This window comes from Passer domesticus, chromosome 13 (assembly GCF_036417665.1).
Source record: "Passer domesticus isolate bPasDom1 chromosome 13, bPasDom1.hap1, whole genome shotgun sequence".
NCBI lineage: Eukaryota > Metazoa > Chordata > Aves > Passeriformes > Passeridae > Passer > Passer domesticus.
In genome coordinates, this window is record NC_087486.1 from 7,353,521 (window position 1) to 7,483,741 (window position 130,221).

General features: G+C 43.1%; 2 protein-coding genes and 2 long non-coding RNA genes across 8 annotated transcripts in view; all 4 read left to right on the forward strand.

Moving 5' to 3' along the window:
• Positions 1 to 17,531, forward strand: part of GFPT2 (glutamine-fructose-6-phosphate transaminase 2) — a 21,390-nt gene extending 3,859 nt beyond the window's left edge. The window contains exons 1-19 of one of the 2 annotated variants that reach the window (XM_064388157.1): positions 687 to 805; positions 5,283 to 5,390; positions 5,981 to 6,079; positions 6,758 to 6,883; positions 7,465 to 7,523; positions 8,027 to 8,161; positions 9,558 to 9,619; positions 10,826 to 10,905; positions 11,186 to 11,303; positions 11,996 to 12,159; positions 12,685 to 12,780; positions 12,879 to 12,976; positions 13,320 to 13,440; positions 13,591 to 13,748; positions 13,879 to 13,993; positions 14,557 to 14,684; positions 15,334 to 15,501; positions 15,929 to 16,090; positions 16,667 to 17,531. In XM_064388157.1, the coding sequence (XP_064244227.1) occupies positions 799 to 805; positions 5,283 to 5,390; positions 5,981 to 6,079; positions 6,758 to 6,883; positions 7,465 to 7,523; positions 8,027 to 8,161; positions 9,558 to 9,619; positions 10,826 to 10,905; positions 11,186 to 11,303; positions 11,996 to 12,159; positions 12,685 to 12,780; positions 12,879 to 12,976; positions 13,320 to 13,440; positions 13,591 to 13,748; positions 13,879 to 13,993; positions 14,557 to 14,684; positions 15,334 to 15,501; positions 15,929 to 16,090; positions 16,667 to 16,711 (2,049 nt within the window). In that variant the 5' untranslated portion in view covers positions 687 to 798 and the 3' untranslated portion in view covers positions 16,712 to 17,531. Of the gene's footprint in view, positions 1 to 686; positions 806 to 5,282; positions 5,391 to 5,980; positions 6,080 to 6,757; positions 6,884 to 7,464; positions 7,524 to 8,026; positions 8,162 to 9,557; positions 9,620 to 10,825; positions 10,906 to 11,185; positions 11,304 to 11,995; positions 12,160 to 12,684; positions 12,781 to 12,878; positions 12,977 to 13,319; positions 13,441 to 13,590; positions 13,749 to 13,878; positions 13,994 to 14,556; positions 14,685 to 15,333; positions 15,502 to 15,928; positions 16,091 to 16,666 lie in introns of those variants that run through there. The other variant, XM_064388156.1, reaches the window with a different exon arrangement.
• A 1,390-nt stretch (positions 17,532 to 18,921) lies between these two features.
• On the forward strand, positions 18,922 to 45,253 carry MAPK9 (mitogen-activated protein kinase 9). 4 transcript variants are annotated; one of them, XM_064388160.1, is made up of 12 exons: positions 18,922 to 19,071; positions 22,867 to 23,041; positions 26,890 to 27,019; positions 28,168 to 28,226; positions 29,125 to 29,263; positions 29,479 to 29,644; positions 30,579 to 30,650; positions 34,725 to 34,907; positions 35,401 to 35,525; positions 36,058 to 36,121; positions 37,626 to 37,697; positions 38,437 to 45,253. In XM_064388160.1, exons 2-12 carry the CDS (start codon positions 22,920 to 22,922, stop codon positions 38,577 to 38,579), a joined length of 1,275 nt encoding a protein of 424 aa, XP_064244230.1. In that variant the 5' UTR covers positions 18,922 to 19,071; positions 22,867 to 22,919; the 3' UTR covers positions 38,580 to 45,253. The 4 variants fall into 4 exon arrangements, with proteins under 4 accessions (XP_064244230.1, XP_064244232.1, XP_064244229.1 ...); XM_064388162.1 differs by lacking the exon at positions 30,579 to 30,650 and adding an exon at positions 30,873 to 30,944 and having other exon boundaries at positions 38,432 to 45,253; XM_064388159.1 differs by lacking the exon at positions 30,579 to 30,650 and adding an exon at positions 30,873 to 30,944.
• Positions 45,254 to 59,317: 14,064 nt separating this feature from the next.
• On the forward strand, positions 59,318 to 84,336 carry LOC135280137 (uncharacterized). Its single transcript, XR_010347193.1, has 2 exons — positions 59,318 to 59,438; positions 83,015 to 84,336. It is a non-coding gene; the product is annotated as an uncharacterized LOC135280137 (long non-coding RNA).
• Positions 84,337 to 92,533: 8,197 nt separating this feature from the next.
• On the forward strand, positions 92,534 to 99,173 carry LOC135280138 (uncharacterized). Its single transcript, XR_010347194.1, has 3 exons — positions 92,534 to 92,606; positions 97,980 to 98,043; positions 98,917 to 99,173. It is a non-coding gene; the product is annotated as an uncharacterized LOC135280138 (long non-coding RNA).
• The last annotated feature ends 31,048 nt before the right edge of the window (positions 99,174 to 130,221 follow it).

Sequence of the window (130,221 nt, forward strand, 5' to 3'; positions counted from 1 at the left end):
CGGAGCTCGGCAGGGCCGGGCAGGGCGGGATCCGCGGGGCTCTGTCCCTGTCGGGCTCTGTCCCCTCCTTGGGCTCTGTCCCTGTCCTGGGCTCTGTCCCCTCCTTGGGCTCTGTCCCTGTCCTGGGCTCTGTCCCCTCCTTGGGCTCTGTCCCTGTCCTGGGTTCTGTCCCCTCCTTGGGCTCTGTCCCTGTCCTGGGCTCTGTCCCCTCCTTGGGCTCTGTCCCTGTCCTGGACTCTGTCCCCTCCTTGGGCTCTGTCCCTGTCCTGGGCTCTGTCCCTGCCCTGGGCTCTGTCCCTGCCGGGCTCTGTCCCTGCCCTGGGCTCTGACCCTTTTCTGGGCTCTGTCCCTTCCCTGGGCTCTGTCCCCTCCCTGGCTCTATCCCCTCCCTGGGCTCTGTCCTCGTCAGGCTCTGTCCCCTCCCTGGGCTCTGCCTTCCTGGGCTCTGTCCCCTCCCTGGGCTCTGCCTTCCTGGGCTCTGTCCCCTCCTTGGGCTCTATCCCCTCCCTGGCTCTGTCCCTTCCCTGGGCTCTGCTTTCCTGGGCTCTGTCCCCTCCCTGGCTCTGTCCCCTCCCTGGCTCTGTCCCCTCCCTGGGCTCTGTCCCCTCCCTGGCTCTGTCCCCTCCCTGGCTCTGTCCCCTCCCTGGCTCCGTCCCCTCGCCGGGCCGTGCCCCCGCGGGGCCCCGGGCCGTGGCGGGCGGAGCAGGCCGGGCCCGGCCCCGCAGCCGGAGCATAAGAGCCGCGGGCGGGCCCAGCGTCAGCGCCTTGCCGGGAGCGGGAGCGGCCGTGCCTGCCACCATGTGCGGTGAGTGACGGAGCGAGCCTGAGCCTGAGCCCGAGCCCGGCCGGCCAGGGACAGGGGCGGCTTTGTCCCCAGCCCAGCCGTGTCGCTCGGGTCTGGCTGCATCCCTTTGGGGGTGGGAAGGACGGGGAGCGCCTGGCAGGTGGAGGTGAAGCCGCTCCGCCCGGCCCTTCTCCCGAGGAGAGGCGATCGCCGTTCCCTTCCTCCCTCCCCGAGCCCCCCGAGCCTGGCGGCGTGTCCCGGCTCCTGGGATGGAAATCGTCCCGTTGCCACCGCCCGGCTGCCCCGGGGGTGCCCGGGGTGCCTGGGTAGCCTCTGCTCCTGGTCCCGCTGCCTCTGGTGCACGGGATGCGCTGGGCTCGGTCTTTCCCAATCCCGGACTAGGGATTGATTAATCGTGACTCAACTTCCGAGCTGCAGCGATAAGGGAGAGTTTGTGGTTTTCAAACAAAGGCGGTGAAGGAGCTTAATTCTTAGCGGTTGTGAGTTTATTCACCTCATTTTTTTTCTAATAAAGATGAGATGGAAAAGATAATTCCTGTAGCGTGTACACAATTGCTTAGATATGCTTCGGATCAGATGGAAATCAAAGTGTGGGTTCGGAAGCTGCTAATGCGATTTTTTTTTGGTTATGGAGGAAAGTTTGGTGAAACTTTGCCAATCTGTCACTGACATCTCCTCTCAGGTCTGACGAAAGTAGAAAAATTTACACTTGTACTTCTTAGTCGTCATCGACAAAACCTCTTTTGTGGGATGCAGACTGAAAGTGAGTTGAGTTACTGCTCCCAAAATTGTACTTTCTGAATTAGGTATCTTTTCCTTGCCTCCTCATCCTTTTTAATTGTAACCTCAGAAGGAGCAAGGAGCTCTGGAATCCTCTTTCACTGGAACACGAGGTGATATTGTTTCAACTCCTATTGTGTGAGCTCCTACGTGACAGACCAGTATCAATGAGACAAACTCGGTGCCTTCTAAACAAAACCCTCCAGGTGAGAGACCTGGCTCAGCGCCTGAGCCACCCTGGGGTATCCACGGCAAGCCCTGAGACACGTAATGGTGATATCAAAAACTTTGCATGTCTGGGCTGTGTATTGATTGGGAAGTGAGGGAAATTAACAACCGTGTTCAAGGAGTTCGGTAGAACATCCAGTTTGGGGTGGAGCAAGTGACTCAGTTTGAAATGGCAAAGAGCAGCAGTTCATGAAGGGTAAGTGAGAACTGAGCTAGGTTTTTTCCCATCAGCATTTAGAAACCTTTTATATTACATTTGTTTTCATTAAAGATATCCCTCAGCCTGCCTTGATGATCTCTGTAGGGAGTGTAGGAGTTCTAGAGATTGCAACCAGTAGTTTTGAAATTACGTTTTTGTTGTTGTTTTTATTTTTTCGTATCTTTCCAGGTTTAAGTGCTGATAATGGACTCTATTGTGTTTTCTTTGGCTTCAGGTAGCACGTGAAGATTTATAGCCCTTGGTTTATGTTTTGAAAATACACAGGTCATAAATTCTGCTATAAACATGCTCGTAAGGAAGCAAAGTCAAGATGTTATCATTCTCACACGTAAGGCAGTATAGCCAAAGTATTCAAGCAAAAGTATTCAGGGTTTAAAAAACAGTCAAGATGCACTGAAACTGATGACCTCTTTTAAATCAAAGTTAGTTTCATCAGGATACAAAGTTGAGACTTTTTCAAAGCTAAGTTTCTGGCATCAACAATGTGCTTAGGGGTATCCTTTTATTTTTCAAAAAGTAAATAATTTCGTTCAAACTTCAAGTATAGGCTGCCCCCTTCTTGATTTTGGTGAAGTCTTGCAATTGCAAGTGTTCTTGTGGAATTTTCCCACAAAAAAAAATACTCAATTTACTTTTCCTTCTTCTGATGCTCTCTCTGCTTGTAATCCTGAAAAGGGAAGCTCTGAAGTCTTGATGTACATGTAAAGGGAGAGCCTTGCTTTCAGTGTCTGCACGTGATTGAAGCTGATTTTAGTTATGTTTTAGCAACCTTCTCTTTCTGTTTTTAGCATCTGCTTCTAAAGGTAAGCCATAGATGATTGACCTAGTTCATCCTTCTAAGCAAACCGTGATTATGGAAAGTTATAAACTAGACTTAACATTCAGATCAAGAGGACAAACAGTAAAACACTTCTTGGGTGCTTTTCCTGGATTTTATGTTTTTGAGTCTTCTTAAGGAAGCAAGATCTGGAAATGGCATCTAATACCTTGGGGAGGCCATCATAAAGGAGCTTGTGTGCATCACAAAACTCTTATCATAAGATGATTCAACTGAGATTCAGTCATACTGGTGTGCTTCCAGAAAGAAGTAAGATACAAGGAGTCTTTATCACAAGTTGTTTCTACATGAGTTGAGTAATGTGCTTTAAATCTGGCCAAAATGATGACTGAGGAGGAAAAAATACGTGAGTGGATAAATTGTGAAACAGACATGTACTAGAGAAAGTGTTACTCTCAGTGCTTAGAGTAAGATTTATTTCCCTTAACTGGAAGAGTTTATAACATGTTCTTTGAAGTCAGGCTGTAGCTATTGTTTTCATTTTAAATGGCCTTTGGTGACTTCTGCATCTTCTAATGCACGTGTGTGGAAGTGCAGCTCCAATTCCCTGGAAAAAAGGATCTTTTTAACAAATGCAGCACACTGGTAGCATTGTAGGGATGGTCCCAGAGGAAGGCTCTTCCTGGAGCTCCGTGTAGTGAAAGATGCCACATGGAACATACAAGGATGTTGAGGCTTAAATTCATTGTGAAATCTGGCCTAGAAAGTAGAGCTGGATCTGAAATGAGGTGTGGCAATGTTTTGGAATGATGTTGAGAAATTCGTATTGAAGAAATTGAAGAATGCTGCTTTTGAGGTTCGTGGGTAGTGCCAGAGAACGGTAAATATCTGTCTGGAAAAATGATCAACAGGCTCTCAGTCTGAAGTGACTGCTTATAACCAGAGGCATTATTTTTCAAAGCATCCATGAAGAACAGTATTAAGCAGTTCAAATTCCCAAATACCTCCTTAAATGCAACTATTGTCTTAATGTCTCCGTTAAATGTTGGATGCGCTAGAAATAATTAGTCTGAGCTCCTCATAAATCTCACTTCTGAAGCAGCAAAGTATTATCCACCCTTTAATCTTTCCAAAATAAATTCGGAGGCACATGTAATACTCTCTTTGTCTCACTGTCAAATCAACAGTATTAATGTCTTATAAGCCAGAGGAGTAACCAAATTCACAGTAATATTTGTAAGGGAGATTTATTGGTGTATCATTATAACAGCGTCTTCACTATGGCCATTTACAGTTCAAAAGCCTTAATTGAAGGGGAAGAGGGTGTTAAATTTCAAACAAAGGCTTTCTCTATCTAAAACACTTGTCTGAACTGCTTATCTGTAGAGCTCTTAAAGTCTGGGGTTTTTTTCTTACTGTAGTCTCCAGTCCTGACTTGTTGCTCGGAGAAACTGTTGAAACAGTGAAATCAGTTGTTTTTGTTTTATTGGGGTACAGATTTGCAAGAGTTAATAAAGGGCCCTAATGTATCCATATAATACCAGAGTTGCAGGAAGAGCAGTAGGCAGAGAAAAGGAATGGCTGTGTTTTCCTTTGCAGGTGACTCTCTTATTACACCTTTTCTAAAGATAAAACAACATCCCCAACGCCTTTCTAATAAAAAAAAGCCTGGTGTACTTAAAAAAAAAAAATAGGGTGGGGGAACGAAGCCCCAAACTAAAAAAAAAGCCTCTTCTTGGTGGATGACTGGTCTATTCAGGAGGAGAGGGATCAGGGAGTGAGTTCAGGGCTGGAGGAGCTGGCAGGGGCTCTTGTGCCCGCCTGGCTTTGGGATTGTGCTGAGGCAGCGCAGGGGGAGCGCTCGTGTTGTGGGTGACCCCGTTTTGTACCTTCTGTTTCTTTCCTTTGTTGTCCTACCCTATTGACTTCTGCCCTTTCCTCGTGTTTGCATCTCCATTCTCTTTCTGCTGAAGTGGCTGTTGCATACGGGATTAAGCTGGAGCCTTTCAGAAATAGATGTTGTGCCTCGTACCTACCCATGGGTATTTAAGGCCATGACTTGGATTACAAAAGTCTCCTTGTGTTAGTACTGGTGAATATATTCCTTCTTTGAATGCCTGGATATGAAATAGATCACAATGTTCCCATTTTCAGCTGTGGTTTTCGTGAAAAGCAGAGTTTTTTTAACCTCTCCTAACTGTTTAACTCTTGGTGGGTAACGTGAGGAGAGTGAAACTCGCCAGTAAAGTTTATGTGTTGAAATTTGGCTTCTAAGTCCTTTATTGTACTTGAATTCTTTCCATTTCAAAATGCATTAGAAGGAATTGTCGTAAATGGGAGGTTGGGTGCCCCTAGGACTTCTCCCTGACACTACTTTGAAAGAGTTTTAAATTGAGTCTGAAGTGATGCAAATTTTTAAAATAACCTCTTTGCTTCTTTTCCCCCCTCCTTCCCCCTTTCTCTTTAAACAGGAATTTTTGCTTATCTAAACTACAGAGTGCCTCGCACTAGGAAGGAAATATATGAAACCCTGATAAAAGGATTACAGAGACTGGAATACAGAGGCTATGACTCTGCAGGTATGTTAACCAACTCAACAAATTAATTTTAGCAACCAATAGCTCATTCCTGACTTTTTTTGGGGTCCTTTCAGTGTCTGGCCTCTTGGATTTTTCTTCCTTTATTCTACAGATTAACAGATCAGAACTAATTAGATTGATTCTTGGAGTGCTACAGCTTTCCTCAGGACATAAAATTGGGTGTTTAGCTCTGTAATTAGATGGTTGAGCTTAGTACATGTAAGCAAAACAAACAGGGTGTGGAAAAAGATCTCTATAAAGGGCTGTGTAGTTTGTGCCTCAGCCATTTTTTGTGAATGTGAATCACAGTGAAGGATGGGGAAGATTAAACTTGTCTTAAATTTGAGTTGGCTCATTTCATAGGCAAAATATTCAGTCTGTTGTCAAATACAATTTGAGATGGCTCATGTATGTTTTAATCTGTGCAGTGGATACAGACTTAATGTAGTTTCATTTGAACATGCACAGGTCTAGCAGCAACAATAAAAACATTGATTTCAGTGGTGTGTGCCTGTGTGTACTTTCTCAGCCTTTTCCTTATTCTAGTTATTTCATGCTTTAAATAACACTTATGATTGTGTCCTATGTAGGAGTGGCAATTGATGGAAATAATAACGAAGATAAAGAAAGATTCATCAAACTGGTTAAGAAAAGAGGAAAAGTAAAGGCCCTGGAAGAGGAGTTGTACAGTAAGTGTTAAAATGACCCCTTTACTTTGGCCTCCCAGTCAGATACTATCTGCATCTCAGCAGAAAGTCAGACCATAAAATTGCAGTTATGATTTTGCATCAGCAATAACTGTATTGGGAAATCCAAGCAGCTAAATTTTTTGTGCCCCTCAAATCTGCACTTAAAAAACAAGCTGATCTTCAGATCTAGCACTGTGGAATTGTCAGTCTATTCTCCCTTCTTTTGGTTGCTCCTTTGTTCAAAACCTGGGCTCCTTTGGCTCTTTGCTCATGTGATTTCTGTGCTGCATGGCTGAAATGCTGAAACATGCACTCTGACAGAATTTATGACCATTTGAGCAGCTGGCTGTCATCACAATCTGCTTTATGCAGTGCTTCCATCTGTGAAAGCCTGAAGTAGTGTTTTAATACATTTACATTATAATTTGTAGTAATGGGGTCTGCTAGCCTGTCTGTTAGTATTGGCTAAAAATGCTCATGCCTTGGCAAACAAGGTTTTAATCACAGTATCTTGAACTTTCAGAAGTGTAATGTCAAGAAAGCAAATGGTTAAAAAAAACCCCAGAAGATAGCTTTTAGATTTTTGCCTGTAGGAATTGTCTTTGTGTTTTACTAATCGTGTGTGTGTGAGACAGAGGCGATATTAATTATTCAGTAAACTGAATTTCTCCTGTATAGAACAAGATGACCTGGATTCAAAAACAGATTTTGAAACACATTTTGGAATTGCTCATACTCGCTGGGCGACGCACGGAGCACCAAGTGCAATAAACAGTCACCCTCAGAGATCAGATAAAAGGAATGGTACGTAATCTCTGCAGCACTTGAACCACACAAATCTGAAATGATTCAATCCACAGAACACAAATGTTTTTACTATTGTTATGGTATCTATTTTTTGTAGTAGGGCTAAGATGTTGCCATTCCATTTAGCTCAGACATTTAGCTATTTTAAAATGAAATAGCCTCTTCTCAGGGTAAAGTAACACTAAAAATTAATGAGAAGTGTTCTCTGAAAATTGCAAGTTAATTGAAGTAGAACATTCTTGTTTTGAAAGGTAAGGCTGAAAATATGGATGTGTCAATATTGGCTGGTCCAGAAAAGGGAAATTTCATATCATTCTTTACTTGAGATGGCTTGGTGCTCTACTATGTGTAGTTTAGAACACTCTCAGTAATTTGGAACTGCCTTTGTTTATTTTCAGAATTAGTAGGCTTCTGCTTGCAGTTGTCCATGTTGTGATAAACTGTAGGTCTGAAAGCTATAGCAGGTGGTTTCAAGTGTACTTCTAAGCTTTTTTTTCCCTTGTAATTTAGTGTTCTGAATTAAGTATCTTAATTTTTTGTTGCTCATGAATAAATATATGTATATTTTTTTCTCTTAGAATTTGTTGTCATCCATAATGGAATAATCACAAACTATAAGGACCTGAGAAAATTTCTGGTGAGTCTGTGGCAACTCAATTCTAAAACTAGAAAATTAATGCTCTCCCAAACGACCATCAGGTCATTCATGACTTCAGTGGAACATGAATTGCAAGTTTCTTGATATCGTCTGTAAAAAAGCTGTGTGAAAGGGTCTGCCTAATAACGATACTCAGGAGCTGGTGAAGTGCAATATGTTCCTGTAATCCTAAATGCAAAGTATTTATGAGCAGAGTGGCAGTTTGTGCTGAGATTCTCTGAGAGGGCGTGTGCAGAGTGGGCTCCCTCCTGTCTCTTGGTGCTTGACAGATGCCAAACAAGTCTTACTATGTGTCTTATTCCAGCATTTCCCAAAGAGTATCTATGACATGACAAGTCCTTGTATTTTATCTGTAGTGATTTATATGCAATGTAGTGCTCCGAGCTCTGACTGCAGTTTCTGGTGGGGGGCAGCTGAGAGGCTCTTCAGTGTTTGCTGCCTGAGGATGGACACAACTTTTACTCTTCTGTATGATATTTCAGGAGAGCAAAGGATATGAATTTGAATCTGAAACAGATACAGAAACAATCCCCAAATTGATCAAGTACATGTATGACAACAGAGAGAGTGAAGACACCAGTTTTTCAGCCTTGGTAGAGAGAGTTATTCAACAGCTGGTAAGTGGGAAATTACTTTTTTTCCCCTGTACAACAGTATAAGCTATTTTTGGGGCTCCTTAGCATTCAGCCTTGTGCATTTAGATCCTCTGCAGGAGTTCTTAGAAGGTGCTGCAAATAACACTTTTAGGCTTCTAAATAACACTTAATAGACCAAGAAATGAGATTAAAATTTTGGAGACTTCAAAGGCTTTTCACTGTTAAATCTTTAAATTGCAGTTGCAGCAGGTTTTGTTTGTTGAGTTTTTTGTCTCGTTTTGTTTTTAGCAAGAAGTTAACACAGCTTTTTAATGAAGCAGTTTAATTTAAAAAAAGTAATAGGAGCCTCTGGGGGTTAAAATCTCTCATAAATGGCAGTGTGTTCCTAAAGGTTATTCTGATCGTGTTGAAACACTGCTGTGATTCAAGTTTGGCCAGTGCCTTGGCTCTCCTATTTGGAAATAGATCTAACAAGCTGGACTGGTTTCCAAACTGTGAAGTGGGAATCTACTGTTACTCACTATGTGAATGCTTAAAAACTTTGATAGATGCATTGCAAACTTGGAGAAAGCTGGCTTTGTTTCCTCCCCCAGTCTCCGGGCAGATGTTTTCCCTCCCCTTCCTGCAGTTTCTGACGCTCTTTTCACCTCCCGTCTCCTCTTTAAAGCAGCTCTGTAGGATTCCTTGCAGCAGGGCTGGAATCCACACCAAGGCAAGGCCTGTGTGGGTCAAGAGGGAGCAGCCCCAGAGCTGAGGGGAAGGGAGGCTTCACCTGACCCAGAACAGGGGCAGAGTGCTCTGAGTGGAGCCCTGGGACAGGAGGGAATGTCACCACCTCTGTCCTGCTGGCAGGGTGGGGGACCTTGGCTCCTGCTTTGGGAATCCTCCTCCAGGAGTTTGCCAGCTGTGTTAGTACTGTAGCGTTGTTTCTGGGTTTTTTTCTGGTGTTGTGGATTTTTTGTGTTTTGTTTTTGAAATACATTAATGAGAAATCGCTGCTTGAACTAGAAATAGTAACTCCAGGTTTTTAGTTGAAACTGCATGGTAATGCAATACAAGTAAAATTCTGATTGAAGGTCTTACTGAAAGTAAATGTCTAACAATCTTCATGTTGATTATGAGTAGCATCTCTGACATTTTCATAACCTTTGCATTCAAGTTTATTGTTTTTATTTATAAAGAGAGGCTAAGTGTTCACTTCCTGATCTTTTAGCTGTTGCACCATTAATGTGCATGTCAGCTTGTTCTTCTCCATGGCCAATTCCTTTAAAGGTGCAGTCTGCCCTCCAGGAAGAGACTCCTGATAGCAGCTCCTTCAGTGCCTCTTCAGAGAGGGGCCCCAGTTTAATGAGATGCAACTATTTGAGATAAGTTGTTTAGGATCTTTTTTTTTCTCCTTTGTATTCATGGTTTCCAGGAAGGTGCTTTTGCATTGGTTTTCAAGAGCATCCATTACCCAGGTGAAGCTGTTGCTACCAGGTTAGTAAAAGTCCATTTTATACATAATGCATGCTTCTTATTAGGTTAAAAAAAAGCCAGCCTCTTAAAGATACTAAAATATTGATGTTTAAAGTGCTTAATTAACCAAAATGAGTGTGTCAATAAAGAATCTCAATATATCTTGTGTTTCTAAATTTGTATTAAGAGCATGCTAACATTTTTCCTATATCAAAAAGGGGAGAGGGAAGGGATATTGTTCAGTTTTAGTTCCCATTGAGTAAAGACTGAGATAAGTATATTCATGTTGGCTGAATGACCATGATAGTAACAGGTTATACAAAGAGAGTTCTATAGCTGTCACAGCATTTATGGTGTCTTTCTGTGTAAGTTCTACTTTTATTTATGACTTGAAAAACAACTTTCAGGAAATGTAAAGATATTAAAATAGCAAGTGACATAGCAAGTGATTAAAATAGCAAATGATGGGAATAAAGACTGTTTTATATTACAGCCCAAAAGCCCATTGCTTCAGTGGTCTAAAATAAGACTACATTAAAATTTTGAAAAAGCCAGCTGTATCTTCACTCCAACTGGAGAACATCTTCTGAAATGAACTATTCTATATGTGGTTCAGGTTTGGATTTTTAGGGCTAGGGGTTTAAGAGAAGCTAATCTTGTAATCTGAGTGTGACTTGTTCTTTTATTCCTGTGATATTTTTTTTAATGAGGTCTTCAGTGACATGTAACCCATATAATTAAAAAAGTCTTAATATTCTACAGTTTCAGAGGTGCAGTAGGGATGGTTGATGTTTCTCAGTTTGAAAGGTAAAGAGTGTAACAGTACTTCAATTCTAAAGAGCACAGGAGCTTACTGTTGTCTCACTTTAGAGGCAAAGTAAGCTTTGGTCCCTGTACTAAGATGTTTTCTGATTACTGCAAAGTAAACAGCTGGTTCATATACATTTTCCTCTACCTGGATGTAGTTTACAAGTAAAGAATCACCATGGCACATGGTAATTACTTATATAATAATATCTGGTGAATCTTAAGAAGAACCAATACATATATTATAATATTATATGTTATATAACTCCTGCCATGTAATGACCTTAGGATCATGGTTGAAGGAGGCTCTTCCTGTTTAGGAAGCTAGATGGGATATTGTCTTTTCAGCTTCACCAATGTCTGGTAACATCTTTGTATGAACATTTCTCTTTATAAACTTCAGTGTTTTCCTTTCTCTAGGAGAGGAAGTCCTTTGCTCATTGGGGTTAGGAGCAAGTACAAACTCTCAACCGAACAGATTCCAGTTTTGTATAGAACATGTAAGTTCATAAATCAAAATATATTATTTTTAAGAAGTAAGACTGCTGTTACTTTATGATTAGAAATTAGGTTAATTGGGTTTTGTACCATAAAACTACCAGCTGATGCCCCAAATAGCTTTTTGGTTGGGGATATTTTTATACTACTGAATGTGTAGTTCATGTAAAAGTCCCATGCTCCAACCTATTTCTGTAACTGTGACACCCAAAACCTGTATAGTCTGTAATCTTAACTGAACAGAACTGGCTTTACATTTAGAATGTCTCATTTCTTTAATAGGCAACATTGAGAATGTGAAGAACATCTGCAACTCCCAAATGAAAAGACTGGATAGCTCAACCTGCCTTCATGCTGTTGGGGATAAGGCAGTAGAATTCTTCTTTGCTTCAGATGCAAGGTAGTAAAAGTACTTCAACTTTACTGAAAATCTTGGTTTTTTGTTTAAAAGTGAGATCTGGAAATTTAAGCTGCCTTGCTCTTGCACAATGGCTTTCTGAAAGAAGAGCTTTTAATCCAGGTAACATCAGAAAGCCCCCAGACTCAGGTGCTTGAAAAATGTTTGCAGTTCAAACGCTGCTGACAAACTTTCACCAGTGCAATATCTGCCAGTTGCTGATCTCTATGTGAAAAACATCCAGTGTAGAAAAGTAGTTTGGGTACAATGGACACTCATCAGCTGAACATTTGGAGAGACTATAGGTTAGTTGGGATTGTGATGTTTTCAATTCAGATATTGGAGGAGGAAAATAGTGGTGTTGTTCTAAGCTGGGCAGGAACCTGCACGTCAGGCACACATTTATCTTGGAAACAAGAGTGGGACCTTAGCAGGATCCATCAAGGACACTGGGAGGCATCTTCAGACCAGCAGGAATGGCTGCAGTGGTTGCTGAGCCTCCTGCTGTGGGTTGCTGTGAGAGTGCAGGAGGAGCAGCAGATGGAGCCATTGCCTTTAGGATGGCTCTGTCTGCAGTTAGGTCCAAAAGGAAGAGAGAAGCAGGGCTGGAAGCGCTCTTGTGGCATATTTAATTGCTTTGCTGTTACCAATTCTGATGTGTCAGGTTTGTCTTGTCTCTGCTTTTCTCTCTTTAGTGCAATCATTGAGCACACCAACAGAGTGATTTTCTTAGAAGATGATGACATTGCAGCTGTGACTGATGGGAAGCTCTCGATTCACCGTCTGGAGCGTTCAGCTAGTGATGATCCTTCCCGGGCCATCCAGACCCTGCAGATGGAATTGCAGCAAATCATGAAGGGTGGGTTGAAACATCTGTAAATGAGTATCATCAAAGATGGATTTTTACTACACTGTTTGTGTAGTAGATGAGGCAGCAAACTGCTAGTTTGTTGTGACAATTACATTTTATTCAAACTGTTTGTACTGGGAACTGACAATTTCAAGTTTTGAGACCGAGAGAGAATGGGCAGTCTGGGACCCTATCCATTTTAGATTTGGAAAACTCATAGATATTTCTGTTCATTTCAGTATCTAGTGAAAATGTAACTAATGTTAACATGTTGTAGTTGTTGGCAAAGTTTGACTATAAATTAGTAATTGAAGAGAAGCACAGTTTCCTTATGAAAGAATTTATTTCCCTTGTCAGTATTAGGAAATGGAACCAACCAAATAAAGTGTCCTATTCATCCTTCCTTTCTTCTTGCCTATTATGAGCTTTTTTTTAGGCTGACACAGTCAAGTTAGTCTTGAAAGTTCTCTTTGTAACTGGAATAGACTTAAAATAACAAACCTAAGCTTTGCCATATCATGTTTTTATAACCAGGTAACTTCAGTGCCTTCATGCAAAAGGAAATTTTTGAACAACCAGAATCAGTTGTCAACACAATGAGAGGCAGGGTGAATTTTGAGAGCAGCACAGGTAATGGAGAACAGTCCTTCAAACTGCACTAAATTTGAAATTTGTAAATACCCTATCTAGAAAATGAAAACCACTACTGTGTATTTATTTGTTTGCAGTTCTGCTGGGGGGGCTGAAGGATCATTTGAAAGAAATCCGAAGATGCCGAAGACTGATCATTATTGGCTGTGGGACCAGTTACCACGCTGCAGTGGCTGTATGTTCCCAGCCTTGGCTGAAATGCATTTATAACTTACTTTGCTGGAGTTTCAGACAACAGCTTTTCATCTTCTATTTCTTCTATCTCAGACTTTGTCTTTCATTGAGGGGTCTCACCCTTTTATTTAGCTTTCCTTAGTGCCACTTTCTTTATTAATGCTCCAATGCCATTAATCACCATGCTAGAAGTTAACTTTTTCCACCTTGGCTTTTAAAGCTCTGGTGAGCTGTAATTACCAGCTTTTCTAATAAGAATTCATTTAGATTTTCTCTGATTTGTAATATGTCCAAATGTTAGTGGGTGACAATATTAACAAATATTGTGTTCTGCTTGAATACAGACTCGACAAGTCCTGGAAGAATTAACTGAATTACCAGTGATGGTGGAACTTGCCAGTGACTTCCTGGATAGGAACACACCTGTATTCAGGGATGATGTGTGTTTTTTTATAAGCCAGTCAGGTGAGCTGCATTTGCTGTGAGTGATTGCTCTAAGATTGCTTTCCATTGCACTTTGTAGTTATTTAGAACACACTTGTGCAGACTTTGATGCTTTTCAGGAATCATTATTATCCTCTGCCAAGCTGAAGTGAAGGTGTGAATGTTTTCCAGGTGAAACTGCAGATACACTCATGGCCTTGAGGTATTGTAAAGAACGCCGTGCTCTGACAGTTGGCATCACAAACACAGTTGGAAGTTCAATATCCAGGGAGACTGACTGTGGTGTGCACATCAATGCAGGGCCTGAGATTGGTGTGGCAAGCACAAAGGTAATTGCTGTTCAGGGTTTGACTTTCAGTCCTGTGGAATACAACTCAAATTTTAATTGCAGCACTTCAAACTGAGATCATATTCACTCTGTGCAGAATTAGCTGCTAAATGTTTTTGTTTTGTCTGCAGGCCTATACCAGCCAATTTGTGTCTCTTGTAATGTTTGGCCTAATGATGTCTGAAGACAGAATTTCCTTGCAGAAAAGGAGACAGGAAATCATAAGTGGACTAAAATCATTGCCAGGTATATTGATATTTTGGGTTTGAGGAGGTATTTCTTTCTCATTTAAGTTTCACTCTCCCCCTCACCCTGAAAGGCAAACAATATGAGAAAAATGAACTGTTCATTTCTGCACTGTTTGCCAATTTTACAAGTGCCCTTCCAAGAAACTTGGCAGGAAGATCGGAATTTTCATGGGTTGGGTTTTCTAATTACAAGAAGGTAGTTTTGTATGAGAAATATTACTTGAGCTCCTAAATTCATGGTTTGAAATTTCTAAAACCTCTCACTTTAAATCAGGATAGATAAAATGAAACTAATTCAAGGTGATTTTAAATGGATATTTCATTACTTCCTTTAGAGATTCAAATGGGATGTATGAGCACTGCTTAAACCAACAGTTGTTTTAAATTTATTACTGTAAGTAAGGCTGGGAGAAATATCCTTATACTGCAGTCCAAATTGCTAAGTTAATGGTTGAATTGCATTAAGTGTATTTGTTCTATTAGATAATTAGAACATTCTAGTACAAATGAACTATTTTTTCCACTTTAAAAAAAAAAGGTTTTTTTCCTGTGCCTCAACAGAAATGATTAAAGAAGTCTTGTCCTTGGATGAGAAGATACACGATTTGGCTCTTGAGCTGTACAAACAGAGATCATTGCTGGTTATGGGCCGGGGGTATAATTATGCCACGTGTCTGGAAGGAGCTTTGGTAGGAACTTCTCAGTATTCTTTGATATTATTTAAAATGACATTTTGTGGCTTCTGCAACATAGTTTATTTCTAATATTTCATTACAATTTAATTCTACTGCAATAAAACTATAACTAGAAGTATTTAAACACATACATAAGGTGAACTTGGATGTGATACCACTTTCTTGTTTCTTTCACATAATAAACACAGTGTTTAATTGGTCTGTTTAAAAACAAGAAACTAACAATTTAAGTTGCTCACCCGTTTGAAAACAACATCAGAAAAACACAATGTGCTGATGTTGAGAAGAGATGCTCATGCATGAAAGCCATTAATTATGTTATGAACATCCTGATAAAATGGACACATAGCCATCACTCAGAGGAGTTTGGTGTGTTAAAGGCGGACTGCAGTAGCCAAGGTTGTGCTGGGTGCTTGGTTCCTAAAATTCCTGTTGGCTACTCCATGTGCATGGGCGAGCTCTGCTGCTGCCCACAGCCTGCTAGAAATGCCAGCAGCCACCCGTGTGTTTTCTCTAATACTTGATACTGGGTACATGTATTTAAGTGGCAGAGGTACAGCCTTGGTGTTTTGATTCTTGTGGCTGTTGCTTCTCAGCTGATTTAGTAGTAACTTGAGGCATTTCCTTTTTTTTTTTTTAATAGAAAATAAAAGAAATCACCTATATGCACTCAGAAGGTATCCTGGCTGGTGAGCTGAAACATGGACCCTTGGCCCTGATAGATAAACAAATGCCTGTTATCATGGTGATCATGAAGGATCCTTGTTTCACCAAGTGCCAGAATGCTCTGCAACAGGTCACGGCTCGGCAGGTACAGTGCTCAACTAATTAACTTCCCTTGTGTCATAGGAAAAGATTGTGCACACTGCACTGCTGCTGACTGTGCACCTGGGAAGGGATGTACTGCTGGTTATTGTTAATTAAGTTATAAATAAGATGCTACATCTGCATTGCAGGTTGTTATTACAAGTTAACATCAGCAGTGAAAACTGCTGTCATATGGCTTGCTTGTTTTGGGGTCTTTCTGTTTTGAAGGAAATGGAACAATGTTAAAACTGTACAGGGTGAAAATATTCAAATCTTACAATATAGTGAAAGTCAAGAGCCATTATGCAAGACTGGCATTGCCTTTGTTAGCTACTTGAGTGTCTTCAAACACATACAGGCATGCTGTGAACAATATTTCAAAGCAGTTCTAGGCTACCTCTTCACTTAACAATGCAACAATTTGTTTTCAGGGTCGTCCAATCATTCTGTGTTCTAAAGAAGACACTGAAAGCTCAAAATTTGCCTACAAAACCATTGAGCTGCCTCATACAGTTGACTGCCTTCAAGGAGTGTTGAGTGTCATTCCTCTTCAGTTACTTTCATTTCACCTGGCTGTTCTCAGAGGATATGATGTAAGTGTTGTCTATATTTAACACTTCTTTTAATGCAGTTTTGAACTTCCTCCTACCAGTGTAAAGTGAGAGACCCAATTATATGGCATATGAAAATAGCTAGTGAATCTCATAGTGAGTGTGGTTATAGAGGTGACGTTTCATTGCCAATTTTTCAGTTTTGTATTTTTTAATTAGTATCCTTCTAAAAAAATATAAAGCTCTTCTGCTGTTTGGTTAGTTAAGAGTGCAAATGGGACTTTTTCAGAGAACCTAATCTTGAAATGTGATATTGTACTTTAAAATAGGTCAGTGCTTTGTACACCTTGCTTTGTTGATGTGTCAGTTTGACAATGATGACTGCCTTGGAAAGGTATCCTGTGCAAAACAAATATGTATTTGTTAGGAGGGTTTTGGAAGCACAGATGAATTCAGCTGCAAGTCATTATCTGCAGATCTATAGCCTGTTGTGTGTGTTAATGTGCCTAGAATCAAGCAGAACTCATTAGGAAGTCAGAAAAAGCACACTGAATGAACTGTCAAATGCAGAATGTCTGTATTACTCTGTCATACTGAAAGCCTGTCTCTTCATTCTAGGTGGACTTTCCAAGAAATTTGGCCAAATCTGTTACTGTAGAGTAACAGCCAAGAGCAGCTGATGCCTTTGTCACCAGACCTCTGAGTTATACTTGTAGAATGTGTTGTTCTGAATTGATAGGCAAGTGTTTTTTCTAAAAAGAATGATAGTGCTAACTGGAAAGCGTCAGAAGGATTTATCTTTCAGCTTTAAAAGCTTTTGATGTGCCTTGTACCCAAGTGCTTTTGCTCACAGCAAATACTCCTCCAAGTCCTGAAATTACCAAAGAAGATAAAAATTGTTTACACATGGTATACTGAATGAACTTTTTTACTGTGCAATATATATATATATATATATATACAGCTCTCTCCAGAGTAACTGTGAACTTTTTTTAGTCTCCACTACATAACTAGTTTCAAAGATATAGTATTTATGAGTACAATTTGTATAGCTTTTTTTAAGTTATTTTTTTAGTACACTGCTTATCTGTAACATTGGTAATGCTCAGAATGTAAATACTGAGCGTGTTGATACTTCTGTACAGTTGTTAGGGATTTTCCTCCTTCAGCCTCAAACTGGAAATTTGTTGTCCCCTCTTCTTTCCCAGCTTCCCTTCCCCCGTTGCATCTGTGTTTCATATTTAAACAGTCATTTGCAAAGTTCTTCTGTGGCTGTAAATTCCCGGCTATGTTTTCAATTTCTGCTTCTTTTAACTGTTTTGAAAAGCCAGAACGACATTTGTTTTGTATGCCACCCCAGCTCTTATTTGCATAACATGTATGGTGCAACAGAATAAGGGAACTGGATGTCTTTCAAGTGATATTTTTGTTTGAAGAGGGTACAATGAAATGACAATGCAATTAAAAGATTATATAATTCTTATTTTGTGGTTTGGTTTTTTGTGTGTGTGTGTTTATGTGTTTGGGGTTTTATTTGTTTCATTTTTGTTGTTGTGGTTTTTGGTTTTTTTTTTACCTTGATGACTTCTATCTCAGGTCTGAAGAAAGTTCTATTTTACTACCGTATATATTTGCAAAAGCAAACTTTGCTAGTTTTGAACCAACTTGCAGTAGGGGAGAACCTATAAACCTGCAACAAAATAAGACAGATACACACAAGAAGTTCTCTGCTCATTTGTTTGGTTTTTATTTCCAAATGGCCAGAAAGCATAGGATTTAATTTTTCTGCATTTTATTAACTAAATACTTAACTAGTGAAGTTGATGATATTCCTCTGCAGGCTTGGTTCTAAATGGAGGTGTTTGAATGTTTACTTAGGTTAAGAGCTTGAAAGTGTTACACCAGCTTGTTATAATGGGAGCTACTTACTGGAAACCACCCTGGTACTTTTTATAACCACGTAATAGAACCAAAATCATAAAAAATACTATACTACTAATGTGACCTAAATGCCAAGAATATGTAGCTCTGTATCTAACATGTTTTGGTAAGTGATAAGAAGGCCCCTTTTACTCTTGATCTAGAATTAATATTCCCTTCATATTAAAAAGAGGAATTATGAAAGCATATTGAGGTAATCTAGTCTATATGCAACGTTAAACTGATTTATTAAAAAATTACAGGTACAATTTTCTAAAATCATCTGTGAGAACAGAAATCACAGAAATGAAAGCTCTCTTCAGTCCTAGGAGAGGTGACAAATTTAGTTTATTTTTAGAAAGCACCTGTTTTAAAAACAAGCAGTCCTCGTGTCAGGGCGGGGGGTGTGTAATGGAGAGAAGGCTTATGATTTTTGCGTGGGGTTGAAAATAGCTCGGGGAGGGAATAAATCCCTTCCCTCCTGAGCCATCCCTGAGGAAAAGCTGAGGGCGTCAGGCTCCAGGGGCTGTGGCAGAGCCGGCGGGCTGGGGCCTGCAGTGCTGCGGTGTGCCATGGTGCCAGGCTGCCACCGTGTGATGTCACCGAGTGATGTCACCGTGTGATGTCACTGTGCCACTGTGGGGCCTCCCGTCCAGGTTTTCCTCACCGAGGGCTTCTCCCGGCCGGCCGGGGCTGTGGGGAGCCGGCAGCAGGATTGGCGCCACAGCCCGTCATGACATGGTACTGCTGTGAGGTGACATCACGACTACCGTGACATGCTGACGTCAGGCAGTGACACAACTACTCCCATGACGTCATGCGATGACGTCATCACTACCATGACATGTCGACGTCACACACTGACAACACGCCGGGGGCGGGGGCCGAACTGCCCCGTCACTGCGGCCCTTCAGCGCCCTCCCTTATATAGCGGCCGGCAAGTCCCGCCCCCAGTTTCGATTGGCTGAGCTCCTCCGGCGGGGGCTGTGATTGGCCGCGGCGGCTGTCAGTCAGGGGCGGCGCCGTGCGGAGCGCCGGGAGGCCATTGTGGCTGGGGCAGCGGGAGGCGGCGGCCGGGGCCGGTCCCGCCGCGTCCGACCCAGGTGAGGGGGCGGCCGCGAGGGGCGTGCTGGGGCGGCGGGGCTGGAGCCGGGGCGGGACGGGCCCTGGGCCGGACGGACTCCCCGGCTTGTCCCGCGGCTGGGCAGAACCGGGGCGCCCCGCGGGCCGCTGCCCGGGCCCGGCCGCGCCGGAGGGACGCGGGGGAGCGGCGGGGCCGGGCCCTTCGTCCTCCGGCCGAGCCCCCCGCGCTGCCCGTGCCGCGGGGCCGCCTCTGCTCGTGCTGCCCCCGTGCCGCTCCGGTCGGCCCCGCGCTCGGCGGCGCCCAGAGCCCGTCCCGGGAGGGCGCAGGACCGAGCGCTGCGGCCGCGGCCAGCCCGGCTCTCGGGAGCCGAAGCGATTGCTTGGCAGAAGTTTTAGGAGAGATGTGAGAAGACTCTTCTTGCTCGCTTCTTACATGAACAGCGAAATTGCTCGCAGCACACGCATGTTTAAACTTTTTCTCTCTTTACACCAGCTTGCCCTGGCAGAGTTCTGAGATCCTTTCAAGTATTTGTGTCTGTATGTAATAGCTGAATGAGACTGTAACAGGTAGTGGTGGGATCTCCGTTTGGTCAGTAGCAGTGTGGGCTGCTTAAAGAAAAAGGTTTGCTTTCCAAGAGCTTCCAGTTGCAAACTACCTCTAAACTGCTGTAATCCTTCGGCCTTACTCAGCTTTGGTACACTTTGGTTCTAAAGGTTGTCAGTAGAGGAGTGAGGTGTAACTCACTGTGATTTTGTAGCTGGACTCTTTCCTTTTGATATGTACTGCTGTAAAGATTGAAAAAAACCCCTTGATACTATTGGGTGATAGTCCTTAAAAGGGCACACCTGAATTAGAAATGCTTTTGCAGAGGTGAATAAGAAAACAGGGGGAGATTTTCTGCACGGGATTCTCATATGTTTTCATGAATACATGTGTGTGTGTTTTTATATATATATCTGTATATTCACTTCTAATATTGTCAGCAGTAGAATTTTAGCTTAAGACTTAAAAAACAAGCCAAGCTTCATGTTCGTGTGTTTCATTGTCAGTATGACATTTCTGTAACCAAAACAACCCTGGGAATGTGTTCCCAGTCTGTTTCACAAGCTTTTGACTTGAAGATATCCAGAGTACAGATCTGGTTAATAATAAGTTGCCATTTTAATAAATATATTTTAGGGAAGTGGCTGTTCAATGCGGGATATATTCTGTATGGCAGTTGCTTTCAGCTTCTAAAGATTTCTTACTGGAATTCTGTATAAGCCTACTACTGACAGGTTTGGTGTGTTTGCTATTTTTCTAGTAGGAGAATGACAGGTAAGTACTAGGAAACTTATTTGACAGATATACTTCTTACTTGTACAACAGGAAATCTATTTTTATTTGGGGGCTCTTGCCCCCAGAGTGGATTGTCTGAAGTCCTGTGAACAGCTACAATCCCATGGCACCTAATTTTACATCATGTGTATGTCTGAACAAATATATGTCCTGATGCATTCAAGCAACTTGAAGCCCTGGTGAAAGTCAGGACTCCTGGAGAGCTGCTTTGCACAGAGAATTGTAAATGTATTGACATACATAAAACTTGTGTGTTCTGATAACCCATTTCTCTCTTTGGGGCCTTTCTAAAGAGCTTATGCTGATGTCCAAGTGATTTTTGAAAGGTGGCTTTGTGCAGACAATGATTCTTAAAGGGAGAGGTTTTTCAGGATCAGGATAACTTTGTTGTCCCATATTTCTTTATCCCTTTTACAGAAAACTGTTTCATTGACTCCTGAAGAGGTACAGCATTGTTCTTGCGTAGCTAACAAGTTGATATCCTGTAGCTTGATACCCAGTTTATGCAAAATCTGTACTTTTTTTGGTTTTGTCTCTAAGTCCTTGCAGAAGGAGGATCTTGACCTTTAGCTGTACCTTTCTTACAATACTGAAGATTCAGTGAAAATGCCATAGGTGCTCGGGAGCTGTTCATCAAAACACTTGGCACCTCAGAGTGCATAGCTTTGGAGTAATGAAAAGGGTGGGAAGAAGAGTGGGATGTACTGGGAAAGTCTGGAGCTGCCCTTGGGGCATCCCGTGGTCTCATGTTAGTGCTAGCTGGCTGTGGAGCTGCATCTGACTGCCTCTAATATTATTGTGTAGGAGATACTGTGTTCTTCCTTCTTTTCCCTGTGACAGAGCAGAAGGTTGGTAGCCCACATTTTCCCTTTGCTGATCCTTTTTCCTCTGCTTTTTTTCTAACGCTTCTAAGAGGGAATGTCAGATAAACTGACTGTCTAAATTGCTGCTGGAGGTGACCCAGTTGAATGTCTGCCTCTTAAAATGCAGCATAGCTTTTGAGAAACTAGAAAGTAAAAGGGACTCTAGACATTTCTTGAGAATCTCTTAACACTGTTACAGTTTGGTTTAAACCCAGTCTTTACTAGAGTTTGGAGGTTTTCCATCTATTTTACTGCAGGTTCCTTGAGTTCATCAGCTGACTTAAAACATGGAAAAGGTGCTTCTCCCTCCTGCATGCACTGAGGAAGACAGAAATCCAAATTCCAATTCTTAAAGCAACCAAAAGTTATTTGTGTGGCTTTGTGCCCTTCTGGGGTGGGTGTCTGGGTTGCCCTTGAGGCTTTTCTGTTTTGCATTGGCCCACAGATACTCGGTGGGGCCAGTGAAGAGAGACGAGCTGTTCTTTCAGTAACCAAAGCAGACAGCACAGAGCCCAGCTGCTCCCGGGGAAGGGGCTGCTTGCATTTCCTGTTTTCAGGAGCAAGTTTCAAGTGATTTCCCTTTGCAAATCACTCTGGGCTCTAATGGTGCTATCTGTCATAGTGAATGTGAAATTATGAAGGAAAAAATTTGTTAGAGAGCTCTTCGGTAATTACTGAGGTAATTTACTTGTAAGGTTTGGAAGAGGGATGGACACCCAGGAAAACTGTTGGTCTGTGCTCTGGTACTGTAGCACTTCAGAGCTAAGAGGTTGAGTCCATTACTGTGCTCTCTGATGTAGTTACTTAGCTCTTACTCATTCTTGACAGATGAATTTAACTTATTCTCTATTGTGTCAGGAAAGTCTCTTCTAAACTGTAGCACAAAAGTCTTATTCTGTAGTGCTACAAGGCCACTGATAGTGCAGGGTGTGTGGTGTGTGTAACATGGGAAGGAGAATGTTTGTTGTAGGTCTGGATCAGGGAAGGGTTGCCTGGCAGAGGTGAGAAGGCAGAGCCCTCCTTGAAATCTCCTACTGAGCAAGGCTGGAGGGAATGTTGGAGAAATTGCAGCAGCCACAGTGATTTGGGGGGTAGTTTTGTTTTAAACTTGTTTGGCTGTTTTAATTAAGTCTTTTATTAAAACCCTGTTTCCTTCTGTCCATGGACTCCATGGATGTATGTTGTCACTTTTATCTTTGTTTTCAGTGTTTGAATAACATACTTTTTGATTTTTTTTTCTGTAATACAGAGAGTAGTACAGTCCTAGCACATAGCAGTAGTTCTAAGTTACAGAGTAGCATTCAAGGAGTAGAGAGTTGTATTTGGGTGGTTTTGTTTTTAGAGTTGTTTACTTAGATGCTTTTTGTTTGAGGGATTGGAGTAAGAACACGCATTCCCTTAAAGCTGTAAAAGCTATAATTGCTGTCTGTTTGCAAGTATACTTCATTAGCAGTGGTAATGCACAAAACTGAAAGAATGTTTGTTTATGAATGAATGTTTAATGGTATGCTGTTGAAAAATTCATATGTAGTAAAATATGTATAATATTTCCCATCTTATCTGCCTAAAATTAGTGAGATATTGAACATTTGTTTTCTTTCTTTTTCTTTAAGATCTTGAAAACTTTGCCAGGTCCCTGAGAGAGAAAACTACATGACACTACACCATGACTGACAGTAAATGTGATAGTCAGTTTTACAGTGTTCAAGTTGCAGATTCAACATTCACTGTGCTGAAACGTTACCAGCAATTGAAGCCCATAGGATCCGGGGCACAGGGCATTGTTTGGTGAGTAATAAATACTTAATTTAAATATGAAAAGCTATAAATATAAAGCAAAGTTTGCATGTATTTCTGATAGAGGTACCAGAACATAAAACACTGATAATAAATTCTTTTGTTACAGGGTTATGGACTAAATAAATTCTAAACCAATTGCTTGCTATAGTTCATGTGCAATCCTATTTTTTTTTTTGTTCTGTTTTTAGGGAAAATTAATATTTGGATAACTGCATAAATTAGAATGATCAACAAACCTCTTCCTTTCTCATTAATCACTTTATTTCTGTTTCTAGTTCTCCCATTGCCCTTGTAGCTGTGATATTGCAGTGTAAGGTATGACAATGGTGAGAGATTCTGGGTTTTACTCGTTTCTTCATCATGGCCCCCTTTCTTCCCCCTCTTTTATTCCCAATCACTCCTGTCCATTTCTAGGAGCCATCAATGCAGTGCCTTGCCATTAACTGGCAGGATGAGGCAAATCAGTGTCATTGTCACTCCATGGATTAACCAGAAAGGGATGCTGTGTGAGGGGCTGGGCTGGCCGGCTCTCCCTTGGTGTGTCACCCCAGCTTTGTGTCCAGCCTCCACTGGCCCAGGACGTGGGAGTCTTTAGGCTGATCCTGAACCTTAGTCTCTTGTATGGCACCACACCTCTGGGCCAGCTAAAGGTAAACACTTTGAAATGTTTTTTAGACTGCAGCAATCCATTCTGCACAATTTAGTGCTAGCCCTTATTTTGTTGGGCAGAACTTACTTGGTAACAGCAGAAATGTTTATTGATGTGGGTTCTCATTCCATAATCAGGGGAGCAAACAGATGTACTCAGGAACTCTGTGATATTGACTTCATCACAACACATGGTGGGCTGTTTGTGCTCTGAATCCAGCCTGCAGTTTGTCTTCATCTATAAAATCTGCAGAATAAGTGTGATGACTCATGTACTGTGAACAGCTCCTTAACAGCACCTGCCCATGTCTTCTTGGCCTTTTCATAACCATAATAAGTTATATAAATAGGGAAAGAGTGCGTTTCTGTGAGAGCAGGCCTTTATTTAAAAAATTTTTAGCTACCCCTCTTGCCCTACTGAGAGGTGACAAACAGTCAAAGTGAGAACACCATTATTTCATTCTTCTTCAGTGGGTTGAGTGATGAGGGGGTCCTAGATCTTGGTCATTAGGATTTGGGAAAGATTTATTGTAGTACTGACATTTTCCAGGTGTCTGTGCTCTCAGAGCTGTGCTTGGTTGAGATGGCATGCAGGAATTCAGGGTGCTTGGAAGTGTTTCTTCTTTCACTAGAAGCAGAGCATTTTTAAGCCAAATTACTTTGGATCTCTGTTTCAGAATGAAATGCAGGTAGTGTTGGGAGGAAGAGGAAATGATTTGATTTATTGACTTGTTTTGAAATTACTTGATTTATGGAACAACAGAGTGAAACATTGCATGAATTTTCATCTTCCTGTGAAATACTTCAAGTTGAACAAGGTGCAACATCTTAGTTTCTCCTAAAATCTTTATACAAGGGAAAGATACATTTTACTTTCTAGTTTTTTGTAATGTGAGTGCTATCCTGCTGTGTTTGGCTGAAAAAATTGTCAAGACATCAGGGTAACACACAGATGCGGTGGCTTTTTTATCATCCTGTGTTTAATATAAAAAATAGGAAAAGTTTTTCTGGAGTTTTCTGTCTGGATTTAATTTATTCTATGAGGAATTTTTAATACCACTTGTGTCAATTTAGCTAGGAGAGGTCTAAATTTGTGCTTTTTTTCTCATGATGTTAATAGGAAACTCCATTGGTATTGCTCCATGTAGTTTTAATTTTGATATTAAAATGTAGGAAAATAAATAGTTTTAAAAATACATACTTAGGAAAAATGGTAAATGAGAGCTCGAGGAAGATGAAAAAGTAACTCAGGTTTTATGTAGAGGATATTTCTAGCTCACACTGATCACAGGCCAGGAGAGAAACTGGATATACCTTTTGTATTTTATGTATAAAGTACACATACTTAACTTACTGCACTTCTTTGTTCCTAAGTGTTAATACATCTGAAGTCTGCTAATCTGTTTTGGGCTGAATCAAAATAACTTTTGTCTTTACCTTCCTGACATCTTTATTTTTTTTTTTCTTTCTTGTCCTTGATTTCCTAAATTTTCTAGTAAATCTCCAAAATAAGAGGTTTAGATGGAGTTCTTCATGTGTGGTTAAACTGAGGTTGTCATATATCTGATTGTCACATCACACAGGGACACTTCCCCTAAAATTATTCCTCTATTTGCTGCTGCCCTGTGATTTACAGCTAATTCATGCAGACCCTGCTGGTTACTGATTTGATACTAATTCACAGGTACAGTCATCAACCCAGGGAAGTCCTTAAACATGAAAAGCATTAACATATAAAAATTAATTTCTATGTAGCATCTTTTGGGTGAATACTGAAGTATCAGTGCTTTCATGTTTATGTTTAGGAGGAAAATAATTTCTCCAACTGTCTGGCCAATTGATTTCCTCCCACTCTGTGTTTCCTTTTGCATGGGCATAAAGGGTTTAAATCAGAGACTTACTGTAACATTCAGTAATGACTTGTGCACTTCACAGAAGTAAGCTGAAATAAATGCTAGCAAGTCTTTAGTTAAGTGGCACATTGGTTCAAATTGGGAGGCATGTCCCAAGAAAACACATCTGGGTGAGCCCTGCTTTGTGGTGGTGTTACTTTTTTCCAGGAGGGAAAACAGTGACTTTATGCTGGGAAACTGGATATAATTTGAGTATTGTTCTCACAGGGAAGCTGTACTTTTTGTTACAGTAGTGTAGTGTGATGGCCCTTTTAGGTCTGGCGTCACATACAACTTCATGAGATAGGAAAGGAGCTCACAAAGAGCTTAAATGTGCTTGGAAAAAATGTGAATGAGAATTCTTTCCTACCCTATGAAAGTAGCATGAAATGGAAATAGGGTAATGTGGAAATCCTTATTTTAAACTGAAACTCTTTAAAGACTGGAACTCCTGAGTAGCATGTGCTAGAATTCACATATATTTTTGCCAAATAGTTTGTGTTACTAATGAAGACTATTCCCACTTTATTCTTGTTTTGTTTATATAGATGTTTTACCTTTAGATTCTTTCAGCTATTAAAGCAAGTGTATCTTTCACCTCAAACTGCAGAGGGAAGGAACAAACACAAGTGAAAACCAGGGTAAATTTAATGGTCATGGTCACTTTTAAACTCTTGTATTCCTCACTTCAGTCTGAGTTTTCCTTATTTCTCAATTCAATGCATTTTTTTTTCCACGCAGAAGCAGATGATGAATGTAATTTTCTGCTAGGCACTAAATTTTTTTTATCATTGTGAACTATCCATGTACAGGAGAATATTGATCCCTGCAGAAGGGATCATGGAGACATGGTTGTGACTCTCCTTTAGCTGAGAGAAATTTCTTCTGCAAATACTAAATTATTGTCAGTCAGCAAAAGTGCCCAAAAAATATTCCAAATATACAGATTAGGCAGCTGCAATGCATCTTGATTTTAAACAAGCCTAAAATAGTTTTAGATCTTGCAATTTTGGGTGTGAGTCTTGAGTCAGCAGTTTCAAGTCTAAAGACAAAAAGGAGAGCAGGAAGACCTCTGATGAATGTCAGTGCTTCTGTTTGACTTACTTGTATTTATTAAAGGTTGTGTAGTTTTTAAAGGATGTTTCTTTTCTGAATAAAAATTAGATGTAGTACCAACAGGCTAGCGGATATACTTTGTCTTAAATCTTGGTTTCTTCCCTTCCTCATTCTGCCTCCCTTTTGCCCCCTCCTCTCCCTCAAACAGACTTCAACTTGTTTGTCTTTGAACACTTCTAGTGCTGCATTTGATACAGTGCTTGGAATCAATGTTGCTGTGAAGAAGCTGAGTCGTCCTTTTCAGAACCAAACCCACGCCAAAAGGGCCTACAGAGAGCTCGTTCTTTTAAAGTGCGTCAATCACAAAAATGTGAGTCGGCCTTTGTGTTGCTCTCCTTACTCTGCCTTATCTAAAAAGCTCAGGATTTGCTCTCTCACTCGTTAGTAACCATAGGAATGGAAATAGTGGCGGGCTGGAAAGATTTGCTGTGGGCAGTGCAGTTCTCCACAATGTATGGCTCAGATTTTGGGTGAGCTGCTGGGGGTCTGAAGCACCAAAGGGAGGAGGTTTCTGCTGCCATCAGTGTCAGCATGAGAGACCTTGCTCTGTTGCATTTGCCCTTTGTAAGCCACGTGCAGCAAAGCCTGTTTGGCACTGGGGTGGTTTGTGGGTTTAACCATTGTAGCTTCACTGTATTTAAATCTTCTGAGCTTAGGCAAGATTTTTATTAAATACAGTGTTTAACTGCTGAGGTTTTCAAGGGTGCAGCACTGTCTACAAAATTAAAATGCTATGGACAATACTTGTAAATTTTGAACTTCTTTAAACTCTCTAAAGTGAGCCATGATGTCAACACTTCATTATTCAAATACAAGAATATCAGGTTTATGTGACTGCTGTGTGCTGGTACTAACACGAACTAGAACATTGCTGGTCACTGAAGTTGTACAGTCAAATCTCAAACTTCCTGCAGTCAATTAGCCTTTCAGGGCTGCTTTTTAAGTAAGCTTTTGGTGAGGCCCAGATGTAGCAGAATAAAAGCAAGGTGGTTATTAAAGATGGCAGTAGGGCAGTTTTAGCAGTTCTGGAAATAGTACATCATAATCTAAGTTTAATGGGATGGCGTGGGGCACCTCTGTGCACGTGGTGTTGGACAGCCTTGGTTAAAATTCCTTGCACAGCATGTGATTTAAAATAAGAGATTATTATTTGTGGGGGGAAATGGGATATATTTCAGACACTGGGGAGGGAGCTAGAAGGTGTCATGTAACTTAAAAAAAAAAAAAAAGTGGTTTTGTCCTGTCTTGGTTCCCTTGGCACACACGCTGCAGTTTGGAACTATTTCTGAATTGGCAGTTTTTCAGCATATGTGAATTAAGTGCAGCCAAGTAACATTCAAATTGTGTATATAGTAACAGTGTGCACTTTATTTTGCATGGTAACTTCTGCAGTAGTGGAGTTTTATGTGAAACCATAAAGCAGAAGTTTCTTCTAATGTTTTGCTTTTTATTTTATAGATTATTAGTTTATTAAATGTATTTACACCACAGAAGTCACTAGAAGAATTTCAGGATGTGTAAGTACTAGACTTTTTTTCATTTTCTCTGACAAATACTGACCTAAGCCCTAGAGTTGGATTTCCAGTATCCTACAGACTTCATGCTTTGAAGATCAAGAGTAGCTAAAAGCTGAAGTGGGCAGTGAAAAAGGGGTATTTACCTTTTATTCATCAGTCTGCCATACTTTGCTTGCCCATGCATCTGTTTTGTGTGCATGGTCCTTCAGCTCCATGGATCACCTCAGGATAGCAACGTGGTCTGGATAACAGGAGAGCAATTTTTTTTCTGTACCAGTCACATCAGCACAACCATATTTTGGCCTCAATTCAGAACTGAATGTATTCCTTTTTTATTCAAGCATTATCAGTTGGCCTAGAAAGGATTCATGGCCATTTGACTGGTGGGATAGCCTGGGTTCCAGGGAATGTGCTGTTGTGGTTTGTGAATAGGCTGCTTGGGTAAATGAGGGAGTGTTTGTGTCTGAAGAGGGTAAGTAGATGACAACTGAAAATTATTTTATGATTCTTAGTTTTCACTGTGGTTATCCTAATTTTTGTATTTTTTAGAGTAAAGTACACTGAAAGAGCTGTTATGTTGCAATATCTGCAAGCTCTACAGCAACTTCACTCAGTTTCTCATGATACATAAAGATAGAATTATTCTCTGTATTACTGTTTATAAAACTAGTGGAATTTTAATATTTTGTGATAGAATATTGAACACTGAGTTGTTAATAGTAGGACTTTTTGAATAGATAATTTTACTTTGTAACTGATTGTGCATGGGTTTTTTTATAATTTATTTTTTACACTTAGGTTAGCAAAGGTGATTTTTCTTAAATATCTCATATGATAAACTTAAACCTGTGAAAAATAAGACTCGAATTTTCTTAATACTTTCTTTTTTGTGCTTTAGATATTTGGTTATGGAGCTGATGGATGCAAATTTGTGCCAGGTTATTCATATGGAATTGGATCATGAAAGAATGTCTTACCTTCTTTACCAAATGCTATGTGGGATCAAGCATCTCCACTCAGCTGGTATCATCCACAGAGTAGGTAGTAGTAGATCATTAACAATACTCTTTGTGAACACAGTTTTTATGAAACAGGGAGGAAGGGAGGGGTTGTATAAATAAGCACATACCCCAGGGCAGGAAAATGCAGTTGTTAGTAAAGTTACTTTTGGGCTTGTCCTGATTGTGGAGGGGGGTGTGTGGGTATTATTCTGTATGTTAATCCTTCCTTAACTGAAGTAATTTCTTGTTAGGATTTGAAACCCAGCAACATAGTAGTAAAATCAGATTGCACACTAAAAATCCTTGATTTTGGACTGGCAAGAACAGCATGTACTAACTTCATGATGACTCCATATGTGGTAACACGGTATTACAGAGCACCAGAGGTTATCCTGGGAATGGGATACAAAGAGAATGGTAAGCTGCTGCAGTAATGCTTTCAATCTCTGTCTCAAGTATGTCTCTCTTGGAACATAACTACTGTGAAAAGAGGAGGGAGGGCTGCTTTCCTCCTGTCAAGTAGTCTAATCATGCTATTGGAAATGAAAATTATTACAGTACAATTTTTTTGTTGAAAATATGATCATTTTCTGTATGCTTTTCTTCATTTAACATTAACAGCTCCCTCTCCTCTGCTACAGTTATATTCATGTCATGTATTCACCATTATCTTTTTGCCGTGTTTTTTATTCTCAGAAAAAGTGTTTGAGACCCTGATGGTGGCTAGTATTAAAAAAGTCCAAACAAAAAAATCAATATATGAATAATGAACCCTGTAATCCATGTAATTTTATTCTGAAACATCATCTTTTTACAGTGTGTCCCCTTTTGCCTCTCTGATTATTAAAATACATTGCAGTTCCCTACCATAAACCATGTCTAATATTCTCTTAAGTCTGCTTGGTGCTCAAAGAGGTTGGGTGTTACGTTATTAAAACCAACACAGCTGTAATATATTGAACATTCAGCCAACAAAATTACTCCCAAGGAATTGTCCTTGCATTATTGGGGGTTTTACCTACTGATTTTTACTAGCACTGGACTTGTATGCTCTTTATCACAAGGGCTTGTGGATGGTTTTGAGTATCTGTAATTTTGGGTGTGTAAAACAAAGGACTTGTGGGACCTTGCTGGGCCCTTGGTAATGATAAAAACACTTTATTTAGTGCAGAAGGCAGCTTGTTGTACAGCAAGTGCTGCAACAAACTTCAGCAAAGATTGCTCTGGTTGGGGCCAAAATAAATTATCTGCAGGACTGTAGGAATACAGTGTGAGCTTTCAAATAAATAATTGTGGTATTTAAAAAAAATCTCTTTAATCTTTTGTCCTTGTTGCACCTAACATATGATAGTGGATATCTGGTCTGTTGGGTGCATTATGGCAGAAATGGTCCTCCATAAAGTCCTGTTCCCAGGAAGAGATTGTATCCTTCTTCATGGTGGTTTCACAAGTGTAAACACTGATTATGTTTTACAAAACACAAAATTCAGGAGCACTCACTTGGTGTTGATATGATTGAAAATTCATGTGAGCAGTTTGGTTTTCCACATTGTTGTGTTTTACTGTAGATGCAGATGGTTTTGTTTGTTTTCCTCACATTTGTTCATGATTCTCCATAATTTGATCATTTCACTTTTATTTTCAGTTGATATCTGGTCAGTTGGGTGCATCATGGGAGAATTGGTGAAAGGTTGTGTGATATTCCAAGGCACTGATCGTATCCTTCCCTAGTCATCCTTGAGTCCCATTCCACTTCCAACAGAAACACAATTATTTAGATCTGTATAAAAGCATAAGCAATATTTTAATAATGTTTTACTAGATCCACTGTACTCTTTGAAATTAGTGTCATTAACCAAATTGTTGAGCTTTCCATTTTATTTTCTTAGTAGCCCATATTTCATTTATAATGGTTGAATCCAATGTGTTATGAGCTCCAGCTTTTGTAGTTTAAAAAAGACAGATACCACTAGGTTTGAAAAATATAAAATAAGTTATTTTTTACTCTTGTTCTTTGTAGATAAGTGTTTTAAGCAAAAGCCTACAAAGTTACTCCTTAACTATGCATGGATTTTGCTGATTATTTGTTTGAACAGTAGACTAATTTTTTTTTCATTGCTCAATTTTTTGAGTTTTAATCTGATTTTTTTCTTGTTTATTAGGGCTTGCTGGGCAGAGGTGGCCAGCACACTGCATGAGATCTTTTTTTATTATTATTTAACATAAAAAGAAAAACTTTCTGGCGGTTCTTTTTTTTTTTTTCTCATTTTATGAAAATTTGATTTTGGACTGACTTCTTCTATAAGACAGTTGTTGTTCCATTTCTCCTTCCAATATTTTTCACCAAGATTTCATAGAACCATAATCTCAAAACAATTTGTGTTGGATGGGACCTAAAAAACCATCTCGTTCCAACCCCCCTACACCTTCCACTATCCCAGGTTGCTTCAAACTCCATCCAGCCTGGACTGTTCCAGGGATGGGGCAGCCCCAGCTTCTCTGGGCACTCTCTCTTCCTAATTGTGCTCCAAGTTTTTGAAACCAGTATAATACTTTTTGCTCATCAGCAAGGAGCAACCACCACTAAAACATCAGGTGCCTGTTCACAGATACTTGTGTATCTTATAGAGGAGGATTTCCAATTTTAATGCTAAATTTCATGACACTGATCTTCAACAGTTGATCATACATTATTTAGTAGTAAATTGATTAAATGTTAAATAAGTATATTTTTTTCTACCTTTCTTCCTTTCTATATTTATTATTTTACTTTTTGAAGCCTTCAGACCAACCTAACACAATTCTTCATGGATGTTATGTGTCTTTCACCTGCATGTTGTTAGCATGGGCTATTTTGATTTATTCATGAATAAATGAAGGAAATTTTGTTTGTGCTTGTTGAATATCCAAGTTATCATTTGTGATTCTCTCAAGGCCACTGAAGCTCTATCAGTCTATGTTTCAAGGAGTCTCCTCCCCTGATAGGGAAGTGCATAGCTGTGCTTACAGGGATTTTTGCTTCTTGTAGGAGTTTCAGTTCTCTTTAATGTGAGATACTGACAACTGTTTGTGTTGCTGAGGCTTTTCCTGGGTGATCACTGCATGGGTCAGGTCACCTTCACCTCCAGGATTATCTTGGCAGGGTGATTTATGGGCAGTGCTGCTGTGCATGGCCATGAAGCATTCTTTTTGTTGATTGTGTTTGGGGTTTCTTTTGTTTGGTTGCATTTTAAAATTTAAATTTTAAAATGTCTTAGTGTTTGGGTATTTAGAGGAGGAGCCAAGTTCAGCATATTGCCCAGTGCTTGTCCTTGACTATCTTCAGGAAAACCTGCTCTTAGATTCAGTAATTTGTATTTTCCTGGATGGTGGATGGGAATCTCTGGGATACTTGCAGCAGTGCTCTGGGTGGAATGAGATGCTCTGTGTTGCCAGGGTGATGGATGCACAGACCCTGCTTCTGACTGTGCTGGGGTGGCCTGAGTTACTGCCATGAGAAATGGAGAAAAACCAGGGAATGCAGGCACCTAAGGTGACAGTGGAAAAGTCTGGCAGCAGCCATGTGTTTTTGGTGTTCTTTCTGCCCATATGGAGAAGGAAACTGATGGCCTGACCAATGCAAAAAGCACGAGGGGTATTTGTGCTTTCTTGGGAAAAGTCATGCTTTGTTGTGATTGTGGGAAGGACTCTGTTTTCAACTTCTCTTCTTCCAGAGTCCCTAAAGGCAAATAGACTTGGCATGGATTAAATGCCTGATCCCCTCTGACCCTGAAGTCTCTAGAGTGGGGAGAGTGGCTTTGTGTGAAGGCTGCCAGGTCAGTCACAGAGCTTACTCTGCCTGCTTTATACTGAAATCCCACTTGGGTTTCTGATAAGAGGCTTATTTTAGGTCCACCCTATATTGAAAATTTTTTCAACTTTCACCATCTGTAAAGCACTTTGAAACTGAAACTTTTTTGCCTGTTTTTACCTCTAAAGTGAGATGGGCATTAAGTTTCCTGCCCTTCCCTGCAGTCTTCTGAGGCCTCAATGAAATGGACTCTAATTAGATTATCTGACTAACCAGGCTGCTGTTACTCAAAGGAAAAGCATCTTCTTGAATCTAGATTGGTGGAGCTCTCACACAAATCAGTTTCTCAGCTAGGAACAAAATTTCCTGATGTATGTTATTTTCTCTTTGTCTGTACTTTGTTTTAGCATGACAGTTAATAACAGTTCTAAATTTTGATTTTAATATAGATTTTCCATTGGAATGCATTCAATAAGGAAATAAAATTTTCAATCTTTGTATCAGAAGTCTAAAATCTTAGCATGGAGCAGTGCTTATACATATATTCATAATTGTATTCTTGACACACTAACTGAAATAGAAGCACCTCAGTGGTTTTAAATCTTAATTCAAAGGACACATATTTGTTGTTTAGTTGCATAGTCTGTCTATGAGAATGGGTAGGTTGAAGTGCTAGATAGTGAATTTTGCTATGAATTTTTTTACAAGGTCAGTAGATAGGCTCTGCTGGAATTGCACCTTCTTTTTATCAGGAAAAACTGGAAAGTGTAGATCTGAGTTGACTTAAATGTTAGGAATATTAATGCAGTGTCTCCTGAGTGTGATAAATGAGCTTTGTTTGCCCAGCTGGGCTGGTTCAGAGCAGGCTCTGCCACCTCTGTAACAAGTGTCACCGTGGCTGGGGAAAATGCCTTCACTTGGGAGGGGGAGAAGAGCCAGTCCTGAGGCCCAATTTCAATTTGTGACTTGTAAATACTATTCTTAAAAATTATTTAAATTTTGAATTATAAGAACAGAGTTATCTGTGAGTATGATGGTTGATATACTTAAACAAAAGAACCTGCTATAGAACCTTCTGGAATATGGATTTCCTGTTCAGAACTCTTCTGGATCTTTTCAACCTTGAAGTTGAAAATGAAAAATAAATCAACCCTACCCAATCACCAACCAAAAAAAGCCCCCAACCATCCAACCACACCCCTGCAAAATGCTCCAACTCAAAGTTTCATTTCCTTAGGAGACAGGTCCAAAGCTCCTTACTTTGGGTGGGATGCATTTGTGCTTTAGGGGTTTTTGTGTGTTTTTCTCTACCTTCAAAAATCTTCAGTGTTCTTGATGTTACATTGCACTTCAGAAGATTCCACAGCAGCCTTTCTTTTCTGACCTTAGAGTTGTTTTGCTATGGGTACAACTGCCAAATAAAGCTTCTTTTGGATTCTGGAAAAATATTATAATTAGAAAAAGATAGTTAAGCATAATGCCTTGTGCAGCACTTCCAGCCTGTCCTTCAGAACACACTGACACAAAAATAAGACTCAGATTTTGTAGCTTTTTGCATGGCAGCTCAGAATACTGCTGATGCTGCAGTCAAGTTCATCTTTGTGTCCTCTGTTCAAGTTCCTGTTAATTTCTCAGATTTTTAAGTGGTATTTTTTTAGAGTGCAGACTACAAATTCTTCAGCTGATTTTCCTAAAGATATGGTGCAGATATTGATCAATGGAATAAAGTTATTGAACAATTAGGAACACCATCAGCAGACTTCATGAAGAAACTGCAGCCTACAGTGAGGAATTATGTAGAAAACAGGCCAAAATATCCTGGTATTAAGTTTGAAGAGCTCTTCCCAGACTGGATATTTCCATCGGAATCTGATCGGGACAAGTTAAAAAGTAAGGCGAGTTTTTCCTCTCTGTTTTCCTATGAAGTTAATTTAAAATGTCTGCAGCACACTTAATTTAAAGCCTAATAAAAATATTTATTGCAGTAGGTATCAACATTAAAAGCTGCATGCTTTCTATTTTACATTTATGACAAGTCCTGAGATCTTAGTAGTAGTTACTAAGTGCTCTTTCTCTGTCCCAGGATTCTGTTTAATTATCTTAATTTTAATCCATTGAATAACATCTATATTTTAATGTTCTCTAAAAATAATACTTTTTATTACTGATCATCTTGTTCTAAGTGCATACAGCTCGTGTAGGTTATATTTTATCTTTAGATAATTACTGAGAAAATAAAAAAAATAACAAAAGCAACAATCCACCTTACTATATTCTATAGAACAGAAATGAAATTTTGCAGTGCATGTCCTGTGTTTCCTGTGTCAGACATTAAACTTTACAGCTCTTTTACATTTGTGTTCTTTTCACCTTTACTTTCTAGCCAGCCAAGCTAGAGATTTATTGTCAAAAATGCTTGTAGTAGATCCAGACAAGAGAATTTCTGTAGATGAAGCCTTACGTCATCCTTATATTACTGTCTGGTATGATCCAGCTGAAGCAGAAGCTGTAAGTTTGCAATTAAAATAAATTTTCTAAGATTCCAATTCAATAGCTTTAAAAATACCTCTGATTTTAGTCAAGAGCATGCTTTGAATTCATTGGCTAGCAGGAGCCACACAGGAAGCCTTCAGATGAGCATTAGGGGCAGAATCACCTGAAGGACAGCTGCTGGTGGGGAGCTGATATAATTCTGAAAGTGGTTCTTAATATTTCATTTTACTTACAGAAAGAGGTGCCTGTTTGGTGGCAGTCCTGGCCTTTTTGAAGCAGGGCCTTGCTCTAAGGCCCTGTAAAGCCTTGCAATTAATTTAATTTTGGTTGATGCTTTTAAACAGCCTTCCAGTTTGAGGCAGGACTTAAAAGCAGACTCTGGATTTGTAAAATTAATGTGTCTTTGAAGTATAGGGAATAAACTGCCAACAATGAAGGTAAAAAATGCTACAAAAGTTGTCATTTTTAGATTTTTTTTTAAGTTAAGATTGGGTGTGTTAACCTGATGTAGTTAGCACTGTAGACTTCTCTTTTCTTTTCTTTGTAGCCTCCACCTCAAATCTATGATGCACAGTTGGAAGAAAGAGAGCATGCAATTGAAGAATGGAAAGGTAAGGAGTGAGCATGACAAATTACATTTATTGTAGTATCTTGTGCTATTAGTGAGTGGCTGCAGTGTGTGCTGGATTGTGTAACAGACTATTCCAAATAATTCCCACTATTCCAGATAAGCAGTGCTGCCTATGGCAACAGGAAAGGAAATCAGGGATGTTGTGTGTGGAGTGAATACTACCTAGGTGTGTGTGAATGCTCATATATTCATGGAACATTCTGAAGTCTCTTCAACAAAATGCTGCAGTTTTCTTTTTTTCCTTCCCTTTTTGTTCTTAGAGTGCTTGTAATCTATAGAGCTTTTTTCTTGATAGAGAGTCCTCTGAAAAAGAAACATGCCTCTTTTCAGTGTGCATTGTTTAAGCCATATCTCTTGACAATATTTACTAGTTCATTTGTTTTAGAAGTCTAAATAGCAGGAGAGTCCTTTGGTGTAGTTTTTTTTCTCCAATCTCATTGCTTATTTATTGACCAAATAGATTAAACTGTTGACTTAAACAAAAGAATAAACACACTGTAGTATTAAGATAAATTTCACCTTACAGTTGAGTCAAAACCATTAAATGGTGAGGCAGTTAAAATTTTAACATCTGCCATCACAAGACCAAGGGTAATAGACATCTTTTATGACTGTTTTGAAAGCTGCTTGCTTTTGTAAAACAGCATTATAAATTTCAGATATTGATTCTGGCTGATCTATACTTATGTTATCCTTAGGGCATGCCTGCACAGGTAGGTGGGCTTCAAATCATCTTTGATTACTGCAAGGTGGAAAAGTAAAATGGATCCATAAATGTAACTGAATGCATTTGTAAACATTGTTACTCAGAATTGAAGAGTCCTTAATCTATTTAGATATTGTTATCTAAGTTACATTAAGTCTGTGGGTACACACACAAGCTTCTGTGATTTAAGTTAATTGTGATTACTGCTCTGGATTTTTCTGGGTTTGTTCAGGTGACTGTATCCTAAGTTGTCCTTGACTAGTAAATGAGGGTTTTCACACAATATTTTAACTGTTTAACCATCTTCAAAATATCCAGACTTTCATCAATACACCCATGGAGATGGTTCTTGAAGAATAAAAATTTTTGTAAAATTTTGTTATCAAAGTAAAATTTCCAGGGAGTTTTACATAAAATCAGGTTTTGAATCCAAATCTAATTTTTAATTTTTTTTTAAGTTAATATTAGTGCATTGTAAGTATACATAAGATTTTGGGGTGAGATATTTGTTATTTTTCAGTGGACAGCTATGCTATTTATATATGTTGATTTTGGTACAGTCCTAATGTTTTTCTGTGATGCTTGAGAGAATCTGTGTAATTCTCTTATCATTGCTGTAGGCAAGGTGGCAAATAAATACCTCTACAGTTCTACTTCCAGACTGACCCTTAACCATTTCCTTGTACCTTGATACAAATGTGAATAGTTTACAAATCTTCTGTGATCTTACAGTGCTTTTCTGTCTCTTTTTTCTTTTGTCCCACTGTTCTCTTGTAAGAATTAATATACAAAGAAGTTATGGATTGGGAAGAAAGGAGCAAGAATGGTGTGGTAAAAGATCAGCCCTCAGGTTAGTCATTGTTTCAGTAGTTCTGTAACTGTCACACATAGCCCTGTGAATGAAGAAATCTGCTCAATAATCCAGGTAGGCAAAGCTTTTGTTGTTTGGGATCTGCCTTTGGAGATCCATGTGCTCTGCTTTTTAATTGTTCTGAACTTGTAGAAAAACTTCACTGGTCTTGCATGTCCCACACCCTGAGCTGCCTTGTCCCTAAAGGGCTCAGTCATCAAATGACATTATCAGCACCAGTTAGCTCACCTGGAGCCCAGGGAACTGCTGAGTGCTGCTCTCAGGCTCAGCATGAGCCCCTTTCCTCAGGGCTAAACAGCTTTAGGGCTCCCTCAGGATACTTAACAGTGCTAAGTGTTTGTGCCCATGGTAGAATCCTTGTGTTTGCTGCTGTTCTCACAGCTCAGTGATCAGAATATTGTACTGTCTTTTATTAGATTTGTTTTTGTTAGAAAATGGTTAGATTTCTTGACACTCAAGTCTCTATTCACACTATGCATTGTTAGTCTTTTCTTTTTTTCCTCCACAGAGAGGGAGAAAAATAAAAATCTCTTAAAAGGTCACCTTGGCTTTTGAGTACTAAGGCCCTTAGTGCTTTCTTTTCTCCTTTTTTATTAATTCCTTGATTTTCTAAGGATTTCTGTGGGGAAAGTGCTGCTCACAGCCCAGAAGCGTGGTTATTTTTGACTGTAATATTGTCTTGCCTCAGATTTTATTATGTTTGGTTTTCTTAGCACAGATGCAGCAGTGAATAGCAACACCAGTCCTTCCCAGTCATCATCTATCAATGACATTTCATCCATGTCAACAGAGCAAACATTGGCCTCAGACACAGACAGCAGCCTGGATGCCTTGACAGGACCCCTGGAAGGATGTCGATGATCAGCCGTGATTGCAGACTTGACTTTGGAAAAGAACTTTAGTTTCCATTGGGCCTGAATTGCTTGTAAGTTAATGGAACCAAGTAGAAAAACTCCATGTTCTGCATGTTCTGCTAAAGTAATGCCTGTTGTTTTTTTTACTCAGTTGTTATGAAATTGCCTGCTTAATGTTGTAGAATGGAAGCAAATCAATGTCTAAAGAACAAAAAAAAAATTAAATTTAGACACTATTACAGGCTTTTCTTTGTTTCAGCCTATTTCAGGTGAGCAGTTATAATAGACTTTTAGCCAATAACTCCTCTTAAGTGGCTTCATCAATCTCCAGTCCCAGCTGGCAGGCTTCTGTGACACAGTGGTTGTTTACATTTAGTACAGTATTGCTCATCAGTGGGTGTTTGGATGTACAGTCCCTATGGAGTTTGTTTTACTGTGTGACTGTGGCAGTTTGCTTTATTTAACGACCTGAGTGTTGTGTGTAAGTGTGAGCTCACATGTGGAATGCTCTCAGTACTGTGTTTAAAGGGCAGTTTTTCTTCCACATAGCACTTTTTTTTTTCCTTTTAATCAAACCTTGTCTTCACTTTTCAGTAATTCTCTCTTCTTGTAGAAGAGATAAACGTGAAGTTTAAAGCATAAAGCCATTATTTTGTATTTCACCTGAGTGTCTTTTTCAGACTTTTAAATGTGGATGGAAGGTACAGTGGCTTAAATTAATTGTGAGGAAGGATGAGTGACTTTTCTGTGAAGCAGTGCCTGTTTAGAAGAGGAGAGTGTGCTAAAATGTTCTGTATTTTCTAGCTCGTGATACTCATCTTCTAACAAAGATAAACAGAAAAAGAATTTTTATCTGTGATGCTCTTAATTAACTGCAAGCTCTGGTAAAAGGAGAGATGACTTGGAGATACTTGCAGCCCTCAAAAAGCTGCATAAATATTTTCCATTTTTTTAATGGGTCCATTCTATCTAGTGAGTAATTAAATAAAAGTACAGTAGTTCTGAGTCACTTGTAAATTAAGCATTTAGGTAACAGAGCTTAGACCTATTCTCACCTTAGGAAAGTCTATTTGTATTGAGAAGAAAGACATGTTTAATACAGATTTTCTAAATGCAGTGTCAGACAAGAAGAGGAGGTTATTTGCTGTTTCCATACAGATTTATCAATACAGTTTTCAGAATCAGATAATACAAAATTGCCTGTTACATTGCACAATCTGTTGAATTAGAAAATACATTTGCAGTAGGGTAGGGCTTAAATTGCTTTATAACACACACTTGTGACTTTGTGCACGTCCACTTTGGAGTGCACAGGTGTGAAATTTGCTAAAATATCTCATGTGTGCATGTGTGTGACTGAGCTATAGAACTGTAAGAGTAGTAGACATGTACTAGATGAGGGAAAACACCACTTTCTTAAAGGTGGTCTATATTTAGCTGTTGATCAGATACTCTTGCCTTGAATATATAAATAGAACCTGTAAAATACACTGTCCCAGAGAGCCACTGCATTACTGACATACTTCTCATGTAAAACACAATTGTCCATTGTTCCAGACCTTATGACTCGAAAAGCAGCACTTTCTCCTTATGCAAACCTTGCTTTTATATTAAAATTTCACCCCTTTTTAATAGCTTAATTTGATGTAGTAGAAATATCAAGATTTTAGTGTCCCAGAAGATTAAAAAAAAGTGACAAGGTAGTTAACATTAACTTCAGAATTGTATTCTGGCATATCTGATTTTTAAATTTCTCTTAAATTGAATTATGAGATATTTGGGGCTTGTGTTTTCTCTTATGGTTGGGTTTTCAACCTATGGATAACTTACATTTATCTTTGGATACTGACGATATATGTGAAATATTTTTAGTGCATTCTTGTCACTGGAAAAACCATTTAAAAATACCTATTTACCATATAGCAGAACAGTACACTTCGCTGTTCTTTTGCTTTTTTTAGTCCATGTTATTTGTGTAAATTAAAATAGCTGAAGACACCTATTAACAATGAACAATTAGTGATTCATCTGCTGAATTTCATTTTTCAAGACATAAATTTTTCAGCTGAAGTTGCACTGTGCTATGCTCATTTTAACAGTTTGTACTTTAGAAGACTTAAAGATTTATTGCTTTTTCCCCATGTGATTTGAATACTTGCAGAGCTGATTTTTTCCTGTTGAACTTGGGCTGCTCAGCACAACAGAGGGTTGGACCAGATGACTTCCAGGTCTATTCCAACCTGAATTATTCTGTGATTCAAATTGTCTTTAAATGTTTTTAACAATACTGTCCTGTCTTCATGACTTGAACTGGTATCTGTTCTTTTCCTAGTACATACTGTTAGCTTGAACATATACTCTTGGAACAAGAAAAGAAACCCCAACCTTGAGATTCAATGAGTTTATTTGTAAATCATGTAGGAAAAGCTGTCTTACACCTAAATTTTTTTATGTCTTCTTGCTATGGCATACATTGAAGCTTAATTACAGAATGCCTTCAGAGCATGCATGAAATGTCTGTGAATATTGTGGGGTTTGACTCCAGTTTAATTCAAAGCCGTGGATCTCCAGAGGACACAGATGCAGACAGTACCCACCAAACCCAGGCAGGTGCATGCTGCAGTTCCCAGGGTCTCCTGTGGGCCCTCAGTGCACTGCAGCTTCTCCCCGTGTCACTGCTCCTGAGCAGGGGAAATGCAGTGCCAGCTTTGTGACATGGTTGGCAATGCCACGAGAACCTCCTTGCAGATGGAAAACAAAATCCAATGTAACTTGACAGGGGTTTAAAAATTAGGAGAGTTTGGTGTGCAATATAATCACTTTTATTCCTGATACTAAAATCACGTATGTAAAGTGATGCAATTGACCGTGTTTTTGCACTTTGGCATTTATAAATATTTATATGTATTTAAAAATTAAGAATATGTGTGTGTATACATATATATTAAGAAAACAGTTTTGTAAACATGAACGTTACTTTCCTTTGAGAGACTTTGTATAGTGTTAACACTACTGCAGCATACATAGACAATTTATGAACTAAGACTAAAATAAATGGTGGTCAACATAGGTACAATCTGTAATCTTAACTGCTCACCTGAAAAAGAAAGGGATCTTTGGCTGTCAATAGATGCTTTACCAGAAACTTGTTAAACATCTGAACACTGAGTAGCTGAATGGCATTGCAGAAATGGAGTATGTTTTAAACAGTTCATTTCATCTGTGCTCATATAATTTTTCCTCAAAAAAGCCTTTAGAAAGAGAAGCTTGGCATTTTGCAATCTGGGTAAGCAGCTTGTAAGAGAACTTTGAGGAAATACTGTGATATGACAAGTCTAGGTCTTTATGGAAAAAGACAAGAAACTAATGTCAAAATTAAGGCTTTGTCTGCATGGATCATACAAACTAAACTAGTCTTAGGACTGGAAACTACAGTTTGCAAACAGCCTTTGAAGTTTTGTAATGTTGCCAGCAAGGGCTTGCATTTTCTTGTCAAAATAACGAAAAACTCAACCTTGACTAGAAATTAACTAGTTGGTTGGAGAGTTTCAAAAGCTGTTAGGAACCAGAGGGCTCTTGAAAGAGGTTTTATCTTTTTTTACATCCTAACAGAGCATATGTGTTTATTCCAAATTAATGAGAAGAAAAAAAATTATTCCATATGTTTAATTTTTCTTTCTTAAAGGAAGGACCTTAAATGCTAAATCACTTTCCTTAAAGTTATAATTTTATGAATGAAGTAGGATTTAGCTATTCCAAACACAGCTGATGTATGGAGTCTCCAAGGATGGGGTGGGTGAGCCTTGTGTTGTCACAAGGGCCACCCTCCAGCTGGGAGGTGACAGCTCCAGGTGCAGACTGACCTTTGTGGTCCTTGGGGAGCGTGGGTTCAGCCTTGCAGCAGCACAGAGTGTTTGGGTAAGTGCTGAGCTGCATCTGTCTGCATGTTCTACACGTGTCATGTGGATTCTAGCAGGGCTTGATGCTCAGCCTAGTGAGACCAGATTCTGGGAAGCAGATTCTTTCCTGGGATGTGTGTTGTGTCATTCCTGCTCAAAACTGGTTTTGATCCAGGGACACCTGCATCCAGATGCCGAATTTGGATTTGAGTTCTATAATCTAGTGATTTCTTAGCTTTTCCAGAGTGTCTTGAGTTATTTTTTTAACGTGTTGAAATATGACAAAAAAGTGTATTCTGGTTCATTATTTTACGTATTTTAGATTGTCTTTTACATGAGTGATGTTCTAAAAGCTTCTTACACAAGTTGTCAAATCAGTTTTGGTTTTTGCCCACTCTGCATGCTAAAATAATGTCTGGGGCTAAAATACTGTTTTAAGTAAACCATCTTTTCTCATGACAGCTTTGGAGGAAATTGGAGAGAGAACTTTTTTTTTTTGTGTTTTATAAAATGATTATTTTTGCAGCTAAAATTTCTGTTGTTGGATTTCAATCCCACAGTGTTGCTTTGTGGATATAAATTTCCTGGGTCCTCTATTTCAAATGTGTAGAACAAGTCCAATGTAAAATTAAACTAATAAAATGCACTCTTCTGCAATTTGTTATTGAAAACATGGCAAATCATTCTGGTCCAAGAATTCAAGACAAAATAGAGAAAATACATTTAAGTATTTAAGTTTATTCAGTGATGATGCTGCTTATTTTTTTAAAAGGTGCTTGCAGTTTTGCACAAAAGAAATCAACTTTATTAATTGCTGGGTTTGAAGCACTTTAGGAATCTCCTAAATACAACCATATATGGTGTGAAAAGGAATGACATAACATGCTTAAAGTGTTCAAATTTTTGTTGTAGCCTTTGCTATTCTGACAGATTTGATCAGCATGTTTCTTTAAAACTGTTTTCAGAGATTAGAAATCAGAAACCTTTAGGGGGCTGAAATTAAACACATGGTAAGAGGTCATTTGAGAAATACCTTCTGAGTGGGTGACTTGATTGGCAATGTGACTGCCTGGCCATGTATGAAATAAAGACACAGCAATGTCTGTTCCTGTAGCAAGGGCAGCTCCCTGTGAGCACTGGGATTCTTTTTTCAAACAAAAAACCTTTTCTTAACTCTTGGCTATGCATCATGAAGTTGGACGTGCTGTGGTGAGGCCAGGCCAGCTTTGTGGGACTCCCCTGCAGCAGATCTCAGTGTCCCTGCCCTGCAGGGCTCCAGACACCAAAGCCCTGCTGTGTTTGGGTGTGCTTGAGCAGGTGCTGTGCTTCCCTCCCTGCTGGGCAGTAGCTCAGCACTCCACAGCCTCCTTGGGATAGCAGGAGCAGGGGAGGAAGGAGTCAGCTGCAGAGAGCATTTGGCTGCCTGAAGCAGAGATTGTGATTGTTGCTGATCACAGAGCTCCTTATACCCCTGAGCATGTGCTGTTGTCTTGTCTTTTAATGGGGAAAACCTTTTTTTGAAAACCCAAGTGTGTCACATTTTCTATGAATTCAGATGCTTAAATTGGTGCTAATTTTTTAAAAAGAAAATGTAACAGATGGTTAGCACTGTATTTGTCTGTTTTTGATACCTATATTTTCTTAACTGGTAGCAAGCCAAACTTTATAAAATGACTAATGTGCATTTTCAGCTTCATCAGATTCCCAGATTTTCCTAAAGTAAAATGTTTAAACTTCCATGATAGCTACTGCTTCTTTGGAGCCATTGCTTTCAGGTGTTTTATACACTGATCAAGTGAACACAATTAGAACAGACAGCAATACCTAACTATCCCTTTCTTTAAATCACAATGTGGTTCCCCAGGTGGTTTTAGCAGTTTAAGATGCCTAATGAAGAGCAAATTAGAGATACCTGTGTGCAGTTAACTCAGTACATTGAAGCCTTACCTGATTGTTAAGATAATTTATAAAGATTATACAAATCTTCATCTATTTTAAAGAGGGAATATCAAGCAGAAATAATTAACTGTTTTCATACAAATTAAATGTAAATTCCAGAAAATATATTATTTAATGTATTACAGAACACGGGCTATTAAAGAGTGTAATAGGCTCATTAAGTGATTAGTTATAAAATCCAGTTTTATCCAATGACTCAAACCCCCTCCAAAATGTAGTGTTTTGACAATTTCTTTTGAATGCCTTCAAGTTTAACTCCCCTCAGAATCAGTTGTTGTTTTGGTGTCCTCTTTCCCACCTTCTGTTTACCAAATGTCACCAAAAGTAGCATCAAGCCCTATCATTGTTACAGTGTTCTGGTTTTATGGCCTTAACTTTAGTTCTAGTCTGGTATATAATTTCAGAAGAAAGATGTGCTTTGAAGTCTAACTATAGATACGTGTGGCCTCTCTGCCTATGGAATTAGGCTTTGATTGTCATATCTCATTCTCAGTGCTTGTGCAATAGGAACATATTCCTCTCAATGCAGTGGCTATTTTGTCTGATGCTGGACTTTGGTTTCAGAATGACTAGAAAGTTTTTTTGGGTTTGTTTGTTTTGGTTTTTTTTACGAACAGCAGTCATGCTTCATTGGTTTTTTGGACTGATACTCTTTAGGAAACTAGAATTTCATAAGGAAAACTGTCAATAACTAGTTCTGTAGTTCTAGTTAAAGCCTTGTTCTGAAGCTTTTTGGTTGTTTGTTTTTTTTCTTTCCAAAAACGTTATTGTAAAACAGTACTAAAGCCACTGTAAAATTACAAATAAATATGTATACATAAGATTTGAGCTGTCTGACTTATTTACTACACTTTTTCTTACTTGGTTCTTCCTATGTTGAGTAGAATGTTTTATGTATCCGTGTTTGTGACGTATGTTGATGTGTGAAGTTTCAGTTACCACTTTAGCTTCCAGTTAATGGAAACATAGGTGTTGGCATGAAAAATGAATGACAAAACTTAAAGAAATTTATTAGAGCATCTTCTTCCTGAACAACTGGATCGTTTGGACACATGAACAGCACTTAGTTTTACTACCAACTGTTTTGAAACTAATTTGGGGGGTTTTGTTGTTGTTGTTTAAATGGCAGAAGCTTGAAAAAAATAGTTCCACTATGCTTCTTTTGAGGATGATGTGAGTATTTTTGCAAAGACAGTGCTGAGGTTTCCACTTTGCAGAGCTGTCTGCTCTGACTCCAGGGAATGGGAACTAAAACTGAACTGCTGCTTTGATCTACTGGATTTAATGAAGGGTTTCTGATATTAAAGGGAGGATTAACAGCTGCCTTCCCAGATCCAGGGCAAGGGCTCTCAGCCAGCTTTTGGTGTTGTAAAAGCTTCACCTGGGACAGTCTGAAATTATTTTTACAGCAATGTTTCTTTCTTGTGTGCAGAATGTGGAAGTTTTACCTCTTCTCTACAAGGCTTTGCAACAGAGTATCTGGATAAAGCAGGGGTGCCAGTGCATCCCAAAACATCCCTGGATTAGATGATGGGATGTTTTTCAGGTTGCTGCTTGAGCTACAAAGAAGCTCTAATCCATTAAATACAAACCAACAGCAGCAAAAACAATTAAGCAGGATGATGATGTGTGAGCAGGGAAGTGCTTTGCAAAGCATTCCCCAAGAACATTCCTCACTTATGCAATACCTTCTCTTTGTATTTCCTGCAAGTTCTTGATGCTGGCAGGAAAGTTTTTAAAAAGGAGGGAGTGATGTGATTAAACAAGACTCAAATATATTTTGAGGGAAGTGGGACTTCAGAAGCTGATTTTTCTCATACTAATAAGGTCTAAAAAAGAGAATGCAAATGCTGGAATTCAAATGAAACACCTGCTGATTTGTGACTGCTTGGTGTGAAGGTGGCAATGAAACAAGCTCTTGTTCAGTCATGCACACACGAGTGCATGGAAGGGGAAGGTGCAGAACCCTCTGCATCTCCTTTGCTCTCTCTGCATTTCCCATCCCCGTCTCCCCCAGCCTGTACCACAAGCTGCTGTCCCAGTTTCCAAAGAATCCCCTGAAACTCCAACTGCAGTGCTCTGTTCTGCTCCAGGCTGCTAGAAACACAGATACTGCAAAGCACAAGATTAATTTCCCTCTTAGAAAAGCTCTAGTCTTTTAAAGTTAGCCTTTTTAAACATATGTTCCCATAAATACAATTATTGGCACCCCCAATACGTTTCCAGTCTTTAGTGTTATGTTTTAAAAGCTGCAGTTTTTAGTTACCCTAATTTATAATAAGTATAAATAACCATATGGCCAAAGGAGTCAGTTTGTGGGTTGATTGGTTTTTTTAGGGTTTTGTTTTTATAGAGGAATACTCCAGTAGTGTAACAGCAAATGGCAATGCAACGTATTTTAGGAGACACTGGTGATTCTGCTTAAATTGCAGTTCCCTTAAATTGCAGGGGAAAATAGAAGAAAACTACAGCAAAGATATTAAAAAAAAAAAAAAGACTAAAATCTTACAAACAGTTCCTTTATTAAGAAGAAATTGAGGAATACTTCAAGAAATTAAATGGATCTTTTTCTTTACACAAGGCGAAGTGTAATTTGACATTACCCACTTGCCATCTGTTGAAATGCAGCATGTTGAGGTATTTTCTGGTTTATGTCAATTTGCATGACATACTTGTAACTTTTAACTAATTAACAATGTTATATTTAAAACATTCACTCCTTTTAACTACACAATAGCAGAGCAGCACTCTTTGGAAAGTGAAGCCTGGAAATGTTGCTGCCTTTTGGCTTTGATAACAAGCTATGAGTAAATCTCCATTCAGTTTCTAATCTTAGAAATTGGGAAAATACTAATGAACACTTTCCTCAGAGTTGTTAAAATTCATGACTTGCAATTTGTAAAGAATAATGACTTACTGCTAATGCTGCTGAGCAGCCTGCACATTATTCCCTGGAGAAATGCTTGATATTGGATTAAGGCAAAAAGGGAAAATACACAATAGACCAGAGGCTTTTCAAGAGCTCTGTGCAGCCCTGCAAAAAATCTTTTAGATGCTCTGGAGTTCCTCAAGCACCTTACATGAAAATTAGTTTGGATGACTGAATAATTGCCTACCTAATCCTGTAATGCTGGATCCTGGAACAGGGAGGCACCGACTGCAGCAGCACCCACAGACCCTGCTCCTGGTTACTCACAGGGGGAAGGGATGCCTTCCCTGAAGCCTCAGTGTTAAAAATCCTTTACCTTGCAATTACAGAATCGTACTCAGCCTTTTGTCTGCCCACAGCATCCTCAGAGCTGCCAGGTGATGCTGTGAGGGTTTACTGGCAAGTCCCCAGGGCAGGCAAACCTGTCACTGCCGTTCCCTGGGACCTGTCCTGTCTTCTGATCCCACAAAACGTGACTTAGAGCTGTCTTGGTTTCTTGGGAGTCTTCTGGCCAGACAAATTGTGTCAGATACCTTGAGAGTTTTCCTCAGCTGTGGTTCCTCAGGAGGAGCCTGTGAGCTGCCCAGCCTGCTGTCCCCAGGCCCCCCAGTGCTGTCACCAGCTCGCTGCCTCTTCTGCTCAAGAAGGGACCTTGTTTGTGTGTGTGCCTTGCCACAGGTCCTGAGAATTTTCTTCCTCCCCACAGCTGTTTGGAGCTTTTCAAGTACTTGGAAAGGGCCCATTTTACCAGAGCTGGGATCTTAGCTCAGCTCCAGCTTTGCTTTTTGTGCACAGCAGGTTGAGGTCTTGAGCTGCTGTTCCCGTCTGCTGCCCACTCCCATTGTCATCTCCAGGAGCTACTGCTGCTTTCCTACCCCAACTCTGTTGGCTGTAGATTGTCTGGCACCTGCAGGTGACTCATTTGAGAGCTGGGCACCCTTAAATGTTTCCATTTCCTGGCTGGGAGGGGAATCCTGCAGCACTGTCCCAGTCCCGGGGCTGCACAGGGGGAGCAGGGAATGCCCTTTGCAGCATCAGGACACAGCTCCTTGCATTCCCCTTCCCATCCTTCAGGAGAGAGACCTGTAATGTGTGTTTTGGCTGCACTGCATCCAGCTGGTGAGGCATGAGAAAAATTGCAGGGATGTGAAATGGCTCAGGCTGCTCATCCCTGGAGCATCCACTGCGAGCAAATGGCAGCGGTGCAGCGACTCCCCCGGCCACGCTGCTTCAAGGACAAGAAGCTGGAGGTTAAGGAAAAATAGGCCACATCAGCGATGTTTCAATTCCTCTTGGAAAAACTTTGATGTGAATAGATACAGAGTGTTTATTTTAGCTGCCTGTTCTCACAGGAGAATCAAGCACAGCACAAAAATAACTTGGTTATTACTAAAGGAAGAGCAACCCTTGCAGTTTAAATGCATCTCTCAGAAATGATGGAGATAGTTTAAAATAATCTGGAAACATGTTTCCTCTTCCTCCTCCACACCTCTTCAGTCTCATGATATAAGAAATGAAAATGAGCTGTTTTAAGTGCTGCTGTGTTTCTGTAAATGTTTTACAGGCCTCTCTCTGAAAACCTCTTCAGGGCTCCCTCTGCCTGCCTGACAAAGCTGGGATGTGTTCCTGGCAGAAATTGGGTTTGGGAGGTTATTGAGATGCTTTCCCACCTGAACCTGCACTCCCTTCAGTAGGAAGAGTCCTTAGAAATGAGCAGGCATGTGAATGTTTTGGGAATCTAAAGAAGGCCTGGGGTGTAATATGTAAAAGCCAAGTAAGTAAGGCTTTAGCTGAGGGGGAAGATGCTGTACTGGAGGAAGGTGGGGAGGAATCCACTAATTTGATTTTGCAGAAGTGAAATAATAAACTGCTTTAAATTCCAAAATCAACCACCCTTCCCCACCCAATGCTGCAGTTGCTGCAACCTAAACTTCTCCTCCAAACAAAGATCTTCCTGGAGTATTCATGGCAGTGCTTTACAGGAGTTCTGTGCCTATTAATAAGCTGACAGATGGCTGTAGTTTCTGATGAAGCAGATTTGGTTTCATTGATGAATCTGTTTTCTCCCTGCCCCAAAGGACAGGCACAGCTGTGTGCACCAGCAGCTGCTCCTGCACAGACCTGATTTCCACAGGCACATCTGCCTGCCTGGCCAGGAGGGGATCCCGTGGGGAGGCTGGGAGGGAGCTGGCCTGGTGCCTGTGTAAGGCAGGATGGAGGAGCAGGGCAGCCCAGGGATCCCCATTTGAGAGCTGAGGCACTGGGAGGAGTCCAACCTCATGGTCCCCATTGCAGTCACACTTAAAACAGCACGGAGTGGGTGAAATCAGGGAGTTCAGTGGGAAATTCAGAGAGCTGACCTCTGCTCTTGGTCCCCAGGCCTGTGTATTGCTGGAACTGATTCACATGGGGAGGGCCATTGAGGCAGCAGGTTTGCAGCACATGGGGCTGGGACTTGGGGACAAGCAGCCCTTAGTCCTGTGCCTCTTTTACACAGTGGCTGCCAGGCTCCAGGTTAGGAGCTCAAAGTGCCCCAGAGCAACATCAGTGGGGTGTCACAGCTGGCATCTCATCTACTCTGTGCTTCCTCTCCCAGTTATCATCTTGATGAGGCACAGTTCCATATAATGTTGATTTCCTCCCCCACACCCCTCTTTATTCATGTTTATTCATATGCCATGTTCTCCTTCCACCTTCCCTATGGTTTCTCCAAGAAGATTGCTTGTATTAGTTTCCTGACAATGTAAAGGTCAGCAATGAAAAGAGCTGTGGTTTGGGGATTTTTGCCCTGAGGCAGAGGAAGAGCTTTGTTCCAGACTCTCAGCTTGCAGAGAGCTGGGATGTTTTGAAAAATTGTTTCTTATTTTGGACTGACTTGGGATGGAGCTTGTGATTCTCTGCTATGACCTCTCCCTGGAGTGCAGAGATGCTGCCATGTGTGGTTAAAATTTAACATGCTTGAAATAGTTATTCCAGACGAGCTGTGGGACTCAGCCTCCCTCAGTTCTGGTCCTGTGCCAGCTGCCTGCTCCCCTGGAACCGCCTCTGAGCTCCAGAAGAGAGACCAGAGTCCTCTTGCTGTGCCTTGTGTGGGGTGTCATTGGCTCTGCAGACAGACGGGATGTGACTGTTCCAAAAGGGACATTGATCACCCCTGGGACTGTGCATGTTTGGGGTCACTGTCCAGATAAGAGCTCATAACTTCCTGCACACAAAAACTGATGACAGAGTTAGAGAGTCATAGAATGGTTGGGATTGGAAAATACTTCAAAGGTATTCCAGTTTCAACCCCTGCCATGGGCACAGACACCTTCCACTATCACAGGTTGGTTCAACCTGTCTTTAAGCACTTCCAAGGACGGGGCAGCCAGTACCAAGGCCTTACCACTCTCACAGGGAAGAATTTCTCCCTAATATGTAAAATCTACCCACCCTTTGCCAATTTGAAGCCATTCCCTCTTGTCCAGTCACCACCTGTCGTTGTCCAAGTCCCTCTCAGCTACACCACTGGAATGTTGTTGTAACCTGAATTAATCAGCCCTTTCTCACCTTCAGCCTGGGGCTGGAGCTGAGCTCAGCTGCCAGCAAGGGAGAAAGCAGAGAGAGCTGCACACAGCTGGCAGGGCACCTCCTTGTGCCAGGCTCAGCTCTTCCAGTTTGTTAAAGAAGCCATTTGGTTTGTGCAGGTAGCCAGGAGCTGCTCAAAATGCACTTCCAGGTGTGCGCTGGAGTGGCTTGGAACGACCTGATCCCAGCACTGTGCTCCCAAACCACCCTGTTCTGCATGAGCCCCTTGTGCAGCTGGGCTGGAGAACATGTCCTGGCATGGGGAAACACTGCTGCCCCCTCCTGCAGGATGCAGTCAGAGATGTGTGTGGCATGAACGGCTTTAATGCTCTCTTGGTTTGCCATTGATGAATTGAAAGTTTTGTCCTTGCTGGGTTTCTTTTCAGCCTGGACTTCCAGATGTTGGAATAATGAATGTCATAGCCTCATCTCTTGTTTTCCTCTTGCAGTTGAATTAAAAATAAGAACAGTTCCTGTGCTTTTTTTTTTTTTTTTTTTCAAATCCCACTTGGGTTTTAATTCTGAACTAACTATTTATTGTGCTAAATATGGTGAATAAAGGGAAACAAAGAAAATGTTCTCTGTGCACCTGCAGAAAGAGAATCAGGATGGACCAGCCCTGGCTGGGACGGGCTCTGGACCAGCACCTGCCCATGCCCTGAGTCTGACCTCTGTTAAACTCCTGGCAGCAATCTTGTATTGTTTGATAGCAATCTTATTACAAAAAGGAATAGAAACAAAGTAATAAAAAGCAGAAGTTCAAAACTTGATTTTGAAATCTGATTACACTTTTAATCTTAGTTTGCCTTTTTATGATGCATGTCCTTATACAAAGGTGCTGCCCCATTCCAGTAGAGGAGGAACAGGTGTGTGTGGCTTGATGCCATAAGGACCTGAGCTTTTTAAGCTTTGGGGCTTGTCAGGAATATTGGATACTGCCTGTCTGCATAACATAATGCTTTTGGCCATAAATAAAGGTCTAGGGCTGCAGCCAGACAGCATCACAGAAAATAAAGGTGCTTGCCTTTGGGCAGCTGGAAGCTGCTTGAAAAATAGAGCTGGAGTCTCCTTGCTGTGACCCCAGCAAAGAGCCATGAGCACGTTTTGGCTTCTCTGGCTCCTCTCCGCCGATCTCCCGGAGATGTCACGGCTGGGGCTGGGCTGCGGCTGCTGCCGGAGCCAAAACGCCCGGAGAGGAAAAATCCCACCCTTTTTTCAGGCTCTGTGACAGTTTGTAACCAACATCTTACAAAAACAAGCCATAAATTGTTTACATTCCTTAAAAAGGGGACAAAAAGACAGGTGTGGGGGAATATTTGAAAAATCACAGGCTCCTGGCAGGAGAGGGCACTGTGTACTCGGCTATTTCGCGATGATGCGTGGTGGGGATGAGTGAATTTTCATGCGGAGGTGGGAAACAAGGCTTCATCATAGGCAGCATCTGCATCACTCTGCAACAAAAGCATCCTCACCAAATGCATGCAAATACCTTTCATTAGAGATGCTTTTCTCCCTCAGTAACTGTATTTTGTACCATAATTTACCTGTTTGCTTTAATGTAGGGTTTCCATCTGAGGGAAATGGAGTTTCAATGGAAATGTGTATTCAAATTAACTCTCTTATCCTTTTGTTTTCTTCTGTAAAGTAACTTCTGTTGTGTTATAATGGGGGAAAATTGCTTGGAAGGAGCCCTCCCAAACTGCCTGCCTCATGGACATGGTTTTTAATGGAGGCAGATTTGATGCAATCCCCTACTTTAGTTTTATTTTAGCTCTACAGACCTGCAAGGAAGGATTTCAAGTATTGGGTTTGTTCAGCACTAAAGACAAGCTCAAGACTTTCTTGTGCTCTCAGAATGACCCTAAACCCTCACAGGGAACAGCCTGTTTAGTTCAGCATTTGTATTTCTGATAAACACTAATGGGAGCTGCTGGTGTTCAGGCTGTCATTCAGTTTTAAGGATTTTATTTCCCTTTCAGGTTCATCCCAAGGCGTGTTTCCATATGGGACTTTTGTCTTTGCATAAGGACGAGGCTTTGACTTTAAACTAGGGAAAATGCTGAGTGCTCCTGGGATCCCTCTGGAAATGATCACTGTAACAAATGCCTGCTGCTCGGCTCGAGGCGAGCTGTCGTGTTTAGCTGCATTTTGGATGGTGTCTATAAACACAGCAGCTGTCTGCATGCAAACGGGACTTTCCAGCAGTGCATAATATGAAAAGAATCTTATTACCAGTTAAAAAAAAAAAAGAAAAAGCAAGAAAGGCTCAAAGAGCTCGGATGATGCCAGCTTGCTATCAGCTCCAGCAGCGGTCTAGACATCTCAGAGAGTCATCAAACCAATGTGATGTGCGTGAGGCATTCACAGCTCTGCGTGCCTTAAAGACAGCTGGGCAGAGGGAGCTTTCCTCCAGGGATGGGCACAGCTCCTCAGGGCTCCTGCTGTCCCCCGTTCCACTTCTCACCATTGCTTTCTCTCCTGGCTGGGGTCACCTCTTCAATGAGGTACAGTGTGTGATGATGACTTTTTTTTAGTGTCATTAAGCTCGATGATGCTCTGCTCAACCTCAGGGGTTTTTGCAAATGCTCCTGGGGCAGGGCTGTGGTCCCTTCCCTCTGGCCAAGCCCTGGGCCATGGGAAGGGCTGAGGCTGGGGGGGCTGCAGGGACACTGTCAGGGGGTCGGACACCTCCACTGTCCCCTGCCCCGGGCCTTTCCTCAGGGTGGTGAAGGATCAGAGCCAAGGTCTGACCCTGCTCCCAACATTTCCCCCAGCCACAAGCTGCTCTTCCACCTGCTCCAAAACCTGCTGTGCTGGGATAGCCCAAGATGGGGCAGCTTGTTCTGCCAGGGCCCAGCTCTGAGTCAAGTGTCCTCACCACCTCCTGAGCCAGGCTGCTCTTTGGGGCAGGAATAAACCATGTCCAAGTTGCAGGATTCAATTTGTAAAACATTACAAAATTTTGGGGGAAAAAAACCCAATAGCTTGCTCTTTAGCAAGTGATTTACTTACTTGAGTGCAAAGCCAGGGATCTAAGTGGGTTTTCTGTCATCCTTCATGACTAGCTGAGCTGTGGGATGGATGCCACGGGGAAAACTTGGCTCTGCCTGCACTGAGGAGGTTCCCAAAAAAGAAATACAAAAACACCAGAGGAAAGACAGCTTTCGTGATAACTTCTGGCCCATCCAGAGAGAGAAAATGTCAGGAATTTCCCAAGAATATCTGTAGTCTTTGACTTTCCAGCTGAACTCTAAAGCTGTCTGGGGTGGAGGAGCCCCAGACACTGCAGGTGTCCTGCCTCTCCTCCAACACCCAGACCTGGCATTTCTCACAGAGCTCTTCTTTTGACAATATTCAACAAAATTTATTTGGTGCTTCTGGGTTTTTTAGTCTTCTGGTTTGTGTTGACAGGAGCATATTGGGCTGGATACACAGCTTCATTGTTTGCATGTTACAGGGGGAAAAGCAGCAAGAAAATGGGGAGGCATATGGAAAACTAGAAGCTCTTGGCATTCATTTTTGGAAAATACAGCACAAAATTCACTAATCCCAAGAAAAGGTATTGAAGAAAGAGGGAAGGAGAGAGACACATCACTTAATGTGTTATTTTTCCTAGGCAAAGCAAGCAGGTAGCAGAAAACAGTGGAAGGAATATATCCATGTTCTTATTCAAACTGATAAGTAAAATGCATATTAAAACCACAGGGAGTGATTGCTTTAGGGGGCTTAAAATTATGGCCCCAAAAAGCCCTGACAACTTACTGGTGTGAAGGTGCATGACTGAAGGTGGTTCCTGTGCAACCACTGCCCTGAGAACATGACTTTGCTCCTCTCTGCACCCCGTGCTGCAGCTTTGTGCTTCACTGCAGAGCTGGAATCTCCCCTCAGCCGGGGACCCTGCAGGGTTTGGGATGCTGAGGGTGGGTCAGTGCCCCCCTCTCACCTCAGCCCCCATCCATGGAGGGCTTTCATGGCTGGAGGGGAGCATGAGGAACCAGGGGTGCCTGGTTCAGTCCACATGAGGGCAAATTTTGGTGAGAATAAAGATAAACAGTAAAAATGAACCCTGTCCCTCTCTGAGGCTGCCAGGGAGGAAGATTTTGAGGCACAGCCAGTGCTGCAGGGCCAGCCTCGGGGACAGAGAGGGACAGCAGCATATTAGAGCCTCTGATTCAATCATTTTTTCCTAAATGTCACTTGAAGAGAGTGGTCGTAATGTTGAGTCATTACCAGCCATTTGCATGTACAATAACAACAGGGAAAAAGATAAAAAAATCAATACCAGGATCAATGGAGAGCTCCCTGCTCTGGGTCTTTTGCCTGGAGCTTATCATTAGCAGACACTCACAGAGCAGAGTACTATTAATTAGAGGAAGCATTGGCAGTCCATGGGAAATGACTGGCAGCTGGAATATCCTTGGATTTTTTTTTTAACTGAGTTTTTGGAGGGGGGTTTGTTTTCCCTCTCATTTCTGGACTCTTCAGCGTCCTGAGTGAAGTCTCCCCTTCCCATCTGTGCTTTGAAGAAAGAGTTTTCTCACCTGGAATTATGGGAAAGGATGACTTTCCAAAACATGTGAGCAAAAGCCAGGGACAGCTCTGATTGAGTTTAACCCCTCTCAAATCACTGGGCAGTGAGACTCTGATCCTCCTCTCCTGCACCCTTTCCCCCAGCTCTGCTCACAGCCTGGTGTGGCACATCAATAACAAACATTTCTGTTGTTTTTGCAACAGCAGCTGATGGATTTCCAGGAGAGGGGGCTCTGGGCAGGCAGAGCATTCTCTGAGTGCTGCTGGAAGCTTCAGCCCTGGCCTGAGCAGGACCAGGGCTGGTGGGTAAAATGCACACCAGCCTTGGCTTCCATGCAATTGGAGTAACTCGCATGGAACCCCCAGGAAAAAGCCTTGTCCCCCCTGCTGTCCCCAGGGCTGTGGCATCCTGCCATCCCCAGCTCATGGCACCATCCAAGGCAGGGTTTGGGCTCTGGCCTTTGGCTGCTCCTCCTTGACCCCTGGGAAATGGCTCTGTGCCAAAATTCAGCCCCAGAGCCCCCAGTGCACCCACTGCAAAGGGCAGTTACAGATCAGCAGCGAGGAAAGCACACAATTAACTGCAGAAAATCCAGTGGTTTTGCTTATTTTTGACAGTTGTGTGAGCTAAAATGAAGACAAAGTGCAATAAATGTGTTTAGGGCCAGCTGTGTCATGGCTGTGCTGAAGTGAAGCAGTGCCAGGGCAGGGACTGCCCACGGCTTTGTGTTGGGGAGAACCCACTGGGTCTCAGGCTGAGGGTGAGGACCTCGGCAACATTTATTTTTTTATTAGCATTTTGGGGGAGTTACAACAATGTCAAGTGTGTGAGAGTGTACACAACCCTGCCTGGACTGGCTGGGTTGTGATCCTGGATCTCTTGGCACTATGTTTGCTTTATTGTCTGTGGTTCTGCATTTACTTTAATTAAGAAACAAATGCTGAAACCACATTCAAGATACTCTTCCTCCTCTGCATCATGGTTTAGCTGATCCCAGGCAGCTTCTATTAGGTGGCTTTGTATTTTGGGGTTTTTTTCTTACTTGCTATTACTACCATGAAAGCATTTCTAGGCCCCAGGGAAGACTAGGGAAAAAAAATCTCTTTAAAACCAGCAATTATTCTTAGTAAAATATTCTAAATAATTCATTGCTTACTGGCTGTAGTGCACTATTAAATGCCTTTTAGCTACTACTTGTATAAACTCTTAAAGCCCTGGTTCAAAGCCAAGCTCAGGTTAATGATACAGTGATTTCTGTGGGAAGCTCTGTGTCCCATAGAGCAGCTCCTGCCAAAGCCCCACGGATCTGGACACAGAGGGATCTGTGTGGGCAGGTGCCTGTGGCACTGCACTTGGTTTTAAGCAGATTCTCAGGATTTCTGGACCTAGGAAGTCTCCTTGTTCTCGCCCAGCTTCTGGAGAAACTCGTGGACAATGCTGTATTGGTGTAATGCCCTTCTGACAGAAACCCAGGGGATTTAGGAACACGACAACTGCCTGTAAAGCATGGAGGAAAGGCCCACAAATGTGAAGGCAGCAGTGGCTCAGTTCACCTGCCGGTGTGCAGTGTGAGGGTGTTTTTCCTTTCATTTATCATATGCCTGCCCAGCTCTGTCATGTATTTGTTTCTGTTTGGTTCAATCCTAACCCAGCACTTCAAGCCCTAAATCTGATCCAGAAGAATCCTTATTTGTCTGACAAAAACCTTACCTTGTAGAAAACTGTTTAAGAGGACTGACCTGAGCACAGCATTAGGCTCCAGCTCATCCCTTTGAGCATCACTTTTGGGTGCAGCTATAAAGAAAAGGCTGAAAGATACTGAAGTGTGAAGATTGCAATTTACATTTCCTATATAAAGCTTTTTTCAAATTGCCTATTAGCAGGTATTAACACCTCTTTGCATCCTTAACATCTGGGTAAAAAGGAAAAGCTATGACATGGCTCAGCAGCCACCAGGTACATCAGATTTCAAGGCCATTTCCATCAGCAATTCAAGCAGTGCCTGTGCAGTCTGTAGGGTGGGACATGTTCCCAGGAAAAATGGCTGGTGGAACCAATTAAAGGCTTTCCAGTTTCATTCCTCTTTAAATTATGAACTTTGCAGGGTTCCATCAGGCATTGAACTGTTTGTCATTTCAGTGAAAATATTTCAATTAATGATTTAGACCTTACAGGTCTTCGCAGAGCTGATCCAGGTTAGTTTCCAAGAAACAGTAATTTGTTGCTAGATGGACAAAGACCCATCTCAGCTGCTGGCCCCCATCCAGACACTGCTCACCCCATGGCATCTCTTGGCTCAGAGCAGCCACAGAGCTGGGGTTTGCAGGGTTTGGCTCAGGGTGCTGTTTGGGAACCAGCAGACATAGCCTGAGTTCTGTTCCCCCAAAGGTCTCCAAGTATTTCACAAATGGTGACCTTCACTTTATCTCTTGGAGGTGGGTAAATAGTAATATACTAATTTTACAGATGACTAAACAGCATAGAGAGTTTAAATGATTTGGCCAAGGTCAGAGCAGGCAGCAGTGGGGCTGGGAGGAGATCCAGTCCTGCTCAATCCCATCACCTCCTCCCACAGCTCTGAGCAGGCTCTGCCTTTCACAGAGCTCAGTGGCATGGGCTTGAATTTAAATGGATCTCAATTTCATTTACAGCAAACTCCAGGATATAAACTGGGGGTTTCAGAGCAAATCTTTTATCTGGCCATTTTTAAAGGACTGTGTCGTTTAAAATTGCACTTGGCAGAAATCAGGCTCTTAGAAATCAGAAAATAAGCTGCCTCCTGAATGACAGCTCTGAGGGAATGGGCGAGTTAAGGGATTAATTTGTTTGATTAAATCTTTAAAGAGTTTACTGAGAGTGCAGACAGGCCTGCAGATTATAGCAGGGGCACAGTGGTGGGCAAAGGAGTTATTTAGATAGAACCCACGTGTTATCTTTCATTTTTCTCAGTCTGTAATTACTTTAAAGTAAAATAAAAGCAAAACCACAACTGGAGCTGTAGAATTAGTTACCATCCTATTTTGGCTCCTCCAGGATAACAAAATACTGTGAATGACTGATGGCAAAAGTGCTTCTTTCAGCCACCAGCACCCTGACATGGGAGTTCCAGGGAGAAATCAGTGCCACAACCCAGACGGGCTTTTGCTAAAATCCTTTTTACTTCCCCAAACATTAAAGCAATCACTGAAAGTGCACGTTCAGGATAGGAACAGGTTGAAGACACTGAAGTTTTTGATTGTGGTAATGAGCTTTTCCCATTAGGGCTGGGAGGCTGGAATGCCCCACTTGTCTCCAGGTTTTGCTGAGCCCCTGGGAAGCTCGGCAGGAGCAGCTTCAGAGAAGGGGTGTCCATGCCATGGCCACTGGCTGCTGCACATAAGCACATTTATTTAAGCCAACAGTAATTAATGCTGTGTCTTTCTTATTTTTTTTCTATGATATGCAATGCAGCAGGAACCCAGCAGCACAGGTTTCTACTTCGTTTAATGACTGAATCAGTTCTCTCGGGCTGTGAGGCAGTGGCAGAGCAGCAGCTGAAGGAGCTGGTTATTGACTGAGGCTTCTCCCCAGCACTAGGAGGCTTTTCACATAATGCTGACCATGGCTCAGGTGCTGCCAAGCAGGGACACCTTCCCTCCACCAGCCTTTCATGGGGCACAGGTGGGGCTGGACCCTCTCTCTGCACCCTCTGGCCTAGGGGTGCTCTCAGCTTCAATAATCAATTCAGGGCCAGTAAATCCTTTGTCCAATTTGCCATCAGCTGCCCAGAAACAGGGAGGAGCTTGCTACAATTTAGCACTCCACCTGATGGACTTGGGGTGGGTATAAATAAGGGACAGCCCCTAAAATCCTAACTGCAAGGTTTGCAGTGAGATTGGAGGTGGGCTGAGTTTGTGGTATGTGAGTAAAGAGTTCTGTCTTGATTTGAAGGGCTGTGAAGCTGCTGAGTTGGACCCTTAAGCTGCCTAAAGGAAGTACCAGGTAAGGAAAATGAAAGGGTTTTTTAACATAAGAAACTACAGGGGAGCTGCAGGTGTTTAAATGCCCCACCAGGCACTTGGCAGTCTTGTTCTGGGCTTGTGGAAGGCTCAGGTGGGAGACCCAGGATCCCCCTGGGTTGGTGCCAGCGTGGTGAAACATTCAGAGTGGGATCCACACAGGTGTGTCCCTGGGGCCAGCTGTGTGTCAGTGACACAGCAGGGTGACAGTGGTGTCCTCAGCAGCCCCTGATCCCTGCCCAGTGTCCTGCCAGCACTGCCTGTCCCATGCCCCCAGGGAGAGCTGCTGGAGGGGTTCACTGTGTCTGCCTGGCTCTGCTAAAATGCTGCAAGTGACTGCTCTGAGGAGACTGGTGCTGAGCATGAGGGAAGTGCTGGCATATCCTGAAAGTTTGGGAGCCTCCCCTAAAGCTTGAAGCTATCGTGGAGCTGAGGGGTTGGGTTCCTTTTGGAAACATTTGGCATGGGCCAGGGTGGAAATGGCCAAATGGTGCTGCTGCTGTCATAGGCTTTCAGAAACCTTGGAAGGGCTTTGCTGCAGGTGGCAGCTCAGAGCTTCCCACTCTTGCTGAGGTCCATCAGTTCCTGGTGTCTGATTTGTGAGGTGGGGCTTGGCTGGTGTCCCCCTGTGAGCCCTGTCCACACAGATGTGTGTGCCAGCCTTCTGGGCTGGGCTTGCTTGCTGGGGGTGATGTTTCCCAGCAATGCTGAAGCATCACTGCACTATTGATAGAGCAGCTGATGGATGTGAACATCACTCTTGCTTTTTATTTGCAATTAATGCTGAGTTTGTGCCTTGAACTTTTGTTTTTTTTTCAAAGCACGCAGACCTGTTCTGAACCATTAACCTGACAGCCAGTGAATAGTGACCTTTATTTTGTTGTTTTCAAAACAATAGAAGTCCTTTTCTGGAAAATGAATGGATCAGGTTATTGAAGTCCTGCAGGAGCACTGTGGTGAGGCACTGAAAAACCAAGGTCCTACTCTTAATCCCAACTGAAGACAGCAGAGCTTTGCTGGCTTGTGTCAAGGCAAGAGTCTGACCTGCTGGTTTGGGTTTGCTCTGGGACAGGATGTAGCTGGGTTGGGTTTGAGAAATTCCCACTTTCTTCATGCTCTGATTGCCTGGAGGTACCATGTGCTCTGGTTGACAAAAGGTGTGTTTACTGTAAAATAGCAGGTTTTTGACACAAGCCTTGTCAAGTTTCCCACATCTTGATGATGCACAGGTCTTCTAGCTTGGTTGGGGTGAAAAGGAGATGGGTACACAACATGTATAAACTTACTCAAATTTGAAATTTCTAGTGTAACATTTTAGAACTGTAAGCAAGTTCCCACTATCCTTGTCAAAACAATGGTGGTAGGACAAATTCAGAATATCTCTCCTGAAGAGTGGCAGAGACTCCAATTTCACATGGTGTTACTCAGAACAAGATGAGTCTTTGCAGCAAGTCCTTGCAGAGCAAAGAGTTCCTGTGAAGGAAATGGCCCTGAGCTGTAATTTAATTACAGTTCTGATTTTTTAAATTGTTATTATTCCAGAAGCAGCTTGGACTCCTGTGTTATTCAGGTGTTAAGTGTATAAATGGGTAACAGTCTGGCAAGAACAAGTTTATGGTGCAAAAAGAAATGTCCTGGGGGCCTGAATGTCTCTGGAATAAGGTTTAAACTCAGTTTCTTCACGAGTTCTCCCAAGCCCTTCCCTGAAGGAAGGGATGGGGCAGAGGAGCAGCAGGTAACATCCCTGCTCCCACTGAGAGCATTGCTGCCATTCCATAGCTTTGGGTTATAGGGAGTATTTGTGAAACATGTGGGTGGCACAATCCAAAAATGCAAAGATGCAGCATAGAGATAGGAACAACTAAAATATTACAGCTTTGTATTTCTTTTGTAAAGGCTGAATCACTTGAAGAGAGAAAGGGAGCTACAATATTTTGTCCTTGTTTGCAGGTTTAAGTATAACCCCCCTCTGCTTTTCTTGTTACTGGATCATAAGTATTTAACAAAGCATTAATCTTGCTTGTCAGTAATAACATGCAAATTAAACACCTGCTCTAGGAATCTGTAGTGCTTTGTTCCATTAGATGGTATTGACATGTCAGGTATTTGGACTTTAATTCAGAAAAATGATGCCATTTTCATTTATCTCCCCTAATGAAGAATGAAGGTGTGCGCTGATACACGGCTGCCCACAGCAATGCAGCTAAAAGTGAAAAACAATACTTAATATAGCCACTAAATTACATGTGACATCTCATTTAAAGATAAACAGCCTGAAGGCATATGTCCAAGTGGCATTGATGAAATTTTTAAATGTTCCTTTGGATTTTCATTTAACCACCTATTTGATAGTGAGGGTGCCGTGCTGGCTGGGAGATGTAATGTGCTGCTGCTTTAAATGGGAGCTTGAAGGAGAAGCAGGAGACAGCTGCAGGTCCTGAGGGACATGGGTATGGAGTGGCCAAGACATTCCCATCTCTGCTCGCCTGGGGAAATGGGAGCTGTGGCCATGAGATGTCAAAGGTCCCCACCTGCACAGTGACACTGGTGCCAGAGGCTGGGCACTGCACAGGGGCTCTTGCAGGGCTGTGTGTGACTGTGAGTGTCCCCTGGTCTTGTAAACTGCAGGCTGGACACTGCTGAGCCCCCAGTCTGGCACATCTGACCCCTTTTGCACATCTTACTCTTTAATTTTCTGTCATTTTTTGGAAAAGCTCAGATCTACATGGAAAAATGTGAATAGAAGGGAGAATTGCTTTAAACTGAAGAAGTTCTTCTCTGTGAGAGTGGCAAGACACTGACACAGGTTGTCCAGTGTCTTAAGTGCCTCATCCCTGGAAATATTCAAGGCCAGGCTGGATGGGGCTTGGAGCAGCCTGGTCTAGTGGAAGGTGTCCCTGCCCATGGCAGATGGTCAGAACTGGATGATCTTTAGGGTCTCTCCCAGCCCAAATAATTCCATTATTTTATTAAATGTTCCTTAGCAGTTTCAACATGGAAATTAGGTCCTATTTTCCGTCTTAGCAGAGAAGCCCTCTATGCATTTGAAGTGTGTTCCTTGCTTGCTCTTTTTTTCCCCCATCTAAATAATCCAAATTTGTTCACTTTTTTTTCCATAAGTTTTTCAGGTAGGTTTTGTTTTCCTTGGGATCACAGCTTTGCTGTGTCATGGCCAGCTAAACAGAGTAACTGAGCTGAGGGTCTTCCTGTGCAAAACAGAAAGAAGGTCCCTTTTGCAGAGTTATGTTCAGGCAATAGAAAGCCCACATTTTCAGCAGAGCTTCATCTGTGACTTTGCTGGTGTGGGCAATCTGGGCTGCAGGAGGCAAACCTTGTTTGTGTGTGCAGTTGGGGCTTTCTGGGATCTTCCACAGCAGGTTCCTAGAGGCAGGCCCTGGGGCAAAGCATCTTGTGACAGAAACAAAGACTTCCAGAGGGAAGGCTCACAGTGCCATATTCTCCTGCCAATATTTGCCCATCTCTTGAAGTGACTGCTTGAATGGTGTCTCTGTAACGGTTTTTTCATTGCTGTTTTTGGATGAGAACCTTTGATTTACTTTCAACTAATTTCTTTTGAAGACTGCTCCAGAGATGAGCTCTGTTTTATTTTTGTCCAGATCTTCTGAATTTGTACCAGGATTTTTTTTTTTGTTTGCTTGCTTGTTTTCCCCCAGAAGGTAGCTGGCAGCAGCAGGAACAAGCTCATGCAGAGGGTGCTTTTGTGGCCAGACACTGAACACACAAATGACCAGGCTGCAGATCTTCAAAAGCATCCAGCAGCATGAAAAAGCCAGGCTGGAGGCAAACAGCAGGCACTGCCAGACCATTCCCTCCAAATCTTTGATTAGTCACATTTAATGGGATTTCTTCTCATGCCTTTGAGCTGTTCAGCAATGCTGGAGTTTGACCAGCATTCATGGTCACCTATTACTGGCTCCAGCCAACCTCCATACAGTCACTTCAAGGTTTGTCTGTGTCTCCTTGGTTGATGCCAGGCTCAATCTAAGACACAGCTCTCAGGATTTCCTGGTATGGGGTCACTGGGATCCAGCTCTGGGAAAGCTCACATACTTCTACTTGTTCAGTCTTGATTTTGATCAGGAGAAGAGTTGATGTCATTGCATCATTCCTAAAGCTCACCCTCCCTTTTGGCTGTTTTTTTTTTTTTTTTCTTTACCAAACATAAAGCAATTTAACACAACAAGTTGTGCTTTGGGTCTTATTTTTGCATCTTGGGATGTGACAATATCCATAATAAACACAGGCTGGGATTGCTTGTGGAGAATCTACCCTTATTTTGAATAGCTCCTTTCCTTTTCCTCTGAAGATGGTTAAACCTTGCCTTATTAAAAATAATAGAAATGCATTTCCCCTCACATAAAATATTAAAAGCAGTTTGATGGGTTTTATTGTTTAATAAATAGTTTGCACTCCCCAGGCTCTTTCCAGCAGAGAATATGAGAACTCCACAATCCTTTCCTGTGTCTGGCCATGTGAGTTGCCTCCAGCAAAGAGAGTTCTCAATTCACAAAGTACCTCCCGACCACGTGCAATTGTCAGCCCCAGCCCAGCATGCTCTAATCGTGGCTGGCAGGAGCTGGCCCTGCTGTCATTCCAGCCCTAGGGAAGTCAGACATTTCCATACCCACTGAATCTCTGGGTATTTCCTGATGGAGACAGCAGCCTGTTAGAGGCTGGACCTACTCCACAAACCAAGCAGGAATTGGGTGTTTCTAAGAGCAGCCTCAGTTATTTACACATCTGAAGTATCTGTGTATTTCATAGCTGTTCATTTACTCACCTCCCTGAGACAGGACATGAGGTTTTTCCATGTTTCCTCTTGTCCAGCTGGGAATTGAGGCCCAGAGAGAGGAGGAGGCTGCTCAAGAGAGCCCGAGGCAGAGCCAGGACACCATGGAGGTGCAGTGGCACTGTAGCCTCATCCCTGCTCTGGCTTCTCACTCACGTTTCCCTGAGCTCTGCATCCCTGTGACAAGTGACATTTAGCAAATCATGTCAAACTGAGGATTTGTTGATATGATTCTTCTGGCTTGATGGGAGGGGGTGGGGAGGAGGAAGCTTCTCAATTAACAAGAAGGACTAGCAAGAAAAACTCTTTTCTTCAGCAGCAAATACTTGCTGCATAGCAAGAGAGCTGTGCCGGGGAGTTAGGGCTCTGCTGAGCTTCCTCCACCTCTGTTTCTGCATCTTCAAGGCAGATGTTGCTGTGGGTCATAGATGATGACTTATTGGTGCCATATTTTGGTGGCCTTGCCTCCTTTCTCCAGCACAGTGCAGGTTATTTGGGAATGTTGAGGAGCAGCCCCTGCCAGCCCAGCCTGAGAATGGACCCCTGTGGTCCCACCAGTTAAGGAAACTTAGGTTCGATAACAATATGCTTAAAAGTCGCTATTACACTGTTGGTATATGGGGCCCTTTGTGTATATTTTCTGATTCACATGACTCCTCTGGGTGGCAAATCCAGGGCTCTCTTGGCCTGCAGACTGTGGCATCCTTTAGCTGGGTGTTTATGGGTGATGGCTGCTGAAGAAGGGGGGGTAAGTGATGAGCTCAGCTCTCTGAGCTAAGGGAATGGGGTGTTTGAGACTGCTGTAATGAGAAGTGAGTGAAAATGGCAGCAGGGAATAGATTCTTAATTTAAATAATGAGCGCCCTTTGTTGCCTGACAGATGGTCATTTTCTGAGAAATGCAAAGTCTCTTTGGAGGGGTCAGATTGCTTGTATTTACATGGAATAATGAGGGAGAGGCACCGTCCCAACACATGCTGTGTTTTTCACATTTTTCCAGGGGTATTCCCAGCTGTCTTTGAAAAGAGCAGATTTGATCCTTTGCAAACCTTGTGTGAATCTGACCACACGTTATTATTGCACAAGGAAATCAAACAGTGATGGGAGTGTCTCTGATATTCAGGCAGCTATTATAATGCCCTTTAAGCATCTTTAGCTGCTAGAAAGGAAGCTTGATACTGATGCCAGAAAACATCTTGGGCCTGAATGTGCCTTTACTTGTGCAGGGCTGGCTGCAATCCAATATTCAGCTATCTGCACGCTGGTAGTGTCCCTGGGATTTAACTCGTGGGAAGGCAGATGGATGGCAGAGAATTTACTTGGGGTAAATAATTCCATCCTACACATTTCCTCCCTTGCTGCACCCACTTTTAATTTAAGAACTAATGATTAGGTACCTAATACTCTGTTTTAACAATTTTTTATTCCACCAGCTGTGGTGATGGGTAGCAGGGGCTATAGAACAGGAAGAGTTTTGGGTACACCAGGAATTCCTTGCTGTTTCATGTTATTTTACTAGGATAGTGGCAGCCCTGTTGGGCATCATGTCTGCTCTGGCTGAGGTGTCTCTGTTGTCCATCTGCTTCTCTGGAGTGTGCAGGCTCTTGGTGTCTCATCAAACAGGGCAGAAAGGGAAGCAGCCTGTCCCAGGCCAGTGGTCAGGAGATAAAGATCCTGGTTGCAATGGCTCATTCTCCCATCATGTTCAAGAACTTTGTTGCTTCCTGGTAAAGGTTAATATTTTGTGTACACAAGCATTTAAAAGAGGTAGAATACAAAGTAACCTTTGAAGGAGTAATTTGACCATCCCTGAGCCCCCACAGAGGAACTATTAATGGCAATTGGTGACATGGTTCTCTTACTGTTCATCAGTCACCCCTTAGGCTGAGGTTTTAGCCCAAGTGAGCCCTTACAGTCCCATTAAGCTTCTCCCTAAACAGCAAGGAAAGCAAACACTAGTCTTGAACCCAAAATTTTCTTAATGGCACAGACTGTACTTGGGTGTTGGGTTTCTGCCTTTTCGTGTTTGTGGGTCCCCATGCTGCCCTATTTCTTCCAATGCCAAAGAAGGATGAAGGCTTTCTGTGGGTGAATGTGCAGTGATGAATGTGTCCCAGACAAAGCAGAATTCAGTTTGCAGATATACCAGAACAACCCTCTTTTGAACTCCCTGCATCAGTGCAGGAATAAGTTTTGCTATCACACTTTAAAAAAACCCCTAACACCTTCCCAACCTCCTGATTCTGAAAGTCTAGAAAGGCACATACAAGTTTGAAAACACTAAAGGCACTGACTTTAGTTTTGCTGCTCAGTAGCTGAGAGGTGCTCCCAGAAAATTCAGCAGTTTTGTACATCCCCACCATGTGTTCTTTAATCTCTGCGTAGCAATGTGCTTGGAAGAAGCCAAGGCAATCAACACCCATTTTTCACAGTGAATCAACTGCTGGTGTCAAATTCTGGTCTGTGTTTTGTGCCAGAAAAGACTTGTTGTCACCTAAATTTGGAGTATACCATGTCAGGCTGCAAAATCACTTGTTTTCTGGACATGGCCCTAAATGATACTCCTTGTTAAGTCTTGGAGACTGAAACCAAAGCTGTATTGACAGGGTTTTCCCCCTTTGGTTAATTCCTAGCCAAAGGTGGTTGTCTGCTGTTTTCCATATAACCTGTGCTCAGACTGACAGGAAACAGATTTGGGCAGCGTGGTGTCCTTGTCAAGGTTTTTGCCACTCTGTTGACTGATGCTCCTTGCCAAGAGCTCTGTGCATCTGGGAGGGAGTTCCCAAGGACCTCAAATTGCTGGACAGTTTGCAGAACCCTGGCCTGATCTGTGTGGTTTCCTGGCAGAGTGTGGAGGCATTGGCTTTGCTCTGGCATGGATAAGCTGTTACAGCTTATAAAATATTTTCTTTCAAAAAATGTGGTTTTTTTGGTTGACCTGCAGAAAACCAAACAAGTGTGTTTCCCAGTGGCATCCACGTGGACAGGACTTAACAGTCCAGCAGTTGACAGTATGTGAAACCTTTGACAGTGTGTGAAACCTTGACAGGAAGTGAAACCTTTAACCAAAAGCAAAGCACAAGTGATTTTTAAAGGTTAGTGTTCTAAATTTAGCTTCAAAGATGCTAAAAGAAGAAGGGTAGATAGCACAACTAGTCAGTGATCTCTCAGGCAGTGAAAAATGTGTGTTAATCCAAAAAATATGTTCATGATCTTCTGCACCCCCTTACCCACACAGGTTTTATTTGTGTTCAGGGATGACAATTGTGTGCACATGGGGTGGTGATGTCCAGGGCTGATCCACTGGTGTGCAATGGGAGGCTCCTAAAGAACCTGCCCAGCCCTGTTGTGCTGTGTGAGAATGCATGGTATTCACATATATAAATGCCAAGGGCTTTCATTACACTTCCAAATAGAAAGGAAACCTTCATTTATCCATGCCTGGAGAATCAGAGAGAGAATCAGCATCAAAGAGAGCCTCCTACTGAAACCATTTGATGTTATAAAGGATAAAGAGTATCTGGCAGAGGCCTTAGAGGGGGGAAATCTGACAGGCACTCAAGTGCTACAAGCAGCCCAGCCTTGTAGCCTCCAGTTTAAATGCTCCAAGAGTACAATCATAATGCACAGGGGCATTCAGAGCATAAATTGATGTTTTGTCTTTGCCTTTTATTTTCATTGCACTAAGAATTTGCCCTGCAGCTCCTGGATTAATTAAATGCTGACAGTCTACTAGAATAGGGGTGGAGGTGCTCTCCTGCCCTTTGGATGTGTTGTGCAGAGTGGAGTACACAGTGCCCCTAGGAAATGAGCTTGTTCCATTAGGCAAAATCAATAAGGCAGAAATCTCTGTGAAATTCTTGTATTAAATTACAAATAGACTAACCCCCTAAACCAGGTGACAGTGATCATTGCTTTTATGTCCAGGACAAATGCTTGTGGGACCACTTTGGTCAAAAAGGCACATGCACTTCTGCAAACATCAGCTTTGGGCTGCTTCCTGTGGTGGCCGATTTTTCACTCCTTGGGCTATAAGAACAAAACTTTATTTTGCCTATTAGCTGTTTTCTGGGGTACTTAGTGTTTGTTCATGCAAACATTTACCATAGAGGATCATTTAATGACCATAAATTCACACTCTTTCCCCAAGAACGTTGTCCTTAATGTCTAATTTTCCTCGGTTGCAGCTCAGAAGTTTTCTTGTCATGCCAATTTTATCTCAGATCCAAGCTTGGTGGGGCATGAAGAGCTCAAACAGCTCTTCAGCAAGTGCCACCAGCAGGAAACATGCATTTACTGTCCTCGAGCAGCCCAGAGTGACACATGGCCTGCCACAAACTTTTTTGTCATTAACCTTTTAATATTGCAATACTCATTTCTGTAAACACCTCTTGGACTTCTCAGCTGGGGGAAAAATCAACAGGTTGTTTATTCCTGAAATGTTGTTCAGGGCTTTGATCAAGCTGGTCTAGAGAAAGGTGTCACTGCTCATGGCAGGGGCTTGGAACAAGGGGGTCTTGAAGGTCTCTTCCACCCCAAACCATTCTGTAATTCTGTCACAGGAAACCTTGTCTGTAAAGACAAGAGTTTGGACACCAGCAGGTTTTGATAGGCTCTGAGACTTGCCAGGCCCTTCACTTTCTCTCACGAGTCCTATCTCCAGAAACTTAGGAGCTGTTAAAGCAGCAGATGCCACAAAACCTGATCTTCTTAGGATATGCAACACAGGGAAAAAATACAAGGAAATCATGATCCTTACTATTGTCATTTTCATAGATCAGTCTCCTTCTGCTCCAATCCTGAAAAAATTCATTTTACCTATTCGATGCACTTGGTTTTCTTACACCTGGTGGGTGGGGCAGGGACAGAGGAGTTCAACTGTAGCACCTGGGGCACATATTGGGCATTAGAAATGTAGACAGGGACTGGGTTTCTTTGGCTGGATGGGAGAGTCTCATCTCCAGAAACTTGTAAGAGCAGCTGGATAAGTTTAGTCAGAAGTGTTTTCCCTGACTGACAGCCCAAGGAAAGGGTTAGGTCACTTCTCCTGGGCCTTCCCAGGGTTATTTGTCACCAGTGCTGAAGGTCCTGTGCTGTGCAGGGTGCTGTGTTCCAAACTGCTTATTTTTTGGAGGTTTCCAGAATAAAAGTCCTCCTTGCATTTCCTGGAATTAATGGCTTTTGGGAAACATATTTTGTTATGAGGGTCAGAGACTAACACCCTTCCCAGCATCCATAGCAACCTGCCTAAGAATCCCTGCTTGGAAATCTTGTAATCTTGCTTGGATGCTTTTTGAACAATTTCCAGGAATGTTCTGCTCTTTCCCATTCACAACTACTAAATATATGCTCTGTTTGGACTGCAGACCCTCGTCTATTTTTATATTTATTTCAAGCATATTTTAATTTTTCTACCCCGGGTAGAACAGTTTGGTCTGTTCTTAAACCCAAGACCTTGCTGCCCCTCTCCTGCCACTGCCTGATTTTGGCATCACTTACAAGGAGTTTATTATTCTGGGGTACTTCTGTGTGGACAAGGACTGTGCCAGCTTCTGACTGACTGGAGACAGACTTAAAACCAGAAAAAAAGGAAATCAGTTGTGACTACACAAAGGAGTAATAAAGAGTACAGAAATAGTTTATTCTGTTTGTAAATGGTTAACTGAGTTTTGGGGCAGAAAACATTGTAATAGAGCAGTGAATTTCTACTTGTGGAACATTTCTCATTCCTCTGGGATGAAATTACCAAAGGTCTTCATGTGTAAAGCAGAAAACAAGTGGCTGCTTGCTTTCTTGTCCTCCTGTGTGCCATATTTAGCAGGGCTTTATTTATTTGGCTAGGTGCAAGGAATATGGGCTCATTGTTCATACACTACATGAACAAGGATGGCAAGAAAATAGATTTTTATCACTGCTGCTCTTGCCTTTGGTTGCCTCCTTGGCCTCTGGAGTGTTTATTTCTGCATCTGGTGAAGATTTAAACATGGGGAGCAGGATTTGAGAAAATATTCTCAGGCATGTGGGTAGTGAAGGACTATTCAATCTGAGCTGTGTCTTTATTAAGCTTATATATCTCCTTGTGACCTTGACATGGAAATTCCCCCTTTAAATAATGTTTATAAGTCTCCAGGGTCAAATCCAGGCTTCTGTGATGCAAAACATGACTAATGAAATTACTGTGACCTGAGCTGACAACATCTTGCTGGGCTGTAAAAGGCTGAGCCTAGAGCAGTGCTGGGATGTCCCAGCTCTGCTGGGAACCCACCTCCAGCCTTTGGGAAGGGGTTTAAATTCGGAAACAATGATGCTTTTAAGTGTGTTGAAGCATTGTGAAGCTTCAGTCCCACAGGGACAGCCATGGTTCTGTCCCATTACTCCTCACTAACACCCACCACAGCAGCTGGCTTGGCTCTACTTAGTTATTTTTCCTCCAGACAAGGACTGTGACCTTTCATAGTGACAGAGGAAAACTCTCCCAGCAATACTGGAGCTTTAGAAATGAGGGAAAAGGAACCCAGGCCCTGAGTCTGTTACTACAGAAACAAAATCCTTAATCCACCAGGGCTGGATGGTGCAGCAGGAATGCTGACTGGAGTTTCCAGCAGAAAGGCAGGTGAAGGGGTTAAAGACAAAGCTGGTACTTGTTCCTCCATGGCATTATCTGTATGATTGCTTTTCATATCTTGTTTATTGTGGTTAGCGGAGCAGCTATAATATAGAGTGCTAGATGCAATAAATCTTGTCATTGCAAACAGCACACTTTTCATCAGAGCTCAAGGAATTGCAAGGTAAGCATTCAAAGGCAATCTATAGATTTAATTATATAGAAAGCCTAACCTGTGTGTAGATCTTAAAATAAATTATAACTGTGAAGACTGCATTATGTTCAGTTTTATTTGTATTACATGTATTATCCTGTTTTAGTTGTTCTGAGGACACAAGGAATGGCCTAGCCAGCACAGCCTTCCGTGGTTTTGTATGAGCACTGAACAGCCAAGGATGCTGGTAATTTAGGGGATGAGAGTTTTTCAGCCTTTCTGACAGCTGTGTCTATAAATTCACACTCCTGAGTTTTAAAACCTTCTCAGATGCTAATTGTAGCATCAAGAAATCCCATGAGGTAAAGGAAATCATCCCTGATTTTATTTACTGAAAGAGGCCTGTGACCACAAAGCAAAACACTGTGCATCAAAGTGACAGGTCCAAATTGCTCTAATCTCCACACTCCTCTTGGCAGGGGGCTGGTCACAGCCTGTCCCCACCCTAGGGACACTCTGCATGTCCCCCCACCCTGGGGACACTCTGCATGTCCCCCTGCCTGGGGCAGGAATGAGGCAGTGACTTACCCTGCCAGCAAAAACACCCACCCAAGTCCTGGGTGTCTGAAATTATTGCAGTTTCAACAACTTTCATTTTTTCCTGACTCTTAGAACCCCCAGCCTGGCGGTGCTGGTGTGTGGGCCTGGGGAGGCCTGTGCTGTGGCATCCCAGGGTGGGACTTTTCTCCCCCAACACAAACTTTGTGAAGGCTGTAGGAATGCAAGGGGTGATGTGGGGTGGTTTTGCTGAGTCTGGTGTTCTTGGGAGATGCCAATTCAGCGACCTTAACAAGCTTCTAGGGGTGAGCTGCTCTGCTGTGGGCAAGGTTCAGTGATGGTTCCCCAGCTGAGGCCTGAGGGGGGCTGCTCTCCTTAGGAGCAGCAGAAATAGCACTGTTAGAAATGGAGAGATGGATTTGTCATTGCCAATTAGCCACGAGAGCAAGCTGGGTGAGATCAGCTCTGTGGCAAACAGCAGGACATGATCCCTGGCTGGCAGAACCTGATGTGGCCTTCCCAGCCCAGGAGCAGGGCCGGGGAGCTCCTGGGTGGTAGGGAATGTGATGTGTCACTGAAGGGTTTCACCTGGATACTGTCAGTGGTGCTTTTGGAGCACTCCTACGGACCATGAGTCAGGAGAAGGTTGCCCAACATGCCCTCAGAGTGCACCTTGTTCAGACAGGTTTGTCCAGGAAGGAGCAGCAAAAAAATTCCTGCTGCAAAGAGGCAGAGCAGGCAGTGGATGTGCTCCAAATTCTCCACACCTTTCTCATCAGCAGCCCTGAGCAGGACTGAAAGGTGTTTGTGTCCGTTTCACTGACTCACTGGTCACCCTGAACTTATGGTCTGCAGATGAAAACTGTGAAATTGCTGCCAGTTTATTTCATTATCTTGGGCTGTGAAATGTGACTCAGGAGCTGCTTCACAAGGGATTTTGCTGTTGGTGGCACAAGAAGGCTCAGGAATGGTGCCAGGCAGGGGTGGAGGGGTCCCCACAGCACCAAAACAAGACTAGGTTTTGGTTCTAGTCCTGTTTTTCACTGCCTGAAGTCCCCTGGCTCTGCAAAATGCTGAGTTTGTCCAGTGCTTCTGTTCATCATCTTTTGCTGGACACAAGGATTTCCTATTTGAGAGTAAGGGCTGAAAGAGAAGTAATTGGTAACTGTAATGGACTCTGTTAAATGACAAGAGCAGTGTAAATATGACACAAAAACTAAAAAGCACATTTTCTTCCATCTCACTTTGCTGAAGTAAACCACATCTGACTAAAAAATGTCTAAAATCAATAACAGCTAAGCCTCAACAACAAAATACATGCACTTAATTAGCACAAAAGCACAGATTTATTTCCATTCATAAGCAAGATGCTGAGGTTTCACTCCTGCCTCATTGTGAGCAGTATCACTCTCCTTGTGCCCCCCCTGCCAAATGAGGTCTGGGGACAGCATCATTTTGGATTTAACACAGTCAAGATGCTGTATGGGGTGAAATAAAAATATAATAATTGTCTGGCAACTGTGCCAGTGGTAAAACCTTGAATAACTGCTTTCGGCTGTGTGCTGGAGTGATGGGATAGGCAGAGCATGGCTCTGTCCCCTCTGTGGCAGGAGCAGGGGGAGGTCACTGCCTGATCTCAGAATGAGTGAGGGACCACCTCAGTGGGAACTTCTGCAGCCCAGCTCTCTGCTTCCCTTGCTGTGCTTTCACTTCAGGGATTAGTTTTTTCAGCCATATTAGTATAAATTTGAGGAGCAGCACAATCCCAGAAAGAAGCTCTTTTGTTCATCCACACAGCAGGAGCAGAGATGTGTAATTTGTTTGTGAGGACTGGGGAAATCCTGTCCTATGTTGTTTTTAATGAGATGTTCTTAAAGCTGGGTTTTGTGCTGATGACAAACCTGTGATCAGAACTGGTGACAGCAGCTGTGCACACAAAGACTTGTGCTTATTAATTCAACACAGGCACGTGCTCGTGAAGAAAAGTCCTTTCCCAAAACTCTCCCAGGACCTATCTGTAACCAACTCATAAACTTCTGCAGCTCCTTTTACCTCTCCTGCTCTTGTGGGAAAAGCAAAGCATCTGCTGTGACCTTCCACGTGTCCTGGTTTTTGGCAGAGCAGGAGAATCTCTCCCCTACAGCTCTGAGACAGGTCTGGGTGGTTTCTGCTGTGCAGGATCGATAGCACTCAGGAGTTCTGGGTTAAGCTATACCCTGCTGCTTGCACACACCTACATTCTTCAAGTCTCCAGAGGAAATCCCAATCCTCATTCATCCACACCATAGCTGGGGTGGTGCTGAGCTACCCTAATCTCCGCTATCTTTCCAGGGGCTTCTCCAGGGTCTCAGTTTGGGATTAGACCCTGGATTGGCAGTGTCCCTGCTCCCCCTCTGAGCAGGTGTTGGGTTGGTGACAAATGGGCACAATGATGGCACGTGCCCTGCTTTCAGCATGCAGAGCTGGTTTGTAAATAGAGTGTTTTGCTAATACAAGAGGAAATGGATGGATATTAATTGCTCTCTGGCAGTTTGTCATTCTTCCTGTTGGTTATTGATGAAATAGCAGCGGCCTGAGGGAAAACAGCAGAAGAGACACAAATGTTAGGAACAACCTCAAGTCAGAGGAAAAACCCTATATTGACTGGAAGCAGAAGTAGGCTGCGTTTTAAACTGAACTCTTTCCAGTAGATTTACCAATATCCAAATATTTCATCAACTCTTGGCCTCAACATGCTGCTGCCTCATACCACTGCTGGAAGAAAAACTTCTTCTGAAGGTCAAAACATCCTTTCAATATTTCAAAATGAGCCATTTTGACTATTCTTTCAATCACTTTACATTCTTTTTATTATGAAAGCCACAAATTTTGGGGGAAGAAACCCCCAAAATCTAAATCTCATTCAGCCCCACATTGAGAGCAGAACAATATAAATTAAGATTAAATAGAGAAGAGCGTTGTGGTGGATTCCTGAAAGTTTTGCAACTTCTCTTTTTTGTCTTTTTCTTTCAGAACATCTGCTTTCTTTTGGGGGATTGCAAATGAACTAAAATAATGAGAATCATGCAATTATTTTCTCTGCTGTGGTTGAATTCCTGTGTTGCAGTGGAAATGGTGGGTCCAGCAGACTGTGGAGTGGACAGAGCTTAGATGAAAAATGCTGGTGCTTTGGTGTGTGCTGAATCCAACCAAATGTCATTATGATCATCTTGGGTCAGCTCTAGGGAGGGAAATCTTAATTACCTAGGTTAGGTTTTCATTTATCCAGTCCTCCAATTTAGCATAACGAGCCTCAAGAGGCGATGCTCCTTTGCCATCAGTGGCACTCAGTGCTACTCCTGGTTCAGAGGGGAGCAATGAGCAGGTACAAATATTCAATGAAATTTATTCATTTCCTATAAACAGCAGAAGAAACCAAATTATTTTGCCCTTCACAGATAGAGTTACATCTTCTTTAAAGATGCAGAGCTACAGCATCCTTTGATTGGGGGAAGGTCCAGGGGAGCACAGAGTGGACTTGAATTGCTTTTGCTGTGAATGTATGGAAAACCTGGACCGAAAAGGGAATATTAATGCTTTGCTCTGTCTGTTTGCACATTGCACTGCTCAGTGATGCTGCCTAGCTCTCAGCATGCTATTTCATTTATACATGCATTTCTAATAATCCTCATTCTGTGCTTCAGCCTCTTCTCCATTTTATTTTTTCCCCCCAGTCCCCACATTCCTGGCAGCCGGAGTAGGCTAGGCTGTCCAAGAGCTGCTAGATAAAACAACACCATGTTCTCATCAACTTTAAACACAGGAACGATACAGGCTTGGAGAAAAGGCTTTGCTGTTCTGCATTAAGCAGCATTTGAGTTTCACATCCCAAAAATGAGATTCTATCCTTCTCCCTGAGACCAAGGCTGGGAAAAATTCTAAATAGACATAGAGTAAACAGTCATTGAAATGCATCTTTTTTTTTTTTTCTTTTCATTGCTTCCCTACCCCCCACCTCTGATGTAAGCTGTTATTTGGCTGACACCTGGTGCCTGTCACCTACATCCTGTGTGCCATTAACATCCTTTGCACCAGGAGGGATGGCTGCATCGTGTGGCCCAGGTATAACTGTTCTCCTGGGCAGGGGGAAATTCAGATTCCCCGCAACCCAGACTAGGAGGGGTGAATGGGTTGCATGGAGCTGGTTTTACACCACCTTAAACTGAAAGTATTCATTGCAGCCAGGATTTTGTGCAAGTGCTGAGACATGGGGGGTTTGTAGGTGATAAGGAAATGCTGGAAAACCTGGGGAAGTTTTTTGGTTTTTTTTTTAATTATATACTTGTGTGTGGAAACTGTTTTTCAGATTCTTGGAAAGAATGGCTTGGCATGTGTAGTGTGATGCCATTAAGGAAAGCCAAGCTCAGCTGGGGTGATGGCAGGAGCTTCTCAAACAGGGACAGACAAACACCAAAGTGACCACACAAGTGATGTCCTCTCCTTTTGGGGTGTCCTGAGGCAACCCCAGCTCACCTTTCACACCCCAAACCAGCTGCAGTTTAGAACATGCCCTGATGTTTCTGCAAACACCCCAGAAAAGCAGTTCAGAGGGATCTCTCCCAACCCCTGGAGTGGGACCAGGAGTCCTGTGGCTGTCACTGTCACAGGTGAGAGGCACAGCACAGCCTGAGGAGGGAACCCTGTGCGCAGCCTCTGAGCTGCTGGCATGTCCCTGACTTCAAAGGCAGGAACTGAGAGGTTTCCAGAGCCTCAGCTTTGTTGTTCATCTTCTCCAATGCTCATAAATTATCAACAAACAACCTCAGCTATCAAGTCTGTGAGGAGGACTGGGTAATTATGTTTGTGGTTCAAAATGAGGGTTGTCAATTTTAATTAGGGAAATCTGAGGGCACAGGGAATTTTTAATGTTACTACCTGAACTCTCGAGTGCTGCACAGAAAATAATTGTAAATGAAAAATTAATCAGGGCTTATTAGGGAGTACAAGGGGTGCTCCTTTTCCTCCTATTTTATAATTTTATTTTCTTTGAATCAAATTTGGGTCTAGTGTTACAACTGCCATGAAGTTTGATTTTAATCACAGTAAGGAAAAGGTATAGACACATGCCAAAGGGTGATTTCAAGGGCAATCAGATTTTTAGAGCCCAACAATCACTAATATTTGAATATATTTCTCAGCTATGAGTTTGAGAACAAATCCACTACCTGAAGGGTGCTGCTCTTTGGGGTTCTGGTATCAGCAAGACAATCCTGAGCTGGTTCTTATGGCCCTGGCCCTCCCTGCAGGTTTCCCTTGCCCTGATGCTCTGCCTTGATACAGGCAAGATTTGGGCTCAGCAGGTGCCTGGAGGAATCTCAGGACTAAACATTGGCAAGTGTCGCTCCCATCATCCCTGCTCCTCCTCAAATCTGGGGAGTTTCATCCTTTAATGTCACCAGCAGCCAGAGGGGCTGTGTCTGTGTGACTGCAGAATCTGAAGAGCAGGCAAATGTCAGCTGATGGTGGGGAGTGTGTGCTAAGTTTTAATCAGCAGGCCAGTGTCTTCTCCTAATTTATTTTCCTTCATTTAGACAGGATTTTCTGTATTGCACATCATGCTGTGAATTTATGATGAGAATTGTTCTTCTCTTACTGTTGCTGTGATTAACTAATTTGGTACTTCCCAAGGATGAGCACAGTGAAGGTTAAACTGATCAGGACCAGTCCTTACCTCTCATTACCCTTTGAGCATCAGCAGAAGGGTTAGGTATGATTTTGGCACTGAGGGTTGTTTTTCTCAGCCAGATGACTCTGCCTTGCTAGAGCTGTGTCTTAAATAGTCCCAAGAGAGCAGAAAGAAGAGTTAGTGGGCTTAGATCAGCCCAAAGGGTTTCCAGGTGCCTGCCACATAGGTGGCTAAGGTCACAAATTAGGGGAGGAAAAGAGGGGAACTTGTGTTCCCAAAGCCCCTGGTGCTCAGACACCTCTGGGGCACTTGTACCTCTCTTGGCTGCTCACTCCTTGATCCTGAAAAGCTGGGAAGTGTCTGTGGGCTGGGAGAAGAACTCAGAAGATTTTTTTTTTTTTTTGCCAGTTAAGGTGACCCAAACATAACCGGTGTATTGTCCCAAATCATGCTCTGGAGGCAGCTGCCTTGCTGCCTTTCATTAATTTTGACTTTTCTTGCTGCAATTACTGATTTGCAACCAGGCCTGAGGGATATTTTTATCAAGGAAGGCTGCAGCCAGGTGAATCTGTTCTCATGCCACTGTACCCACAGTTAGGTCTTTAACTGTTTGATGCTTCAGCATTTGGAGGGAAAATATTCACAAGAGAAACACATTCCTGGGAGCCTCCACATTTGGGGTGGTTTCTGCAAATTGCAGCTGATGGTGTTTGAAGTTTTGCTGTGATATGGGACTGGGAGGTCAAAGGCTGGCAACAAAACAATTTGGCCCAAAGATTTTGGCACATGATTAAGACACTGTTACTTGGTTCCTATTTATTATCCTTGCTCCATACAACTCTGTATTGGAAGATCTGACCTATTTATGGGTTTCTTATGTCATGAAGAGACAAGCTGGGGGATGCTGTCCTGTAAATTGTTTGGTGCCCTCAATTATTCCTCTCCAGGAGCCTTCTTTGTTCAGCTGCTTCCCAGGCGAGTGCCTGGCATTGTCTGGAGGGCAAAAAGTGCCATTATTCATCTGCACCACGGTGGAGAGCTTGTAAAGTGTCTGGCTGCAAATGGGATAGAGGGTGGTAATTAAAATGTGCTCTCTGAACACAGAAAGAGGTTGCAGACAAGTATTTATCGTCTCTCAGGCCTTCAACAGGCTGATAAAACATCAGAGCACATTTAAAACAACAGCTTAATTAAATGGTACTACAGTCTTAATCTTGCCTGGGAAAATAATTTGCTTATTTCCTCTAAACTGTGCTTTTAGAGAAAGGGAAGAATAAGAACATGCACAGGCAAAAACTTGCTTGTCAAAAATACCTAAAAATGCAGTCAGGGGATACAGCATTTGGCTGGGCTTTAGGAGAATGACCCTGGCTCTGCTGATGGCAGTTTCTCTAAGTTCCCCCTGCCCTCTGGGCCTCCTTCACTCTGTCCCTGCAGGGACAAAGCTGGTTTGCAGGGAGCAGAGCTGACACTGCCCTCAGTCCCACCTGTGCCTAGGTGCTGTGGGATAGGCTGGTCCAAAACAGGCATTAGGGGGAATAAATGGCAAAGGAGTGAAGCTGAACCTACAGCAAACCAGGGAGAGGGGACACGGTGCTTCAGTCACAGGCTGGTGCCACCCTGTCCTCTCCCCACAGCCAGGCCAGGTACAATCCAAACTGTGTTAAACCAATGGGCAATCACTGCTCTCCTCAGCCCTCCAGACACAGGTGACACAGGGATAACACAGCTTTATCAACTGGATTGTAAAAATGCTAGTGAGCTCTAATTGAGCTTGGATTTTCTTTCTGTGTCTAGAAATGCTTTTGTTTCTCTGGGTTGCTCTGCAGAACATCACCTTGAGCAGGGAGCTCTGTTGAACCAAGTGAAAGCTCTGATCCCAGCTCCTGCAGTCTGATCTGGTTTATTTTTAGAGTTTCACACAAATGTGGCAGTGGGCTCTGGAGCAGGGCCTGTGGATGTGCAAGGAGAGTGTGCTGGCCACAAGTGATGCCCAGATAGGAGCACCCCAGCAAGAGCCAGCTCTCTGTGCCTGGGTGCAGTGCTTTGAGGGGTTTTGGTGCTTGTTACAAAGCTGATCCCAAAGATGACTGTAAAGAACTGCAAGCACCTTCTTCCCTGTCTGTTTGCATTTGTGGGATCTGACCTACTTCTTATTTGTAACACAAAAGCCTCCCTTGTTTTCTGACTTGCAGTGAGCTTCTGCAGGAGTGCTCTGTGCCTGAGTCCCAGCAGCTCCAGCAGAGTCCCAGTGTCTTGCAGTGCAATGAGCTTCACCTCAGAAAAACCCCCAAGGGAAGAAAGGTGGTTTATGGGAAGCTAAGTGCCAGGACATGTCCCCAGCCTGGCATCTCTGTCCTGCCTCTCCTTGCTCAGAGCCAGCCCTCCCACAGTCAGGGCTGTCAGGGTGCGGAGGTGGCTGCCTTTCTGCTCCCAAAATCCAAAAGTGCAAACACTCAGCAATAAATCCTGCAAAATCATGCATTGTGTGGCCACAGCCTCTCCCTGTTTCTGCAGGGACAGAGATGGTTAAACCCCCTTGGGATGGGGGAGCTCTTCAGTCCCTGTGCAGCATCACTTGGCAAAACAACATTGCCAAGAGGAGAGGGGCAGGAGTGGCCCCCGTACTGCTCCTGGTTTGCAGCACCAGCCTGCCATGGCTCTGTGTGTCCCTGTGTCCCCATGGGGACATCAGCCTTTTTTCTGAGCACACACATATTTTCTTCCCTGCTGGCCATCCACCAGCACTCCCTGGCTGCCTTCTCCCTGGGGCAGCTAATGTGAGCCAGAGAGGAGGCACACAGGATGCACTGTGGATTTCAGAACTAAGCCTGAACAGCAAGGAAACACTAATATATGCTCTTTCCCCTCGTAAATATTTCTTCAAAAGACACTACAGCTATCTGGGCTGCTCCTACACAACAGCAAGTCATAAATGATGGCTTTCTTCAAGGAGAGTAGACTGGAAGTTCAGTTAAATACATCAAATTAACTGTCAAAATAATCTTCCAGGAGTTGATGAGCCCAAAGATTAAATGGCATGTTATTTCTTCTCTCTGCTTTTTTATCTTAGTAGAAGGGATTTGCAGTATATTTCAGAATCCATATTTTAAATGAATTGCAAATAGTTTCTAGTAGACTTGGCCTATATGAAAAGATTATTACCCAAAACAACCCCTCTGTCAGGGGGAATGTAGGTTAAAGAAAAACAGGAATGTAAATAAATGTAAAGTCTTCACAGTGAATTCTGCAGGGGGCATGTTTATTTTCTCTTGAATCCCCAAGCCTGGTTTCCTATGCAATTAAAGGCTCTAGCTCTTCACTGCAAAACATATCAGCATTTTTTTTGTGTGTGTGTGTGATCAGTAAATATTTGGGCTGAAACTGTTTAAACATAAGCCTTCAATAATCTTTGTTTTCCTTTTTTCCTGTTTGCTGGCTGAGTTTCGGTGTGAATCTCCATGGACTAAAAATACATTATTTTATTGGAAAAGCTTAGGCATCTTCTTAATTTTGCTGTTTAGCTGTTACCAGGAAAGTCCTAATCCTCTTTTGACAGATGTTCAGCGTCACGTAGTCAAACAGGGATATGGGATGTGCAGTAAGTTGTTATTCTGAGCCACAGTCCTTAGGTACCTGAGCCCACTGCTGACATCACTCATCTACCTCACATTAAATTGGATGGCCCTAACAAAGACTCCTGCCACAGGCTGAGAGCAAAAATGGTAACAAATAGATGCAAAAAGGTGATAAAAGCCAGCAGTGGCACAGGTATGAGGAGGCACAGGGCAAAGAGAGATTGGTAGCAGTCAGTCCTGATTTTCAAGATAAAGATGCCTGTCTCTGAGGCACTGTTCCCACATTGTTCCTGTGTGAACACTGACAGGGAGGGATGAAATGTGCCCAACCCATGGCTTCAGCCTTAGCTGTGATGCTTATCCACGTGTTTATCTGGAGCTCTGAATTTCATCTCCCCTTCTAGGATGTTTTATAGGCAACAGCTAGTGATTTCTTTAATTTATTGAAAGACCTGTAGGGTAAGTAAGCAGAGAGAGGAAAAGAAATCTAAAGCTGCTGGAGGATTTCCCCATTTACTGTGCTCCTCGATGTTCATGTCCAAGTTTAAAAGTAACCTTAATTACAGGCATCTAGAAAGGGCCATAATCATCTGTCATTCGTGGTGACAGGATGACATCTCCTGTTTGGATGTTTCAGCATTACCATTCCTAAGCTCAAGAGCCCAGGCTATGATGGTAACCATTTCTGACAGGCTCAGGAGATGAGCTGGACATTTTGGATGTGAGTGTGTGCAGGGGAGGCGGTGTGGCAGCACAGGTATGTGTTAGAGCCTTCCATAGACAACGAGCAAACAGATCTTTTCATTATGAGCAACTTTTAGTTTGGATAAAAGGGGAAATACACACAGAAAAAAGCAAGGCCTGATGGGGTACCTTGTGTGCTCCATACAGCTTCCATTGCAGATTCACCACCACATCCAGAGTCCCCTTAAGCCAGATGCTGTACCACACAATGACATTTAGCTCTTCCAAAGAGCCAACACACAAAGTCTGGTAAGCTGTTACAATTTGGAAGCTCAGTTGTGCATTTGATTCTTGCACAATTTCCACATTCATCTGGGAGCACATGTGAAAACAGAGGCTGTCCTTTCCATGGACCAGGGTCACAGGCTGCCCACTGGCTCAGTGACCTGGCTAGAAGGAACCTCTGTGGAGCTTAACTTCATCCTTTGCTTCTGGAAATCTCATGGATTTCCTTGCTTGCAGTATGAGTTCCAGGAGAAATGCTTGTTTGTAAAAATAAACAAACATGAGTAGCTATTAAGAGTTGGTCTGTTTATTCCCTCCATCTATGGTGTTATGATTGCAGCTGTCATCAAAATCTTGCTTGTGAGTGCCTAAATTGAGTAAATTGGACTGGAGAGCAGCAGGGGCAGGAATGCCAGACCCAAATAATGGGTTCAGCATGCTGAGCCTCCCCAGTTCAGGACTGGTAGGCACCCATGTGCAGCTGAACAGATGGCCGGTATCACATCTCTGCAGAGCAGGCCCTCAGAATGGCAGGTCTTTTTTTGGCAGGGTGGGTATTTTCCCTCCTGTCAGATATCAATCTCATGGAGAGCTGGTATCTCACATATCCTTCCTGGCTTTGGCTTCTCTGTGTGTCTGCATAAAGTGGGTCTGATGGTTCCTGCTCACTTTAGAGGAGTGTAGGAATTGGGAGACCCTGCTGGTGTTGCTGCCTGCCCCACAAAATGTTCCTGTGTGCCCTTGTCACCCGTGTGCTGCTGTGGCTTATTCCTGCAGTGCACTGCATATTGTTCACAAGCCTGGGGTTGGTCACGTAGCTCAAGTGTGTGAGGGATGCAGCATCTTCATCACTCTTGATTAATAATGTGTCAAGAGAGACAAGAGTCACTTACCTGTGAAATTCACTAATGATGTCTTGCATTAATAACAGCACAAATGAAGAATAAAGAACAAAACAAAACAAAAAAAAAATCCCCATCCAAGTTAAATAATGTAAGGAGTGTCTCCTGTGATCATCTCACTGTAGATCAGATCAGTAACAAGCTCTGAATAAAGCCAGGAGAGTGGCTCTGAGCCCAGAGCTCTGCAGCACTGGCAGTATTCTCAGCCCTTATCGTGGTTTACTACAGAAATGTTTTCCCTGTGCATCACGAGGTTCCCTGGCTGGGTAATATAGAGCCGTTGTTGAAATAAATATTTTGTTAATTTTTTCTTTTTGGAGGAGAGATCAAGCAGTAATTCTTTGCTGCCACCTGGAAAGAATATGCAAAGCCAGTTCTTCAAAAGGTCAGACTTACACCAGACACTGAATATAGATAGAAAAGGAAATCAGTGCTCATTCTCCCTTTGGGTGGTACTTGACATCACAAAGTTTGGTGTGCAAAGTATTTTTTTGTACTTATGGAATGAAGTTTTTAACCTGAACTCTTGAGAAAGCTTGGAAGACTCTCTGCTGGGTCTCGACATGGCATTTCTAACTAACATGATGAATGCTTTTGTTTGCTGTGTTTATTTTCCTCCCTCAACTGAACCAGTCTCATGGTGTTTATTGTGCAGTTCATTATTTATACCGCAGCATTCAGCTGCCCTCATCGGATCAGCTCCCTCTGTGCAAACACACAGTGGGAAAGTCCCTTCTCTAAAGAGCTTTAGCCATCGGTGCTAATTAGAAGACAAAGGTGCCTGCTGCTCTCCCGGACTTTGTTCTCGCTGACAATAACAGGCAGTTTGTTTTTGCTGATGTCCCAGGAGACAATGGCATTGTTCCTCCCACGGGTCCTTTGCCAGCAGTCACCGCCCCAAGGGTGCAGGTTCAGCCGTGGAGGATTTACCCATCCTGTGAACAGACGAGCATTTGCAACACGCTCCTTGCCTGTAGGATGCTGACGTTCTGGCATGTCTTTGGGGTTTTTTAAACATAAAATAAATATCCCAGCCGTGGGAGGTTGTTATTCAGGTGCCTTTCTGTTAAACCACCAGAGAAACCTGGCTTTTCCTGACAGGAATGTGGCAGAAGGTGAGGCCATGGTAGCACCCTCCAAACACTCTGCTTCATTTCAAGGACTCAAAAGGATTTGAGCTGCAACTTCTTCCATCTTTCTTTATCTTCAGCATTTCCAGTCTCTGTTTGGGAAGATATGAAGGAATGATTTCCCACGTTTCTGATTATTACACAAGGGGAGTGCAACGTACAATGAGAGTTAAAATGATTTATAATGTAGAATGCTCCAAAGGATACACAACACAGAGGGTGAGAGAACTGCTGGAACACAATCTTCTGGCAGTGCATGAAAGCCCAGTAATGATCTTGGAAATGTATTGATTCAGGGATTAGCATGAAAGGCATCCAGCTAGGATGCTTTGTTCTGTTTTGGGTGGCATCGCTGGAGACCTTGAGGAAGGTCAGCAGATCACACTGACTCTCAGTCATTCCAGCTGGAAGCTGGGCAAGAAGCAAAGACCTCACGGAGGACCAGATGCTGTATGCACACTCACTGTTCCAGGATAAATAAAAGAAGAAAATGCTTTTCATTTGTTTGAGCAGCTGTTGTTCTCTGGTGAATCTTCCTCTCCATCATTTTTAAATGCAAATTTGCTAACTGTATATATTTCAAATGACAAAGATAGGGAATAATTTAAATAATTCTGTTGCCATTGAAATGGCACCAACCAGAGTTTGATACTGTAGTCAGAAGGGTTACGAGTGTAGTGACACAGAAAAGGCCAGTTGTGCTAGCCAGGCATGTCTCCTGACTGCATTACACAAGGATTTTGAGAGAGGACAGAAAAGTAACACCATGAAATAAGACCTGGAGGATCTGAAATGGTTTTAGTTTTAAAGTACAGCTGTTCTGTCATTTGCTTCCCTATCTCCCTCCCAGCTATTTCTGCAGTGGTGACCACTAGATGTGGCCAGAAATGCAGACTTGGCAGCACAGATTGGCTGCAAAGAATCCTCTGCATCTTAGAGGACGATAAAGCCACGCCAAGCTAGACACAGAAAGCTGATCCATTGCAGTGTAACTCCTCTGAGCCCTGCATGGCCTTGTGGGGTGGGATGGGTGATCCAGCCCTGTGGACAGCCCTGGACAGGACACTCCTGCCTGGCAGCAGCCCTGGACAGGTCACTCCTGCCTGGCAGCAGCCTTGGACGGGACACTCCTGCCTGGCAGCAGCCCTGCATGGGACACTCCTGCCTGGCAGCAGCCCTGGACAGGACACTCCTGCCTGGCAGCAGCCCTGCCCTCACCCAGAGCTGCTCTGAGCTCAGGCTCCTGCACCTCGAGCACAAGGAGCTGCACATCCAGCACTGCTCACCTGGGTACAGCCCCTGGGGACACTTCTGCAACTGGAGCAGCTCAGTCACTGATTTTTAGGCAGTTTTCACAATACACAAAGTCTGACTGCAAACTGTACAGCTCCTTAATTAATGACTTGCTGGCTTCCTTCCCAACTCACAGCTTCTCTATTTAGACTATTCCAGTCACATACACTCTCAAAAACAGCTTTGGCTTTTACAAAAGCAATCCAACAGATGAATAAATAACAATAATCTCCAGCTGAATGCATCCAGGAAACTTTTGATAGGAACTAATTTATTTTACTTTATTATTTAGCAAGCCAATATATAAAATTACCTGTCACAACAGCAGTTGAGCTGATGCACTCACTTCCTTTTAGCTTTTGGTTGCTCCTATTGAAAGGTTCAAGTATATTTTTTGCAAGGCAGTTATGTAAGAAAAAGGTTTTTTAAAAAGCTGAGGTATTTTCAGGGTTTCCTGACTACTGAAATAGCCCTGCATCATCAAGCCTTTGAAGTATCTAAGCTTCATCTTGAAAAGCTTACACCATCGACTGGTTTTAAGGAAGACATCACTGAAAACCTTTCCATAAAGATTACAGCTGACAGCACCTGTCCTCAGGCAGAGTCAAACATTCCACCACATGGGTGAAGTGTTCCCAGGGAATGGCTGTGCCCCCCAGGAATGGAGCACCAGCTTAGATCTCCCTGCCCCAGCTCTGGAAGCAGAGCCCATTGTACTGACTTGTCTCGTCTAACATGAAAAGGGAGCAGCACACACAGCAAGAGTGAAACCCCAAATTAAATACTACAAAAGCAAAATATTCCTTGCACATACAGTCCTTCACTTGGGAAGATAATGGAGTGTGCATTATCTCTGCTAGCTGTGCATCCTTGAAGGGCACTGGTGTTCCAGGCAGTTTCTGGGCTTCTCCCTCCTGCCAGAGGCTGCAGCATCGTGTTCAGGTTTGTGTGACAGAAAAGCTCATCACAGCACGTGGGTAATCCTGGGGAGCAGGGGGACTAAAATGAATCTCCAGTAGCTTGGCTGTCCATGCACCACACTGACCCTGCTCTGACAACACAGTGTGGACAGACTCCCCGGAGTCAGAGGAAACCAGACAGGGCAGCAGAAAGAGCAGCCAAATTTATTCCCCTGGCTCTAAATAGCTGCTACTAAAGAAAACATTTTGGTGGATACAGTGAGTTTGTATTCCTGGGAAGTACAGTTGTAATGGTAAGGGTGAAAACTGGAAGAACAGGGAACTCACTGGTTTTGGATCCCCAAGATGTCCAGTGAAGGAATGCAAACCTTCAGTAATTCCAAATGTGGTGGAGTTGGGTTTTTTTCATCTTTAGACTTTTTTATTGTATTCTGAGCTCTCTGCTAGACAAAAGAAACAGCTTGAAATACTTAGGACCCATTCCTGAAAATCTGAATCAGTTAAAGGCCTCAGTACCTGAAAAAATGTATGACTCTTTGCAAAAGGCATAACTATATTTCTATACAGTCATATTCTCTGAAAATCTTGTTTTGTAGAAACAAAAATCCTGAGCATGGGTAACTGAAAATTTTATGGTGGGTCCAGACAGTAAAGAATTATTAATGGAAATCTGTCTATGGCATACCAGGAGATACTGAAAGTTGAGTGTGTCACACGCTTGAGCTGCTTTATTTGTACAGTCATTTATTCAGCAGTCACCCTGGTAGTTTTTCTACCCCTTCAACTTTGTGAAAATGTAGAACATGACACAGTTTCTTTATAAAGCTTTGTGTGGTTATATAGAAATTAAACTCATCATTATTTTAAAAGGCCACAATATGCAAGGAAATTATTGGTATATTTAAAAATTGGAATGACATTCTGTTCAGTTTTAGAACATTTAGCAATTAGCTCATCAAGAGATGTGTCTAAAAAGTTAGTAACCAGAAGTTGATGGTTTGTTAAGCAAAGGCAAATATATAATTCTTGGAAAGAAAATAAATTGAGAAGAAATCAAGAGCTTAGTAAAAGAAATCCATAATGGTGTATATTCTTCTAATGTGTTTAAGAAGGTGCTTAAATGGCCAAGACTTGCCAATGTGTAAAAAGGAAAGTACTCAGATATAGACAAGTCAATTTTAAGACAGGATAGGTTAAGTGACTTTGAGTACTAACAATGTCCCCAGGGTTCAAGGGGATAAAAAGAAGAGAGAAGCATATTCAAAGTAAATAGAATATTGAGTGTACTAGAAAGAGCTACCACCAATTAATTTCTGGGGTTAATGGTAATGCAGAGCAATGTGACACGTGTCTGGGAGCACCTGTGGAAGAGAGGAATGCCTGGCAGGGAAGGGTAGTGAGGAAAAAATTCTCCTCCTCTGTTGCCATCAAATGCTTGTCCATCTCTCCACATGCTTTCTAGCTCCCAAAGGCACAAATGCCAAGCTGTGCCTGGCTGTCAAACTGCCTGAGTAACCAAGCAACTCCATATATATACATATATATATATATATATATACATATATATATATATATATATACACACACACTTATATATTAAATGTCTTCCTTTCCCTCCCATATATAAATATAGGTAACAGTACCCTGGCTCAAATTCTTAAACTGGTTTCCCATTTCTATGATTCCCTCCCTGAATACAAGCTGGATTTTTTCTTTTCTTTTTTTTTTTATCAGTGACCATAATATATTTTAGTTCTGGCCCATAACACCCTGAGCACCCCACAAGCCCTTCTTGCCACCCCAGCAAAGCCAGGCTGTAACTGAGGTGTGTCTCCTGCTCTGCAGCACGGTGTATTTACTTGCAGTGATAATTCCCAAGACAATTTAGCTGTGCTTTGAGGAATTAGTCAAACCTCCAGCTCTACCTAGAGCTGAGGAGTTCGTGGGGGTGGGGATGCTGCATGAAAAGTAGGCAGCGTGAGACAAATATAGAAGCTGTCAAGGGAAGCTTATTTCAAGCCTGTCCCCCCAAACCCACCAGTCTATTATTCCAACCATAAATTTGTCCTTCGGTGTTTGTTTTTCTTGTCTTAAAGTCTGAAAGGCCTATTTCTAACATTGTGAAGCCTCAGCTGTCATATCTGCTTTCCTCTTATTGCAAGCTATGCACTGAAGCACCGTGCCCTTTCATATCAAATACATCATTAAAATGGAGCCTTTTCCCATCAGAAGGAAGCTCTGGGTACAGCTATTCAGGCATTTTCTCTTGCAGCCGAGCCAATCTAAGACATTCCCACCTTCCTGACCTGTTTCTGCCCACATGTACAGTTTCCATCCCCTCACGTGTACCTCACGTGAAGGGGGGTCCCCATGAATATGATCCTTGTGGATTAAACCCAGTGCTCTGAAAGCACATGTCTCAGCACATCAGAGGGGGCACTGACCCCTGCCATGGAGACGGGGAGTGTGTCCTTGGAACCACATCTTCAGACACAGCTAAAGGCTGTTTCTGCTGCTTGCAGGCACTTCCCAAAGCAAAGCCTGAAAGCAGTGAAAAACCTGACCTGAAACCTTCATACAATTCTCCAGCAGCCAGCTAGAGACCAGAACCATTTCTTTATCTTTAATGGCACACTCTTTAGGCATTTCCCCAAACAAAATTAACACCCTTAAATCCTCAAATCAATTAATCTTTCACATTTTGCTATGATTAAGCAGCATGCTGTTATTTATTTAATCCTCTTTAGAAACAGTAGAGTTGCTGTGAAAAGAAGAGCCGTATTTATTTTCAGTCATTTAAAATTCATTACAACCCTGTACTTGTAGATACATCTGCAGGTTTATATCTAAACCACAATCTAGGGTGAGTCTCCAAAGCTGCACTGCAGTCTCGTATCTTCCTTGCAAACAAAAACCTCCCAAAAGACTACAGCCCCCAGCATGCACCAAATCCAATGGCATTTCTGGAACCAGGGGGACAGCTTGCATGAAGAAGCAATTAACCTGCTTTGGCAAAACAGGAGGGAGTGGGGAGAATCATGGCCACAGCTGCTCTGTATTCCTGAAAATTCAGTGCAGCTGCCAGCTTGCAAGGCAACCCTGCACTCTCAGCTAGTGAAAATTTGCAAGCTGTTTGATGTGCTGGTTTTCAGGAGGAAAAGGGATGCTAAAAATGACTGGTGAAGGGCTCGGTAAATCTGTGATATCCCAGGAAGGTACTAAAATGCAAAAGAAAACACCTCTGTGAGCAAATGCTAGTGCTTTGGAGAAAATGCTTTAAGTTAAACTTGCAAAGGAGCAGAACAAAAGCTGAACTGTGTCACTATGGGTGTTGGCATCCCGAGCGCACTAATGAGCTGTTCCACCTAATGAATGAACCCGTGTTCCACGTTTTGGGGACAATGCCAACAAGCTGCAGCTCTGTGACACACGTGCTGACCTCCCCAAAGGGGTTTTGTGCTGCTGCCAAGCTCGGGGCCAGTCTTGCCAGCCAGCTGCCACCACAGGGCACAGCGAGTGCCCCAGGAGGGATCAGGCACCTTGCCCATCATTTCCACACTAAAGTGTAGCTGGGTGCTGTCTAAGTGTGTGTGAGAGTTTAGCTTTTTGCAAACCTGAGAGTTTGGGAAGAGAAACAGCCTTGCCAGTGCTCATCTCCTCAGCAGAGGAGAGCTGGGTTAATTAGATTTGCATCACCAGTTGCATCTGCTAAATCAAGTCTCTTTAAGCCATTCCTGTTCTTTTCCCTGGGCTGAAGATGCTGGAAGAGAGGTAACTTAGCTAGGGACAAGAAATCCTCTTTATTTTCACTTTTTTGCAAAATCTTAAAAATAGAAGTACCCATTTGTTTTTCCTCTAGTCCTGTCAGAGTTAAAGACTTGGGTGTGTATTTGTACAAGATATATGTGTACATCTATAAAAAACTTCACCTCCTCTTCTTCTCCCCCACACATACGGACTCACTGCAGGACTTGAAATTCTTCACTTGCTTGCTAGAAAAAATGCTCTGAAGAGTGATCAAAGGTTAATGAAAAGTTCAGCCAAGGAGCAGACCCCAGCAGAGACAGCAGTTCTTTAAAGCTTTCAAACAGCTGACAAGAAACCATCAATAAGTATTTGTGGTCAGGGATAAAGAGAAACATCTTTTTGAACATATCCAAGCATGAAACCTCCATGGTAGTTACCTTATAATATTATCCCTACATGTCAACCATGTCATTTTTATGAAGAAGACTGATTTATATATGACAGCAGCAACTTTTTACAGCCCTCAGGGGCTGTGACTTCAATAGCTAAGATCCAAGTAGTAGCAGAACTGTAGTGTACTACTCCCATACCAAATGGCAGTGGGAGGAACATGATTGTTGTGTTTTCAATCCTGTTACCAGACCTTAAAAATATTGCCTGCAAGTGCAGTCGGTTTGCTTTCAGGGCTCAATGAAAATGGACTTTGTGGAGCAATGGTTTTTTTATTATTATTTTTTTTTACTTTCTTTCCCCCTGTGTTTCTCATGTTTTAAAATAGAACTGTCTTGAAAGTAAGTTTTTCCTTAGATGCCTGGGAAATTTTTAAGGACATTTATTTATGTTTTGCAAATGTTCATGTTATAAGTGAGTGTACTTGTGTTGTTTGTGTTCCTTGAGCACTGGGAGCTACACTCATGTGCACTGGGGTACCTCAGTGCTCCCAACAGCAAGGCACAAGAAAGAATCACCACCTCACAGGGGCTTTGTAGGGTCAGAGCGTGGGGGCTCAGATGGGGGGGGAAGATCTTGGAGAAAGTGTTCTGCAGGAAAAGATTGATTCACATTCTTTGGGGTTAATTACATGGTGGATGCTAATGGACTGGATAGAGACCTTAATATCTGTAAGGTATTTGTAATGGGAGTTTATCATTATCCTATCCTGTTATTGATTGAAATGGTAGTGACAAGACATCTGAATCCTACTGATTAATTTAGATATGCTAATTGAGTGTGTGTTCTAAACAGGGTTTGATGCACTAGTGCACTTTTTCCCTGAGTTTATTTTCCTGTCGCCATGGTGCTGTATATGTAAACACTCCTTCTTTAAAAATATCAAGTATGAAAGCAGATTCAAAGCATTTTAGAACGTAAGTGCTGGGATCAAAAAAACATGTGTGCTGTTTTGACATGAGCTCAAAATATATCCAAAGACTCCTTTCCAGCATGCTGACAAAATATATAAATTAGCCTGGCAAAGGTCTGGCTCCCACCAGAGCTCCCAGCTCCATGCAGAGCCCTGATCCAGCAGAGCAGCCAAAGCCACTGGTACGTGGTGAAAAATCATTTTTCTAGCAAAGATTGTACCTGTGCTTGTCACAGTGAGGACAAGAGGGAAGGCAGCAGCTCACTGCCCCTAAGCTCAGAGATAAATTGGATTGCTCTGTGCCTGGCTGCTACAGGGGTGGCTGAGAAACCCCCGCCGTGGCCTTGGCTGTTCCACCAGTGGGAAGAGAGGGAGCAGAGTCACCCCTCAGAGAGGAGCAGGGAAAGACAGCATGTCCTGAGGAGCTCTGAGCATCACGTCTCATCTCACCAGCACTTAAGGAGCCATTCAGTGCTTCTAATTTTAGGCCCAACTTTACCAGCACTGAGAACCCTGGCCCTGATTACATCAAAGTCACACAAGAAGGAAGTTAACATTAGGAGTGTAATTCCTTTTAGAGCATTACAGATTCTGTAATTTACACTACTAATTCCTACAGATACTCTGGAAAAGGCCACTTAAGAGTGTTTCTCAAGCATGCTAGGACTGCTAGTGGGAAGTTCAAATTAAAAGCATTAATATTATTGCTTAGCTATTGTATCTAAAGTACAAAGGGGTCATGTGGTCTTTAAAAGTAATTTGAAAAAAGAAATCTCCCCCTAGAGATCAGCTTGTTTCTCCCAGGAATTCTCTGCTCCCAGGCAGGTCTGTAGTATTGATGGGACACTCATTCATGTTCACATCTTGTCTGTTCTGATAGAGGCTGAAGGAAAATCTCCCAAGGGAATGTGTGTGGCTGCTCTAGTTCTTGTGTTTCATCACTGCACCTTGTCTGTGCTGTCCTGCAGCCCAGGCTGGTGCACTGCTGGCAATAAAATACCAAAGATCAAGCTGGAAATCAGGTCAGACACCATGTCTGAGTTTCAGCTGCTCTAATTGCTGCATAGGACAGCCAGGCACAGAGAGCGCAGAAGGTTCACCCTGGCAGTGAACCTTCCTCTCCAGGTTGCTGTATCTTAAGAGGGGTTACATTTTGCCTCTGAGAGCTATTAATTGGGTAAATTATTCCAGGTATGAAGAATCCCTCACCTGGGTCACTCCATCTCCCTCCCAGCATCTGGGGGTGCAGGGGGAACATCTTTTAGCCGATGAGGAGCCCTGAATCACTGCCAGATGTGCACTGTCCCCACCTGCCACACACCTGTCCCAGATGCTGTATGGCTTCAGTGGCCTTGCAGTTAAGGGGCTGTAGCTGCCCTAATGTGTGTCTGAGGGGGATTTCTCCCCTCATTTCTGCACTCTGCACTTTCTTAGAGCACGTGAGGCTCTTCAGTCATGGGTAAGCAGCAGTTCTTGGGTCAATTTGGTGCTGAGAGCTTTTACTGAGTGTTTCACTCCTGTGGGTTTTGAAGTGGGTGAAATCAAGTGGGTTGTTATCCCACAGTTTGCTCCTGGGCTCACGTGAGGTCTCTGTGACCATCTGCCAGGGAAGGATGTCTGTGTCCCAGGAAAGGTAAAAGTGGGATGAACTTCTCCTGTTCTACATGGACAGCTAAAAACCATGAGACTTGTGTTTACTTTTTATTATGGTTGCATATTATCTTCTGTAAAGCTAAAAGCAGTTACTGTCTGTGGGTTACTTGGGGCATACAATAAAGCTTAGTGACATATGGTCAAATTAATTAATGTATTACTGGAATTTTCTTTGTCATGCTTCTACTGGCTTCTTGCCCACAATCATTGTGTTTGAACCTTGACACAGTGCCTATAAAATAACGATCACTTGGGAAGTGGGTGAAGTTATGAAAGTACTTAGCAGCTCGTGGGGGGCAGGTACCTGGTTTTCCAGAAGTGCCCAACATCTACTGTGCTGACACCTCTGAAAACACAAAAAGTTGAGTAGATGAAGAAAGATGTTTGATCCTGAGGTAGGGAAGTACTTGACCTTTTGTGTCTGCTGCACCCTCCTGTCACTCTGGGCTGTCTGCTGTTGGATACATGACACATTTATGAAGGACCCGTTCTACACCTGAAACAAGAAGGGTTTTCTACACCTGAAACAAGAAGGGGTTTTTTTTTTTGTTGTTGTTTCTTCCCTAATATTTTGAACTTCTAAGCTATTCAAGTCTTCCTTTTATTTTTAACAGTTTTCTCTTGGTGGAGTTGATAACAGTTTGTGGTGGTTTGTCCTGGTATAGGAGCAGACAACTTATATAGGATCAGGACTTCAGGAAGAAAAAAAATGGAGAAGAAGCAAATCTTCACCTGGTTTGTTGTGACTCTGAGTTTCTTGGGGGGGTCAGGGCGGAGTGTGTGGAATTGGCAGTGAAGTGTTTCTTGGTCTACAACTAGTGACTAAGGGGTGACCTGAATATTTACTGTAACTGTCCTTGCTTTGTTGAGGACCTCTGGCTCACAGCAGAGCTTCTCCAAGCCCAGAGCAAAGGGCTCAGTGTCTCACTGCATAGAAATTACTTTCTTCCCAGTGACTCACCTGCATATTTCAGGTGTGTGGCAGGGACTGCCTGGGCTCTGTGCCCTGTAACCCTGGGATTCTTGCAAAGGTCGGGACTGTCACTTAACTGACTTAAATGAAATTACATCAGAAAGTAAAAATTGAGGCCTTTGCCTAGAACCTCAAAGTTTCTTTTGATGGTAGAAATGAACCTCACATGAGATGTTCAGGCAATTCCTCTACTTAAGACAGCAGAAATCTGTATTTGAACAACAAAGCAATATGTGATAAGCACTGAAATTATAGGCTGGAAAAACACAAGTAATCCATCAGAATCAGGTACTTTGTGAGAATTCTGACCCTCAGTTAGACATGTGCATATCAAAATTCCAGCTGGCTGGCAAGGACTGTGGGAGCATCCAAAAAGTTTATCTCTTGAAACACTTGCTTTGTATCAGCCTAATCTCTCTGGACAGTAAATATCTGGTGTATTCTCTGCTCTCATAATCAGGTTGCTTTACCTTGATGAAATGGAGAAGACAATCCAACCTTTGTTTCTGATGGTTACTTTTCATAAAAGATCCTCTATCATCTATCTCCAGCAAGATCAATTATATTCTTCCATATTACATTTCTAGTAATTTCACAGTTGTCTTTTGTACCGTGTAAATGGAGCAGAAAGCCTGGAGTAAGTGCCAATCCTGGTAAAGTGAGACCTGTTTCAGTATATTTTGGTTGATTTGCAGTGTTTCTTGCTGTTACCATACATTTCTGTCAAGGAGGAGGAGGCAGATGCTGTATTGCCAACTACTGAGCTATTTCACAGCTTTAGCATTATCATTTCCACTGATAGCAAATGTTGTAGTTAGGGATGCAAAATGGCTTCCATCATAAGATTCTGACTCAGTGTTCTCATCTTTCGCCTTTGGATGAAAGTTGTTTCCAAACAGAATTAAAGCAATAAGAAAATAAATTATTTTCCCTATGACAGTCCTTCTATTGCGAAATTTGCTTCCTCTGCCCAGTTATTGAAACCTTGACTTTTCACAAACATGGGGAACTGCAACAAGATACTCTGCAAGCAGCAGAACTAATACAGAACAGCTTCTCACCAGTGGGCAGGAGTCCCTGAGCTGCTCTGAGCCAGGATGGTCCTGTGAAGCCACCAGTGCTGTCATATTCCAGCTATGGTGTACCTCTGCTAATGAGCCCCAGCAGATTCAGGCTGGCTCCACATCTGGGCTGGCTTCACATCTGGCCATGCTTGTCCTGGGGTCCATAAGGCACCCAGGACAGCAGTGTTGAAGCACTGTATGGCAGCTACAGCAGCACATACAGGGTTAGGAACATGCAAGAGGTGTGACTGACTTCTTTCAGTCCTGGGCTTCTTGATAAGATCAGGGTTTACTAGGAATGGAACATTCCCATTCACTGTTCCCTTCATAAAGAAGAAAGGAACCCATTTTGTTGCCCAGGGCTGCTCTGTCCGACTGGAAGGGTTGCCCTGCTGAGCTGGTTGTGGGCAGTGGAAGAAGTGGTTGGATGCCTCCACACTGCTTGGTTGATGTGCCAGTTTTCATTCTATTTCTAGGCCAGCTTCCTTCACATCAGGATCTTGCTTTCACTACAGCAACCCAGAGATCAATGTTGTCTTCCCAAAGTCAAGGGCAGGGCAAAGGTAACTGGAGCAGCACGGTGATAATTCTTAAGCAGGGGTTTGAGGGCAATGAGAGGAGGAGAGTGTGGTCTCCTGCAATAGCAGGGATCTGGGTCTGTTCCTGTCCTCACTGACCTGCTCTGACTTTGGGAAACTCGAGCTGCTTCAGTCCCCATTTGCAGGGAAAGGGAAATATTCCCTCATCTTCACCAGTGTAGCAAATATAATAGCCCTTATCTAAGGGATTTTCTTCAATACCATGATGCTTCTTATCCTCTTTCCTCTCAGCTCTGGCTGCAGAGGCAGGCTTAAAGGAGGGAGGGGATCACCCTTTCTTCCCTCTTAGTGCCCTTACCAAAGAGAGGAGGCACTTTCATGAAGGCAAGGAACTGCTGTACTGCTCTGAACGTGCTTGATCCAGAAGAGGCTTTGTTAGCTGACTCAGCTTCAGCAGCACTGAAATGAAATTAGCAGGTGTTAAGCCTCTTTTGAAATGCTGCATCACTATGACCCAATCAATAACAGCCTAACTCTTTTAAGCTGCCTCTTTGGCCTTCTATGATTAAAATTTTGCCAATACATCATGTTGTTCCCTTGATTTTTCTTATACCAAAATGAAATTCACTTTATTGCATTAGCCTTGGTGGCTGGAGAATGCTTGTTATTGCAGGCAGTCAGAAATCTCTCGTCCTGGTCCTGCAGAGAGCAGTGTGTGCAGTGCCTGGTGGAGCTCTGTGGGTACCAGCCAGGGCTGCCTCTCACCCAGGGATGTGCAGAGCTGTGCCTTCCCCATGGCAGGAACTGACCCCTGCTAGAAACTTATTTTATCCTGATGGTTTTGTTTGAGACTCCAAAGCTTGTAGTATTTTCCTAGCCTGTTAAAATTGCTCCTGTTTGGAAATCAGGTGCTTTGCTTGCCTCTCATGCCTTCTGACTGGCTGAGGAGGTACAGAGACCCACAAGCTCTGCTGATCACTGTTGTGGCAAATGGCAAACAACACTGCATTTTTATTTTGGTTTTAATGCTCAGGGTGCTAACCTCTCATGCATTCCTCATGTAGTCTATGTGATGCAGACTTCTGTCCATTTCTTTGCTGCAGATGCTGTTGGGCAAAGCAGCTTATGAGAAAACTACTGGATGGAATTAATTGGGACACCTATCTCGGAATATGAGAATGGTGTCACTCCTCTTGTAACCTTCACCTTCCTGGGCTCCTATTTTCCTGCCTCGATTTGTTTATTTAGCCTATATGTTTCCAGGGCAGGGCATGGCTTTTTTCTTCCAAGCTGCATTTGGCAGAGCCCTGATCCTCTGATAATGCAGCAATAAATCTCCTAGAGAGTTTCCTGGCTTGACAATTGCACTCTGAGTCCCATCTTCAGACATTCAGGAACCCGAGAGGCTCAGGTATCTTGGCTGCAACCAGCAAGACAAGAATGAAAACCAGGTCAGCTTTTTGGGAACTAGTGGTTTGACACTCTGTCATCCTGCAATTACAGGAAACTAGATAACCAAATTTTCAAAATGTAATATAGTGATACCTGCTGATAATCTGCCTGCTGCTTTTGATGACCAAGTGAGGGCTGACTCTCCTCACACGCTCAAGTTCCTACTTGACTTCTGAGGCTGACTCCAGCATCTGATGTCAACAGAGATGAGATGACATTCATTCCTCTGCAGAAGGCCTGTATGTCACCAAAACTGAGTTTTAATGTGCTGACTGAACTCTATCCTGTTCATTAGTGCCATCTAAGCAAGCTTATCCCTACATGTGTCTGAAAAATGCTATGAATCCCTGGATAGCTGAGTTGTTGAAGGGCCATATCCTTTCTCCTTCCCAACACAGCTGGTCAGTGCAGTGCTCTCACCACGAACATGAGGAAGTCACAGCTCTTAGCTCTGCCATATCCAGTGTGAGGGCATGCTCTGTTAGACTAAAACTGATCTAATCCCATTAAAACCCCCAAGCTGTGCAAGTTCAGACAGCCTAGCTCTTTGCTCTGAGTTCCTCTCTGAACGCAGGAGAAAAAAAGACAGATATTCATTACTGATTTAAAGTACAGACTATGAAAAAACTAAAATTGCACTGCTACTAGAAGTGTTTGTGAACACTTTATTTTTTTTTTTAATAAAGGATTTCTCTGGCTTGCTGTGATTTCCTTAGTTTGTGCTATTTTCATGCAGATACAATGATTTGTTGTATAACCAGTGTTTGCACATGTCCTGTATTTTGATACAAATTGTCTAGCACCAGAGCTATCCTAAATGGTCATCACAGTAAACAAAGGCCAGGCAGTGTGTGTTGGGCGAAAGGAGCAGATTTGCAGTAGAACAGCTGACAGGAGAAGAGACAGTGTGAGACTGCAGCCCTGAATCATGTCACTGACTTCAGGCAATGCAGATCAGCAGGAGACAGGACTGCAGCAGATGGTCTGAGTTTGATTAATCAAATGTCCTGAATTAAAGCCTGATTGTTTTTTCTTTAAAAAAAGTAGGCTGAAAAATAAAAGCAAGCTGGCAATGCAAATGCATGCACTGTCTATTGCTGTTATTAACTTCAAATAACTGAAGGCTGAAGGAATCCTTGTTTTCCTGACAGATCTCAGCACATGGAACGTCAGAGTGTTTAAAGAGATTTAAAACATTGTGGAGCTCAAGGACAAGTACAGCAAATTCTGCATCCTCTGGAAGGGTTGAGTGTGATGGGCTGGGAACCTGGTGAAGGACAGGCAGGACTGTGCTAAAATTCACAGGGCCCCCACCAGTCTTGGGAGCTGCCCTGGGCCACAAAACCCTGTTCAGCCCCAGATATTCACCTCCCTGTGCTTGAATTCAATGTAGTTGAGGGGCTGAGCCTTCCAATGTGACTTCCAGAGAAGGAAACCAGACCTCAGTTCTCCATGGCTGAGATTGCATGTTTATTTCTTGCCTCTAAATAATGCACATTTCATTATAATTAATCATCATAACCAAAAAAGGGCGAGAAATTACAAAAGTGGTGAAAATCATATTCAACTCTGATTTTCTGTCTCTAAAACAGCAAAAGCCACCCAACATTTTAGGAGTGCAGAATTGAATTAAAACTATAGATTGATCATAAGTCCTCTTGGCTCCAAGCCAAGAGTGGAGCTATTAATTTGACGCAAATTAATCTATGCAAATTTGCACACTGATTTAATGAAGAGACAGACATGCAATCATTTCATTACTTCTCAGATTTTCAATTAGATTGAATTCAGTAGCTGGCCACCATCATAGTCGCAGAGTTTTGCTAAAAGGTTATTTGATGAATATTTATGAATTTGTGACTCTGCTACAGCCGGGCTTAATAGCAAGTATCATACTTTCTGAGTACATGCAAACGATTCTTCAAATATCCTAATGCAGTGATTGATTTACCTTTTTTTTGTCTTGACTGCTCTATCTTTAATCCTGGTTATTACTCTGGTGTTCTGCTTGGAGACAAATGACTTGCTTAGGGGTAAGTGACTGTTTTAAATTATTACAAACACTGTCTTGTTTCATGGCCATTTCAGTGTGAGACGTGATGTTCTGAACAGCTGGAAACGTGACAAATCTCACTCAGAGTGCAAACAGATAAAAATTGAGACAACCCATAATACTGCCCTGGGCAAAAAAGGTGTCACTTCTGCAGATGTCTGAGATTAGAGGGATGGATCCCCTTCTCATGGAGTTCCATAATGATATTCAGTTTGCAATCACACCTAAGGATGTGTTCAGCTGGAAGTCTGAGGCTTCCCCACTCCAGTGAAGCCAGTACCTGCTAAAGCATTGTCCCAGTTTGAACTGGTGCTTCTGAACCTTTTCCAGCTTTTGCAGAAATTAAAGGAGCTCGGAAGAAAATCTGTGACTGGGAATAGGAACAAGTCCAACACGTCCTGTTCCTGCTTTTCATTGTTTCAAGTTCTCAGTTGTTGTAAGGATCCAGATTAAAAACTGAATGCACAATGCACTCATGTACTGCAGGACCATTTTTGAGCCAGTGGGTGTTTGGGGAGCAAAGCAGGTGAGGAAGCTAAAGATTTAATGTGCTCATGCATTACTCCCTGAGGAGTTTAGAAATGTTCTTTCTGGACTCATTTAAGGCCACAGATGATCTCTAGCTTTAAATCTGAAGGTTCAGACACTTAGTTCCTCCAGGCAGCTACTTTTATTTTTGATAGGCTTTGAGTTTTTTCCTTTCCATCTTTCAACCTGCTCGTTCACAAGACATTAGCTTGGAGTTGGACCAGATATCTTCTGGAGACAGCCAGAATCAGCAAAACCTATGCAAAATACTTGCTGCCCTAAGGTGGCTTTTACACCCCAAACTATAGACTGAATGTCAGAAACTTAGAGTAGAAAACATTTCATTTAGTGACAAGTTAAACAGGGACATGAGAAAAAAAAAAAAGATCCCATCATTATGGGTACTCTGAATCTCCATTTTTCTATGTTTGTCCATGTAGGCTCTTACAAAACCTCCAAAACCAGTATCAGAGCATCTTCTGTAACCACTGGTGTGCTGTTTGCATGAGGGACTCACTGTGTCTCTCTGCATCTCTTCTCAGCTGTGCTATAAATGGGATTTGCTTCAGCTGTTCCTGAAGTCAGCCTGGAGAACACACAGCTGGTAGTTTGGATAGGAGATGGGAAGGTTGTGATGCTCTTTAGATCCCAAAGAAAACAATTCTGATGTCTGAGGTCAGCATCTTCCTATTTATCACAAACATCAAACTTTGCCTTGGAATTTATCCCTTTACTGGTGCAATGCAAGTGAAAGCACAGGTGAATATGAAAGGAAAATGGCTGTAATTTGTGAGTTTCACAAAATGAGGTCTTGAACTGCACAAGGCAACATGGAAATAAGCCCTATATTTTATCCATTCAGAGCTGGAAAGAGCTGGCTAGCAACAGTGAAAACATAGAGATGCCTTAGTAAACTGTGATGGAGGTGACGATGGTAAGTTCACAACTAAGCCAAAACTGGTGTCACTTGCACCTTCTGCCAGACTCCGTGGTGTGCCAGTTAAACCAGTTCTGTTGCCCTTTGGTTGACACCCACATATATTATAATTACTCCCACATAACTACAGCACTGTGTCATTTTACCTGAACAAGAGGATTTTCTGTGTGAAGAGCCAGAAGAGCAGGATATATCTAGAAAGACAAGAAGTGCTGATAAGGAAGTGTTGACTGAAGGAGGCTGCACCTCCTTTTAGAATTCACTCTCCACTGGAGCCAGGGTGTTAAGTTTATTCTTACTGTTAACATACACCATGTTATATCTTCCCACTGACCTCTGTGTGCTACCCAGGCTATGAATTAAATCTTCTTTGTGTTGGAGGTGTTTAGCTGGGAAAATGGAAGAGCAGCAGACTTCAGAGGCTTGGGAGGTTACCAGGACAAGGAAGGCATGTTTCCATTCTGCTGAGAGGCAGTCCTATTCTCTTTCAGTGGCAAGGAGATTGGTCACTATTCACTAACAGGTCCTGAAATAAAGAATACATATAAATTTTTGCAATCACTTTACTCAGGAAGGTCAAAAGGGTGCTGCTTTCATGCAGCCTGTTTCTTGCACTACATAAACACCTGCAGGTTATGTCAGGCAGGAGTCAGCTGCATGTGAGGAAATGCTGCAGGATTTCAACACAGGCCAGGACTGCCTAGGAAGAAAAGCTCATTCAATATAGGCTTTGGGAAAGTTTGTAGCAAATGTCAGTGGCAGGGTTTGCCTATCACTTATGAAAATTGGAGTACATGGAAAGGAGGATTATCAAACTGGCATGACAATACTATCATCAGGATGTGATCTAAGGCTGAACCATTGCAGGGAGGCTGGGCTGAGGCAGGACTGCAAAATTTGACTCTATTAAGGGCTTTCTGATTTCCACACCAATTTATTTGCATGATGTCTGTGAGTGTCTAATCCTCTCCTGCTTATTTATGTTTTTCCCTGCTCTGGAAAATATCCTCCCTGAGCTTTCTCTTCAATGTAACAAAAGGAGGTTTCATCACTAGCCAGAGATGTGACCATACAACTTGGAGAGGTGTTGCTGCTTTTACAGCTCCATTATTTGACAGTCTGTGATGTTTCCACACTTAACTGGAGAGCTTGTCAAATGCCTCATTGCCCTCCTGAAAATCGCCTTTCTTCTGAGCAGTGGTGACAAATGACCATCACAGGGCCCAGGGAGCAAGAGGGAAACTGTAAAACTCAGTAGAAATTAATTTCCTGAAGGAACAGACTAAACCCCACATTTGCACAGCCCCTGGCAGCATTTCTGCCTCCCTGTGGGAGCAGTTGAAATGTGTTCCCTGTGCTGGTCTTGGAGCTAGTTTTTGTGGCTCACTGAGAGGATGTGGCTTGTCCATCTTGGCACAGCCAGGTGCCTCTTCCAAACCCTTTCTCTGGGATTGAGCAAACTACAAACACCACAAACCCATTTTCCCTTTAAAAAGCAGGGGGTGTACAAGAAACAGGACCACCCAGTCTAAGGGACGGGGAAAGTTTTGTCCCTAGTCTTGGCCCATGTTGGTGTTTCTGGCCTGTCTTTGCCCTTGTCCTTTCCTTGGAAGGGGGTCCTGAACTGTCAGGAGACATCCTGGGAGCTGAGGAGATGGATGGGAGGGAGGAATGCAGGAGATCTGTGTGTCCTCGTGGGTAAGGCACCTCTGGCTTTACCTGAGGTAACTCCCCTAATGCCATTTGTGGTCAGGCTCGTTGTTATTCCTCCAGGAGAAAGGCACTGTTGCACTCCAGGAAAGGAAAATGGAGGTAAGGAACATTAAAAAGGTGCTTTTCCTGCCCAGGGCAGAGTGCTGAGGGGCTGGCTCTGGGGGACGGTCCTGTGGCTGTCCCCTCTGCCTGGGGGCCAGGAGGAGACCCCTCCCCTGTGCCAGGCTCCTGGGGCAGGGTGAGATGCCCTGTCCTGCCCTTGTCCCCCACTGGGGCTCTGAGCAGGGCTGTGCCAGCAGCAGCTGCTGGAGCAGTTGCATAGAAGCCCTTCCCATGAGGCAAACATAACAAGGGAAATCCCTTGTTTAAAAAATAAAAAAGTAGTTGCCTTCTTTCCTGTGGTGTGTAGCCCATTGCTACATGGAAGGGCTTCTACTGCAGGTCTAATCTTCTGCTGCTCCTGGAACTTGTCTGGATTCTGGGGATGTTTCTCTTGTGCCTTGGCTGCAGGTAACACTGTGCCTGCTTTGTTGAGCTCCACTTTCACCCATGTAACCCTCTCCCAACTGCCCCTGAGTGGGGAGATGGCTCAATTTATTGTCTCGTAATATTAGGTCTTTCAGCCATACTGCAAATAAACCTCACAGAGAAATCAATATATCCCACCCTTAGCACATTGATTTACACCACCTTTCTGATGATGCCTCTTGTAACAAATGCAAAAGGGCTTTTAAAGACTTATCTGAATGCAAATGTCTTCCATGTGCAAAGCACAGCAGTGCGGGGTGGTGAGGAATGTGTGGTCCTGAAACAACTTGCACAGGGTCAGCAGGCTCGTGCAGGGTTGGCTTCTGTGCGTGTGAGTGCATGTCTGAGAGATGCAGCCCACAGTCTGGGAACAAGCAGTAAAACAGTGGGATGCTGCCTCAGCATGTGGGCTGTAATGGAACTAGGATGGTGACAATACATGACGACAATAAAATAAATAAATATATAAATAAAGGCAGTGACAAGGTTTGAACCTTGAAGCACTTTGTCAAGAGAAGAGCTGAGCACAAAGAAGCAGCACATGCCATGCCGTGCTTTTGAGCTGCCTGTATTTTGGTGCCAGGCAGCTGAGTGCCTCAAATTTTTGTGTGTGAGAGCCTCAGTCAGATGGTTACAGTGCCAAAATATTGGCCTTTTAGCTAACAATGTAACTCCCTGTTCTGGGTCAGGCAGGGCAAGGGGAGAGGCTTCAGAGGGAGCTGGCATTGATCAGGGGCTGCAGAGGTGCAGGGCAATGTGTTCCACACTTCTCACACCCCAAAGCCCTTCAGTGACCTGAAAACCACCCGGGATTGTGTCTCTGCCTGTTCTTTCCATTTATGTAGAAAGTATAATTTGTATTGCTATGTGTTGTGTGACATCCAGGCATTGCTTAGCCACAGCAAGCCTTTGTGTTGAGCTGCATTTTGGGGAAGTACAGCAGCATCAGTGCCGGGTGTCCCCTTCCATATGGCACAGCACCCACCACAGTCACCAGCTGTGGTCACCTCTCAGAGGACTTGTAGGGGCTTCACAAGGTGCTGTTCTGTGCCCTGGAGGCATCAGATTGTGTGTGTAAGCAGCCAGAGACAAGCACTGGCAGCACAGCCTTGAGAAAATGCTGAATGCAGCTTTTTGCTGGCTGAAAAAGCACTTGGAGCTCTCTCCTGCTGCTGCGCTCCCGGTGTGTGAAGCGAAACAAGGCTTTGTACATAATTTGAAAGCAAACAGGATTGTGTCAAAGATATCAGAATTTACTATTAATTATTTCTGCAGACTGGAATGACCCATGGGAGTCAGATATTTTAGCCAGCTCCTCAGGGCAGGCAGAAAATAAAATGAAGTGTTCTTACCTGATGGAAGTGGGCATCACCCCCTAAATGGTGCACAGATACACCCCAGCAAAGAAGCTGAAAAAAAAAATAAAAAGAAGCAAGTTCTGTTTGATTTGGAGCTGAGAAACACATGAATTTAAATAGCTACTTTCAGTTGGCTACTTGGTGTATTAAGTACATAATTTTCCTGCTCCATTACTCCACTGTAAAACAATTGCTAATGAAGATAGAATTAAGAGTTTGAAAGAAATGCTTTCAAATATTTTGCAGTTTGACTTAAAGTGGTTCCTTGTCTGAAAAGGTAGATCTGATAGTTCACAGAGCTGCAGATATTGCTGATATACACTATATAGTTGCTTTAAAGGTGTCAGCATTTCAGAGCTGTTGGGCTGTGCATCTGCATTGCTGCAGCCTATGAGTTCCCATTAGGGCAGTTTCCAGTGTTTTCCAAGGTTCATCTCCAGTAAAATTGCTTGAGGAAGAAGGCACAGAGGAGAATAATTTCTTATGTGTTTATACAGTGTCTACCACAATAGGACCCCAATCCTAAGTGAAGTCTTTGGGTACTGCCACAGTATAAACAATCTTTCAAATAAGAAAGAAATCTTCCAAACACTGTTTAAGGGCCCTTTAGGGGCTGTGTAGCATATCTGAGTCCCACTGTACCAGTTCTCTGGACCAGGGATTTACTGTTGATAGCTTCATAGGATGGGTGCTTGGCTTATAGTAAGAGCTGGGCATCTGGCAGTGTTGTCTTTCTCTTGAAGTCCTCAGACTCAACCAGAGGTGCAAAACCTAAACACAAGCCTCCACATCCTTCAGCTCTAAGGTTGGACTGGTTTGTGTGACCTTCTTGGGCCCTCAGATGTCATTAGAAATGTGATCTGCTGGGGTCTGAGCATCTCCTTGGGTCCAGCAAGAGCAGAGGGTTAGGCTAGCTCAGGATCTTGTTCATAGGCAGTCTCACCATTGCATTTTAATGCTGTTGGTTCAATATGTAGAATGTTTGTTTCTTGAAGGAAAAAAAAAACTGTCTTAGAAACAGGATTTGTAATTATTCTTTGTAATTTGGATAAAATTGGCACCTTTCACTTGAATGACCCTACATGCAAAGATTATTTCACTCACTGAACATCATGATTTCCCATCAATTCCCAGAAAAAAGCACTGCTCAATCAAGGCACCTCTGCCTGCATGGCAGAGCAGTGCTGCAGCAGTGCTGCTTTGCATGGTCAGTGAGCTGTGCTCAGGGTGCACATTTGATGTTCCAGCCCGTATCATACACAAAACAACATGGATTTTCCCAGCAAGGAGCTCTGCTGTACCACAGCTCAGATCTCAGTCCCAGCAACACCTCAGAAAGTGCAATACTTTAAACAAAATGGTTGTATGTGCATCAGCCCAGACTGATTGTATTCATAAGCTGCCACTGCTCTGGGCATGCACAGGACAGGCATGGCACCAAAAAATGGAACAAAAAGCCACAGAGGCTTTTTCCATATGCTTCAGCTATAACTTGGATATTGGGAAATGCACTTCATAGGACAATCCACGACCTCTGCACTGAGACCCATTTGCATGATTTGTCTCTTCTGTATTCATGAACAGCTCTCTCATTATGGCTATTTCTCACATTTATTTTATTTCTAATTACAGTGATTTATGATTGGGTTTTAATTAACTTCTCTTGTCTGGATCCTACCTATATACTTAATTGAGCCTTGCAATCTAGGCTTCACACTGCTGGAAGTTGTACATGGAAATACCCTCGCAGCCACTAGCTTTAAATTAATCTAAGATTAGATTCTGGAATGGAGCAGGTACTGAAGATGATCTCAGCTTTTGTGGTACAGAGGAGGTGAACAACTTGTTCAAGGTCTCTTCTGAGCCCTGGTCTCCCAACACCAAGTTCGTGTTCAGTGGTCCTCAGACTTCCATTCCGTGAGTCGAGTGCCCTGTGCCTGTGGGTACACCCTGTTGTCCCAGAAGGTTGGCTTTGTGGATGCTGTCTTCCACCTTCATGGCACTCAGCAGCTCTAGTGAGGCCTCAGCTGTGACTCTGGAGGGTGCTGGGAGCCCCGAGCAAGGCAGGAGGACAGCGTTGAGGTGACAGAATTGTGGTGTCAATTCCCTGTGGGGCTGCCGCGCGTTCCAGCCCGAGAGAGCCACCCTGCAGTGCAGCCCTGGCTGCAGGGACACAGGGCCAGAGACTGCTTTAATGTGACATCAGACTTTCAGTTTAGTATGACAGTCCCTCAATTTTCTAATAAATTTGGGTCAATGTTGGTCGTTTGTGGGATAATTAAGGTTGATCCGTTCTGCAGGGCAAGCAGGAAGAAAATTCATTACTGTACGAGGAGGTCAAAGAGGGCCGAGGTGGAGAATATCTGTGTTCCAAGCACTGCTGTTTAGTGCTGCATCCTAATTGATCAGTGAACCACATAAATGCTGAACAGGTCATGCTCTGCATTTTATAAAGTGTCAGAACTTTTGAGGCTTGCTTTGAAAAGTTACCTTGCTGTGCTGCATGCTGCCAAGAGAATAGGAAAATGGGATGTTTAACAATTCTTCATTTTTAATTCATGGCAAGTTCTTCTTATGATCTTTACACTGTGCTTGGCCTGCTGAGCATAGTGATTGCCCCTGTAAACAAAATACTCACAACACAAATACGACAACAAACATTCTCCAACCCTTCTCACCTCCTTCCCCCTCGTGCTGGGTGCTGTGCAAAGCAATGGCAGAGCAGCATTTGTTTCTGATGACTGCAAACAACCAGGCTGCTCTGTAATAATAATTATTAGTTGGTCTTGGGGGCAGGCAAATTCTGGAGCTAAAATCAAAGCCCACTGAGGCCACTGTTTCACACTACCTTGAGTGTGGACTTCCTTTCCTTGTTTTTCTAAGAACAGAAACCTGATCCCAAGCACAGTCTCCATCTTACTTCTACCTGGGCTCCAGCATTCTGGGTAAAATGTTGCCATGAACACCATGCCCTGAACAGAAGAAAACAGGAGCAGAGCTGGGTCCTTGTATGGCACTTCTAAGCTGGAATTCCAACACTGGGAGGAGGAGATTTGCTATAAATACAGGGCTTTGTTTGCAGAGCTTTGACTTGCAGGATTGTGCTCAAGTCCCATAGCCTGAGCACTCTGCTAGAACAAATTGCTTTGAGAGATCTCAGTGTTTTCCATTTTACTATGATTGGAGGAATGCCAAGTTCTTTTCATTCACTTATAGCAACAAAACTTACCTGACCTCAGGGCATTACAAAGTGCAATGAGTTAGAATTATCCAGGAACAAGAACTTCCTATGAAGCAAGCTGCATATTCATTTTTACAAGTGGTGCAGGAACAGAATTCCTACTTGTTTCATTAATCGCTTTTGTGACAAGCCCTTCACCACTCCTTCCTATCAATGCTAAAGCTGGAAAACATTGTTTTTCACAATGAGAGAGGCAAGAAGTGGATCCCTAATTATAAATACTATTACAGAGCAGAAGCAAATCACTCAAAGCTGTTTTAAGTATCATGCAATGGAAATCATCACTCAGGCTCAGACAACACGCATCTGTTACTGATATTAGAATTGTTAATGTGAGCATGTCATGGTTTTCCTTTGTGATAAGACTGTGCAAATAAAACAAAAAGAAATAAATTCAGAGGATGCTTGAAATTCTGGTTCCTCCAGGCAGAATTCCTCTGGTGGGCTCTGGGCTGTTCACTGTTTGAAAGAGTAGAGTGGAGGACTTGCATCCCAGTCTGGGACAGGTATGCTGTGAGGGATGGTCGTGTTACGAAGAACAAGGAATTTCTAATCCTGAGAGAGGGAGGTTGAGGGTCTCACTGGAGAAACAGCTTTTACTGCTTTGTGAAGTGAGAGCTGAAGAGAGAATGTGCTTGTTGACTATAAATTCAAGAGGAACAGATAGCAGGAAGGAGAAGAACTCTTGTTGGCTCATGTATCTGTCAATTGGCCCAGTGCTTTCCCATTGTATGAATGGATTATTGAAAGGTGTTACTTCTGTGGAAGAGTCTGTTTTTTTCTAGTCTTGGACTATAGCAGCTATGGTACTTCTGTGCTTGGCACTAGAGTGGAACACTTACAGTCAAGTTGAGATATATTTGGTTTCAGTGTGAGGAGGATTCCAAATATGAGAGCTGCAGGGATCTGGGAAAGGCTCACAGTACTCAGGCAAAGCACCTGAAATAGCCGTAAATTGGCTTTTGATTAGTATCTGAAGGATTGGATGACATGGGAGCATGTGATAGCTGAATTGTGATGGCTCAAAATCCTCTGTAGTCCTAAGGGAATGCAAGCTGAAATAGAGAGACTGTGTAACATCAGTAAAGTGGGGAAAAATCTACATGAGGAACATCAGCAGATTTACTAGCCAATGGTTTCTATTTAATTATTGATAGTAATCCAAGTACTTCATACTCTGTCTTGTACTATTTTACAGTGTTTTCCTCTGTGTATTGAATGTCTGATTTACTAAGGAACTATATGCCTTGGAGTTGTGTAAGAACAATGAATGTATTCATCAGCTTTCATATAAAGCAGCTGTAAGATCTCACTGAGGAGGGCTTCTGCAGAGTTAAGCTGGGGGATGAAGGGAAATGTAATAGAATTATACATAAGATTGGCACATCCATCTAAAGTGCTACATGGGCTGTGTCATAAGGTTGGTTGTTTTGTTCTCCCTCTGTGCTTAGAACTTACAAAAGCATTTCAGAAATTCAGCACCAATATCTAGGGTAAGACTTTAGCTCCCACTTAGGCCCTGCACAAAGGAGCCAGGGTCTCAGATGAAGGGCTGTGCTCAGCACTTTCTCCTTGGCTCTGCCTTGGGGGAATGCTGCTCATCACACTCAGCCAAGAGGAACAGGGCACAGATCAGTGCCTGCAGTGAGGGGGCTGGCTACAGGCATTTTGGGGACTTACAGGACAAACAGAGTGCTGTGCTTTGAATTCTGCAGCAATTTCTTCATTACAGCTGGTGTGGCATGGCACAGCCCCGGGCAACTTTGCATGAAAAAATTTACCTGAGTGAATTGTCAAACTTTTGTCCAGGATAAACAACCAGGGAATGTCAGCTTGTTTCTGTAAGTTAACCTCTGCCAGTGGACTCAGTGAATGTACCAGGAAAAACTCTCGTCCTTCCTCTGCACTGCATTGTATCCTTGCTTTGTATTGGTAAGATGGAGATTTCCTTGCCTGGAGCCTTCATGGTTCATTGTGCTACAGATCACATGCACAGGTTTAACTGAAGGGAGGCTGCAGAGAGGTGGGATTGGTCTCTTCTCCCATGTAACAAGTGACAGGACGAGAGCAAACAGCTTCAAGTTGTGCCATAGGAGGTTTAGATTGGATAATAAGAAAAATTTCTTCACTGAAAGTGCAGTCAGGCATTGGAACAGTCGAGGGAAATCCATTGGATGTCCAGGGAAGTGGTGGAATCCATGTCTCTGGAAGTGTTCTAGAAATGTCTAGATGAAGAGCCATGGCTTAGTGGTGTCCTTGGCAGTGCTGGGTTGAGGGATAGACTCGATGATCTCAGAGGTCTTTTCCAGCCTTAATGATTCTATGATATTATAAAATTGTTCTTTGATATTCCCCTAGAAGGGATAGCCCATGATGGAGGGCTGATAAAATGTGATGGGAGACCTCACTGGGCCTCCCTGGAGGAATGTGTGGATTCAGAAGAACAAGTAAAAACACTTCCCACATCCTGTCTGAGCCTGTACTCTGAACTTGGGCCACTCTTCTTGACAGCTTGAGCAGGCTGGGATCAACCCTTGCAAAGGGGAATGTGTTCCCAGAAATGACACAGCAACACTCATGAGATGCTACTCACCAGGATGAGTTAGGAGCCACTGCAAACCAGTAGATGCACACAGGAGGATGTCTTACACTGTCCTCAGCTATCATCCCTCTCCTGCTGTAAATGCATCTGAAGGGCATGATTCCCATGTAGAGTACATTATAGAACCAGGTCAAACATGAGGAATTTGGTGTTTTACCTGCCTGCTAACCTGACAGACCACGTAGTTTGATCTTTATGAAATTATCTGACTAGACATGGCACTCTTCAAAAGTAGAGGATGAGGAACTATTTAGACAAAGGAGAAGACAGGTGTGTTAAAACACAGTGATGAAAGTTGCTTACCCTAGATTTACAGGGAAAATTAAATTAAAGAGGAAACTGTTACTTATTTGACACTGAATGTGTGAATTATTGGGGAAAGTGTTACTTATTTGACTGTGAATGTGGGAATTATTACTAATTGCAAGAGTAATTTCTTGAAAATGATGCTGTAATGATTCTTTCTATTACAAGTGGTAATGCTGTCATTACTACATTACTCAAACTCAAATCCATGGAGGAAGCTCAGTAGGGTGAGCAGTGATTGAACGTTCAACATTAAAATAACTACACTCAGTCTTAAATTTAGAATATGTGATCTGTATCCAATGTTCTCTAGATTTCTTAAGGTTTCTCTTCCACAAAGATGCTTCTCTTGTCTGCACTGTGAACTGGCTAATTTGTTCCTTTTATACTAATTAGTTGTTCAGGACATGTTTAATGATAATATTCAGAAATGAAAGAGTTTTGGCATTCATACAATGGCAAAAATCAAGAAGTGAACAGCTTATTTCTTATCTATAATGCTGTGTGGAGAGAAATTTGTCAGTCCTATCCAGAGCTTTCCTGTTTTTGCTGCCTCTTTGAGATAGGATTTAAGCATCTCAGTGGAAACATCCTGTGGCAGTGTGAGAAATATGACAGAGGTAGGTGTAACAAATGCTACTCCAGGTCTCATTTTCATTCTGTAAGCCCTGGTGAAGCAGGCAGGGTGTGTGAAGGATCAAGAAGGACCCTTCTGATTAGAGTAAAAGAGAGTTATGAAGTTGGGCTTCCACACAGCCTCTCTCTACTAAGTGTCTGCCTCACTGACCCAAGGGCTCCCCCAGAATTTCCTAAGGAAGGCAGAGCAAGCCTTTCCACTGGAAAATACTGTTAATTCCATTCTCCCAGAGGTGAGGAACCTGCTTGATATGGAATTTTAACCAGTATCTTCTGTACTACTTGAGAGTCAGTTCTTCACCAGCCAGATGGAGGCATGTGTGCTGTGTGTGCAGATCCACCTGGGCAAGGCAGAGACCAGGGAGCACCTCTGAAATGCAGGGAGAAACAAGGTGCTGTGCTCTCCTTGCTTTGTTACTGAGGTGTTCCTGGGGGCAGCTGGGAGCTGAGTCTGCTGTGCCCTGCCCTTGGCTGGGCTTCCAGTGAAAGGTTGTGCTGACCTAGGTGTTAAAAGCTATTGTGGGAACAACTCTGAAGGAGAGTTTATTCTGGCTTCTCTGCACCAAACAAAGAGGAAGGAATTCCCCAGAACAATTTTTGGGTAAGTTGAATGGATGGAAATTAGGTAGTCAGAGGAAAAACACAACCCACTTCCACTAGAAGGTGAAGGAGCTGTGGGAGATGGATTCTCCTGCTTTGGCAGCACTTGCAGAGCTGCTGCTCTGTTTCTCCACAAGGTCCTGGGCAGGGGCTGCTGGCTGGGGCTGCTGAGGGGACGTGGCTCCCACATGAGGGAGGTGTCTGGCCCAGTGTGGGCACTGGGGCCTTCTCCCTGGTCTCACTGCTCTTCCCTTCAGTGATGATTTTACCTCCTTACTGAGCTTGTCCCAGTTAAATGTAGTTGGGGACTTGTCAGGATCCTCCTCTGGCAGACATTTTAGTCTTTGCTCTTCAAACATATTCTCCTTTGTAAAAGCTTTCAGAATGTGTTTTCTTTTTAAGTGTAATTTTGAACACATTAATGATATTGGCAATTACTCAAAGGAAAACATGTAATCAATGAACGCTTGCTCATCTGTGGGGTGATAAATTTTAGAAATACAGTCTGTGCTTGCCTGGAATTTATTGCTTCAGGCAAGGTGATGGCTGAAGCAGTGCCATTTCCAAAGACTGTGCTGTGCATTTATTTTCTCATTAGCATCTAGTTTCTATTGTCTATTTTGAACAAAGGTAACCTTGGAGTAGGAACACATTCCTTTCTGTCAGGAAGAACTTGTGATGCTGTTTCAAAGGTGCATGCATGATTGAGCAGCAATACATCACAAGAAGCTCTGCAAAGAAGATAATTCTCCATGGGCTGTAGTTGAAGAAAAGAAAAGAAAAATCCATATTTTGAGATTACCGTACTTTGTGTGGGGGGGAGGGTTAATTTATGTGTGTTGTGACAAGCTCTCTCAGATGGTGAGTAGACTGTTTGTCAACTCGTAACTATCATTCTCCAAAATAGAAAAGATTCATAGAGTTGCATTTTAGTAGGTTTTGATAAAAATCTATATTCTTTTTTATAGGAAGGAAGGAAGCTGTTGTCAGTGAAAATTATTTTAAAAGCAGAAATTCAGAGAGATTTTTGTAGTTCAGGAGAGGAATTTGAAACAGTGACTCTCAACTTCAACTGCAGCATCCACTGTGTAAAGCCCTTGGTTTATTGCTGTCATTAAATGCCCATGATGCAGACAGACTACACTGAGCTGGAAGTTCACAGGAGCTGCATTTTTGTGGATGGAGAAGAAGATGAGGAGGGGAATTGAGGAGGGGCAGTCCTGTGGCAAAGCACTGAGGTGTGTCCTGGAGGAAGAGGAGGCCCATGGTGGAGGGAGAAGTGTTTGTGACCAAGAACACCAAATGTCAATGGGAGCCCTGGAAATGGAGCTCAGGTGCTCCTGTTTTGGAAGCACCTGCATGCCAGCAACATCTCAGAAACATCAGACCCAGCCCAAGAAGGTAACTAGGAGTGATCCTTTCTGTAGCTTGGCCCAGGGATAATAATCACTGCCCAGCACAGGAAAGACCCATCCACATCCCCCAGAAACCACAGGGCATCGTTAGAGCAGGAAAAACACTGGCAGCAGAGCCAGGTATCGACTAGGATGCTAATCCCAGTTCTCTCATTTTACAAAACACAAGCTGAGACCTTTTGCAGCTCTGCTTAACCTCAGTCTGGTCTGCTCCAGCAGCAATGTGCCCCCACATCTGAGGTGAGCACTGGTGCAGGGGAGTGGCTTCTGCTAAAATCCCACCATGGGATTTTAAAAACCTCTTTTAAAACCTCTGGTGTCTGGAAAGTCCATCAGTGCAGGGGCAGCTGCCCTGAATGCTGCCAGGATTTTGACTTAATGTGCCCCTGGAGCAGCTCCCAGTGCCACCAGTGCTCAGGGATGAGCTGAGCTGTCCCAGGAAAACAGAAGCACAGATAATGAGCTGTGGAAGGAAAGTGCACAAGGAGTGTTCCCTGCTGCTGTGGGTGGGTTTTATCTCAGCTGAGCTGGCTCTGTGCTGGGGACTCTGTGTGCTGTGTACAAACAAGGCTCATCCCACTCCAAGGAGAGAGCAGTGCCTGGGAATTCCCGAGATGCTACAGGGCTGCAGCAGCCAAAGCAGCTGGATTGTGGCTTTCAGCTCTCAGTTCCAGTGGGCTGTGGTGTTGGCCCTGGCTCTTGTGTGTTTATGATGGTGGGGATGGAACTGACACCCTGGAGTTACTTGTTTTCAGGGTTTTTCTGTGATGGCAAGTTTGAATCCTCTGCTTTCCTAGGACACCAGGGTCCCAGGAACTTGCTTCAGGAGAAATTGGGGCTGGTCAGTTCTGTGCCAGATTGTTCCTAAAGGTGAAACCTCCATCAGAGGAGTGAGGGGTTTAAGGATAAACTTCAGGCGAGAGGCAGCAGAATTCTGTATCATCACAACATGGGAAGATGGCTCTTGGCTCGACAAGCTTCAGCTCTTCAGTCAGCTACAGCTGTGCTGGCTCAAAAGGTCACATTAAATCTAGGCCTGTTCCTATTCATGAAACTTGATGGGTTTTCAACATAACAAACTTTAATGTGCTTGAAAGTGCCTTAAGTTGGTAATGATGATGAAACACAGAGAACCATCCAAATTTCTTCTGTTTACTTCTATAGTATAAACAGCTTTATTCAGTAGTTACTACATGGGGTATTCAAGATTTTTAACCGACAACAGAAATCCACATATGGCTCAGAAAAGTGCTGGCATCCTCTTGTGTGAAGTTTGTTAAAATTGTATGATAGACATCTTGTTATTTAAAAAATCCTTTTCCTTTCAAACAAATTTATTCTGTGGTTTAAAAACTGTGTTTTAAAAGCTAATTGGACAAGGCCAAGGTTATAATTAGATTTATGCTCATGCAGAGTACTCTCCTAGGACTATTTTGTAACTCAATGTCTGAAACTGAAGTTTGTCAGGGTGTCAAAATTTATTTTAAAAAATTGTCATCTGCTGTACGTGACAATTGCAGTTGTACTAGGAATGTTTTGAGTATCAAAGGCAGAGATGATCTCAAATGGGGGGAGAATCTGCCATTATTTACCACCTACCTTGTCAAGCTGGTTTCCTCCCTTCCCTCCTGGAGGTGATGCTGATGGCCAAAACTGTCCTGCTGCTGGTTTCTGTAGGGTTAAGAAGGTTAAACCAGCGTGAGGTCACTCACTGAAGCTGATTCATAGCTGTTAACAAGTGCATCCAGTAATCATATTCTTTCTCCCAAAGCAATCATATCTTTAAGAGGAGCAGAAAATAATTTATTTAGTACATAAGAATCTTCATAAGCAGCCTAAACTTGATGAGGTTTTTTTTTTAATGGGATTTTTTTTAAATGGGAATTTAAATGCTCTCTTCGTCTTACACAGAAGAGCGTGCCTTTGTTTGCATCATTTCATGGCTGAGAGGTGTCTGGGCCCTCTTAGAAAAGCACAAAAGTTTCATTCAGCCAGCCCTGGGCTTGTAACAACTGCCTTTCCCAGCCAGACTAAAACTTTGCTAGCTCTCCCCTTGTGCTTTTACCTGCTGTTATCACACATCAGAGACCTGCAGGGTCCTGGCTGAGCACAAGGGCTGTTCCAGGTCCTGGCTGGGCACAAGGAGTGCTCCAGGTCCTGGCTGGGCACAAGGCTACTCCAGTGGGTCCTGACTGAGCACAAGGAGTGCTCCAGGTCCTGGCTGGGCACAAGGAGTGCTCCAGGTCCTGGCTGGGCACAAGGCTGCTCCTCTGGGTTCTGGCTGAGCACAGGGGTTATTCCAGATCCTGGCTGGGCACAAAGCTATTCCAGTGGGTTCTCTGTGGAGAAGCTCTGCCCTCACCCTGCTCTGCTGTGGCACCTGGGGGAGAGGATCAGCTTGCCTGGGCTTTGCCTCCTCTCCCTCCTGGATACCACAGGAAGCAGCAGCTTTTCCAGTGGAAATGAGAGGCTGCTGCCAACAAGTTCCTCCTGATTCCATAGTGCAGATCCTGCATATTGAAGAAGCTGTTCCTCATTGGACACATGCTGTCATTTAGCACAGGGAGGGATCAACAAAAGGCAGGTATCCCTCTGCTAACAGCTGCACATTTGGGTAGTCAGAGTTCATCTCTGTCCTGGAGAACTTGCAGCTTGTGCACAAGACTCACAGGGAACTTCTTGAATGGAGAATTTTCCAGTAGTGAGACCTGAGTGGTTTTGTGGAAATGGCCTGACTTGCCAGACCTCTGACAGAGCATATCCATGTCTGAATGGCCACTGTTTCCTGCTTTCCTAGAAGCCCCAGTCCTCCCAAAATCCCATACAAATGGAATAAATAATAAAGGCTTTCAATTTCATTTAAAGGCTGGGGGTCTTGGACAAAAAAGATGCTGAAAATTTTGTTGTTGTTTTTTGCTTTGTTTGTTAAAGTCTTGTTTTCTGGTAAGCTCTATTTATCACGTAATAGAAAAGGTGGATGAAATGTGCCTCTGAGAACAAGCCCATTAAATGACTTCCCCAGGGTCTCACATGTACTCCAGAAGCAGAATTGAACTTACAGCTCCTGAGTATTAGTAGGGCCTTAACTGCAGAACGATCTCAGTCTTGTTATGTGAACATAATCCCAGCTATATTCTGGCTGACTTAAACCACTAAAAATAAAAGCAAAGCTCTAGCTCAAAAATGAAATAAAATGCTGAAATCCCTTCAGTACTAGTGAATTATTAATATTAACCATTTCAAGATAAATGTTGCTGTTGCAGAGGAATAGCCTTTTTAAAGAGTGTTTTCAAAGGACAAATGTTTATATCCAATAACCAGACTGCAGGGAATAATCTCTGAGAAAGCTGCTTTGAGTCTTTACCCATAATTTGCTAATGAATTTCATCTTAAGTGCAGTTAAAATGTAAGAGTTTGACTAGGGACTGGATTGAAAATAATAATTTTTCTTCTTCCTGTTTTTTCTCTAGGCACTTGTTAAGAAATGTTTGAATGCAGTGAAGTGTTAAGAGACTGCTTAAAATAGCAGAGGGGCAGCTGTTGGAGGGGAGGCAAAGAAGAAAGTAAGGAATGCATCTGAAGAATCTTCCTTTCCAAGGAAGATTAAAAACACTTCAATTTGAGGAAAAATAAATGTCCTTTCAGATCATCCTGTTACACACTTTAAAATCAAATGAGGCAGAAAATTTGTTTGGCTGCTTCTATGAGCATCAGTCTTTTATGTCTGCATTGGGACACCAGACCTGGTGTGCACATGCCCAGGTTAATTGCACTGGTAATGGTCCCATGCAGCAACTGGATCCAAAATTGGATGGATATTTAGGAATAATGGATGTACTCATAGTAACTGGGATTGCTAAAGCCAGGGTAATGTGCTCAAATATCTAGGCTGCAGTGGGTGATACATTCAATTTTGCTAAGGACGTTTTGCATTAAAAAGGCTTCTCTATCTCAATAATTAATCAGCTTCCATATTTATTGCTCAATAGCCATCACTCAGCTCTGGTGAGGCATCTTCAGAGATGGCTTCTCCCAGCGCTTCTGCATTCCCTGCAGCTTCCCAGATGGTGAAACCAATGGGATCACATCAGCTTCAACTGTGAGGGACAAACCAGCAGCTTTAAGCACAGAAGTGTCTGTCTGTCCTGGGCAGGGGCTGGGTTCAGGCTGTGTCTGTCTGTCCTGGGCAGGGGCTGAGTGCAGGCTGTGTCTGTCTGTCCTGGGCAGGGGCTGGGTTCAGGCTGTGTCTGTCTGTCCTGGGCAGGGGCTGAGTTCAGGCTGTGTCTGTCTGTCCTGGGCAGGGGCTGGGTTCAGGCTGTGTCTGTCAGTCCTGGGCAGGGGCTGGGTTCAGGCTGTGTCTGTCTGTCCTGGGCAGGGGCTGAGTTCAGGCTGTGTCTGTCTGTCCTGGGCAGGGGCTGAGTGCAGGCTGTGTCTGTCCTGGGCAGGGGCTGAGTTCAGGCTGTGTCTGTCTGTCCTGGGCAGGGGCTGAGTTCAGGCTGTGTCTGTCTGTCCTGGGCAGGGGCTGAGTGCAGGCTGTGTCTGTCCTGGGCAGGGGCTGAGTTCAGGCTGTGTCTGTCTGTCCTGGACAGGGGCTGGGTTCAGGCTGTGTCTGTCAGTCCTGGGCAGGGGCTGGGTTCAGGCTGTCTGTCTGTCTGTCTGGGGAGCAGCCAGCCAGGCTCTGCAGGGCACGGTCTCAGCATGAGAGTGCAGCTGGTTGGAGCCTGGTGCTGACAAGCCCATGGTGGTAGTGCAATCCCCACGTGGCCACTCACTCAGGAGTGAACTGGATGGTCCTTGTGGATCCCTTCCAACTCAGAACATCGTGTGATAAGAGTCTGTGATAAGAAAGCTGACTTGGATTATGCCAGGAACTGTGGGGCTGAGCACAGGCAGCAGCTGCCATTGCTCACTGCAAGTCCTCTCAAATAAGAACCAGTCCATGTTTGTCTGCCAAGGCTGGCACAAGGGAAGTGCCTGGGATGTCTCTGTTTGTGTTTGCCACATGCTAAAGGCAGGGGCAGGTTCTCCATGAGTCCAACACCCCGGTGCCAAACAGGAAAGGACTCTGCCCTGCTCCCTTCTGCTCTCTCTACCTGAGCTGGGTTGGATCTGATACTTTTAGGACCCTGCCTGGAGCTGAATCTTTTTGCTAATCCAACTGAAAATTAGCTAAAATTAATTTTTTTAAGATGATATGTTGTTTGGTTTGGTTTGGTTTGGTCTTGGCAGAATTGCCCCAGCGTTGGCTCAGCACAGGCTCCAATGAATTCAGAGCTGAAGGAGGGCAGGGAGCAGCACCTCTGCCTTCAGAGCTGCTCTCTCAGCTGTTGCTCCCTACACTGGGAAGTAGACTTAACAAGGAAGATTTGTTAAGTGAAGTGTCTTAATTTTGGTGATATTATTACACGTTTGTGGAGTAGATATCCTGCCCTAGGAGCAGATCTGAGCTGACTCTCTGCAAAGGTGGCAATACACCTTTGTGTAAAACCTTAGCTTGTTTCATGGTTTACAGGCACAGGTATTGAAACAATTCAATTAGATTGCATGTGATTAAAGACACTTCTTCTGTTAATCAGTGTGGATTAGGAGGATAGGTTTAAGAGTTTGAAGGGGAGATGAAAATATGGAAGGGGATTTATTAATATCTGAAGTGCAGACTGTCATTCATTCAGCTATAAGGCTTTGGGATCCAAGAAGCCCCTGTTTCATTTCCCAGCAGCACACAGATGGGAAAGTTTGTTGACAGATGCATCATTTTCTGTGGGAGACTTAGGGGGAATGTTTGCCCTGGACTTTTAGCATTATTCATATATAGTTCTTATTTAGATTTGATTTTAAGCAAGAAATCTGCCTCTATTCTAGTCTAGTTTGCATTTCAGGGCTGACTTGTACACGTGCTAGAACAGGTTGAGCTCATGCCACTGAAGCCCTGAGTGGGATGTGGGGATGGAGCAGGCACAGGGACTGAGCTGAGCTCCTGTCCCAGCCCAGCTGCTGTGAGCACAGGTCACCAGGCTGTGCTGGGACAGCCCATGGCTCTGACCCTGTCACACCAGGGAGGCACAGGAGACATCTGGCAACAGCTCTGTAACCAGACCCTCAAATTAAGGTGCCCTGAACTCTGAAACTCTGCAAAACCCCCAGAGATTGCTTGGCTGATATGGCAGATATAGATCTCCAGGCAACTAAAGAATATCCTGCAAGGTATTTGTGTTACTGGCTTTGAAAATTATAGTGGTAAATTTTAGGGACTGAATTAAGCCATTTAAATCATCCAGCCTGACTTCTGTAATATCAGAGTTTTTTCTTACAATCTAATGGAGAAAAAAAAAAATCTTTCAGCTATAAGGACCAGTCTATCATCCCCCAAGAGGGCTGTTCACCTACAAATCATCCTTAGTCTTAGAAGTGCATTCTGTTGGGCTGATGCCTTTCAGTTGAGTAAGCAAGTCCATAAAACTGGCTTTGATGTTCAGCCTAATGTGCTAAATTGAGCCTGGATACGGAAAACATTGCCCAAGAAGGGTACAGAGGTCACCTGGCTTAAAATTTACCTTGTCTTCACCTTTAAACAAAAAACAAAAACCAAACAACAAAACTAAAAACTCAAACCAGACAAGCAAAAAGTCCCAAGCAAAGAAAAAACACACAAAGAAATTATTGCCATCTAGTTTACCCATAATCACAGCCAGTCCCTCTATGGTTGCTATAGTGTTGCTAACACAAGGGGATCAGGAGTACTGCTGCTACTTTTCTGGTTGAGCAATAAAATAATCCATGTTGGGGCATGAGTAGTAATTTTCTGCTACTACTTTTCTGGTTGAGCAACCAAATAATCCTCTCTGGTGTCCAAGTACTTTTCAGCACACAACTGAAAATGGCTTTATCAAAATCCTCAATTAAAACAAACCCTCCCCTAGCCTCAAATATTAAATCCTATTCATTGGCAAAACTGGTTAGCTTGTCAGTTTGTTAAGTATTCCCAGGACTAAACTCACACTGCCAAAAAGAATAATGCAAAATGCAGAGTTTTAACAAAGCCATGAGAGGGGATGGAAGCTCTTTGTCCTGCTAATGTATTTCCGGCACTGTTTGCATCCTTATAACTCTGGGGAGCACAGTCTGAGGAGTACATGATCAGGAGTTATCACTGTGATTTCAGAGCCATCCTGTGACCCTGAGTAATAACTCATTTCCCACCACTGTGCACACCAAAATTACTGTCAGGGCTGAGAGCCTGGCAGTGGCACTGGCACCACAGGGAAGGGAAGCCAGGCACCAACATTAACCATTGTGAGCACTTTTACACCTGGTAAAGCCAAACAGGCCCGTGGACCAGAGCTGCAGGCTGTTCTGTTACTCCAAGGCATTCTGGTTTATGGTTATAGTTTTCTGTGGGTTTATAAGACAGTCTTATGTTTTCCTGGAGGCACCATTTTCATTTTGAGGGCAAATCATGACCAGTGTTGGATTCATCTGTTTAATGAGATCACTGCAGGTAGAAGTTGCTCTCTGTTAATTAAAACATTCTCTTGAACTCAAACCTGAAATGCTGTTTGGAAGCAGGAGAGCAGCAGCTGCTGGGTGTGGATGTGAGAGGGAGGCTGAGGCTGGTGGGAAGGTGCAGCTTTGGGGCAGAAAGAAGTACAAGAACCTTTACTCTTTAAATCCCTGCTCTTTCAGTCTCCCTGTTGGGCCACCTCATGTGCAATGAAATGATGGCTGAGATGTCAATTGACAGAGTATCACAAGGGATTCTTGCTGCTTAATCCCTAGACACAGAACTGGAGACCTAGTCCCCATTTCCCAAACAGGCAGGAATGTTTTCATTACTATGTTAATTCAATCTCTCCTAGAACAGTGATACTTTAATTGCTCCTCTGTTTTCCTCAGACATAATCCAATTCCCTTTGGCCTCCTAGTTTATCCACACATTAATTGGGTTATTGCCTTGTAAAACAGAAGGGCAAATATATAGCTTAAATTTTATAACAGACAGTTAATAAGCACGATTGAGATTTTTTAAGTGCCCTAATGCAATTACGTGCCAGGCTCCCAGGAATCTCAGTGGGATTTGGGTGCCTTCCTGCCTCACATTTCTTGGAAATTCCCATCCCAGATATGTAAGGATAGCTATATTTCTTTACTGTACATTGAGTACTTCAGAGTTTCTTCTTTTCAACCTGAATTCTTGATCCTACAGTCTTTAATCCTGTAAATCTGCTTTTGATTTAATCTAGTAAAATTCCTTTTGATTTCCTTGATAAAGGATTGTGGGGTCAAAGCCTTTGAAGTACAGGTGAAGGCTTTGAAGTACAAAAGAGGCAGACCCAGGGCTTGGGGGACTGGAAAATGGACACCCAGGTTCTCACATTCAGGACTGCAGTCCCTGTCAAAGGTGACTCGGTGCTTCCCCAAGCTTGTGGCAGCAGGACCAATGTCCATCCCCTGAAATCTGAGGGAGATGATGAGCAGCAGCCTTGTTCAGCACACACGGAAAGCTCTGAAGCTTCCCCATCTCCCCAACCCCCTTGCTGTGGGAAGGAGTTTACTCTGTCACAGCCAGCTCTGGGCTGGTTATCCAAGAAGCAGCTGTCTCTGAGCCCCCCCTGTCTCGTGGGCACTTTTGTCCTGTGAACTTCTATTAACTGTGTCAAGAAGCACTGGACCAGGATAGCAGCAATGAAAATTGTTAGGAAAAAAACAGAGCCTGTCAAGGATGGCCTTAATTCATTTTGACTTGAGCAGTGCAGTGGAGCACCAGGGCTGAGCACACTGTGAAGATTTCCCCCCCTTGGCTGTTTCAAGCACCACTTGCAGCAGCAGGATCAGAAATAACCTTCACTCTTAATCAAACACACCCTGCAACTCCTTCAGCTGCCTGGTCTGGGAGGCAACAGCTTGCAGCAGAAGGGGAGATGGCTGCTGCACCCTCCCAAGAGTGACAGCAGGCTTGGGACACCCTGACCATGGTGACAAAGCCCTCACCAAGGAAAAGCCTGGGCTCTTTTGTGTCACTGACCTGGAGTTTGAATCAAACAGCACAAAAGGCAATAGGGAATGATCAAAGGGTGAATGCCAATGATAAGAACATTACATTAATTAATGGAATACCTGCCATGCCCTACCCACAGCACACCTGTGGAGTGGCAGTGATCGATTTTCTTCAAGCTGGCAAGGGAGAAATAAACATTGCCAAAGCAATACACACTTTGGCCTCTCTATTCCTTTAAAATATGGAGAGAATAAAACTGACAGGGATCGTTTTGCTTTGATTGGTTTTTTAGCTAAAAACGCTTTCCATCCAACCTTACACAGAGTAGGTGTTATAATGGCCAGGGAAAACCAGACATTTCATAGAGCATTACAGGAGCTGCTGAAAATCAGAACTAGAAATAAGTCAATAAGTGCAAGTGGTGGGAGAGAGCTGGGGGCAGGTGCTCCTCCAGTGCCAGCAGGGAGTGAAGACCCAGGGCTGAGCTGAGCTGGAACCTCTGAGTCCTGGTGAATGCAAAGCAAGATGTGTTTTGGTAAAAAAATCACTTTCTTTAGTGGAATAATTATTGTTTAAAGTGATTTATGGATTTAGAATCAGTCTCAAGTAACTTTCACTGACATGTGAACTGGGGCTTTTCAGGAAGTGCTGTGCTCCTAACCTCAATGGCCAGAGTGATAATGAACATTCTGGTTCACTTGGGTGTGTCATGGAGCCAGGCACAATGTTTGCTTTTCTTCTGACTCCTCCATGAGGAAAGTCAGCCCTATGGCTGGCTGGGCTTCCAAGTGCCTGTTGATAAAAAACATACTTCTCTGTGGAAAATGTCCCCTGTAAGAATATAGAGATATGCTATCCTAGGGGGGCTGATCAAAGTCTCTGGAGGGGCTGGATTCTCCATCAACTACAGACAAATTCAGAATATTTTAAAGGTACAGTTGTCCAAACAAGAGGAGAGCTTTATGTGGAGTGTTTCTAATCTGTTACACTACGTTGGCTATGACTGTCATAAGTATAATCTTAAAATCTACAAACAAATCTTGTGCTGTGCCTTTCATTTCCAGGAAACACCTTTAATTTAAATAGAAAAAGTCTGGCTAATTAAGGCGAGCAAAATGCTGTAGTGAGGACTGTGCCATCCAGCTGTGATTGTGCTAAGCACTGATGTTTCCTTTCTCCCTTCCCAAGAAATTAAAGGAGTTACAGTCTGCTTTCAGCTCTGTTCCAGTTCCCAGAGCTCCCTTTGCCCATTTCCCAGCGGGGCTGCTGTGGCTGGAGGCGTTCAGCTGGGTGTTTATAGAGAGGGAAGGGTTCCCTGCCTGGGCTGGACCCACAGACAGCCCTGGGAGCACCTGAGCCAGCCTGGCCAGCAAGGCAGCTGTGCCAGGGCTGAGCCTTCCACGGGCACTGCTGCTCCTGCTGTGCCCCTCCTCAGCTCCAGCAGCACAGAGGTGAGTGCTCCCTTGGGGAAACTTCCCTGGGCTTCATTTGGGAAATAATAAAAACGAAACATGGAGGTTTCCCCTGCCGTGTGGTGGGTTTGGAAGAGACAGAAATGACTGCAGCAGTGCTCTGTTAAATGCTCACTGCCACAGGGGAAGAGATGCTGTGGCTGCTAAATTTGGGGTGGATTAAAACTCCCTTGTAGTGTAGGGCAGAGGATTTTCATTTGGAGCTTGGAGTCCATCCAAAACAGAAATGCAGAAATACAGAACAAGCTGTGCTTCTGACAACTGCTCAATCCTGTCCTTCCATCCCTTCTCCCTGTGCAGAAAAACATCACAAGTTTTCATCTCAAGCCCTTGGTCTTGCTTTCCTTTTCAGCTGAACACTCATTTCAGTGCTCAAGTTCATTTCTTGGAAACCAAGTTCTATTTCTTGAAAAGCCAGAAGCCCAAAGATTCATTTTAGGAGATTCTTTTCTCCATTGCAGGCTTCAGAGTTTACATGAGGGGCCAGGATATACTTCTTGGGTTTTTTAGTTACAAAAGTATCTTAAATAATGTCTTTTATGGTCTCACAATCTTTATTTATTGTTGGTCTTTTCTAATACCTTTCAGGATTTATTAGGTGTGTATATAGAAAGCACCCTAAAATCTGATAATCTGTAATACTTTTACTCAGGCTTTGGGTTGATTGCACCTCATGAGACTCAGTGACATCTTAAGTACTTCATTGAAACTACAGCTATAAGATGATTATTGCTAGGTTATTGGCATTAAAATAACAGTAGCCACAAGAGTTTAAAACTGTTGCATGCATTAGAAAGGGGATAAAATATATTAGTTACACTGGAATTTATTCACACTTCTTTAAGACTGTGCCCAGGTGAACCAGGAAAATGCTGATCTCGCTGAGGGAAGATGAGCTCCCATCAGCTCTGCACCAACAGAATCAGGCCCACAGAAAAAGCCTGAGATGGGAGAACCAAAATACCACTGGAGCTGCTGCTGCTGCCTCTCTTACCTACATGGGGTGTGGGCTCCAAATTCAAAGCAGAGGGAAGTACAGCACTGATTTCCTCAAGCTGATTCCCAAATGGCCAACGAGGCATGGGGAATTGGGTGTTTTCCCCAGTGAATTTCCTGGTTTGCTCTTTGAGATATTTTTTAATTTTGTCTTGGCCCCTTTCCCTGTAGAAGAGCTGCATGGATTGAACTGTCTAAAACCTTTAAGATCAACAAGAAATTGGGCAGCACAAATGAGAACTTCAGTCCTGTCTCTAACTTTGCACAGGCAGTGTAAGATCCCAGGGATAAATGAGAAGGCTTAAGGGAAATGTTGTGCTTAAAGAACTTTATTGCTTACATTCTGTAGCACTGATTTTGATTAATAGCTCTCTCATGCTGGAAGCATCATATCCAGATCAGAGGGAGCTCCACACGTGAGCTACACAGAGACCCCTGAGCTCAAATAATTTGTGTGGTTGGAAAAAATAAGATGGTAGAAATGGGAAAGGGGGCACAGGTGTTAAAAATGTAGATATGGATTATCTTTTAGCTCCATTTCAGTGAGGCTGAGCTGTGGTGCATGCTGTGTGTTCAGAGGTGCCAGTCTGGGTTGTTAACCTGGGACTTGGAATGGACTTTCATCTGGGGTGCTGAAAACCATGAGGTGATACAGATTGCACCCTCTTTTGTGTGCCATGGCACAATTTCCCTGGCCCAGAAGGACTATCCAAGGCTGAGAGTTCATCTGACTCCCAGGGATGCACAGACTGTAACTTTGCCATCCACAAGTGCTCTGTCACTCTGAAAAATCAGCCCTGTGCCTGGCATGAGATCTGAATTCCCCCTTTGTGCCAGCTGGTGCAATGCAAGTCTCAGGGCTGTTCTAACTGCAGAAATCTGTGAAGGTGGCAGTAGAAGTTGAAGTTTATCAGTTTTTTCAGATGTGTAGGTAAAGGAAACGACTCTGTGACCTTGAACTGAACACGGCCACTCTCTTTACAGCCTCAGCATAAACCTTATCAGGACCACGTGAAAAAAAGCATTATCACCTTTTGGAACTGAGTGGGCTGAGGGCTGTGATCCTGAGCTGTCCTGCAAGCCAAATCCAGCTCTGCCTTCCCTGGCCACAGCCAGACCAACTCCCGGGAGATGAATGAGCCAAGTTCTGATCTCAGTTGTGTTTGTGGACTTGTCCCACATCCATCCTATATAAATCAGATGCTCAGGAAAGCCAGCTGGGTTTTGGTCCCAATTAAGTCAATGGGAATGCTGCCATTGACTGCAGTGAGTTTGGGTTTCATTTGGGGTTGAGAGCTTTTGGTCTCATTTAACTGTTTCCTCCTGGAAAAGGCACTATTGTCCCACAGCTGAAATAAATATTTGGCATCCTCTAACCAAGGCAGCTCTCATGTAAAGGTGCATTGCATTTCCCATAAAAACTGCTGCAATATTTGGTTGGCCAGGATGCTTCCCTTTCATGCTGAATCAAGGGCTCTAATAAGCATGATGACAAAATATGAGGAATTCTGTGTAATTATGGCAATGGCACCACCTGCCTCTAATTAAGCTGCCAAAACATTTGGTCTAAAATGATGCAACGAATAAAAAAAATATATATCCAATATTTTGGCAATGCAACAAGAAGCTGGCTTTCCTCACATAATTAGTTTTAACAAAGTATTGTTAATCTGATTTTTGATTAATAGACTATTTAATCTTATAGCAGGCTGACATGACTCTGATCTGCCTCTGGTTTAAGTTTTTTCCACCAAAAAGGCTAAAATTTCTAAGAGTTTTAAGAGATATACTTGTTTAAGAAACATTAGATTTTTTTATTATTTTCATTGTTCTTCATGAGAACCCCAAAGGTTACATTCTCTGGATTCACTGAACTTTTAAGCCTTTCATTAAACTGGAAGCCAGAGGAAAAGCTCTTTTTTTTCCCCTCTCCTCCTAATTCCTTGTACAGAGAAGTCACTGGTATGACTAATTGGGGGGAGGAGGGGTGCCCAGAAACCTGACAAGCTCTGCACATTTTAGAGCTGCTGGTCGGCTGGCAGAAAGTATCAGCTTTGTGGAGTGCTGTGATGCCCTGGGGTGTTTGGTGGCTAATGGTCTCTCCCCCTAGAAGTGCTTCTCGGGTTGGATTTAGTGACAATGAGGAAGGGAATGTAATGTGTAACAACAGCAAAGCAGCCCAACCGCTTTTCCAGGGCTTGTGTGGCCATTTGGGTTTCAGAGCTGTTAATGTAACCTGGCATGTTAAATCAGACATGATCAACACTGTAAAAGAGCCAAGCATACCAACAGTACAGATGGGTGGCAGATAATGAAAGCAGCCGTGGCTGAGCAGTGTAAAACTGCTGATCAAACCACGTTAATCTGTGGGTCTTGTAATTCTGAAAATCAGCATTTGAATATACCAGGATGCAAACAGGTAAATGAGTATTCACTATAGGCACCATCTATAAAAAAAAATAAATTAGCAGCTTGCTTGTCTCTTGCCCTAGGTGCCTTAAATGCATGATTTTTCCAGTACCTCGTGCCCCTTGTAGCAATTGGTGACTCCATGAAGTGGTGTAAATAGTTTCTGCCAGTTGCAGTTTCTTGTCTCACCCTGTTGAGTTCTTTCCCATAGCAGTGTCTGGGCTGCATTATCTACTCCCACTCCAGCTGCAAAGTCTTGATGAGCTTTAACAATCAGAAGAGTTTCAAGAAAGTCCCAGAACTTGACTGCTCTGGGCTATTTGTAAAGTTGAGTGTTAATTCAAAAGATTTGTTTCACTTTTCTCATCCCGCAGTAAATGATAACAGCACTGTTCTTGTCTCTGGTATATTGCCAGGCCAGTGCTGAGATTTCAGCATTTGAGGAAAGGTTTTCTGGTGCAGTTCCCTGCTCTGACAGCAGAGATTTGATGACATGAGTGATACCCCTTTAGAGGTCAGACAGCCTTTATGTCTGTGCTCACACACCCTTCAGAGCTGAAGTCCATTTGTTATCTCCAGGCTGCCTTTGTGCAAGTAGCAGGTTGGTTTTGTAGCAAACCGTAACAGATTTGCTAAATAAAAACCGAGTTTATGTGTGGTACCCTGGCCCTCCCGGCGTGAGGCTGCAGCACAAAACCATCTCCAGATTCCCCCTCCTGCCAGAGCTGGAGGTGTGGAGCATCCTCAGTAAATGCTCCCTGTTCAGCTGCTGTAGGGGACACACAGAGGCCCCAAGGTCTCACTGGATGCTGATGGGTGTGTGAGCCAAAGCCCGACGTCCCACACGATCTGCTGAAGCAGCAGGAATCTGAGGTTCCTCACTGTTCACTGGCACACCAGGCAATAATAAAAGCCAGGATCTCCACTGATTCCCAAATCTTGCCAATAGACTGCCCTGCTCCTCCAAAACAACAGCAACAACCCTTAGGTGGCCTCCTCACCTCTATTACATCTCTATTGGACTGGCAGATTAAATGCTTACGACTTCTTTTTTTTTTTTTTCTCCACTCTCTGTCTTATTTATCAAATGAGTTTTCAGACACAGATTTGGGAATACCCTGTGTTTACTTTTAAATGCACTTGGTAACATTTGTTTTCTTAAAAGCTTATCCAATAACTGAATAAATGGGCTCCTGAGCCAGTCTATAGAAGGAGGTGGCTAGGGTCAGTTTAATATTTGCCATGATTAAAGTACACACTGCTGAGTAAATACAGAGAGGAATTATATGTTATTTGACTAGCTGCTAATTACGGTGAGCTCTTCCTGGCTGTGCTTCCTTTTTAAAAGATGAAAGTCAGATCCCTCAAAATTCTCATATTTAGTTAGTTCCTTTGGAAAAAATGGTCTGGTAAATAAAACAAGTATTATTGCTCGAGTTTGTATCATGCTTCTTTTGCATGCTAATCTGAAGTTCCCCTGAGATAATTTGACAAGAAGGCCATTAATGCAAATTTAAGCGTGACCTAGAAAGGACTTATTTTTCATGTACCACGTTGACTCTGCACAGCTATTGTTATTTGTTCTTCTTTGTTTTAAACTGCCTGGTGTTTTGGAATTGCCCTTCCTTCTTTTTATTTCCCTTTTTTTTTCTTCAAGATTATAGTAGCACAACTCAGAAGAAATACATTGTTTTCAAATAAAATGCTGGAGTCAGATATGAAAATGTTGCACATAAAGAAGAGAATTTGTCTGGCAAACACTAGATACAGTTTGGGAAAACTGTTTTTGTAGGCGATTAACAAAAGTTGACTTTAATTTCTTTCAGTTTACTGGAGAACTTGTGTGTAAATGTGCATTATAGATACCTGAGCTTTCCTAGCAGGTGTGTTCTCAAAAGCCCTTCATTGTCCAACCATGCCAACAGAATGAAGTAGATGCTAACAAACCAAAACTATTGCAGATGTAAGGATTAAACATTCTCTTTCCTTCAATGGTTTGTTTCAGTAACTTCTAGGCATAACATAATTTTTGGGAACTCTGGCTCTGGCATTCATGTAAGTTAACTATTGCAGAAGAGAGCAAGGAACAGTCCCAAACACTCCAGGATATCAATGCTTCTGGGATTGGTTATAGCTAGTAAAGAATAAAAAGGTCCAAGCTACCTGCTTCCCTTTGGCCCTTTACAGGTCACTTCGGGGGTCTTAATATGGAATGGAATGGAATGGAATGGAATGGAATGGAATAGAATAGAATAGAATAGAATAGAATAGAATAGAATAGAATAGAATAGAATAGAATAGAATAGAATAGAATAGAATAGGAAATAAAGTATGTAACGTTTCCCAGAGAGATCTCAATGCTCTGTGCCATCTTCTCTCACTAAGTCCTTGAAAAACACGCATTTGCTCACAGTCAGGAAAAGTAGATCTAGCTGGTTTCTGGATAAAATGTGGCTTGTTATTCTGTTGTAGTAGAAACCTCTCTGAGTCAGTAGGGTTTTCCTGCTTTGGACTGCTAATGGCAGCAGGAAAACCTTTCCTGTCCCTGCAGGTCCCGCCTGCTCTGCGAGGGCACCGCTGTGCTGGCCCCGGCAGCGCGCACTCAGCTCGCTGGGGTCAGCTCATATTTCTGCCCTCCAGGTCGATGCATCTGCTTAATATTCGGCTGGAGAGAATGCAAAACACTTCCCCGTGTGGCGCAATGGGCACGGCGCTCAGTGCTGGGGCTCAGGGAAGTTCAGCGCCGCGGGGCTCGGGGCGGTGGAGGCGGAGGCCGGCGGGGTGCGAGTCCCGCCGGGCCGGGGCTGCCCTGCCCTGCCGGGCTCGGGGCCAGGCAGCCACCCCGAGCCAGCTTCTGCTGCCGGAGAGCGCATCCCGCCTCCAGCCCGCTTGACCCCCCGGTCCGAGCGACTTGTTTTGCCATTTGTCACTGCCAAATGTTTCTTTATTCTGCCTCAGTCACTCGGTTTGCCACTCATTTGACTCCCCGCATAATTAACTTTGCCAGCCAATTGACTCGCTGTGTAATTATCTTTGCCAGTCGCTCCGGTCTGTGCATATTAATCACGGTGTGTAATGGGCCCCGGGGCAGGCTGCAGCTCGGTGGGGCTGGCAGCAGGTGCTGGCCAGCCCTGGCAGCCAGCGAGCCCAGGGGCTGCCGGCACAGACGGGACCCGGCGGGGCCGGGACAGCTGCAGACACGCTGCCACTTGCTGCTTCTCTTCGCTGACCCGAATTTAACTCCGCTTCCCAGCAGTGCCCCCCTCCAGCCCTGCCCCTCCTCGTTTAATTGCTCTCGTTTGGAATCTCCTGCGCCCGCCTGTGCCGGTCCCTGCCACGCTTCCCCGTGTGCTTTATCGCACCCTTGTGCTGCCAGAGCCCTTCGCCCCCCGAACCTGCAAGGCGCCCACAAATTCTTTGTTCGGCTTCAGGTGGGGCTCTTTCGGCAGGAGGCCTTGGGAAAATCATCTGACTTAGAGTGACAAGTGTGAAGAGCAGTTGCAGACAGTTTATACACCCTCCTCCGGGAAAATAAACCTGTTAGTGTGTGCCATATGCTACAAAGAAGTGGCTCTCGGCCACGCAGCTGAAACACTGGAGCCCT

Excerpts from the sequence above, each read along its gene's own strand:
- MAPK9 (XM_064388160.1), top strand. The coding sequence starts at position 22,920 with ATGACTGACAGTAAATGTGATAGTCAGTTTTACAGTGTTCAAGTTGCA. Across the intron at positions 29,645-30,578 it reads AATGGGATACAAAGAGAATG|TGGATATCTGGTCTGTTGGG; the intron begins GTAAGCTGCTGC and ends AACATATGATAG. Across the intron at positions 35,526-36,057 it reads ATCCAGCTGAAGCAGAAGCT|CCTCCACCTCAAATCTATGA; the intron begins GTAAGTTTGCAA and ends TTTTCTTTGTAG.